This window comes from Malaclemys terrapin, chromosome 14, assembly GCF_027887155.1.
Source record: "Malaclemys terrapin pileata isolate rMalTer1 chromosome 14, rMalTer1.hap1, whole genome shotgun sequence".
Taxonomy (NCBI): Eukaryota; Metazoa; Chordata; order Testudines; family Emydidae; genus Malaclemys; species Malaclemys terrapin.
Genome location: NC_071518.1, coordinates 32,646,946 through 32,784,605, shown reverse-complemented (window position 1 = coordinate 32,784,605; position 137,660 = coordinate 32,646,946). Strand labels below are relative to the sequence as shown.

General features: G+C 43.1%; 3 protein-coding genes across 7 annotated transcripts; 1 reads left to right on the top strand and 2 right to left on the bottom strand.

Moving 5' to 3' along the window:
- Window positions 1-15,965: 15,965 nt before the first annotated feature.
- On the bottom strand, window positions 15,966-63,871 carry DUS2 (dihydrouridine synthase 2). Of its 4 annotated transcripts, none has more exons than XM_054048984.1 (16): window positions 63,805-63,871; window positions 56,763-56,905; window positions 51,329-51,374; window positions 46,892-46,983; window positions 45,823-45,866; window positions 44,688-44,752; window positions 37,342-37,385; window positions 34,092-34,157; window positions 30,742-30,812; window positions 30,101-30,187; window positions 28,436-28,604; window positions 25,482-25,603; window positions 23,750-23,890; window positions 21,955-22,042; window positions 19,519-19,592; window positions 15,966-16,473 (listed from the first exon to the last, which is right to left on the bottom strand). In XM_054048984.1, the coding sequence occupies exons 2-16, from the start codon at window positions 56,886-56,888 to the stop codon at window positions 16,233-16,235; spliced, it is 1,476 nt and encodes a 491-aa protein (XP_053904959.1). In that variant the 5' UTR covers window positions 56,889-56,905; window positions 63,805-63,871; the 3' UTR covers window positions 15,966-16,232. The 4 variants fall into 4 exon arrangements, with proteins under 4 accessions (XP_053904959.1, XP_053904958.1, XP_053904960.1 ...); XM_054048983.1 differs by lacking the exon at window positions 63,805-63,871 and adding an exon at window positions 63,681-63,762; XM_054048985.1 differs by lacking the exons at window positions 56,763-56,905; window positions 63,805-63,871 and adding an exon at window positions 63,681-63,701.
- On the top strand, window positions 63,829-74,658 carry DDX28 (DEAD-box helicase 28). 2 transcript variants are annotated; one of them, XM_054048982.1, is made up of 2 exons: window positions 63,829-65,362; window positions 73,058-74,658. In XM_054048982.1, the coding sequence occupies exons 1-2, from the start codon at window positions 63,884-63,886 to the stop codon at window positions 73,073-73,075; spliced, it is 1,497 nt and encodes a 498-aa protein (XP_053904957.1). In that variant the 5' UTR covers window positions 63,829-63,883; the 3' UTR covers window positions 73,076-74,658. The 2 variants fall into 2 exon arrangements, with proteins under 2 accessions (XP_053904957.1, XP_053904956.1); XM_054048981.1 differs by lacking the exon at window positions 73,058-74,658 and having other exon boundaries at window positions 63,830-65,823.
- Window positions 67,682-102,465, bottom strand: LOC128848810 (galanin receptor type 1-like). The gene is made up of 3 exons (XM_054048988.1): window positions 101,764-102,465; window positions 99,872-99,937; window positions 67,682-72,591 (listed from the first exon to the last, which is right to left on the bottom strand). The coding sequence occupies exons 1-3, from the start codon at window positions 102,463-102,465 to the stop codon at window positions 72,274-72,276; spliced, it is 1,086 nt and encodes a 361-aa protein (XP_053904963.1). The 3' UTR covers window positions 67,682-72,273.
- Between the last annotated feature and the right edge of the window lie 35,195 nt (window positions 102,466-137,660).

The following is a 137,660-nucleotide window of genomic DNA, read 5'->3' as shown; positions in this document are numbered from 1 at the left end:
AGGCCTAGCTGAGAGTTCTGGCCCTGGAATAGAAAAATTTCACACCAGCCACAGATACCTGGTTGGAGAAAGTGCAATTAGAGGATTAGAAGCTCCTTCAAGAAATCAGCCATTTTGCCACTCCTTTTTATTTTGCCTGAAGGGATGGGTTAGTGCTTTGAGCATCAGGCTTGGAACTCTGTGAAATTTGTTGAGAGAGAGAGAGCTTAGTATCTGTACATACATTTGTGCATGCACATTATTATACAGTCTGAGCCCTGCCAGGCCAGGTAGGATGTCAATGTGGTGAGTGTGTGTGGGGGCACCAGAGCGCAAGGGAAGTGTGAAGGGTGTGAATTGTGTGGGCGAATTGTTCTCTCCCACCAGGTAATTGGTGAGTTCATAGCCTGGGCTCAGAGGGAAATGGGTTAGAATAGTGCTGGCCTAGCACTGATAGGGGAAGATGCAAGCTGTTTTTTAACAGGATGAGGTTAACTCTTCACTTCATGGAAATGCTTCAGCTCTTTCTGGAAAGCCTCCCTTTTACCTAAACTTGCTTACATGTCCTTCTGCTTTTTAATTAAGATGTTAGGTGAAATAAATAAGCTGGCGGGAGGGAGGGAGGGGGAGGAGGAGGAGGGAGTTTCTCTTCAGATTGTGTTCTTTCTTTCAGAGAAAAACAAACTCTTTTGCATCAGGCTTTGGCCTCCATGTGCTTCCATAGAACTGGCATAGGTGTGGGATACCACATAAAGAACTGGATGACAGTGCCACTATATGTCGAAGAAAAAAAGAAAAAGAAAAAAAAAGGCGGGGGAGAGCCAAATCCTGCAATTGTGGCCTTCGGGGAGAGTCAGGGAGAAGTCTATGCATTGGATTTGGGGTGAAGATCCTTAGGCCTGGTCATACCGGAGCTCTGTAGTGCCCACCTTTAAAAAAGGGAAGGAGGAGGATCCGGGGAACTACAGGCCAGTCAGCCTCACCTCAGTCCCTGGAAAAATCATGGAGCAAGTCCTCAAGGAATCAATTATGAAACACTTAGAGGAGAGGGAAGTGATCAGGAACAGTCAGCATGGATTCACCAAGGGGAAGTCGTGCCTGACTAACCTAATTGCCTTCTATGAGGAGATAACTGGGTCTGTGGATGAGGGGAAAGCAGTGGATGTGTTATTCCTTGACTTGAGCAAAGCTTTTGATACGGTCTCCCACAGTATTCTTGCCACCAAGTTAAAGAAGTATGGGCTGGATGAATGGATTGTAAGGTAGATAGAAAGCTGGCTAGATCATCGGGCTCAACAGGTAGTGATCAATGGCTCCATGTCTAGTTGGCAGCTGGTTTCAAGCGGAGTGCCCCAAGGGTCGGTCCTGGGGCTGGTTTTGTTTAATATCTTTATTAATGATCTGGAGGATGATGTGGACTGCACTCTCAACAAGTTTGCAGATGACACTAAACTGGGAAGTGTGGTAGATACACTGGAGGGTAGGGATTGGATACAGAGGGACCTAGACAAATTAGAGGATTGGGCCAAAAAAAACCCGATGAGGTTCAACAAGGACAAGTGCAGAGTCCTGCACTTAGGACGGAAGAATCCTATGCACTGCTACAGACTAGGGACCGAATGGCTAGGTAGCAGTTCTGCAGAAAAGGACCTAGGGGTCACAGTGGACGAGATGCTGGATATGAGTCAACAGTGTGCCCTTGTTGCCAAGAAGGCTAACGGCATTCTGGGCTCTATAAGTAGGGGTATTGCCAGCAGATCTAGGAACATGATCGTTCCCCTTTATTCGACATTGGTGAGGCTTCATCTGGATTACTGTGTCCAGTTTTGGGCCCCACACTACAAAGAGGATGTGGAAAAATTGGAAAGAGTCCAGCGGAGGGCAACAAAAATGATTAGGGGGCTGGAGCACATGACTTATGAGGAGAGGCTGAGGGAACTGGGATTGTTTAATCTCCAGAAGAGAAGAATGAGGGGGGATTTGATAGCTGTTTTCAACTACCTAAAGTGGGGTTCCAAAGAGGATGGAGCTTGGCTGTTCTCAGTGGTGGCAGATGACAGAAAAAGGAGCAATGGTCTCAAGTTGCAGTGGGGGAGGTCTAGGTTGGATATTAGGAAACACTATTTCACTAGGAGGGTGGTGAAGCACTGGAATGCTTTACCTAGGGAGGTGGTGGAATCTCCTTTCTTGGAGGTTTTTAAGGCCCGGCTTGACAAAGCCCTGGCTGGGATGATTTAGTTGGGAATTGGTCCTGCTTTGAGCAGGGGGTTGGACTAGATGACCTCCTGAGGTCATTTCCAACCCTGATATTCTATGATTCTACACTACACGGTTAGGTTGACACAAGGCAGCTTATGTCGACCTAGCTGTGGACGCGTATTCACTGAAATTTGGCTCCTGCCGATGTATGCGCCCGCCGCTATGCCAATTTAATAACACCACCTCCTCGCGTATAGTCACGGTTAATGTAGTTAGGTCAGGGACAGTGCAGACACTGCGTTACTTAGGCTGACTGTAATTGGCCTCCAGAAGCTGTTCCACAATGCCTCAAACTGAACTCTCTGGTCACTCTTGGGAACTCTCCTGCCAAGGGGTCAGGTAGACCAAGGAGCTGCAGCAGACATACCAGAAGGCCAGGGAGGCCTACAATTGATCCGGTGCTGAGCAACAGACGTGCATTACGATGAGCTGCATGCCATCCTCGGCAGAGACTCCACCACAACCCTCAAGAGCACTGTGGATACTTCCAAGGAGCCCAAGTCACACGCCCACGCTGTGAACAGTTAGGAGGAGGAGATGGACAAGGAAGAGGAGGAGTATGGGGGGGGACAGATGACCACGGGATCCAGCTGTGCACTGAGCCAGGACCTGTTTTTTACTCCACTGCAGTCTAGCCAGTCCCAGCAGTCAAACACGGGCAAGCCTGATGCAGGGAAAGAAACTCCTGGTTAGTATATGCAATTTACTTTGAATTACAGGGATGGCACCTGCAAAATAGCAGGACATCTTCTGATTAACTCATTTTTACTTGTGCTAGAAGAGGCAGTGAAACAACCAAGAGAGGTAAGTTGCTATCTGCTTGTCATTCACCTCTACAGTTAGGCAGTAGGGGCTACGTGGAGCAGTTTATGTGCACTGGGATGTCCCATGAATCCTCCGCAGAGATCTTGATGTAACTTGCATGGGGAGGGTACTCTTCAATCCTCTGCTGAAGGTTTCTAGGGAGGGCTGCCCTATTTCTTCCGCTGTGGTAGGACACATTGCCATGCTACTCAGCTATTACTTCAGCAGGCATTATTGCAGTACACAGGCTAGCAGCAAATGGGCCCGGGCGGCACTGGGATGCCAGTAGCAGCTGTACTCTCTGCCGGTTACCCTCAGGAGTGAAATATCAGCTAAAATCACCACTCCCTGTGGAAAATTGTGTCAGTATTCAGTTTCACTGCCCCATACAACTAGAATCATGCAAGCAAGCTATTCCTTCTTCATTTCCCCAACCCATACTCACTGTAGCTAGTGCTGTGCTCTATCAACCCCAAGCAGAAACGAGAATGTAGTGCTTACAGCTTTAGGGGAGCAAGGGTAGTAACTCAGCATCTTAAGTTTTGATTTCAGCCATGAATACACTGAAAATGGGATCTCTGCATTGCGCATCTGCAGCGGCCACCAGTGTGGCCTTCAGGGTAAGAAGCCAGGTAAGTAGTAAAAAGAAGAGAACTCAGGACGACATGTTCCAGGAGATCCTGTAAGCCAGTGCTGTATCGGAGAACAAGCACAGCGCCTGGAGGATCACCCTTGCAGACATCAGGGAGGAGAGAGTTAGAGGAGGACGCAGGAAAAGGAGAGGGACATGCAGCAGGAGATGCTTGTGCTTCTCAGACAACAAACAGAGATGCTGCAGATTCTGGTGGACCTGCACGTTCAACAATCCCATGCTCGCCTCCTTCTGCAGCCCACAGAGAACTCAGTATCAGGACCTTCCCATGCCCCATTTCCACATTCCACATGACATCAGGGGTCAGTGCACGACCCCTATTACTCCACCTGAGGGGAATTAAAATCACAGCTTCACACACACTGACCTGTGAAAGCCACAGTTGGTGTATGTGTACCTGAAATGGACATGACTGTTCTTTCCCCTTCGTAAGTTTTTTCCTTAATTTATTAAGTTTGAAATGTTTTTTTTTAAATTGCCTGGTTCATGTTATAGAATAAAATTCATCTTTACTAGTTCACAACGTATGCTGGCTGGTGCTGAGCAGGACAGCGACCAATTTTCTATTATTGCACTGTGTCACACAACCCATAACATCATTCACAAATATGAATAGGTGCATTGATAATGTTATATTCCTAAATACACAGCAATCAATACAAGATTCATAATGGGCTGAAAAAGAGCAAGGCAGGCAGATCACACTACAGCAACATACATTATTCGGTCTCACTATTCAAATGTTCTTTCAAAGCCTCCCTGAGCTGTATAGCTCCGCGTTGAGCCTTGTATCTGTTCAAATTCAAAAGAGAGCCACTCCACCTCCGCCCTCCACCCCAGCAGAAACTTTTCCCCCTTTGCTTCACAAATATGCAGGACAGTATAACCATTGGGATATTTTTCTCACTGAGCTCCAATCTTTTAAGTAAACACCACCAGCAACCTTCAAATGACCACAGGCACATTCAACTGTCATTCTGCACCTGCTCAGCCTGTAGCTGAAACACTCTTTGGTGCTGTCAAGGAGGCCGGTGTACGGCTTCATGAGCCCTGGGAGCAAGGGGTAGGCGAGGTCGCCTAGGATCACTATTGGCATTTCAACATTCCCAATGGTAATCCATCTGTCAGGAAAGAAAGTCCCTACTTGCAGCTTTATCAACAGTTCTGTGTTCTTAAAGATGCCAGTGTCATGCACCTTCCCTGACCAGCCCACGCTGATGTCAATAAACTGTCCCTGCCAGCAGCCATTTCTGTTCACGTACTCTGTGGCAAGATCGTCTGGTGTTACAGTAGGGATTGGTGTGACTGGCGCGACATCTATCAACTCAGCACAGTTCATAAACCTCACTGCTGCAAAACCATCCACTATGTCCTCCTGCACATTCCCGAGAGTAACTGTGCTGTGCATCCGGAGGCGATTAATGACCCTGCATTCTTGCATGACAACAGCTCCTGCAGTAGATTTCCTGACTCCAAACTGATTCCTGACTGACTGGTAGCAATCTGGCATTGCAAGTTTCCACAGTGCAACTGCCACTTGCTTCTCAGCTGCCAGTGCAGCTCTCACTTTGGTGTCCCGCTGTTGGAGGTCTGAGGCGAGTTCAGCACACAGATCCAGGAACATGGCCTTGAGCATCCAAAAGTTCTGGAGCCACTGCTCTTCATCCCACACCTGCATGATGATGCTATCCCACCTGTCAGTGCTGGTTTCTCAGGCCCAGAACTGGCGCTCCACCATCTGCAGCTGCTCCGTGAATGCCAACAACCACCTTGAATTGTTTTTTTGTCCCACAGCAATCTAGCCTCCAAGGAATCATCATGTTCCCCGTGGCTCCTCTTGTGGCTCTGCAAATACTGCAGATCATGTGCCCTGTGCTCATGACAACAGTGCAGAGCTGTGCAGGCTCCATGCTTTGGTCAGAGATGGTGGACAGCGAGGAGGGATACCTGGGTTTCTGGGATTTTGAAAAGAAGGCGCAAAAATTATGGGATGAGATGAAATTATGGGATGGAAAACATTGCATAATGGGAACTTGACCCGATGCTCCCAGTCACTCCTGTGAAACTCATTTCAGCCCCATTAGGCATTGCAAGAACTTCCCAAAAGAACCCTGCACTAAATGACAGAGAGTTGTACAGTGGGATACCTACCCATGGTGCACTGCACTCTGCATCGATACAAGCGCTTCTGGTAAGGACACACACAATCGACACAAGGAGCCAAGTGTACACATAACCGATATAGCAACTGTGGCAGCAGTATGCCGACATAACTTAGGTTGACATGATTTTGTAGTGCAGATATGACTTTAGTACAACTTCAGGTAAACAGAAACCACAGGCGAATGCTACGTCAGTTCTACTCTGTGTGACAAAATGTCGTATATAATCTTAAGAGCTTAGCAGCTATTAGCTCTCACTCTCCCTGCCCTCCTCTTCTCTTCCCCCAATCCATCATGCCCTCACACAGCCATCATTAGAAGATTTCAATTTTGCCATGCTTTGGTGCTGCCCAAAGATCATGTGACTACATGACCGTGTACCAGGTATAATTGTGGAACTCGATGACCATGAACCCTGGCAGAGTGATTTTAAAGAAACATTTTCAAGACAGAAGGGTGCATGCAGGTTCAGCAAAAGGATTAAATTAATGCAAAACAGAGTTCAGACCTCTCCCCCTCATCACCCCACCCAGAGTAACAGCATAGCAGCAATGCTCATTGATTCAATGACTTGTAGGATCAGACAGGTCAGTTATGTTTCTGCTTAAGACTTTGAGGCTTTACCCAGGCAGAAAACCAAAGGGAAAACGTGTTTCCTTTCTCGTCCTAGTGAGGAATGTGTTGTACTCATGAAAGATACACAACCTGCAGTTAAAGTTTTATCTTTAACGCTCTCTCAAGCAAATTTAGCAGATCAGGGTGGCCAGTTACTCAGAGATCTCACACCTTGTCCTTCCATGACATGATTCCATTCACTGCATAGTCTCAGTGGAATCTATTTGCTTCTTAAGATTTGGTCATATACAACAGATGGCTTTTGTGGAAGGAACACTGGGAGGAATGGAAAAGGTTGGGAACCACTGTTCTGGAGAATGGCATTTGGGGGCAGGCCTCCTAGGTTAAGTCTGCATCTGCCACCAAACCACCATGTGACCGTAGACAAATCACACCTTTTCTGCTGCCACTGTTTCCCCACATTAAACTGTATTCTACTACCACTTACCTTCATTACAAAGTCTTCAGTCATTAAATTATAAAGTGCTACAAGCTCCTAGGGTGAATGTCAGTGAAACACATTATAAATTTATACCTGCACTCTATTTGCAACTCAAAATTGCATCATGTGTTTTCTAAATACAATTTGTTAATTAAGTTCCATCATCTCACATTGTTTAGTCTGTACATGTAATTCACCATTAGAAGGAAACTGATACTGATGTTATATTTCTCTTCAACTATGTAATCTACTTTTGACCTCTTTTGCTGGTCTGTTAATGAGTTTGCTAGAAAGAAAGTGTTTTATCAAATACCAATTAATTTAGTCTAAATTATATCTATTCTCACATTAAAGTGAAGCTACGCCACATTGAATTGTTTTTAAGACCATTTTAAAACCACATGTGTTTTGTGGTTCTTACACGTATCTAGCACCCAGCTGTTTACTTATGCTCTACATTGTGTCCAAGTTTTGGCCCAGTTCCAATATAGGGAGGGGATAATAGGGTGATTTCAACTTCTGATTTTCTTAGTTGGATGGGGAGTTACATGGGATATAAGTGCTGCAGTTTTGTTGCAAGGGAGGTTTTCTCCCAGTCTTATGCAATGATTCAAAGAGCTATAACAGGCAGTGAATTAAATTTATAATTCACATTACTTTCTGGTACCTGAGAATGAAAAGAAAATTGAAGTGCTTAATACCTTAAAATTTAAATCCAATCCAATGCCCACTGGAGTCAATGGGAGCCTTTCTATTGACTAATGGGCTTTGGCTTAGACCCCTAAATAAACATTTACACAAAAGAAAAACATTTAAAATGACATTTTTCAAAATTCCTATTTAAAATATACTTGCTACTCTTTTAGTACGTCCATAATTCCAGCCATTGCTGGGGTCTCACTGAGGGACACCGTTTTACTGCTGTTTCCCAGCAGGAAGTTCAAGGTGCAGACCTATGGCCAAATATCAGTATTCCTGCCCAACACCTGTGTGGTGGCAAGGAGCCAGATGTATGTGGCCCATTCAAGCTCTGCATGGCTATTCATCACAAAGTAAGCCAGCAAGATGCATGGCAGGAGCCTCTTCAGCGCTCTCATCAGTGTACTTGCTGCCAAGAGTAACAAATGTACTTGATGGATGATGGAACCACTATTCCCGCTTTGTGCATAGTGCTTACCCCATTGCAGTTTTAACTGCCAGCACATTCCTGTGTGCCATGGCAGGATGCTAGCTGGCCAACACTACTGCTTGTGCACTAATGAGCAGCTTTGTACATACTTCTGCTAACTTGTGCATCTGCATATCCAGGTGGAAAGGATTTCACCAATAACTTGTAACAAAGGAACAAAGGAAATGCTAAACAGCATTTTTACAGAGAAGCTATAGTTTTTCATTTTGTGAAAAAATAAAAAAAAAACTATTAATTACATTTTACTGTAAGTACCAGTGTCATTTATTCAATTTGTGCAACCTCTCCCTCCGGGGGTTGAATTTTAAATGTGCTTTAAATTTACACAGCTAAACATACTCCAGTAAACTGTGTCCGGCATATAGAGGTTACTCAACAGCGTATCGTGTTTTAATGCATCTCAAATTTCACTTCAGCCTCCAGGACTAACTCAGAGAGTAATCTTAATAAAAAAGCAATTTTCACTTTTTTTTGTGCATTTAAAAAAAATTCTGAAAATATAGTATACAGACATAGAAGTATTTGGTATATATAAGAATATATATACAATTCTATTAATTTTATTATAATGATTGATGGCATTGGTAGACTTCAAACTTGCTTAAAAATTGTAAATATATATAAAAAAGTCATGTTCAACTGATACCTAAATATATATATCATGGCTAGGGAAACTAAAGTTCAGTATTGCGTTTTAAATGTGGAAAAACACAGATTTTTATGATTTTTAATCCATTTTTTTCCCCCAATCACGGAAATCTAGGATCCCAGCTAATCACTGGACATTTCTACTACATATGTATAAAATCTCCTCTTTCACCACAATTTCTCCAATATTTTTCCCCATTCAATCTCTCTCTATATACACATTTTAAATATTAAACCAATTTTAAGTGAACTAAAAAAGTTTTTAATGAATGGAGCTTACCTGAAAACCAGCTGCTCTTACTCATTCAAATGCTGGGGCACACTCTTGTCACAAATGTCAGCACAGTCAAGAGAGCAGCTTCATGCTTCTTTAGTAACTGTTACTGTAATTCATTTGTAAAACAAATACTGGCGGTAGAGTGACAATTTAACAAATAAATAGCTGTTTTTCTCTAAAAATTAAGGAACTAATTTAGCTACAAATTTGTGCAACCTATATATGCCAGCACATTCTTCTTATTGCTCTATTTTACTAAATCTGAACCAGGTTATGAAAGTACAGTTTATGTTGTACTTTTCACATAAATGACTTCCACTAGCTGCACAGAATAGTAAATAGTACATCAAAGATTAAAAGAAAAATGTTATATTCTATTGCTTTGAGAAACGTGATAGGTAATTAAAAATCATATGTACAAGGGCAGAGTTAAGACTATGCATGCAATGTTACGTTTGTCTGATCTTAAATATGTACATGGCGTTTCCTAAGTTTGTTTTCAACAAACGAGAATTTAAAAGAAACTTCATAATCTGGAAATACTAGAGAGCACAGGGACACCATCCCAGGCACAGTATGAAGTCTTCAGAAGAGAATCCCTCTCCTATGAACTGGAGAAATTCAAAGTGCATGTCTTCTGAACCCTTTGCCCAGCCAAAGCAGAGCCCCTACACAAGCAGAGCTTACAAACTTTGTGGGATAAGCACGTACTCAAGCTGTAGACCTAACTGGGAGCCCAGAAACAGGGGGGTGGGGGGATTCCCCTTTCTATGCTCTTTAGTATATCTTTGGCTATTGAAACTCCTAGCTGACTGGGAGAGTTTGTGGGTGTAGGACACCAGGGAACCACTTACATTGGGCCCTCATAAAAAACTTTATGTACCCAAGGCATTGAAAATTCTTTGTTGAGTTATATAATTTTTGTTGTGGGAGCCACATGCTGTTGAAAGTTACGAACTCAGTACATAAAGGCATCATTGTGGAAAACTTCATGCAGAGGGTCAGAGTATCCCTTGTGAACTAATTTTCAAATTCTGTGGATACTCTAGCTCCAGTATTCCCTAACCACTCTTCTACCCAACACCAGCTCCCCCCATCCTCAAACCTCCTTTATCTCTCAAGTTCTTCTCCTATTCTTCCAGAGAACCTTAGGAAGGCCACAGGGACCATTGCTCAACCCCTTACATAGATGTAAGGGTTGAGGTAGATTCCTTTGCTTTAGCTCATTTTCAATATGAAGTGAAATTAGCCATGCACACAAGAAAAAGAAAAATGAAAGACAACAGCCAAATCCAGGATTAGAGTTGGGCTAAAATTACCAAATTTTGCTTCACCAACACTGGCACATACAAATTTATATTTGGCCCAAAATTCCTACTGAAGGTAATGTGTGTGTTAATATTTTGCAAATCAACAAAGGTATTATTATAAAACCGTCAGATATATGTGCACAGTTCTAAGACTAGTGGTTACAGATCAAGATAGCAGATCAGTGTCCAGGTCCAGTTCCATAAGTTGCACCCAGAGCACCAATCAGTTATACATGCCCACAGTTACATGATCACTGTTTCAGTTACAATCACCAGCTAAGCGGAAACTTTTATAGACAGTAAATCAGCAACCCCATCTTTCACATAATCACACAATCTGGAGTTGTAGCATCATTTGGTCTGGAGTGACTGAAATGGAAAACAAATTCAGAGTGAACAGTGTCACTCAGTACACAGTATTTTGTAAAATACCACAGGAATAAAATAGGAGATTTGCCAGAATAAGACAAGATCATGCTAAAAACAAGGAAAACAGACTCTCCCCCACCACCTGGGGACAGGGGGCAGGTATTAATTTATTGATCCAACAGATATTGAACAGACAGATTCCCATTAACTGTCTGGCACTGACATTTTCATTTGCCAGTTAAGTGAATACTATACACAGACATGAATGCCATGCATTTTTTCAGCTGCTATTTCACAGCCATTGAGCTTACTATTTTTCTGAGTAAGGATGGTTGGTCTTGACTCCCATAGCAGCTCATCAACTCCAGTCCTCAACTGACCTAAGGAACTGCTGATCAACAATAGAGGCAATCCCCTCTCTTCAATGGCTTCTCATGTTGCCTTCACTATTTTCTATCAGCTCTGTCCTCAGTGAGAGAATAAGATTCAAACATAAGCTTATTCATAGCAGCAGAAGGGTCACCACTAACATTACAAGCCACATCACCAATCTGGAACAGTTCCTCTTGCCTCTGACCCCTTTTGTAAACACTATTACAAACAGCCTCCCTGTTTAACATGATATTTGGTCTCTGAAGGTATGTCTACACTGCAGTAAAACACCCGTGGCTCCCCTGGGTCAGCTGACTTGGGCTCATAAGGATTAGGCTGTGGGGCTATAAAATTACAGTGTAGATGTTGGGGCCAGGGCTGGAGACCGGGCTTTGAAACCTAACGGGGGGAGAGTCCCAGAGCCCAGGCTCCAGCTGAGCCCAAACGATTACACTGCAGTTTTATAGCCCCATGAGCCTGAGTCAGTTGACCTGGGCCAGCCATGGATGTTTTATTGCAATGTAGACATACCCTCAGACACATTGGGCCCGTGGCTTTGACTACAAAACAAGTAACAAAACACTTTTGTGAATGAGAGCTTCTTTAACAAGCCAGCACCTGTTTGTGACCAGTTGCAGGCTTGCTGGGTAAAGCACTTTGAAAACTGTGCTCCTCTGCAGGTCATAACGGGTAAGTGAACCCTCCACTCAAAAAAAAAAAAAAAACCCCAAACAAAGCTAAAGACATTTTTACTCTTTGAATCAGACAGCAGCTGAGCTGACACTTGCCAGCTTTCTGAAACTGCAGTACCAGGGAACTCTACAATTTAAATATTCAAACTCTGTGTTTGTACCGCCAACATTTAACCTCACATTCCAGGGCAGGGCTGGGCTTGGAGCCTGGGACATTCCAAAAAGCATTCCACCAACAAGGCCTCAGGAGGTAGTCTCCAACTTGGGAGCATCCAAGATAAAAGGCTCAGAACGCCTTCACATTCCCATTCATGTTACAAATAAACAGAGTAGTATTATATGCTCCCTACACACAGAGATCCTGTACAGTTAATCCTCACACTTTGCAGGGTATTGTTACCTATATTTTCTTGTCCCAGTGCCATCAATGTCAAGAATCAAGCATGGCTTCACATATTTTTTATCTTGTGACAGAAAAGAACAATTGTTCATTAAATTCCAAGGACTATTTAGTAGTGAAATTCCTTTACCAAACAAATGCTTAAAACAGAGAATGACTTCTGTCAATATTATCTGACTACCATATTCATATAGCATGGCCACATTAAATTAAGCAGACACAATTTCTTATGATTGGTGTTAAATTTCTTCTTGAAATCCAAGCTATGGTCTGGATTGCCATCTTATGCAAGAATGCAGTAGTGCATAGCTGTATTGCTAAGATACATTAGTATAGGAATTGGCATTTGCACAAAAGACATCTGCCATCTTCAGTTTATACAAGGAATACCTAGAAAATAAATCCATTTTTTAGCCAAGAGAGAATGCAGAAAATCTAAACGACAAACTGTATTATAGATGAGCCACAGTCTAGATATTTTTTAATTTATTTTATTTATTTATTTATTTATTTACAAAAGATATGGTTCCACTCCAATACCTTGAATAGAACAGTCTCTAGAAAAAAAGGCATTTTGTTCCCCAGAATAAGAACCGGTTTTAAGATCAAAAGCAAACCTCAGATCTGGTATATGCAGGTGCCACTATCACAGATGTATCTAGCATGAATTCAGTGATGTGAATGGCGCAAAAAGTTACATAGCAGAGGAAAGTGGGTTAGGAGGAATGCAGCAGAAAGAGCAATTAAGGCTTGTCTATGCTGCCCTGCAGTTTGGACTACAAGGACGCGAACAGCAGTGCACACCAAAGTGCTGCACTCTAACTCGCCTGTGTGGCCGTTTCAGGAGTGAACTAAAAGGTTCCCTGTTCACATTAACATAGTCCTCTGCAAACAGAAAGACATTAATGAAAACTAAGAACCTTTTAGTTTGTGTCCACGGTGTCCGCATAGGGGAGTTACCGCACAGCCCTTTGATGTGCACTGCTGTTCACGCCCTCAAAGGCTGAACCATGGGGCAGTGTAATCATAGCATCAGATAAAGGATTCTCCCTCACAAACACTTACAGACTCCCATAAGTTGCTTTTCCTGACCCACATCGAGGACATCGAATGGCAGCATAAATCACACTTTGTATGCAACCATTTTTTGACCATTTTTCATTTACATCACTGCCAAATTTAGCCTGAAATATTCATTCTAGCAAAGCAGCATCTCACTTTCTTGTTTGCAAATGCTTCACTGTTTATCTTACCATAATTATATACTATTCAACTAACTGTAGTTACTTATACAAATGTCATACTAGATAAATAAAATAATGATTTGTGATCACATAGTTATTTAAACACTTACCTTGCAAGCATTAGGTCTTCTAGACAATTTAACTTATTTCAATGATACTTCAGTTTGATTCAGCCAATTCACAATATACATGTTTTGTAGCTGCACACTAAAAATATTGATCGTATTTTCTTTGGACATTGATATTAAATTAAGGCAGCACCTTCTCTGATCTTCTATTATTTCCCTATGTTTAATTTTTCCATTCTCTCTTCCCCACAAGAGGCCATATACCAAATAGTCCCTTTCTGACCACCCCCGAACTGGTGCACATAGATACTATAAAAGCAGGGTTAACGTGCATCTGTGTGCTGACCAGCTATGGTTCCCTTCACAATTCTATTTCCCGAGGCATACTGTTTCTGCCAAGAGTAGAGAAAGGTGTAGCTTGTTGTGGGGGGGGGGGGGGGGGGGGGGGGGAGGTGTCATGTAGGGCCAGTTGCCAGGATAAGAAAATGGTGTAATAGCATTGCAACACAGGCCATGGCCCTTAGGCTTCCATCCTAGAATGCCCCATGCCTTCAATTGCTGACCTTCTGCTGAGTGACTTCTCTGGGCGCTTCAAAGGGAGTCAGAACTAGGGTACAAACATTCCATTATGCTGCTCCTCTGGTTCTTGTGTTTGAAGACCCTATTTGGCCCAAATATTCCATAAACCTTTAGTGGTGAATACAGCACTGATACCCTGTTTCCCCGAAAATAAGACAGTGTCTTATATTAATTTTTGCTCCCAAAGATGCGCTAGGTCTTATTTTCAGGGGATGTCTTATTTTTCAGAAATGAAAAATGCCTTATTATCGGTGGATGCCTTATTATCGGGGAGGTCTTATTATCGGGGGGATGCCTTATATTACAACGAGAGGCAAAACTGTAAGTAGGCCTTATTTTCGGAGGATGTCTTATTTTCGGGGAAACAGGGTACTAAGGCTCATGTGAGTATTATGCAGGCACTAAGGGCCATAAGTTCCCTGCCTTTCCAGGAAAAAAAAGTTTTTAAAAGACTATTATTTTTGACATGCAAACATAAAATGACCTCAAATTATGTCACTTATAAGAACTTTACATTTTACTTATGGAAGAGGACAAGCCTGTGTATGCAAAACCTTTGAATAAACTAAGATTCAGAGGGAGAGAGAAGCTAGGAAGCAGAATCAAAGGCTGCTCCCTTCTTTGATAGGATGCCCTCTGGCTGTTCAACCCCACGGCCTACTGAAGGGAATGCCATAGCAAATGGGACAGAAGAGGCAACACTAAAGTGTGGCTGTTAAAAGTCACCTGGTCTCTACTGTCAGCCAGCATCTTCATCCAGGGATACATCACCACTCTCCAGGACACACAGCTTTATTTAAACTAAGAGAACCAAGAAATTCGAGTTTTGGTCAGACTGGGGGTTAATAAACGTTCTCCCAGAGGTACAGGATTTGCAGTTTGCATCTTCCATTGTGGCAGTTTCCTCCCTGGCAGTAAATGATAGCATAGATGGTGATCCCGCAATATGCCTGGCCACTTCCTGCCAGGAAACTATGGATGGTGATCCAGAAGAGCTCCAGTGGATCTCCCAGGTGCTCCAGTTATGCTTTCTCTCAGAACTGGGGATGCACTGCTCAATTCTGACCTGTCCAGCAGAGCTTGATTGCAGTCAACTTGTGCTGCTTCTTATCACTGGGCCTTGCAACCTGCGTTCTGCCAGCAAAACTCAGGGAATGAATCAGATTCTGGTATAGTATTTGCATGACCATTCCTTGTGACGGTCTAAAAACGCCCTTGACAAAAGCTCCTGCCCCAGACATGAATCTCAGTGAGGAAAGGATTATTCCTGAAGTTTATGGCTTGTTAACTAGACTGCAAATTCTGTCACTGCTCTGAAGTGTTCTGTGACTAAAACCATTGTGTGAAACTGGAACATTTAGTTCTGAAAGCAGCTTTTAAAACTGTTTTAACTGCAGTCTACAAAGTAGGAAACGAATTGCAATTATTTTTCAGTTAAATGCAAACTATGCAGATTTATTAAAAATTCAGAAATTTGAGTAGCTGTCACTTTTAATATGCACGTACATCTTTTTGATTTAAAAACTCTAAATACAATCCCTGTTAGATATTGCTGTTCCGTTAGAAAACAATGGTTTAGCGAAGACACTTCCATTTAAAATAAAGGTGTATATTATTTTTTAAATAGGGAAGCCACTTTGATTTAGTTCACCAACAATGAATTATGTTTTGAATATCTTCTTCATACAAAATACTTTAGGGATCATGACACAACCTGCTATAACTTTGTTACAGGTATTTTCAGACAAGAGCTGACAACTTCTAACATACTTATCCCTGTTAATGAAAACTACACCAAAACTCCAACAGTTGGAAACAATCTATTAAGAACCTCTTTCGTGTGTGTTTAAAACTTTTTTCTACTTATAAAATATATTAAACAAAAACCTCAACACTTCAAAAGCTAAACTGAAAATAGTTTACTATTGAAACAGAATTTAATGTTGGGATCATCTTCTCATTCTTATTTAAAACCCAGGCTGCTAATTTATCCTGTTTGAAAGGCACCAAAGCAAAAAACAAAAAACATTTACCCAGTACAGTAGGTTTTCATAATCGGGCAGAGTTTACCTGTCTCCGACTGATAGAGTCTAGATGAAATATAATAGCAGGATATAAAAAAAAGCAAGTGAATTGGTAGCTGCACAGTTGTGGAATGCTTGCTTTTCATGCTATCGTGGCACCTCAGAAGAGCTGGAGTCAGAAGCTCCCTCAGTAAAATGAGCTCTTTTATGTGAAGCCTCAACAAGGTGGTCATCTTCATGTTCTTTGTTGTTCAGGAACTCCTCGTTCTCTCTCTTGCGTTTGTTAATCAGGTGGTTTTCTCCCTCGTTAAGCTTCCCCTCTGGGAGACCCAGAGTCCTAAGACAGACTATAGCTGCAGCCTGTTCTGCTAGCTTCTTTGACTTGTCCCTGAAGAGTAAGACAGAGCACAGGTAAAAGTAAAAGCAAAGCCTGCATATTGCCAAGTACAATATTTTACATGCCTGAAAGAATTAATTTCCTGTCTCTGCTGCAACACAGTGAAATAAACAGTATGCAAGACCTACGACAGCCTAACAGGTGGAAAAGAAAAGAGCTCAGTTCCAGAGGCACATTCACCTCTCTTTAGGTGCCTGTGTCACTCCAAGTAAGAGAACGCTGTCTAAGGCCTGGTCCCCACTAAGTCCCCACTTCGGACTAAGGTACGCAAATTCAGCTACGTTAATAACGTAGCTGAATTCGAAGTACCTTAGTCCAAACTTACCGCGGTCCAGACGCGGCAGGAAGGCTCCCCCGTCGATGCCGCGTACTCCTCTCGGCGAGCTGGAGTACCGGCGCCGACTGCGAGCACTTCCGGGATCGATCCGGGATCGATTTATCGCGTCTTAACCAGACGTGATAAATCGATCCCAGAACATCGATTGCCTGCCGCCGGACCCTCCGGTAAGTGAAGACAAGGCCTAAGAATACGGAGCCAAATCCTGCAGTCCCCACAGTCTTGACTCAGAAGGTAGGACATCAATAGGAGTTTGGCCAATTGCTGCAACCCTTACTCCTACTAACATCAAAAGCCCTGAATAAAGCACACGGAGTTTAAAAGAATTTATGGAAAGATCCTCAAGTCCAAATTTATCCCTAACGTGAGTGCAATTCCACTGAAATCAACGAAAATGGGCACAGCTCCACCAGGACTGAAACCCAACAAACTAGCTTTGAGGACAGGGTTATATGTTCTTGAAACTTAAACACATGAAAGGATTCTGTTTCTCTTAATTCAGCTAAGGTTGGAATGAGAATTATGGTCTAGCTGGAAGTTTGCTGAAGTCTGAGTACTTCATGGGAATGCTGATTAACAATTATAGCATTGGAAGCACAATGCTAAAATAACCTGCTGTCTGTTGTATATATGTATTAAAAGGGGATTTGTCCAACACTGATATTCAATTGCAATTTACTAGATGCGATCCTAAGTATATCTGCCTGCGACAAACTCAAGGAATTCCATTATTAATAGATGCTTCTATAAAATATTATTGTGGAACCTTAGGCCTTGTCTTCACTTACTGGAGGGTCCGGCGGCACGCAATCGATGTTCTGGGATCGATTTATCGCGTCTGGTTAAGACGCGATAAATCGATCCCGGAAGTGCTCACAGTCGGCGCCGGTACTCCAGCTCGCCGAGAGGAGTACGCGGCATCGACTGGGGGAGACTTCCTGCCGCGTCTGGACCACGGTAAGTTCGGACTAAGGTACTTCGAATTCAGCTACGTTATTAACGTAGCTGAATTTGCGTACCTTAGTCCGAAGTGGGGACTTAGTGGGGACCAGGCCTTAGTGCATCAATTGAGGCAGCTACTGATTTACTATGTGACTTCCGGCAAGTTACCTAACCCCTCTCTGCCTCATTTTTTATTTGTAAAATGGGAATACTACTTATCTTTGATGGGATCTATGGATGAAGAATGCTTTTCAAGTGCTGAGTATTTATCATCATTGGCATTTCAGATTCAGTGTTTCAATAAATTAATTAGTTCAAACTATAGACAGATTTCTTCCCAGCTTTAGGTTGTTGTTTTTTTTAACATAGTCTTGGGATAAGAAACATTTTAAAAAGTTGCTACCTTCATACCTTTATGTAACATTTCACTTTATTTTATTTATTCATTGAGTTACTGAAGGTATTCACAGTGCAATAAGGCAGAACATTTATAAAAACATGAATCTGTAAATATTCCTAAATTGGACTAGGGCTCCAATCTAGCTCCCACTCTAACCAATGGAAAAACTCCTCCTGTCTTCAAAGTGAGAAGGAAAGAGCAGGAAAGGGGGTTTCCAGTAAGCACATGGAAAAGTTTGTGTAGATCAGAGGACAAAATGCCAAGGAGCAGTGCGGTGAAATAAAGCTGACTTGTTACACAAATACAAAGATATTTTATAGTCAATATATTTGATTACAATGTGTCTGTTTCATTGTGTCTCCTATATTGCAACATACACCCATTTTTTGTTAAATTTATTCTATAAAACAATTAAATTAATGTAATCTGATTTTCACTATAAGCTCGAGTATCCCAGGCCTGAACCATTATAAGACTTCGTTCAAAGAAATAGATACATAATATTCCTAAACACTGGGATGAGTATCATCAGAATGCTGCTGATATGCAACCACCTCTTTCGCTTTATGAATCCAACAAGTTCTGTCACTGCTCTGGAGCAAAAGTTGATAATATTGCCATCTACTTCCAAAAATGTCAAATGTTAACTGATCCAAAGGAAATATTTTTGGTTTTTCATTTCAGCATGAAAAACAGAAAAAAAAATACAGTTTTGGTTAGAAACAAACCAAATTCTTCTGATCAATTATTCACTCAGCTCTAGTTGCCAACTGGATTGTATCTTGTTCTCCATCCTGAAAAAAAGAGAAGTCTTGCTGCTGGGTAAAGGTTATTGTTATGAGGATGGCCAAGTCTCCCCTCAAAAATCCCTTGCTTACTGAGGGAATGTTATGAAAATAGTGGGTAAGATTAGGAAGTACGGCATCACTTTGACAAAGGTTTCCATGCAAAGCTTGTAGCTCAAATATTGGTGGGGAAATGTTTTTTCTAGTAGAACAGTTTAAAACTCTTAATGTTAGAGGCATTTGCCTTATTTGAGGCCACCTTGAGGACTGTCCTAGTGGAAATATGGGCTCACACACTATTTACCTTTTAAGGATCCTACTACCGGAGATAGTCTTTCTGCTATGAAGGGCCCTCAGCTATGGAACTCGCTCTTCCTTGGCATGTCTCAGTTAATCATGGCCCACTTTACAGAAACATTTTAAAGTTTTTTCCTTCCCAGTTATATCTTTATAAAGTAAAGTTTACTTAGTATTTTTTCTCTCCATGTTTACATGTTGCCTTTCCAACAGTACATCACAGAAACAAATATTTTATTAAGGTCCAGTTACAAAACACATCAGAGAAGACTTACCATAAGGTTGATCTATATTTTTGTTCAGCTACTGTGACAACTGAACAGAATAATTTATCTAATGGTCTTTGAACCTAGAGAAAGGAGAGAATTACAGGTGTAACTTACTGCATTTTGTAAAACGAGCAACAACAGAGTCCTTCCTAGTCTTGTTTTTACTCTGGGAGCATGTAACACCATTAACATTCTAAGCCTTCACACTGCAAAATTCCCCTCACATGTTCAAAATACTCAAGGAATCTATTGTCCAAACTAGAGTTGCTTCAAGAACTGCTTGATACGCACATAGCACTTACCCCTATCTCTAACAACAGCTAGCACCAGATGCAACATAGGCAAGTACAAGAAACCTTGTAACAATTACATCATAACCTGTGCATACTGGAAATTTTTTCCCAACCCTAGTCAGTAACAGATTGAGGGTTTGTCTCTCATATATGTTTATGCCACCTAATAAAACTGTTGATATTATCCATGTTCACATCTAACCCTTTTGAATCCTGCTAAGCTCTTGGATTTAAATCATATCCTGCAGCAATGAATTCCACAGTAAGTTGTGTTGTATTAAAAATTGTATTTTCTTTTATCTGTTTTAAATCTGTTGCCTTTCAATTTCATTACTTGTCTAGTTTTTCTTATATAAAAGAGACTCTAAATCCAAACTTTGTAAAACTTACACTGATAAAAGTTACAGGCCCAAATCACACCACTACAGGGTTCTTTACCTTTGCTTAATCACTTAGAAACCTGATCCTGCAAACATGAACTACCTGGTATAGCACTTATGACATGGAGTAGACTGTTAGAATTTTGAAATTAAGATGTCCTTTTGCAACAGTTGTTTGCACTCTCATTTTATAAACATGTTTTTCTTGTTTATCTACCACAGCAGTTGCAAAAATTGCTGCTGCCTAGACAGAAAAGAAAAAGCAGACTTGTGACATACTAGATGACATTAGCAAGAATGAACACAATTCTAGGAATTCAGTGGTGCTGCATTCTAATATTCCATGTCTCATTTAGCTTTTCAATATTAGATACAGTATTATTTATCATGTGTTTCCAGAGACACAAGGAAAATTCAGACAGGCAGTGCACACATTTTTTCAGGAACACAGCAAAATGGCATTTTTAAAAATGCTATTAGTGAATTTAAAAATGTTTATAATCTGGACATAACGACAAGGTGGTCCGCTGAAGTAAGACACTACTTCTTTCATCTACACAGGAATGAGTTCAAATGTAGGCACAGTGAAATATAATTAATAAATGTGATGGTTTCATCCATATCCCCTTGCTCTGTGTATTACAAAATTACCTCACAATTGAGGGGGGGATATGATTGCTCTCTTTAAATATATCAGAGGAATAAATACCAGGGAGGGAGAGGAATTATTTCAGCTCAGTACTAATGTGGACACGAGAACGAATGGATATAAACTAGCCGTGGGGAAGTTTAGGCTTGAAATTAGACGAAGGTTTCTGACCGTCAGAGGGATGAAATATTGGAACAGCCTTCCGAGGGAAACGGTGGGGGGGAAGGACTTGTCTGGTTTTAAGATTAAGCTAGATAAGTTTATGGAGGGAATGGTTTAATGGGATAACATGATTTTAGTCAAATGAACAGTGTGCCATCGCTGGTAAATAGTATCAATGGCCAATGAGGGTCTGGCTGGAGAATCTTGCCTACATGCTCGGGGTTCTACTGATCGCCATATTTGGGGTCGGGAAGGAATTTTCCTCCAGGGTAGATTGGCATAGGCCCTGGAGGTTTTTCGCCTTCCTCCACAGCATGGGGCAGGGATCGCTAGCTGGAGGATTCTCTGCTACTTGAAGTCTCTAAACCACAGGATTTGGGGACTTCAACAGCAGAGTCAAGGGAAAGGGTTGGGACGGCTTTGTGGCCTGCATCATGCGGGAGGTCAGACTAGATGATCATAATGGTCCCTTCTGACCTTAAAGTCTATGAGTATTTCCACTAGAGGCGCCCACAGGGGGGGTGGCAGTGGGAAGAAGTGCAGGTCAGAATTGAGATACATAGACAGAATTGTAAGGGGGAAGCTTGCCCAATACTTGAGTTCACTATTATTAGTACTAAAACAGATCACTAGTTTCATACAGAAAAAATAATGGACATTTTCATTGGATTTTAAGGGAGGTCAAATTTCACACCTAAAGAGAAATGTTTCTATGCTGCAGAAATGTGTTAATTTCATGCTATAACTCCCCGTAATCTACATGTGTGTCCATACCAAACCGTCTAGCAACTGTGTCAACAAAACTCCAGTTTAAAAATAAAAAAGCATTTTTAAACTTTGAGATCATCTTGTTTCAAACCAATCAATTCAGTTTCCTGACAGTCCCCAGTAAACTATGGCATAAATGTATTAGTTAAGGATCTGCCTTGTACTTTTGCTGAGAAATGCAGAGACTCACAGTTTCATAAACAGGTTGTGGGTGCTTCGCCTTCCTACACCATTCCAAGAGATACATTTTGGGAGTAATCTGTGGTGGATATTCTCGCCTAGACAGAAAAATGAAATACAAAATAATCCCACAATTGTAGTGAAAAGGTTTGTACAGAAAATATTTCTATAGAACAGACCTATATTAAGTTAGACAGGTAATCTCTCTATCAATGCAGGAATAGTTACTATAGTATTTTTACTAGTTTTTGTTTCCAGTCTAATTTTAAAACTCCCAAGCGATGGGTCTCCCACCCCTTTTCTCAGGGAACTGTCCAATTAATACATCTTTAAATTGGTATCTAAAAACTAATATTACATATTGTTTCCTTATTAAACACCTCCCACCTTCACTCGGTGCAGTCATACAAGCAGTGACAAGGTACTGATAGGAAAGCTGGGCCAAATTACTTGCATTCTATTGAGTTTCGGACTGAATCTGACAAGCCACACCACAGGGTTTTTTTGATCATTATCATAAACATTTTCCAATAGTGGTTTAAAAACTTTTCCAGGAATTAATTTGTTACTGGGGGGAGGGGGGCAGAGAAAGGGTAGGGAGAGAAAAGTGAGATTGGTTCTATAAGACATTGCTTCTACTATTGAACTGGGAATATGGTTCCTAGGCAGAGAATAGAAATACTGTAGAGACATCATGCTCAGTCTTTAGGGAGTCACTCCTGCTGAGTTTGAAAGCGTAGTGACTGCCTTTGAAAGGCATCTTGCGCAATATTCAACCAGTGGGACAGGACTGACAGGTTCTTCAAGAGATTGGATAAACATGAAGTATAAAAAAATTATTCTGCAGGATCACTTCAAATTTAGGTGATCTTAGATCAGGGGTCCCCAACGTGGTGCCCGTGGGCGCCATGGCGCCTGCCGGGGCATCCATGTGCGCCCGCCGACTGGTCACCGGACAAGCAGCCACCGAAATGCCGAGAAGCGGCAACATCACGAAGTGCTACCGCTGAAATGCCACCGAATTTAGGCGGCATTTCGGCAGCGACGCCTCTTGACGTTGCTGCTTCACGGCAGCATTTCGGCAGTTGCTTGTCCGGCAGCCACTGTCCTCGGCGGCTAGTCATCCGGTGCCCACCCCACGGCAAAGGTTGGGGACCACTGTCTTAGATCAATAACAGAATGTTTACAAACTGTGATTCCCACAGTTCCTCAATTTAATGTCTCATGGAATGCCTGGAGACATCGTCTGAAGATTCCTGGTACATATTAAAGAAAAATTATTAATGTGCTTTCAAGCTCCTGCACAATACATACGTTTAGGAGAGCTAGTTTCAGTAGAGTGATATACTTAACTAATCACTGACCATTATCCCTTAAAAAATATATTTTCTTAATAGGAAAAGCATTTTGAGGCTGCTTAATACTATGCACTTCGTAATTTCCTGCTGGAACTTCCTTGTGTCAGCAGAAAAAAAATACAGTATTTAGAAAAATATACTGAGACTTAATTAAATTTCATTAAAGAATTAAACTCTATGAAATTTTAATACACAAAACAGCTTCGTTTAGATCAACGTTCACGTTCTTTTATGTGTACCTGAAATTTATTATCATCAATTAACATATTGCACTATTTAATTAAACAGTATATGGACTGTCTCCTCTTAAAAAGTTTATCCAAGATGTTGCTGTAATATCTGAACTGCCGATTCCCACCTATAAAAGTTTTGTCAGGTACCAAAGATCAGACAAATGTGTAACTGTAAATTCAAAAAGACGGTGAAGAATTAACTTTGCATGCTTACTTGTCAAATCTAACAGCCATTTTTATCACATCTGTGTCTTCCATCTGCTCATCTTCATCTTGCGTCTTGGCCTTTAATGATGCCTTAGCTTCCAGAATAGCTATTGTTTCTTCATAGAAACTGCCCATTTCAAAGACCTCACTATTAAAAAATATTACTTCTATTAGCATTAGGAGAGAATTTGTGTGTGTTCACACACAATTTTAATAATTAAAATAAATATTAAAAATGTATTTCAAATATTTACATGTGCTTAGAAAACAAAGTTGAGGTACAGTTATATGCTGCAAAGTAACACTGTCCAGAGTCATGGGGTTCTATGTTCATCATATCTTCTTGACTTCTTGCAAAGCTTGCTCAGTTTACAAGAAAGAAGTTCATTCCTCTACCTGCTGGCCTAAAGACTCAACCTGGGATCTGAAAGCCAAGCCAGAAGCCATCACAGACTCTGCCATTTCAATTAAATTACAACTTTACAGATGCATATGTCAAAAAAGAACCCAACTCTCTCTCCCAGACCTGTATCAGTTCTGAAGGGCTAGAAGGAACAAAAAGTAGCGAACATTGTCAAAAGAGTAAAGAGACAAGACTCTGAATACACAGAGAGCAGATCTGTTGAGCAAGGTGACATTTTTATAGTCCTTTTTCTGATTAACATCTTATGCATTAGATAGATCATAGGTGCAACTGCACTTGCAAAATTGGAATCCATAATTCCCCACAGGTGGTAGTAACTACAAAAGCTGTAGTGTACACAATATTCAGTATTTTTTTTAAACCACTGTATCATAACATGTCTCATAGTGGGGTTAGGCAACTCAATAGTAAAAATGCATGTGCACACTATGGTCTCCATTGTTATCAGTAGAACAATACAGGATGAATTATTATGTAAATGAGGATGTTCCTTAGAGTGGATAAGGCCATCCATATATGATGAGCCATGTAAACTCTTTTCTGACCTTAATATATTAGTGCACACACTAGCACTCAATCAGAATGAAAACTGTAGCATGCTAAAACTTTTACTAGGGGCAATTTAGCATCAACACCACTAGGTAGCAGTGTTAAATCATATTACTATCTACAGAGATGTTTTCTCATTTTAAAAAGAACTAAATGTTCTTCAGTTATGTAGTGATTAAATAGACTGTTCAAAACATTGCTCCAAAGGCTTATGGACATGCTAAGACAGGCCTGTGAAACTGCTTTCTGGTCAATCTCTTTTGAGGTGTACAAAAATGCAAAAAAAGCTATGGAACGTATTTTCAAAATGGCATAACATTGCTTTTATATAGTGAAGGTCTGGGTTCCTCCCCCCCCACCCCCACCCCCCAAGCTTTCCCCTTCCTCCCCCTTCTGCTACTAGTTACACAGGGAGCCCTTAAAGAGACAACAGCCCCATTTTCTTATGGCCAGACAGACAAGGACACATTGCATACAGTTGCATTGAGCACATTCTGGCTAACACTGCCACTCGTTGCCAGATAACCAAAAGAAAGGGAGGTAAACAGTTATCCTAAAAATGTAAAACAGCATATTGCAAACACAGAATTATAGTATGACAGTGGCAGAAAAAATCCCCTATGAATTAGCTTGAGTCAAGGAAAAGCTCATCCCTCTGGTACCAGCAGAGGAAATGCTGGCACCTGCTGGAGACATGATACTGGACTAGATGAACCACAGGTCTGATCCAGTATGGCAATTCCTACTCCCTCTATAAAATGCTTACCAGATTTCTTGAGTCGACTGTGCAGCATGCAGTTTCTTTCCCTCTGTGGTTTCTAACTGTTCTCTTAACATCTGACACAGACAGTACTTTGTGTTGGTATAGTGATTATCATATCTCACTGCCTGAAGGAAAGAGACATGTAATATGTAAAAATACACTAAAGAAAGTATTATTCCTATCACCTAACCTTTCACGTGTTTCTGGCTGCATTTCAACATAGTTTGAGGAATGTACAGCACAGCACACACAGTTCTCAATAAAGTAAAGTCTACTCAGTACTCTCATTTATTAACATAGCTCAGAACCCTTTTGGTGTTTTTTTCTGGAAAAAAATCTGAATTATTTTATTGGCTTTTTATACACTTGAGAAAAACAAGAAAGTAGTTGACAAGAATTTCACACCTATACTACTTTACTACTCAAATTGATGGACTTACACCTTTGAGTGCAGTGGAAGTTTGACTAATTTGATTTTTGTCCTTTTCCATTTGTCACTCCTTGATTTTACCCTCATGATTTGAACAGATCAAAGCTGTATTTGGTTGGGGGAGAGGGGAAAGTTTTGTATAAAAATAAATACAGCTTTCACTTACTGCAAATGCAGCCTTGTTAGCCAAGTCTCCAATTCAGCAAGGTACCTACGTGTGTAAGCAGTCCAACTGAAGTCAATGGGACTATTCACATTCACAAATGTCTTGCTGATATGGACATAAGTAAATTCTGTTTTAGGAATAATCTTTGGTACTTAACTGCGTAACACAGGCAACACAACAGACTGGGCCAAATTCATCTCTGGTTTAACACCAATGACAATGGAATTAATAGCACAAACGAATTGGCACACCTTTGTAGGGCTGAAAATATATTTCTTTATGATGCATTTTCGCTGCAGTACAACACTGCAGGCAGTACGGTAGAGTTGAAGAGGCTGGCGCATGTTGCCTTGTTGGTTTTTCCTTGAAGGACATCCTTGATAGAATTGAATGCGCACCAACCTGCTTTCTTTCTTTGCGAGAATTCACCTTCCTGATCGTGGCACATGTTAATTTCTTGGCCCAAATAGACGTATTGCTCAGCTTCTTCTATTTGTTCACACTTGATTGTTATTTGGGCTTTTGGCAAGGTATCAGACCACATACATTTCGTTTTGGAGTGGTTAATTTTCAGTCTGACTTGGCTGCTTTTTGTGTTGAGTTCTCGCAGTATTTTCTATAGTTTGACAGTATTTTCGGCGATCAGCACAATACCTTCAACTCAACAGTACTGCCAGCAATGTTATACAGCAACGAAACATGAGCGCTGACGAAGACAGAGGAGCAACAACTGTCTGCCACGGAGATGGTGATGGAAAGAAGAATTCTGGGAATTTCAATCCACAACTGAGTCCCCAATGAAGTGATCAGACAGCAGCGTGGGGAGTGCAGGACGTCGCCATTGAGAGCAGGCATAGTAAAATGCAATGGGCCGGGAATGCCGCGAGGCTCACTGACAATCAATGGACTGCAGCTGTCGCTGAGTGGTACCCACAGGAACTGAAACAACCACTCGGCTGACCTCCAAAGAGATGGGAAGATTTTATTGTGAAAAGACATGGCTGCACAAGGAGAAGGAAGGCCAGAATACGAGCAGAATGGAAGACGTGTTGTGATCGGTGCAATCTATATGAGGGCTGAAGGACTGATCTATCAAGGTGATGATGCATTTTAGGCCTTAAACTTTAACTTATTTTAAATTGAACTTTTCTAGATTTTTAGTATGTAGCTTTTTCTCATTATGGTTACAAAATTGAATAAGAAAAAAATTAAGACACTGTCAGTCACTGAAGTCCAATTCTTTTCACCTGTTTTTTTTTTTTTAAATATGCATTTGTGATAGGGCCTTCAGTGGCCAGGCAACCTAGTGGTTAGATCGTTGGTTAGGGGCTGGAGGAGGGAACCTGTCCTTCCTTTCCCTCAGGTCCTGGCTCAGAGTCCTGGGCGACTCACACCCCTGCACTGGGGAGACGGATCGTGCTCCCAGCCGTGAGATCTTGGGGGGGTGGGGGGGGCACTCAGGACCTGCTGTCTGAACTGTTCCCTATGCAAGTCCTTTAGTTTGGGGCATGGCCCTGCTAGTCCAGTTTCTCCACAGTTGGGGCTTGGTGGTAGATTCCCCTTGGCAGGGGAAGACTTACTTGCTTCCAGTGGCTGCGCCTTCAGGTAGACACACAGAGAGCTCCTGCCTCTTGTCAGTCAGCCAGCCCCTGACTGAGCCAGGCTCCCTTCTTTTCTCCCCTTTTTAGACCTGGCATTGGCTGCAGGTATAAGGGGCGGGGCTAGCTGAACCCACTGCTGTACCTGGCAGCCATCTCTCTGCTCCTTCACAGCATCTCTTTGTCAACATTACAGGGTAGATGGCCCACCAATTGAACTGTAACACTATAATGAAACAGCTGACTGAACAACCTTCTCTGTATTTTTCTGCCATTTGAAAAAAAACCTAACATTTTCTAGAAGAGGAATATAATTCTCTAGAGTAGTTTACATGACTTTAGAAAACCGTGAAACTCTGCAGCCTGCCTAGACAGAACTCATCTTTCTATGCCTACTTTGCTCCATTCAATATCACATTCCCAACATTGACACTCCTGGCACTAGTTCTGCACAAGTGCAGAGATTTTTGAGGGAGTCCCAAAAGCCTGAGAAATCTTCCTAAAACCTGAGCATCAAGAATGAGAATAGGCAAGCACAGTATGTAACCAAAAAAAGGTAAGGCTGTCTACTAGACAAAAATTCAATGATTTATTCACTGAAAAATTGGTAAAAATTGTAATGGTTTTCATCTTATGCAATACGCAAAAACATTACAGGAGCTTTACTAATTGAAAAATAACGAGGAATTAAAGACACCCTACATAAACTTGGGTTAACAACTCTAAACTATGTTAATTACAGGTAAAATCTTCCCAAACATACGTATTTGATGTATTCTTGCATGACTTCCTTTAAGGAACAAAGGCCTTCTCTTCTGAAGATGGATGGGTTCCACATGGCAGCACGAGCTATCATTACCGATGAAGCACCTGCTGCTTGTTGGAAGGCTTCAATGTCAGTATATTCTTTGATGAAGTCATGAGATCCGCCACTGAAAACGAACATCTTTGTTATGATTAACAATGATTAACGTGACACCACCATGCAGAAAATAGTGTATTCTGCACATTAATAGAGCTTGGCATGCATGATAATACAGAAGGCTTATGGACTGTCATGTTATTCATTGTTGGTATAATCTATTTAGGAAATCAGCACCACTCTGGGAGAATGGCTGGCTTAGAGCAGTGGTGGACAACCTACAGCCCATCATTGGCTTACAGGATTATTAGTAATGGGATATGAAAGCCTTCCAAAGTCAGACCAGGCCAGTAGTGCCAAAAGTTATTAGCATCTGATGACTGATTGGTAGGCAGCCTCTGTAAAATGAGTTAGGTGGTACCAATCCAGTTTCTAGTGAACAGTTCTCCTTAACTCAAGACACCCCCCATAAGCATAAATTGGCTTAGTTTCCCTAAAGGAGACAAGCACTGATTTTGTATGTGCCACCTTCATTAGCGACACAATAGTTTTTTAAAAAGTCAGCTGTTCTGGTAAGAAAATGCTGTTTGGTGGCCTGTGCAAAATGAGTTTGAAGATCTCAGTTCAATTCCCAGTGGACCAGGTGCACCTCAGAAAAAAGTCCTCCAAAACTGGTACCCCTCGTTGTTAATTATAGTAGAAAGGCCTAACATTGAATGAGCATAGGCTCAAGTTTGAGGCAAACTGGCAGGGAACAGTGAGTAAAAGCATGCTCTGCCTCTAGCTATGCTATACCATGTTCTATGGCTAGAAAACATCATTTTCTAAAATTATCAATCTAGCTCCTTTCGTGAGCTAAAAATAATTTAAAATCCTGTTTTCCCCTCCCCACAATTTTCTAACTGTAACAGAACACGCTAACTCACTTTAAAGGTGGACTAAAACTAGTCATAAAAATTCTTCAGGGTCCCCTTAAATGAAGAGTTACTGTCAATTCTGACATATAGGAAAGTTACCCAACATTTTGATAAGAAACCAGAGCTCCCACAGCCAGTGTACTCTGGGGAAATGTATCTAGGCAACAGGGGGCTTGGGAGGGCTGTGGCACTAGTTTCAGGGCCTAGGCCATTAGAGAGCAGGGTCCTATTGCCAAGGGAGGAGTCTGCACCTGGGAGTGTGCCTGAGAAACCCAGAGCTAGGAACAGTAATCAGTCACTACCCAGATGGCTTAGAAGCACATTGAATCCAACGGCTGAATTCTAACAAAACACTGGTGTCTCTCCAGAGAGGAGGGCTGGGCCATGTCATGACACAACACTAGTACACAGAGGATAATTAAGGAGCCCTTTTTGCACTGAAACAAAGACAGTGACATTTCAGATGGCCAACTTCTAATATCAAAGCCTCACTCTAACCTTGTGATTTGTAATTATCTCATTTGCCCTATATGAGGAAACCCTTAGTTTCCTGCACTTAATCCCTTCTTGCTCAGTTAGATTTCCTTGGCATAATGTCTACTGCTAGACATGGATACCTTAAAATGACCACCTAACTAATCTAACTTACTTTGCTATTACAGGAACCGAGACTGCCTCAGAGATGGCTTTGATCACTTCACAGTGGACAGGATGTTGAGGCCTCTCCTCCTTCTTCCTTTGCAACACAGAAAGAAAAAGACAAGTTCAAAGATTTTTAGTGGAAATTGTACATAAGTAAACTCTTAGCAGACAATCCCAGTCCTGCAGTGACAAACCTAGTCTGTCTGAGTTTATGTTCATATGCAAGGTGTAAACCTGCTTCACACGAAACACATCTTGAAAAATATTGCTATTTTAGTTCCCTGTGCAGGTGAAGCACCTAATGTTTGGGGTGCACAGCTGTACACCTCACACACCTGAGAATTAAAATCTAGCATGAAACTATTTAATTCCTTACTGTTAGATAATTTTGCCTTTTATTTGGTCTTACCAAGGCTAAGATTTTAGAAAAACAGAAGCATAAAGTTAAGCTGCTAAATCTCTATTTACGCTCCTGAATAAGAAGCCTAATGTAGTAAAGTACTAAGCACCCAGCTGCTGTCATTGAAATCAGAACCACTTCCTTGCAGCTGAACTAGACAAGGTGAAGTAAATTAACTAGTCCTAGTTTATTGCTCTCTACCTGCCAACAAACAAACAACAATAATCTTTCCACACAAACATATTTACCTTCCATGGACTGCAATGGCAGCAACACCAGTCTTTTCTATCCTCTTCACCAGGCTTATAGTGTCTTCAAGCTGAGGAGGGAAAAAATGTAACACATGTTATTTTAGTTTGATGGAGGAAGAGATCTTAATCCCATGATCATTATACAAACACATGCAGGAAATCTGTTCTCCCAAAGTGTACACAACTCCTATATTACAACAGTCATACTCAATATGAACATAACCCTTAATATAAGCTTTACTTAGAGAACTATTTATTATGGCTAAAATAGGATTCCAGTCATGCCATTTTTAATACGTCTCTTAGAAATTACAGTTTAAGAACCTGCTTGACCCAGGGAATACAACATTTGAGACTATTTCCCTTCACGCATCTCTGGGCTATCTTTTAAAAGACATAAAAACACACTTGAGTGGCAGGTACTATTGCACTGAATATACTATAAGTCATATATAGTGCTTCTTGGATGGAAGAGATATCACTCACATTGAATTTGAATTCACCCTCACATCTATTCATGCATGAAATATTCACAAACATTTCTCTAGGCTACATGTTAAAAAATGCCCTCATGACTGAAGAATTTGATTAGTATCCATACATTACTGGTTGTCTTATGAAATAAAGAAAAAAAACCCTTCTATTCCTTCAAAGAGAAAACATGAGCCTAATGAAAGACAGATGGAATTCAGGACATTGCCAATTTATCCTGCTATGTGCAATTATGCAGCTTTTAGAAAAAGCGAAGGATTCGCTTTCTTTTCAGAAGCTGGGCTAGTAGACTGTGGTTCATCTGAAAGTAGAGTAGAACCTCAGAGTTGCGAACAACAGAGTTACGAATTGACCAGTCAACCGCGCACCTCATTTGGAACCGGAAGTACACAATCAGGCGGCAGCAGCACCCCTCTCCCCTCCAAAAGAAGCAAATACAGTACAGTACTGTGTTAAATGTAAACTACTAAAAAAAAATGGGGGGACCATCATTTTCAAAGCTGTATTAAGTCAATGTTCAGTTGTAAACTTTTGAAAGAACCATAATGTTTTGTTCAGAGTTACAAACAACCTCCATTCCCAAGGTGTTCATGTCTCTGAGGTTCTACTGTAGCACATTCAGCCTTTTGGAGATGCAGATTGCATTGAAGTAGAGACAGTCACTCACTTGCTGTTCTGCTAGAAGATACATGCTAGGCAAAACCAGCTTGAAACAAGAAGGAAGAGAATCTAGGACAGTTCAAAGTGAAAAGGGAACATGACAGTTCTTTGATCTCATGATTGTAGAGGGGGGTGGGGTGGAAAATCAGCTGAACACGAGTTCCCAGTGCGATTCTGTGGCCGAAAAGGCAAATGTGATCCCTGAATGCATAAACAGGGGCGTTTCAAGTAGGTTCTCTCTGTATTTGGCACTGGTATGACCACGGCTGGAATACAATGTCCAGTTCTGGGGTTCACAATTCAAGAAGGATGTGGTGGATAAATTGGAGATGGTTCAGAGAAGAATCACAAGAATGATTAATGGATTAGAAAGCTTGGCTATACTAAAGAAGATCATTCCTTTACCTTAATAAAGAGAAGGTTAAGGGGTGACTTGATTACAGTCTGTAAATACCGACATGGGGAATAAATATTTAATCGTGAGTTCTTCAATCTAGCAGAAAAAGGTATAACATGATCCAATGGCTGGAAGTTGAAGCTAGGCAAATTCATACTGGAAATAAGGTGTACATTGTTACCACTGAGTAATTAACCATTAACAACATACCAAGGGTTCTGGTGGATTCTCCATCACTGAATTTTAAAATCAAGATTGGATGTTGTTCTCAACAATATGCTCTAGGAATTATTTTGGGGAAGTTCTATGGCCTGTGCTACACAAGAGGTCAGACTAGATTATCACAATGGTCCCTTCTGGCCTTGGAATCCATGCAGATTGTTGAAGATACACTGATTTTACTTTTTTAATACTTTTTATGCATGATTTTAAAGAATGTGTACATGCCTAATCTGTGCATGCAATCACTGCACATACATCAGTTTTTGCACAACTAGTTACACATTTGTCCATATATACGTGCATACATTCAATTTGCATGTGCAGTCACAATAATTATGCACATAATTAGACAGTAATTTTGAAAATAACCAGATGAAATTACCAAAGAGAAGACAAATTGACTACTGGAGCTTAAAAACTCTATTCTATGCAAAAGAAATTAGTGACTAAAAGGTAAATTCTAACCAACAACATCAGCGAGGACAGTGTTCTGAGTGAGATTATTAATGCTGTGGAGTTTGTGGTGTAAGTCTGTAGTATCTTGGAGGAAGCCGGCCCTTTGTGTGGGGATTGGTTTGAGGATGGTTTTTATGAGTCTCGATATTTCTTTAGTAAGAGTGCTAGGGCCAGATGAAATAGATCAGTCTGGGTTTCCTTGTTGTGTATCTTAGGAAAAAACACGGAAGATCCTCTGAAGTGGGTTCATGGGGATGAAGTTGTAGAGTTTCTCTCGGAATTGTTTGGGGAAGGATTTGATGACATCCTTAAATTCCTGGGTAAACTACAGTGCAGGGTCTACTTTGAGTTCTTTATAGTAGGTGGAGTCAGACAGTTGCTGGTTGGTGTTGTTAAAGAACGCATCACAATTGAGGACTACGATGGTGAACATTTTGTCTGCTGGTTTAATCACTATCTGGTGGTTGAGTTTCAGAGACTATACAGCTGTCCTCTCAGCGGTGGAGAGATTGTGGCGGAAGTGAGGTTTGTTATCCTCGTCAATTTTTTTCCCGAAGCAATCAATGTAATGAGTAAGAGTGTGGTGGTCCGCTGTGAGGTGTCCAATCAGGTGATTTTTTTTCTTATGACTGCCGGTGGGGATGTGGTAATTGTGGCATCTTCATTGTTGTGAAAGAATTCTTTGAGGTTGAGTCAGCAAAATTCTTCACCATGAATGGTCCCTTGAAATATGTGTTAACTACTTATGCTAAACAATCTGTTCTACCTTGTATTTACTGTGACACTGAGTACATTACCTAGACCTAAAGAGGAGCTCTGTGTAAGGTTGATAGCTTGTCTCTCTCGTCAACTGAAGTTGGTCCAATAAAAGATATTACCGCAACCATCTTGCCTCTCTAAGAAATTCACTGTCAGTTGCTTTGGGCTTGTCTACTTATGGAATTGTTCTATTGAGTTAATGCATGGACACTCTTATTTCAGAATAAAAGTATATGTTTCTGTATATTTTAATCCATTGGGTTAAAATTAGTTAAAATTTCATTCTAATGTTTATGGTATTCTAATCTGGCTACAAGGGTTAACATTAACTGGAACTAAGCATAATAAAACATGTTCTTACCGAAGGCAAGATTCGGATTTTGCAGGTCACTGGTTTACAAATTCCTTTAACCAAGGTACTCAGAATCTAAAGAAAGGAGGGGATAAATACTATTACAGAAGCAACATGAGTAAATCTTGCTCTGTTGAACATATGAAGACATTTGAACACTTCTCTAAAGAAAAATATATAAGGTTCCTATATGGAACGTTGTTTTTTACAATACATTTAGTTAGTTAGTTAAAGTTTATATGCCAGTTGTGCACCCACCTTATAGTAATTTCATCAAGACCACATTTCTCTAGTTTGCTTATGAGAATGTCATGTGGGACTGTGTCAAAAGCCTTACTAAAAACAAAATATATCACATTTACTACTTGCACTTATTCACTAGACCAGTAACCCTGTCAAAGAAGGAAATTAGGTTGGTTTGGCATGATTTGCTCTTGAAAAATCCATGCTGGCTATTCCTTAAAATTGTTTTATCCTCTAGATGCTTACAAATTCGTTGTTTAATAATTTGTCCCAGTACCGTTCCAGGTATCAAAGTTAGGCTGACTGGTCAATAATTCCTCGGGTCCTCTTTGTCCCTCTTTTTAAAGACAGGTACTATGTTTGCCCTTCTTCAGTCTTCTGGAACTTCACTCATCCTTCATGAGTTCTCAAAAGTAATAGCTAACAGTTCCGAGACTGCTTTAGCTAGTTCCTTAAGTACACTAGGATGAATTTCATCAGGCCCTGCCAAATTACCTAAATATTTTTTATTCTGTTCCTTATTTTAGCTTGAGTTCCTTCCCCCTTTTTAATATTAGTATCTGGTCACCATTAATCTTTCTAGTGAAAACTGAAGCAAAAGAGGCATTAAAATCTTCACCCTTCATGATATCATCAGTTATTAGCGCTCTTTCCCAGTAAGCAGGAAACACTTTTGTTCGCCTCTCTTTTACTCCTAATGTATTTTAAAAAGTCTCATCTTATTGCCTTTTATGTCCCTTGCGAGGTGTAACACACTTTGTGTCTTAGCCTTTGATTTCCCCCCCTATATTCTTTTGTACTTTTTGTAAGATTCCTTTTTAATTTTCAGGTCATTAAAGCCATATTGGCCTCTACTGTTCTTCCTATCTATTGCACTGGGATAGTTTGCAGCTGTGCCTCTAATATCATCTCCTTGAGAAACTGCCAGCTCTCCTGAACTCCTTTTTCCCTTTAATTTTCTTCTCACGGGATTTTACCTACCAGCTCCCTGAGTCTGTTCAAGTCTGCTTTTTTTGAAGTCCATTGTCCTGAGGTCAAATCAAACCTCCGTAACAACAGGGTGGAAGCTATCTAGGCCAGCCTTTGGATCAAGGTCAAATATTGAGGAACAGCTTTCATTCAAATACCTGGTAAGAAGTATTGATTGCATATATTGAGGATAACAGATGCAAAGGTTATCATTTTAAATGGCAATGGCCAACTGCTACTAAGTCATCCCCTCAGTCACCCCACATGAGAAAAATGTTTTTACACTACACATTAAAAGGTAACCTGTGTGTCTAAATTGCAGACACCCAATAGCAACAAAAGTAGAAGAACTTCTTGCAACACACTTTAGAAGCAATCAACCCATCTGCCCTTCAGTAAATAAACAACATTTTTATCAGCCTATGAAACTTGCTTGCACAAACTTGCATCTTCTCTGTCAAGAAGAGTGCTCTGACTCAGACAGAGTCAAAATTATTGGATATATAAGGACTGCAACACATTTTTGTGTGAGATTAAACACTTTGGACTGAGGTCTCATCTCCCTTACACACAAAAAATACTAATCACTAAATCCTGCCAGTTTTATCTCCACATTCTCTCTATTACTATGTTAAAACCTTTGGTGGATTCTCTGTAACCTGAGGTCTTTAAATCACGATTTGAGGACTTCAGTAACTCAGCCAGAGGTCATGGGTCTCTTACAGGAGTGCAAGGGGATAAGTTCTGTGGCCTGCAATGTGCAGGAGGTCAGACTAGATGATCATGATGGTCCCTTCTGACCTTAAAGTCCATGAGTGTAAAACGTCATCTCATGCCTTACCTACTGCAACCTCTCCGGTCTTTTCCACATTCCCCCAGTGGATAGAGCACTGGACTGGAACTCAGATCTCTGTACTATTCCCAGCTCTGCCATTGCCCTGCCATCGCCTTAGGCAGGTCACTTCACCGCTCTGTGCCTCAGTGTCCCAGTTTGCAAAATGGAGATAAGGACACTGATCTCCTTCTTAAGGTGCTTTCAAATCAGTCCCCTTGCTCTGCTTCCTCTGACTGCTGGAAGAGAAAGGGATAGCCCCAGTGTACTTAATTCCCCTAACTCTTGCCTTGCATGGAAGCCACACACTTGCTTGCGAGATCTCCCTCCTATTCCACCTCCTGTTTCCTTTCTGTCACCCCACTCCTAACTAACTACTGGATGGAAGGGAACAACACACTGACTTTCAGAATGGATCCCAGCAGCACCCGTTCTTCAGGCCACCAAACCATATGCTCAGTGTGTACTCCTGTGATCTACGTTCCACACATTCTGCCTGAGGCAGAGGAAAAGAGGAGTCCACTACCCAGACCCTTACCTGACAAAAGCCACATGGAGAGCTGAACAAGAGCTCAAGAGCCATTCAATGCCACTGCTCAAAAGGTAATTTGTAACTTTTTGTTGGCATTTGGAACTATAGTCTAAACACATCAACTAAGGTTGATGGCTATCATATGGAAGCAATCTGACTGATATTTAAGGAATGTTATATTTTCACTTGAATATACTCAGTTTTGCCCACTACTCCTCACTGAGCCAAATCTTAAGACTATATAAGAGCTCTTGCAGAGCTCTACCAACGTGTAGGCCATTGAAAACTAAACATTGTAAAGCTACTCAGGGCAGAGACTGTGTCATGTTGTTGTAAAGTGTTTGCTGCACTTTGTGCTCGAATTAAACTAAAAATAAAACCAGAAAAATAGGAAATCCAAGTACAGCACCAAAAAGTGCAAGTGTAAAAATTGAAAAGGAAGTCAGCAGCAATATTGTTGTTCCTGTGGCTATAAAAGAAACTAAACCAGCAGTATAATCTATGTGAATTTTATTTGAACCTGCAAAACTTTAGTCACTATTCCATCCCTTGCTCTCCCAAATCTGCTTTTCACACAATTGTCTCTCACTCCAATAAATCCAGCAGCTCAAGAATTACTCAATTATTATACATAAGCACCTTATTTTTCTAGGCACAATAAAACCAACAAACTGGATACTTACACACTCAATTTTGTCAGGATCAGACAGCAGCGCTGCTCCCATACCTCCCTGGGGAAACACATGCCAATAGAATGAATTACAGACTGGAAACATTCAAAAAATCAACACTTTCTTCATCTCGTATCTTACCCAATGGCAAACAACAACAAAACTAAATCCTCCCATATAAGAAAAATGTTTTCACGGAAGTGCGAATTACTATATACTAATTAAAAGGTATGGCACAAAGTTATTTACACATCATTTACTGGCTTGGTTACAGAAGGATTTTCATTTAATAAAGAATCCAAATTTGAAATATATTAGGTGAAAGAGCATAGCTGCACTTACTTGGTGAAATAAGAAAACATTCTTGCTAGAATGATGTCAGCAAATGAAGCAGCAACAGCTTAGGGAACTGAATACTGAGAAGTTGTTTTGTTTTCTATTTCTCTGATGAACAGCCAGAAATTCCAAAATCTGTACCTAACCACTATGATTGCTTTGTTTCTTCCTATTAGGTGATAAATTTCATTCATATGTTCTCCCTAGCACCATTCAATTGATTGATGAGCCCTAAATGCCAATGGTCCCAATACAGTCTCCCATACTATGTACCTACACAAAAGGAAGTGGCAGCACAAAACAACTACTAATATTTTAAAAATATAACTTTTCCCTCCTCTAATTTGGATGTTCTTCCTCGCTCACACTGCCTATATACACACAAGTTTCAGAGTAACAGCCGTGTTAGTCTGTATCCGCAAAAAGAAGAACAGGAGTACTTGTGGCACCTTAGAGACTAACAAATTTATTAGAGCATAAGCTTTCGTGGACTACAGCCCACTTCTTCAGATGCATCCGAAGAAGTGGGCTGTAGTCCACGAAAGCTTATGCTCTAATAAATTTGTTAGTCTCTAAGGTGCCACAAGTACTCCTGTTCTTCTATATACACACAGCCACGCAGTCAGCTAGCTGTACGTGTTAAAATTAGATCGGTTCAGAAATTTTTGGATGGAATACTTTTCTGTCAGTAAAAGCTGATCTATTGAAATCAAAACTAGGAACACATTGATTGCAGCAAAACTTCCTCCAGACACCATGCAGGTTTCCTGTTGTTTTCCTGCTGTCTTGTCTGTCCACTGTGACAAGCTGTCGGAGAACATGCCAAAAAATTTCTTTTTGCATCTCCTGAAAATAATTTTTTTTCAGTATTTCCCTCCTGCAAAATTTTTAATATTTTTGTTCTTTTGTCATGATTAGAAAGATATTACAGGGAAAGACTGTTTTCTACCCTGTTTTCTGTAGTTAAGATACAGAAGAAAATATTAAGTAAAAGAAAACAACACTGAAAATATTATAATGCCATTTTGTAACTCAATCATGCACCATGGCCCAAAATACTGTGCCAAGAAAATACCATCTTATTTAAAAAACACAGCAGGAATGGGCAGAGGTGGGAGTCGGAGAATTGGGCAAGGGCAAGAGATTGGTGATAAAAACAGAGACATAGAAAAGATTAGGACTGTTTAGTTTAGGGAGAAGATGAACAAAAGGAAGGCACACAAAATAATGTATGGTATAGAGAGGTTCTAATCTACCCCCTCATAATACAAGAGCAAGGGAACAGTCAATGAAATTAAAATGCAGCAAGTTTAAAAATAATAAAAACAAGTATTTGTTTGGAGAATACATAATTTACTAGTGGACCTCATTGTCACATGGTATTGTTAAAGCCAAGAGTTTAGCAGAATTCAAACAAAAGGATTAGACATTTATATAGATGAGACTATCCACAGTTGCAGTAGATAAAACACACTTTTAGAAGGGCTATAAACTCTCAAGCTTCAATGGATAAGCCAACAAGTTACTGAAAGGGGTTAAGAAGGAACTTTCCCTAGGAACTGGTTACTCTATAGTTTTCCACTACACGTTTTTTTGCACGGTCTTCTGAGTCATATGATATTGACCACTGTCAGAGCCTAGATAAGGGACTAACTGGAGTATTTAAGTTAAGATGCCTTATCTCAAAGCAACTTCTACATTCTTATGTTCCTTAAGTAATCAGTGTCCACAGGGAACAATTTTCAGGATGGGAAAAAGCACTATTCTCATTAATATCCCCTGCAGAAGGTCACTATGTTTCTTTGGTTCATCTACTATAAAACAGACCCATTGCACAACTCTACCTTTCTTCCATGTCATTAAGGTCATGTGGCCTAAAACAAACACCTTTCCCTTTCAAACAGTCTGACAAAAAGAAATGTTCCATTACGGGAAAACAAGAGTCTTTTCAGACATAAGTATCCTACTCCTGTTGCTTGAAAAATAGAAAAAAGAGCTCTACCTGCACTGTAAAATAGAGTCTGTGCAATATCAAGGTAATACACATTACAGGGACATGTCTGGCAATGTGAGCCTTGGCATTTTTATTATTTCCCACTTTACTGGCAATGTTTTCAAACCAGATGGAATACTAGAAGGTCTGATTTCAAACAGCTTTCTAAGACTATTCACAGGCTAGCTATAATAAAATACCACAGAAACTGGATCTTTACCTAATGCTTAAAAAATGCTTCATCGTAAACAACTACTGTATGAGCTACTTTGGTCTGCAAGTTAGAGAGCAAGAGGCAGCTGTTACAGGCTTGATGTTTTTATGCTTTTAGATGGAAATAGTTAAGGGTTTTTGTAATATGGCTCTATCTAAATAAACACTGATCAGCAGGTTAGGTCCAGATTTTATTTAATACTCACTTAACTCAACATGATGATAATCATATGGTAAAATACTCCACATTCTAATATAAATTATACAGAATGACAATGTTTAATTATTACCTGTCAAGATGCTTTGTCTTTTCAGTCTCTGCAAGATGAAGCCTGAAAGCTACATCTCACAGGAGATTTATTAACTATGCCAACAGCATTAAGGACAGCAGGATATAGTGTTTAATACTGCAACCAGGCTCGCTCTCTCTGGAATGAAGTCATAAGTCATTTTTTATGAGCTTCAGCTCTTTGCTATGACAACTGCTGCAACATTTCTGCATTTTCTTCTGCTTGTGCACCTGACATTAAAATGGAGCAACATGGCCTGTTAAAAGCTCTATTTATACTTCAGCTGGTTTAGAAATGCCAAAAAGTTAAAAATTTAATTTAATGCAAATTAACCTTAGATAATTTAGATTATTTTAATGTTGTATGTGTAGGGGTAGTGTTTTGATTTGTTCATTCCCAACATATTTATTAAAACTAACCAGTTACACAAACTCAGGCTTACAAAACTGTCATGAACGTTTACCTGCCTCAATCTAAATCTGAGCCACTCGCCTTTACTATGCCAAGGAGGAAGATGATATACTCATCCATCAAGGAATTTATTTGCCTCAATAAAGTGGGAAACTATGTTTTGTAAGGTTGATTTAACTAAAATTCTATTTAAAATGTAGTAGCCAATATTGCAGGTCACAATTTACAGAATTCTTTTATATTCAGTTATATATATACACCTACATTTTAAAAAAGTTTAATTTCTTGGGCATGCCACCACTAAAAATCAAGGAAATCACCAGTTAAGCAACATTAAATATCCATACCAGCCTCCCTTCAAGACCATGTCCTTTAAGTAAAATATGAGAGCAGACTTGCAAAATACTTAAATTAAGAATACGCTTATGTATTTTGCTGGATCGGGGTCAAAATATCCAAAGCACACAAGATTTGTCTATGTTTATAGAGTCTTTAGCGCTGGTTTCACTAAATTGGTTTAAAATCTCACCTTAAGTTGAAACACTGAAATTTTTTTATACCTACAAGAGTTCAGCCCCCACAACTCCACAACAACCTTCCCCTTCCAACATACAATCACACAAAAACACATATCCATTTCCTGAAAATAATGCAAAACCTAAATATGTCCCCAGCAAAATTAAGGTATCTTGCTGATACTCTTCAAATTACACCTGTATATTTAAAGAAGGATCTTACAATTACCATGCAATAGACCAACACAGGTTATGTAATTAAAAGACTCAAAACACATGAACAAGGGAGACAAATTAAGGTTGCACCAGCAACCTGAATTTTGTAATTTCCTAACTGTTAAGTGGGCTAACTGTTCTCGTACCATAGGAAATTACACACTTTAAAAATTCAGTTTTTAAAAAAGGAAAATTGAAAAAAAGCAAATTCCATCATGTGGAACCATATCAATCATCTCACATAGATCATCAGCAGGGTTGGGACTTTTAGATTCACAGCACAGAGCTCTATCACCTGAGCTGTTGGAGCAATTGGTATCTTAATAGCAGGCTGTTATATGTGGCTACCCACTAGAAGGGGATGAGTCGTGAACTTTGCCAGCCTGCTTCACAGCTATCTGCTAAACAAGAGAGTAATGTTGGCACTCTGGAATCCTGGGCTCAATTCTGAGGGCTCAATTCTGAAAGAGAATATTTCAGAATTTATAGTCTCTCCAGCCCTGTTCATCCCCATTTCCTCTTCTGCTCCAGTTTCACCTGCATTCTAGTGAAATATCCTTCTCCAGCCTGCCTGGGCAACAGCAGGAAAGCACTCAGAGCCCAGTAGAGAGCATCTGTGCCTTCAGATCTGGGGCCTGGGATCACAGCAGCCAGAAAGAGCAACTGCAGGGAAAGTACTGCTCAGGCACCGCAGACACAATGTTCAGAAAATTTTGTTTTCTAACAAACCCCTATCGAACATGTGCAAATGGTGATTTTCAGAGGTTTATAACTTTGCCAATTTTGGGTGAATGATCATGGGGATCCCAAGGTGACCCCTGCCAAATTTTAAGTCCCTGTTCCAAAGCATGGAACTATTGCTTCTCAACAAACTGGGTTGGGTTTTGTTTTTGGTAGGTTGTTTTTTTTAATATTAGCAAAACACATCCTCCTAACTTTGTTCTTGGAAATAGCTGAATCTTTTTTGATGGAACTTTCCAAATATATTCAGGTTGAGGCAGATGACCAGCATAGAACATGTCAACCTGAAATTTCCAGCTGAAGTCCTACAATTAAAAATCATTAGAAAACCTTGACTATAGGCATTGTTACCAGCTGTGTCTCTAATCAATCTTAAACATTTTCTCTGATTACAACATATTCATTTAATTCAACAACTGAATATTATTTCTTATTATAGTTTCAACATGAAATCCACTATCGTGTACAAAAAATATTGTATCTATACTTCTCTTGTAAAGAGATGTACCAATTTTGTTCTGAAATATGCTAACATGTATATCCTAAAATTATTATGATTATCAACATTTGCAATTTTATAGCAGAATGAATACTGTTCACAAATTCAACTACAAACTGCTCAAAGGTATCAAAATCTGATTTCCATATCCAAAATACATAATCTATACTTAACTCTTTTGTTACTCCTGTCCTTGATCTAATTCCAGAGGAGAACTATTACCCGGTTATAAATAACCATAAATAGATTAGCATATGAAAATGTCATATGGACAATAGGAACTGATCAAGAATTGTATTTTAATGAAATTGATCATTCTATTCATATGTTGTGGTTTTACTGTCTTTAAAATATCATTGATTTCCAGTTAATTTCTTATTTAGCAATAATTTTAATGTTAAGGATTATTTGTGTGATTTAACTCATCAGCATCATTTAGTAATAACAAATATTTGGTATTTGTTTAATATTAATAAGCTGTAAAAATAAAAATGAAATTTTCCTCCTCAATAAAATAGATTTTTGGCTCTGAGAACGACAGCATTAATTCTATTTGCTATCTCTTTATTTAATAAAATAATTGCTTTATATGTAAGCATTTTGAGGTGTTCCTTTTTCATATTAGAGTGGAATAAATATTAGTTTTTTCTTTTATAACAGTGGTAACAGCAATTAAAATGCCAGTTAATGGTAATGCTAATTCTCATATCTACAGTTAAAGGGTGCTCCAAGTCAGACTCATTTGCATCACCCTGGTACAATAGAAATGATCCTTTAAATGAAATATATTGGGATTTTTGGAAGTTGAAATACCAAACTAAATTTCTTTAGCCAACAACGATAACCAGAAGGCTGAGATTTTGGTGTTTTGTAACCCTTCAATAGAAAACTGTGATGCACTGAAGTCAGGGGTCACCTTAAGCACCTCTGTCCCCTGTCCCCAGTCCCCAGAAACATTACATCTATTTAGAGCAAAGCTTCCCTGCTTTTCTGTTCATGCAACAAACTAGTTATTCCTGTGAATAGATTGGCCTGATGAACAGCCAGCATGTGCAGCTTTCTGAAGCCGCTGCATACCTAAAGATGAAATATTGTTTAAGCTGAAGAGAACCTTCCAATCATGATGTCATGCTGGAGAGCATTCTGGCAGCCTTTCATTCAGCCTAAGGCCTGGTCTACGGGGGGGGTGGGGGGTGGGGGGGGTGGGGGACACGACGGACGACGACACGACGATCTAAGATATGCAACTTCAGCTATGAGAATAACATAGCTGAAATCGACATATCTTAGATCGAATTAGAATTACTTACTTTGCATCCTCACCACGCAGGATCGATGGCCGCGGCTCCCCCATCGACTTTGCTTCCGCCTCTCGCACTGCTGGAGTTCAGCAGTTGACGGGAGAGCGATTGGGGATCAATTTATCGCATCTACATTACACACGATGAATTGATCCCGATAGATCGATCATTACCTGCCGATCCGGCGGGTAGTGTAGACGTACCCTAAGCGAGCAAGCAATGAAATTCCCTTTTGTTTAGTGATAACAGAAACAGGGGGATTGATTATATTGCAGTGGAGAAGGGCAGAGGGCACAAAAGCAGATAAGCCAGCAGACAGCAAGAGAAGCACTTTTAATATGGCCCTAGGAGGAAGCCGACAGAGAGATTCTTTCTGAGCAGAACACTGGCTGGAAAGAGACTTGAAATTCTGTTCAAGGAAACTGCCTCCTCTTTGTTCCTTCTATGTTCATGGAAAGATGATTGTGTGTACATTTTTTGTAAATAAGCAGGATTGCACCTAGGAAATACCTGATTTTCATTCATTTCTCCTGCTAATTTAAATAGCCTGCAAGGCCTCAAATTTTGACTAATAAATCAGAGAAAAGGGAGCAACAGTAAAATGACTGGCCTGATGCTTCTAATGATCTGGACAAATACAGTTAACAATTCAAAAATAAGGACAAGAGATCACAGTTGCAGCCAAGAATAGAATGACTCATTGAAACTACGAATAATTGAACATTCACAACATTCAGAACAGAGAAAATCAAATAACTTGCCAGAACCAGAAAAGCAGAACATGTGTTGCATCCTGTGCCTCTTAAGCAGGAAAAGAGAATATTTAAAGAGATTAAAATCAACCTGCCTTAGTAGAATATTCTTTTGGACAGCCCATGTTGACATCAATCCCAGCTACATCATTTTCTCTGAAAAGAAAAGAACAAAAAATCCCCACAAATATTTCAGACTAGAAAAAGGAAAAAAGCATCTTGCCAGAGAGCCTGTTCGAGTGAGTTTTCCATCCCCAAGAAGTTTAGATGAGAATTTGAAGTTTAGAGATTTTTTCCAAATCTCTGAATCTTTTCTTTTATCTCCTCACTAGTTTAAATTTTGTGTATACTTATACAGTGGTCTCCAAAGCCATTTCAATACGTATATAAGAATTTCATTTGCCTTTATTGAAGAATTCAAAGATTACTGAGTCTTAGGGAACAAACATAGTTAGGATGTTCTCCCCACAGACTCAAACCCTGCAACATACTATTTTATATCATTTTTCAAAAATAAATAAGAAAAATGTCTTATGTGGGTTTAAAAGTTATATTCCTCACCACCACAGAAGCAAAACTTCCATTGTTTTTCTTCTATTTAACACACATCTGGTTGAGAACTTTAAAATCACAAAGAATACAAGAAATTGGTCAATAGGGCTTTATCAGGAGATGTGCAGCACCCAGAAGAAAACACGTTGAGGACAGAGACCTGGCATGCCTATTACAAAGTTGCACAGCAGTCACTCGCATGAAAAGTAATTGCTTGAGCAGCTACTGCCTTGAAAAGAAATCATTACTGCTAATGAGAGCAGGAGTACAGCCAGTTCATGCTGCTCCCCCACCGATCTTTCTAGATGGTGAACTCTGTTGCAACTTGCTGAGCAGCTCCTTTAACACTTAGTGGTAAGTGGAACTTTTGTTTACCCTAGTAGCTCTGCTAATCACACAGGACTCTTATTCCTTACTTCTGACCTTTAAAAATATTAGCTTCCCCTTGAAAGACTTATAAATAACTAATAATAATAACTAATGATAATAATAATAGTACAAATAAAGAAGACTAGGGAAAAATACATCAAATTGCATCAGAAGTTTTCAATGCCTGGTTTCAAATGATAGCTGCATTTGGCTAAAACTGAAAACTAGTCTTTACAAATTAAATTACACCTCAGCAAGCCACAGGGGAAGAAATTATTTTCAGGTAAGATTCTATGAGAACTTACACAAGCTTGGCAACAGCCAATGCTCTCTCAGCATCTGCTGATCCCTGTGGGGCAAAAAGGATATAATCAATATTTGTTCACTTGATTCTGTTTTATAATAAATGTTTTTGTGTAGATATTCACCATTTATACACTTTTTAGAGTCGGTATATGTATAATATGACCGAGATCCACTACTAGATAGCAAAATTAGTCAGTTAAAGACATATCTGAAGTCAGCATAGCGTGTGAAGTTAAGAATGTACTTAAATCTTTGCAGGATCAGGGCCCATTATATAACACAAATGTTGTCCTGCATTTTAAAAGTCAAGACTGAATTTGTTTTAATCTAATAAAAACATTATATTCACAATAAATATTGTCCTTTTTTCTTATAAATATGGAAATCTTAGCTGAACCACCATAACAGAGACATGCCTAAACTGAGAACTGGGTGACTGTAGCTCAGTAATCCTTGCCCACCAACCCTTGCTTGCGTTGTCTAAAACTTATATTATTTGGGGCAGGAACAATGTCCTTCTTTCTTCTGTGAAGTGTATGGCATTGTGAAATGTTAAACATCACTGATATTTACAGGATTGACACATGCAAATCAACCAGTTAACTGAATGAATGAACAAGGAAAACAAAAAATGTTGATAAAAATAAGTGCTAAATGTTAGTAAAACTACTAAACACAAATGATATCTAGCTGTAAGTTCTATTTAATGAAATTACAAATGATGGTAAGATCACATTTCACTGTAATTTAGTTTTGGTACTAGTATGTTCGAACATATAGCTAAAATAACATGGTGTAGAAATAAGCTACATCTGTGGCCCACAATATACACATTGGTCATCTATTCTGTGTATGCTTGTATGTAATGTAGCTTGTATACAATTAGTTTAGAAATCCTGCAATGCAATCAGTGTGAAATTAGAGTCCAGAAAGATTAACCCTAGCTGAGAAATCTGGGAGCTACTTAACATCTGACACAGAGCTACACTTAGACATATCTAAACAGTACAGTGCTAGTAAAATTAATCTACTTTGATATTAGAAATGTAACTGTTCTTGGTTTCTTACCATTTGAAAGACAACACAATCTTTCTCTCTCACACACGTTCTGAAAACAACTCTTTCGTTAGGTGCTACAAAGTCCACTGTTTCAAGCATCTCTACATGAAATAGGAGAGAGACACAAAATTGGGAGAAAATAATATAGCTAAATATAATCACAAAATAAGTCAGGTGAAGCAATTAAAAATATACAGTTTGCATATAAATGAAATTCTACCAAATAAAGCTGTAGACTTCAATGTCAGAATCATAAAGTTTATCAAGAAACAGTGCAGAGTTGAGTCATATATGCCATATCAACTAGACTGAAAAGTTCATTAGGTTGTAATACAAACTAACAGAACGGACAATTAAGTGTTACAACCAATGCTTCATCCCTCACACAGATATTTGTGAAAAAACAGTGGTTTTAGAATCAGTGTGAAATGCAAGACTTACTGTTGAATGTCCTAGTTCACGAGTCTAAACTATCAACTTGAAGTTATTTAAATTTTAACAAAACTTGTTTATGAAAGCATATATAGAAACAATTATAAATGAGTTATTTCCCTGAATGGCTAGAGCAGTTCTGCTCTGTCTGTTAGTGATTCACTTTGGCTAGCTTTTCTAAAGACAATGTTATGTTGAAATATGTATTTTTTTTAATTCCTTGGTCAATGCTCCTAACGTAACTGTAAGCTTCTGCAATGCACCTTAAGCCAACCAGGGGGCTGAAGGTGATGCAGAACCAGAGGCAGCCTGTTTGGTAGGCTGTGCTTACCAACAGGAACTGACATGGACTCTTATCTTCTGCACTGGCTCTCCAACAGTTTCCTAGTCCAGCTTAAGGTATTTTTTAGGTTTTTAAAAGCCCTAAATGTCTTACAATCCGACTACTGAGGGACTGTCCATCTCTCTCATATGCCATACTGATCCACCCACAATTAGCGCAAGAACCTGAACTGAATCTCTCTTGATTTAGAGGAGAAGCTGATGGTACAGCCTTCATTATGAGGCGGCCTCGGCTTTAAAATCTAGCCCAGGTTCTGGCAAAAACAAAACAAAAAATAGGTCTGTTGATTTTCAGGCCATGCCAAGGCTTTTGGAGAGGGGAAGGCTTAAGGATTAAAGCCTGTGTAAAGATGTGTAGTTCCTGGAGTAAACAACAGTTACTAATTTTATTATTTGCCTTTGTAAGCTATGTCAAAGACACTTGGAGCTTTAACATTTAGGTTAATAGGTTTAATTTTTTTCAATTTCTAATAAGAGTGAGAAGTATTTTAAAATGTGAACCTTTAATATTCATGAATTTCTCTCACCTTGCATAATGCATGTGAACTAGTCACTTTCACTCTCCAGTTCTCAATCACCAGGCATAATGCTGCAGTGCTGCTTATGGATACCCCAGGAGAATGCTGGACTCCAGACATCTCCTACCGTCACCCTATACTAGAATTAAAATGACTTCAATCCAACTGAAAAAAATTCAATTTTTTTAAACCTTGTTTTTAAAAAACATTCTGAGCCCAAGCTAACCTGATAGCATTTTAAATTTCTGTAATTTACTGAAAGCATACATTGCATTCTTCCTCTCCCCAAAACTCTGCCAGGTTCTCTGGGAAGGACTGCAGTTGAGATTACTGCAAAATCCATGGCTAAATCCAAAAGGATTACTGCAGTATTCTAAAACATTTGTGAAGAGAGGTACGTACAGCAAAACAGTGACTTGTATTAGCCTACAGAAATTACCAGATTCTAAAATCTTCTTGATAAAAGGTCTTAATTGCACATGTGTTATGAAGCCTTGAATTTAATACAGTAAATTCATTTGAGTATAAAACAATTGAATTTAACTCCATGATCAAGACGAAAACAGACAAGCCACTGAGAAGCTGTAAGTAACATTGATTCAATGTTTTATTTTTCTACTAATTCAGACTGAATATTTTTATAGCTTATTATATATCAAAATACAGTAACTAATTTTTACCTTTACAGAACTGCTGATATTCCTATATTAAAGTGGTCTGGATCAAATACCTCAAACGTCCCCTTCTCTACTCCCATCATGGGGCCAATTAAGCCATGGTTTAAGTAGGAGCAGTTCCATTTTGGTTTCAATGGGAATAACACCCACTTACGCCAAGGCTCACTTTGGCCTATGTTCATTAATGTAGGTGAGAGGTTCTAAAAACATGGCCACAAGCAAATGGCTCTCCTCATCCAGTTTTCCTTAAACACTTGAAAGCAGTCCTCAGATGCCAAACGCACCCATAAAACACTCTACTGGTTCTCATGGAAAATGGCACAAAGGATTCTGAGGTGTAACTGAGGACTGGCTGCAAGTAGTAAATATGGGATCACAGAAAAGAAAAAGTGATTCAGTGAGGGTTAGCAGAAGGATAAAAGGTTGAAAACCACAACTCCAAGTGTTCAAAGTGAAAGCTGTGACTGCATAAACGGTGGAATCTCAAGTAGGAGTAGAGGTTATTTTACCTCTGTATTCGGCACTGGTGTGACTGCTGCTGGAATACTGTGTCCAGTTCTGGTGTTCACAATTCAACAAGGATGTGGATAAATGGGAGAGGGTTCAGAGAGGAGCCACGAGAATGATTAAAGGATTACAAAACATGCTTTATAGTGATAGACTAAAGGAGCTCAACCTAGAGTTTAACAAAGAGAAGATTAAGGGGTCACTTGATTGAGGCTTATACAAGAGGAACAAACATTTAATAATGGGCTCTTCAATCTAGCAGAGAAAGGCATAACATGATCCAATAGTTGGAAGTTGAAGCCTGACAAATTCAAAATGGAAAAAAGGCAGATTTAAAAAAAAAAAAACAAACACTGGGAGCAATTAACTATTGGAGCAATTTAACCAGGGGTTGTGGTGGATTCTCCATCACTGACAATTTTAAAATCAAGATTGGATATTTTTCTAAAAGAAATGCTCTAGGAATTATTTTGGGGAAGTTGTACAGCCTGTGTTATATAGGAGATTAAACTAGAGGATTACAATTGCCTTTTCTGGCTTGAATTCCATGAATCTCTAAGTTTGATGGGGAAAAAAATACAATTTTTTAGCCAATAACTTGCTAATATAAAAATTAGCAAACTGACTCCAAGGTTTAGTTGGAACATTAAAGAATTTTATTACGCAGAAGCAGTTTTCATGTGATTAAGCTGACAGATGCCACCGAGAACATCCTAATGAAACATCATTATAAATACAGATGAAATAGATTGACATCTGGTGTCGGTAACTGAGGAAAACAAATGTGGTCTCTTCGCAAAAATATGAATAATATTAGACAAAGTATACTAATACACCACACCATATACAAATTCCTTAGAAATCATAATTGCCAATGTCACCTGGCACCTTTAAGATGAATGTGCCAGTCCCTCTTTATCTCTTAAGATCCACTTTGAAGGGCAGAGAGGTGTATAGATCTTTGTGGTGATCCTTCATACTGGGACGAATCTCATTTCTTGTAGGCATATACTTGTAGACTCAAATTTTATCTGCTTTCAGAAGGGTCAGTTAAGCCCTTCTCATTCAAACTGTTAACAAACTGGGTCATCTTGTAATGATTTACAGAGAAAAATTCATTATAGCCAACGGGACCATATTAACTATAAATCTATATCGAATGTCTTCCATCTGGTCCATTAATATCTATGCTCTGCCTTGTTTCTGGTCCAGTTCCTCACCCTTTCATGCAGTCACTACTTATTATTTGAAATGTATGTTGCAGTAGCACCTACAGGGCAACCAAGACAGGACCCCATTGCATTAGGCACTGTACCAAAGTGGAAGCTACTATTTTAGTTGAAGATTCTGAAACCTAAAAATTGACGTACACCTTTGTCACCCCATTTTCATCTTCAAACAATTCAGGTTCATCTTTTCTTTTCAACTAACCGTTACTAAAACATAAACATTAATAAAACAAAACAAATCAAGACCCAGTTTGCTACATGTTTACATAATGGTCAAAAATTTCAGCATGTGCTTTCTTGGGTTGTACAGCACCATTACTGTGATATTCCCCATTATGTATCTTAAAACAGTATAGAAATTGTAGGTTTTCAGCTTACAAATGGGGAGAGGGGCAAGCCAAACAGCCAAGGCAAGAGCTCAAAAAACTGACCTACACTGAGAATAGCTCTATGTTGAAGACTACTACACTCCCTTGAGTGTCCCTCTGAGCTATCACATTAAAGAGGAAACTGCTTGGTATAGTTATTTGTGAACATGAATGTTTTTGTGTTCCAGCGTATGTTCTAATAATTGTGTCCCTCTAACAATTTATTAAATGGAATGGGAATGTTAACACCTCTTGTAGCTACTGCTTAAGAGTCTCTGGCTACCAAATCAACAAAGTAACAGAGCATTTCTCATCATTTACTGAAACAAAAAAAGGGTACTTGAAAGCTTTTATCAAAATATATTGTACTTGCCATTTACAACTCTTTTGCACTGCACCATCTTTATGTCAATCAGCTCCTACGAATAAAGATCAGAAATATATGTAAGTGAATTAAAAAAAACTAAATAAAAATAAACTAGCAAGTTTATCAGAGTAAAATTAGTTAATTTGCCTCTTATGAGAGATACTATATTTCAGCTCTAGAGAAACAGCAGAAAAGGACATGAATGAAAATTAAAGAAACACTATAAAATATAATAGTTTATGACCACAATTAGATTTCATAATCATATGTACAGAAATGTTATAACTGTAGACTAGATCAGTGACCCATCTAATCAACTACCCTATGGTAATTCTACAGCTTGGGATAAAAAGTGACCAGACACCTATAGCCAGGAGACTAATCCTATTACTCAGAGGCTGAAACAAAAAGAGGCAACCTCTCAACAGCAAAGTCCAGGAGCATTATCCTGATGAGAAGTCCAGGACCACCTCTCTAGATCGGAAAAACTATGCAGTTTCCTGGAGATATTCTCAAATGCTGAAAGAATCAAATTTTACTGACAACTTTTCTCCATTTCTTCACTATCCAACAGCCATTAAACGAGGCAACAACAAAAAATATTTTTTGTCTTTGGTCAAATTATCTAGTCAAGGTCAGACTCTATATCATACAGAAAAGCAACATATTTTAGAAGACAAAAGAAAGCTAAACAGTTAAGGAACATGGAAGACAAAATTGTATGAAGATTATAATGAACTGAGAGCCTACGTTATCTACAGATTAAAGTTCCCACTCTATTGTGATTGGTCCTTTCTTTTCTAGAAAGACATTTTCATATCCTGTGATAATTTTGAAAACTATCACAATGGCCATTCCACAATCAACTTAAAGGGTCCGCCAGTATTTCTATTACAAAACCAATTTTTCAGGGCTTCCAATTTGTATGGTAAAGCTACAGGCTGTAACTATAAAAAGTGTCTCAGCCTGGGAATTAAAATGTATAGGTTCTTTTCTGCAGGCTTCTGTGCTGGAAACCCAAGCTTCAAGACCCCAGACAGCAGGAAGCCCAGCCTAAAAGGGCATTTTGGCAGCACAGGTGATCCACAACACTATTTTGCCAAGGAACCCAAAGCCAGCAGGTACAATCCAGAAAATTAGCATGGGCAGGCAGTAAAAGGGTATGTTTGGGCAGAGCATCTAGAGTATGAACTAATTCAGCATATTCCCCTGGACTGGGACACAAACCTGCATTCAACTCCTAACTCTGCCAGACTTTCAGCATGGCCTTGGGCAAGTCATCTGTGTCTCAGTTCCTCATCTATGAACTGGAGATTATTTGTCTTCTCTGGTCTTCTCTACACGGGGACATTCAGAAGAGTGAACTACATTCACTTTTAAAGTGAACTACACTAAATCAAATTAAGTCCACTTTAATTCTGTATAAGAGCATCTGCACATGAGTTTAATGTGGTTTAACTAATCCAATTTAAATTCACACCTTTAATTAATTTGGATTAACTTTCCCAAGTGTCCCTGTGTAGACAAGGCTTCTGAAGGGTATCGTGGGGTATTATAAGGTGTGACGCAACCCTCAAGAGACAATTCTCTGTTGTTGTATATCAAACCAAAGATACTTATTCCAAAATGCTATACTAGAGCATAACCCTCCAAGAATATGACATGAAAACTGTGCATATTAAGGGAAGAAGAAATATTGTGGCAGACAACTGGTCCAGGCAAGAGGGTTATGACCCAAAGCCTATGGAACAGCCAGTGGCTGACCTCGCTGCTTCACTGTAAGAGGGGATGTGTGACCCTCAGAACTTCTTAATGCCAATTGGCAAAGGGCTCACTGTTCTGTAACAGCAACTTCTATCTGGTCAGACAAGCTCACTACACCTAACATACTGCTTTCACCGTATTTATCCATCAATTACTTGTGGGGGGATTCTGCAGGACTGTGCAACCATAGGTGCAGTTTTTTTCGGGGGCTGCCCCCTCCAAACAGGAGGCGAGGCATGGGGGGGGCACACGGGGTAACATGCCACTGCTCCCCCGTCATTCTGCAAGCGCAGCGCTGCCCAGCTGAAGGAGGCTGTCTCTCGGCTCCCACCGACTCTGCAGCTGAACGCTGCCTCCTGGGTCCTAGTGCCAGTCATGCTCCCCTTCTGCATGCTGGGAGTCTTCCTGTTTTCTATTCTGTGTAACAGTGAGTGCCCACGGTGGGGCTGGGGGAAATGAGGGAAGGGAGGACAGAGGCAGTGGGGAAGGAATGAAGGGGGGGTGGAATAGGGCAGGGGGAGGGGGAATGTGGGAATGAGGGGAGGGGTATGGAGAAGAAAAGGGGATAGGGGAATCATGGGGGGAAGTTTGAGCCCAGCACGTGGCATCCCCTCGGCAGCAGCTGGGGCTCCCCCATTAAGCAGGCCCATTGAAACCTCACCGTGACAAGCCCTACCCCCCTACACCTGGACTCCTCCAATGAGCCCCCCACACCCTGACTCCCACCACACTGATCCCCAACCAGCTACACCTGGACCCCCAACCCATCAAACCCCACTGCCCTGGTACCCGGACCCCACTATTGAGCCCCCACACACCCACACCCCCTGCCTAGCCCCATCTCCCCACACCCAACCCCACCCTCCTGAGCCCCAACCACCTTCACCTGGATCCCGTGCACAGTCCCACTGCCCCTGCACCTGGAACACCCCAATAATCCTCTGTACATCCAGACCTCCACTGAGCCGCCCGCTCCCAGATTGCCCCACAGAGAAACCTCTCACCCCACACACTAAGCCCCTCCACACATGGATCCTGCTGGGCTGAGCCTGCCCACCCACACCTGGTGCACCCGGCGCAGAGGGACAGGGCCCTGGGGTGTTTCTGGGGCAGGCCCAGCCCTTGCACTGTGTCAGGGTCAGATGAAGCCTCACTGCCAAGTCTCTGTAGCGGTGGAAGTGGGGGCTTCAGGGTGATCTCCCACCTCAATGCAGCCAGTGGCCTGTGCTGCCCACTGCCATGCTGGACCCAAATTTATTTATTGACAAATAAAATTTGCAGCATTTTGCAGAGTTTTAAAATATTGTGCGCATAATTTTTAATTTTTTGGCATGGAATGCCCTCAGGAGTAATCAATAGTTTCTTGTAAGGTATCAAATGAAAGCTGGTGACACACTCTTCATTAATATCACTGTGAAATGAATGTATACATGCTATATAAGGAGTTACACTTACACACTGAAAATATGTTTTAAAATCTGTAACATGGCATGTTCATAAACAAGGTCTTTGCCGGACAAAACATGTTTAGTCACCTCTGTTTCAGATGTAAACTAATTATTATTATTCAATACAATGGAAGCCCCATGTGCATATGCAACCAACAAGGGGATGTGAAATCATCAGGGAAGAGCAGATTAAAACCAAAGAGCATTACAAAAGGTTTACTGAACTATAAGTATGAAAGTTTTGTTATCCATTCACAGAGGAAATTCCTTGAAGGGTGGGGTTGTTTATGAAAGTTCAGATCCTTGTTTTACCTGAAAACAAGAAGCTCTGTCAAAAACTGAATTCTTGGGAGAAAATCTACTTTATTAAATAGGAAATGGAACTACTAATAAGTATAGACCTAAGATTTCATTGTATGTTTTGTTTTATATATGTAGCCATTTCTGTTTCTACTTATCAGCCTTATTCACTATCTTTTAAAATTTAACCTTTGATAATAAACTTAGATTGTTTTACTATAAATATATTTCGGTGTTGTAATGTTATTAAGGACCTGAGTTGTACCAGTCAAGGGAGGGCTAGCTCAGTGGTTTGAGCATTGGCCTGCTAAACCCAGGGTTGTGAGTTCAATCCTTGAGGGGACCATTTAGGGCTCTGGGACAAAAATCTGTCTGGGGATTGGTCCCGCTTTGAGCAGGGGGTTGGACTAGATGACCTCCTGAGGTCCCTTCCAACCCTGATATTCTATGATTCAGGCTGTGTGTACACTATCTCTTTGGGGCCAGTTTATCTGGTAATTTCTGAGAGCGTCCAGAGATGGGGTTGGAAACTGCAACTCAAGCCAAGATAGCGCAAGTCTTTCTACTCAGCCTGGAAGGCTCACTCCCAGAAGTACTATAGACAAACCCCATAAGGCTCGCCCACTTCAATCCTTTGCCTCTACGCCAAGAATGCTAACAAGTGTGAAAATTAGAGCTAGTTCTGATGATGGCTTTTGTTCATGGAAAAATTGTCTATTTGCAACTAAAATGAAACTACCATGTTCCTTTCATTGAGGCTCCCAAACAGTGATCAAATAAACATTCATGACAAACCTGTGCTAGATTCAAATGGCAACATAATAAGAGGATCTATATCTACCAATATCCTGAGCCATCTATTCCCTCTTAACGTTATTTTTTTAAATTAAGGGAATGCATGTATAGCCAATTTGTCTGTTTTATCATTCATTTATTGAGTATTGTGTGGTGTTATAATTAACTCATATATCATATCAATCATAGATAATCATTGTATGCTACATAGATTTAAATTGTAGAATTATAGACGTATAAGATTGATCAGTAATTAGAAGTGATAAGTATGTATTAGATATCTAAGTAGGGCTGAAACGCAAGGCCTACAGGCTGAGGCCTGTAAAATGTCAGCTTAGTTACTAGGCCACTAGCTTAAGAAATGCTTGACATAAGTAAGTGACCAAAGAATGACCCTATGACACAAGATTACAGGAAAAGATGTACCTATGGGTGATCTTGCAAAAAATTAACATTAAAAGTAATTTTTTTCTGACAAGATACCCAGTAGTCACATTTTTCTAACACATGCCCTTACCACAAGGTGCACTATTTGTGTAAATGCTAATGAAGTATAGTCAGAACATATTATAAAAAGAGGTTGTCTAGATTAGAAAAATTGAGTTTCCTATGGAAAACTCCATCAAGAACCATCCCTCTACTAGTGATTAATTGGCAAGACAGCCATCAGACCATAAGAATATTGTTAAAGATGTGAGTATAACTATATTTGTAACTTGTGCACAGGTCTTCATAGAATTTTTATATATATGCATAATCGTAACTTTAATTGTAACTTTAATAAAACTTGTAAAACAGACTTATACTTGTAAAATGTATGAGTGGTCACTATCCTTGGTCTTTGTGTGTTCCTAGAGAAGCTAAATCTTGAAGCAAATAGCAGAAGTGACTTTCACTCCGCTGAGCTTGAAACCGTAGCCACCAGAGACAAACCCACAGTGGTGTAATACCACATTACAAAATTCACTTTAAATAAAATAAAAGGCTACATGTGAAAGTTTGGAGACCATGCAGTAACAATGCTAAATCCCTTTAACATCTATGAGGCTATGACTACTGAGAAACCAATATTGTTCATAAAACTGCCATATCATAAGAAAACAGAGCCTCCCCCATTTCTTTAGCCTTCATACCTCACAGTACACAATATCAGCACCAAAATCCAAAGCCAAAAGACGCATGGGTAATGTTCCAACCCGCACCATGGGAGCAAGAATTTTCTTGCTTCTGAAACAGAGCGCTGGAGTGTTCACAGTCATTCCTTTTGTTGTATGCTCTGAAACAGAAAGTGAAACAAATGAGAGAAACATTCTCGCTGCCAGTGGACATATAGAATCAAGATTTCCTTTCCCCACTGCCATCAAAATTCATGCGTGTATTTTTAAAACCTACAATTTATTACTTTAAAAAGTTGCCAGCTTGCTTTTTCATTTTGATAGAAAATGGATCTAGTTAAAGGGATAAATCTCACTTTCTCAGATGAGTTTCTTCAGAATCCCTGCATTTGACTGCTAAGGAGCAAAGTAGACTGTTTTATAAGCCAACCATCTAACAGAAATACAGGTGAGCCTTCATTCCCAGCCTTATAAGTACTACTGTGTACTTATAACTAGAGTCCTGTGCAGATACAAAATTATATCTGCAGATGAGGATATCCATGGATATAAAGTGGACGTCCACGGAGCTGCAGGGCTCTACTAGGAACCACAGCAGCATGTTGGGCTGCTGCTCACAGGAGCCAGCCCCTAGCCCGGTCAGCTCCTCCAGCATTGCTGTACCGCTCCCAGCCCTGCCCACTGACATGGACACCAGGTTCACCAGCAGCTGTCCTTGCTCACTCTAGTGCATGCAAGTGTCTCTCACACTCCCAGAGAGGAGTCCCTTCCGTGCCGCAGTGTGTTGTCTGGGAGCACAATCATTGTTGATGAGGCATGGTGGCAGAGAGGGGTCAACTGGACACCAGGAGGAGGATGGGAGAAACAGACTGGACAAGGAGCTGGGGAGGGAGGAACTGAGACTGGCACAGGACAAGGTGGAGGAAGGCTTTAGAGCAGGGGTCAGCAACCTTTGAGAAGTGGTGTGCCGAGTCTTCATTTATACACTCTAATTTAAGGCTTTGCGTGCCAGTAATACATTTTAATGTTTTTTAGAAGGTCTCTCTATAAGTCTATATATTATATAACCAAACTACTGTTATATGTAAAGTAAACAAGGTTTTCAAAATGTTTCAGAAGCTTTATTTAAAATTAAATTAAAATGCAGATCTTATCAGTTTAGTGTGATCCTTGCCCTTGTTTTTCCTTGCTGAGTTTTCCAATGTCTGGCACGTATTTGGATACTTTAAGCTGCACACAGGCTTCCGAGTGATCGGTTGTTAACCGGCTGGCAGGAGGTCAGCGGCTGGAACCCCAGATCGGAAGCTGAGGTGAGTGGAGCTGGCGGCTGGTAGGGCTGAGCAGGGCCGGAGGCCTGAACCCTGTCTGGCAGGGGGCCTGTGCTGGAACTCCAACTGGAAGCAAGGTGAGTGGGGCTGCAACAGGGACCCCAGCTGGCCAGGGGCCAGCAGCCGGAACCCCAGAGCAGCAACTGAGCATCTCAGCCTGCTGCTGCTCTGGGATTCCAGCCGCCGGCTCCTGCCAGCCAGCCTGGGGTTCCTTCACCCAGGCCAGCAGCGGGACCCTGGCTGGCAAGGGGCCAGCAGCGGGACCCCAGAACAGCAGCGGGCTGAGCGGCTCAGCCCGCCCCCGCTCTGGGGTTTCGGCCGCTGGCTCCTGCCAGCCGGGGTCTCAGCCCGCTGCCAGTCTGGGGTTCCTTCACGCAGGCCAGCAGTGGGTGCTGAGTAGGACCGACAGCGGGACCCTGGCTGGCAGGAGCCTGCTGCGGAAACCCCGGCGGAAGTCCTGGCTCAGCCTGCCACCGTGTGCCATCAAAAATCGGCTTGCGTGCCACCTTTGGCACGCGTGCCGTAGGTTGCCGGCCCCTGCTTTAGAATGTCTGGGCAAACAGACTGGGATGAGAAGCCTGAGAAGTGAAGAGTGGAAGTGGCTGTGCGAGGAGAATAGGACAGGAATAGGGTGGAGGGAACAAGGCAAGAGGGTAAAGCTTGGGAGGCATGAGCAGACGGGTCTGCGCCCATTGCAGCACAGACCTTTCCAGAGCCTGCAACAGGACCAAAGATTTCTGCCTGAGTCTAACCATTCTTCTGCTGTCACCAAATACTCGTGAAACCCTCTGACAAAGTGTCTTGTTCCTCTCTACTGCTAATACACATATAGGATTACAATCAACTATCAGTTACTCCATTAGCTCAAGGGGCAGAGGTGTGTATGGTAGATCTAAAGGTTCTGACTCTACTGGTGACCCATGCAGGGGTCGATAAGATGTCACAGGATGGAATATGTGCTTTTTCAGTGTAGTTTTTTATAGCCTAAGAAATTACACAGAAACCCAAAAACATTAGATGAAAGCATTACAGTTGTGAAGTCAAGGTCTCAAGATTTAGGAATTGCCAGAATTAAGGTTGCCTGGGAAGCCTTACTTTGACTCCTTTGAGCATATGCATTATGATACAAACTAATTACATACCATTTTTTCCAAAGCACTCCTGCCTCATTCAGTGTACAGGATAGACTTGCTCTGGGGATGAATCAGGGGTGTGTAATGAAGGAGACTTGTCTGTAGGACCCCTGCTTCATTTGTTGCAGAAGCTGGAAGCTGTATAGTCACTGAACAGGGGCTTGCAGGAAGAGAAAGGATTATCTCATGGTTAAGGCAGTTGAATGCTGCCCTGGTGAACTGGATTCTCTCTGCCACAGAGTCCCTATGTGATGCAAGGCAACTCATTTAAAATCAAACCTTTCAGAGGTGGTCACTAATTATGTGTTGCTTATTTTCTGGATACTTGACTTGAGACTTTGGTATGTGATCTGCAAAAGTGATGATTACTTACAATTACAACTGAAGTCAATTGGATCTGTGAACACAGAGTGCTACATAATGTTACGGGCCCTGTAAAACTCAGTCCTAGTCTCCAATTGGGTACCCAAACTTAATGGATGCTTTTGACCTTAATCTCAGTCCCCACATCCGTAAAATGGAGATATAATGCCCTCTCATTTCACAGATCTCCTGTGAAAATAAATTCATTAGTGTCTGAGTGCTTCACAAACATTATAGTGATCAGTTACCACAGAAAAACCCCTGAAGGAATTATTAATTCGGTCTTCAGAGGAGGATTGCAGTAATGTGCAATAAATAAGGCCTGGGCGACAGTGAACAATGAGAAAACAAAATACTGAATAGCTGCCAAGAGTACCATCCATTATGTGCGTTTAATGAGATAGGAATCATATGGGAAAAAATACCATGTGACTAATTAAAGACTATCACAACTCATATGCACAAGAGAGGGGTGAATTAAAGTTATGCAGACAACTTTAATTCCAGCATTTCCTAACTTCTGAGCGCTTCACTTTGCAACCTTAATTATATGTTATTTCAGTTTATTTTGTGTGTTTGATGTACACAGTAGAACTCAGTTTATCTGACTAAAAGAAGTGGTATGGAATTTATATGAACAAACAGTCCACGCCTTTGAGACTTCTAGACTGGAAAACTGCAACACTCTCCTGCTGGGGCTATACTTCAGGGTCACTTTCAGCTGATGCAGAAAGCATCCATTAGACATCAGCTACGGAGATCACATCACACCAATTCTTCAGCAATTGCACAGGGCTTCCTACATGATGCTGGGTGCAACAGAAGGTGCAGAGTTCAAGCTCTGAAGCCTTATCATGCTTATGTACTGTCTGTCCTGGTGCCCTCTTTCACAACCAGCTGTTACAGCAGCTGGGGGAGTCAGCTACATACTACTCCTGAGGGAATTCTGCATCAACAAAATTAAAAATTCCATGCACACTATTTTAAAATTCTGCAAAAAATTGCAAATTTTATTTGTCAATAAATAAATAAATGTGGAGGCTCCAGCATGGCAGTGAGGAACACAGGCTACTGACTTCACAGAGGTGGGAGATCACCCTGCAGGTCCCCCCCACCCCTGGTGGTGAGGCACATCCCGGGGCCCTGCCCCTCTGTGCCAGGAATACCAGGTGTGGGCAGGCAGCTCAGCTCAGCAGGATCCAAGTGTGGAGGGGCTTAGTGTGGGGGGGAGGGGGAAAGGGGTTCCAGGTGTGTGGTAAGAGGGTTCTGTGTGGGGCAATCTGAGTGCAAGTGGCTCAGTGGGGGGAGGATCTGGATGCACAGGGGCTTGTTGGTGGGGTTCTGGGTGCAGGGGCAATGGGACACTGCAGGGGATCCAGATGAATGTGGTTAGGGCTCCGCAGGGGAGTCTGGGTGCAGGGGGCTTGGGCGGCCAGGGGAGTGGCTCCCCCGGGGCTAACTAGTGATGGGGGCAGGAAGCAGGAGATGGGGTGCAGCATTTCCTGCAGCCAGGAAAAGTTTCTGGGGGTGGGTCTGACCTGGTCACTCCCTGCAGGGGAACTGTGCTCCTTCCCCACCCCCAGCCCAGCCGGGGCTAGCAGCTGAGCCCAGCGCAGGGTATGAGCCACCAGCCAAGGCATCCCTAATGCTGGGTAGGACTCGGTGGGATGGGTGTTCGGGAGGCTCGGGGGCGGGAGTATAGGGGGCTGAGGTTTGGGAGGAGGAAGACTGATCTATCCTAGCATTCCCCGACATTTTCCTGCCATTGTGTTTCATCTTTGGATCTCACTGTTGTGAGAGTCCCTCTTTATCTTTCCTATTGGCCTCTCATTATTAAGGTTTCAGTTCTCTGCCTTGTGGGTGTAAAGTCAATTTTTCACACAACTGACTGGTTAATTTTAAGTCAGTCACAGACAAAAGGTGACACATTAGCAGAGCCTGAGTGAATAGCCTAAAGAAGCAAAGCACCCAAGCAGTTCCTCCCCACAAAAGAAGCTACAAACGCAAGATGACAATTCATGGTAAGAGGTCTGGGGGATAGTTTTTCTTCTTTGCCGACTGGGTCAGCGAATCCTTAAGATTGATCTACAGTTGGCAACTAGAGTTCGGACTAATCACAAAAACAGCATATTTGGAATAAAGTGCTCCTTTCATATATAGTTTAAACTATCTAGGTGACCTGGCTAATTAGAAACAACTTGTAATGTATATTATAACATCTGCACCGGTTCTAACTTTTAAAGTTGCAAGTATGCCAGGAGCCAGTGTCCTAGAATAAAAACTGGGAGAGGTTGTTGCAACTGTCTTCAGCACCTTTAAAAATGATTTGCCTTCAGATATTTTGTAGCATACTTTGCTACTCTCTCAGGACCTGACTTAAAGCCCATTAAAATCAATGAGTCTTTCCATTGACTTCAATGAGCAGCGTATGAGGCCCTTATTGGCCAGATCTTATTTCTGACCAATTTTAATTACAAACAAGGGACCTGCTTCTGCTACCAGATAAGTCAATAAGAGTTCTGCATAGACTTCTGTCAATACATCCCACACCCATTAGCATTATTAACACTTATCTGCGCATGCATCTGAAGAAAACAACCCTATGGTTTAAAAATTGGGCAGATATCTACTAGTTAGAGGTGACTACTAAACCTCCTAGTTAGAAGCTGATACAGCAAGATCTGGGGGTGGAGAAAGAAGCCATTAGGAAGAGACAAAATTTTGTCTTACTGCATGAGGCAGGGAGTGACTGGAAAGTGCCTGGCACATGCTAGGCACCACTGTAATCTCTATCTCTTCAAACTATCCCCATGGTGCCCTAGGGGGCAGCTCCGTTTTCTCAGTACTGGCTCCCACCCAATAACAAGGATTCCTACCAAGGGATTGGTCCCAGGATGGTGCTCAAGGACCTGCATCTTTTGTACCGACAATTCTGGCAGCCCTTGACTAAGGAGACCGGGAGGGAGGGAGAGAAGCAGATACTGGAGCAGGTATAAGAATGGGGAGAAATGGAGCCACTGAAGCAGCCATGGAGATGGGGGTAACAGGCCAGGGGAAGGAGAAGGGGACATCATAGCAGCTGTGAGGATTTAAGGATGTTAAAAGCCCAGGGGGGTATGACAGTGAGGTGGCCATAGCAAAAAAGAGGGCGAGGGGAAGGGGTCCTGGGGCAGCCACAGGAAGGGGTTGGACCTGGGAGAGAGAAGATGGGCGGGGGGGGGGGGGAGGGAGCACGGTGAGGGCACAGAGTCCACTGTGGGTGAGCCTAGGGACGGGGGGGAGGAGGCATAAAGATGGGGTATGAGGATGGGGAAGAGGGGCCTATGGGGAAGGCCCTGGAGCAGAAGGGGGGCGGGGAGAGAGAGAGCCTGAGGGACATGGGGTCAGCTGTGGGGGCTGGGGACTGGAGAGGGAAGGGGACCCCTGAGGGGGTGAGGGGAAGGGGGGACCCGGGGGGGGAGAGGGGACCCCTGGGCCGGCCGTGAGGGGAAGGGGGACCCGGGGAGGAGAGGGGACCCCTGGGCCGGCCGTGAGGGGAAGGGGGACCCGGGGAGGAGAGGGGACCCCTGGGCCGGCCGTGAGGGGAAGGGGGACCCGGGGGGGGAGAGGGGACCCCTGGGCCGGCCGTGAGGGGAAGGGGGACCCGGGGGGGGAGAGGGGACCCCTGGGCCGGCCGTGAGGGGAAGGGGGACCCGGGGGGGGAGAGGGGACCCCTGGGCCGGTCGTGAGGGGAAGGGGGACCCGGGGGGGGGGAGAGGGGACCCCTGGGCCGGCCGTGAGGGGAAGGGGGACCCGGGGGGGGAGAGGGGACCCCTGGGCCGGCCGTGAGGGGAAGGGGGACCCGGGGGGGAGAGGGGACCCCTGGGCCGGCCGTGAGGGGAAGGGGGACCCGGGGAGGAGAGGGGACCCCTGGGCCGGCCGTGAGGGGAAGGGGAGAGCCCTGGAGTAGGCGAGGAGGGAAGGGGAGCCTGGGGGCGGGGGAACAGGGCATTGGGGCAGCTATGAGGATGGGGCGGCGGAGGGAGGGAGCGGGCGCGCATCCCCATGGTGGAGAACCAGCCTGCCACGGGCAGGGCGCACCTAGGGAGACACCACCCCGAGCTCCCGCTCACCTGCCCAACAGATCCTGGCCAACGGCACCTCACTCGCCCTCGCGCTGCACTGCCGCAACCACACACCCACCCTGCACCGCCTCCCACTGCGCATGCGCCTCCCCTCCCGGCACTCGTATCATACGTCATCAGGGGGCGCCCCTTCTCTTCCCCCCACGTGGGTGTTTCTCCCGCAAGGTGCGGGACCGCGGTAGCCGCCCGGGATGGCGCTGAGCAAGGCCGGGGCGCTGATGGTGACTCCCGGGGAGCTGGTCCTGGGCGGGGCTAGGACTGCCGCAGTGCGGCGAGTCCTGGTGCGCTGGGTGCAGGGCCTGGCGGGCGGCGGCGGGCCGCCCCCGGAGAACGTGGTGCGGATCTCCCGGGCCATGCAGCTGCGGCTGGCTCGGGAGCCGCCCAGGCGGGGCCAGAAGGTGCCGGTGGTCCCGACCCGGGCGGGGAAGCTGGTGTTGCGGAGCCGGCGGCCGCAGCTGAGCCAGCCTCGCTGCCTGACGCTGGGGCGCTGGGAGCGGCCGCTCCTGGTCTCGGGGGGCTGGAAGCACCGGCGCTCCTGCGGGGACTACTTCCAGCTGGAGCGCTCCCAAGAGCAGGCGCCGGCCCTGCGGCCTCCCAGAGCCACGGGAAGGGACGGCTCCTTCCAGGCGCTGGGGCTGGGGCCGGCGCTGGTGTCCGCCCTGCAGACCCTCTCCATCACCCAGCCCACGGCCGTGCAGCGCCGCGCCATTCCAGCCCTGCTGCGCGGGGGCAACGCGCTCTGCGCCGCCGAGACAGGCAGCGGCAAGACCCTGGCCTATCTCCTCCCGCTGTTCCAGAAACTCCTGTCTCGGCCCTCGCTGGGCCCGACCTGGCCGCCCTCCCCTCGCAGCCTGGTGCTGCTGCCCTCCCGGGAGCTGGCGGAGCAGGTGCGCACCGTGGCCTCCTCCCTGGGCCGTTCCGTGGGACTGCGGGTGCGGGAGATTGGCGGTGGCCGGGGCATGGCCAGCGTGAAAAACCAGCTCCGCTCGGATCCCGATGCCGATTTGCTGGTGTCCACGCCTGGGGCCCTGTGCAAGGCGCTGCGGAAGCGGATGGTGAGGCTGGAGCGGCTGTACTGTCTGGTGCTGGATGAGGCTGACACCTTGCTGGACCCCACTTTCCTGGATCTGGTGGAGGAGGTGCTCATGCAAGCCCCCATCGCCCACAGCCCCAAGGAGGTGGCCGACCAGTGGGACACCAAAACCCAGCTAGTGATCGTCGGAGCCACCTTCCCTGAAGGGCTAGGTCAGTTGCTGAGCAAGGTCACCAGCCTGGGCCACTTCACCACCCTCACCAGCCAGAGCTTGCACCACCTCCTGCCCCATGTCCAGCAGAAATTCATCCGCATCAAAGGCAGCGACAAGGCATCTGAGCTACTGCAGCTCATCAAAGACCAGGGCCCCTCTAATGGAGCCCTTCTCATCTTCTGCAACAATGCCAGCACCGTCAACTGGCTAGGCTACATCCTAGATGATCACAAAATCAAGCACCTGAGGCTACAGGGACAGATGCCTGCAGCAATGAGAGCAGGAATTTTTAACACCTTCCAGAAGGGACAAAGCGATGTCCTCATCTGCACTGATTTAGCCTCCCGTGGACTGGATACCAGCCGTGTGGAGCTAGTAATCAACTATGACTTCCCATCCACGTTGCAAGACTATCTCCATCGGGTAGGGCGGGTTGGGCGTGTAGGCAGCAAGGTGCCTGGGACTGTGGTTAGTTTTGTAACCCATCGTTGGGATGTTGATCTGGTGCGGAAGATAGAGACTGCAGCCCGGAGAAGGACCAGTCTCCCTGGGATGGAGTCTGCCATTAAGGAGCCTTTGCCTAAAACAGACCTGACTCAGGCTGACAAACAATGAAATGCTAATGTTCAAATTGGATTTAGGGTGCTGATAATGACTTCTATTGAAGACTAAATCAGCTAAACTTCGTTTCGTGAGTCAGAATGAGGATATGGGCAAAGAAACAACATAACAAAAGTGTTAAACTTGCCAGTTCTGCCTGGTTAGTTACTGGCAAGTGCACTGATGCATATCAGTATGACCTGCTACTTCATGCTTTTCTAAATCTAAACAAATGTAACAGACCCCACAACTAACAAATAAATGCTAAATTTTTCCTCTGTTTAGTAAGGGCTGCATTGCATTTGTTCTGTTCCTGAAATCTAGTAATTTTCATTTCAATTTAAATTGGGCATGAGTTGAAGGAATTACATATTTGATTTATTATAGTCTTGAACATGGAACAGGGTAAGGAATCTGTGCGTAATTACAATATTCCCCATTATCCTCAAGTAGGCAGTGATTATTAGATGCAACTTATTTAAAAGTTGCAGAAATAACAAATAACTTCTTTAGAGTGTTAATGTACTTTCTTTGCATGCATTATTTCATGGGTGAAGGTGTTTGGCTTGACTGTGGAAATTAAGTCCTGTTTATCTACAGAATAGGTAAAACAGAGGTTGATGTAGTGTAGCCTTAGTCTATTTTCTTTCTCAACCCTCATGAAAATACTCAGATCTGAATGTGGTTTTGTTTTGAGATCCTTCAGAGAAGTTGAGACCAACTATTTCTAAGGGGAAGGAGCAACATAAAATGAGAAAGGAAGACACCTTTCAAGTTTGCGTTCTACATCACTTTTAGGTTACCTTCCAGTGGGGGAGGAATGAGGGGGTGAATTTAAGTGCTACTTGTTGCACGAAGGTAAGGTGACCATATTTCCCTAAACTGAAAATGGGACAATGGTGTATTGCAACCTTTACTTATGTGCTGCTGCTGGTGGTGGCACTGCCTTCAGAGCTGGGCTGTTGGAAAGCGATGGCTGCTGGCCAGACACCTGGCTCTGAAGGTAGTGGCAACACCAGGTGGCTCAGGCCAGCCCTGCGGGGGCTGCTGACCTGAGAGGGCTGGCATCACTACTGGCCAGAAGGGCTGCTGCAACTTTTTTTGCAAAACTGGGCATTTGTCCTGTTTGCTCTTGCCCAAACATTGATCTTACCCCGCAGGGGCGCAGAGGAAATAGGACAAATGCCCAGATTTACCAAAAATGTCATGATGTCCGGGACAGAGCTTAAAAATGGGACTGTCCTGGCAAAAACAGGATGTATGGTCACTGTGGCAGGCCCTAATGCCCCCTGATTGAGGCCTCGCGACCCTGCCATACCTCACCCTAGAGAAGGGCTATGGAGAGGGTCCTCCAAGCTGCTTAGAGTGGCTGTGTGGGGAAACAGCCAATCAGAAAGGGGCTGCAGGGAGCAGCCCATCAGGGCCCAGCAGTCTAGTGTAAGAAGAGCTGCAGGGCCAGAGTGAGATTAGTTCCTTGCTGGAGTTGGAGTAGTGTAGATGGTGTGCTCGGCTGGCTGAAGGAGCTCCGTGCTGGTGGCTGAGACTCAACCAGGATAAGGTCCTGAGGTAAGGATGAAGAACGTGCTGGGCCATGGGGAAGTGGCCAGGGAATCATAGCAGCAACGCATCTTAGTTAAAGGGGCATGGCGGACAGCTGCTATCTTTAGGTTCCCTGGACTGGGATCCAGAGTAGAGAATGGGCCTGGGTCCCCCCCCCCCCCCCCCGAATCCACTAGGAAAGTGTCCTCTACTTTGATGCATCCCATAAGGGGAAATGAACTCTTTTAGAGCCCCAGCAGGACAGCTGGGGCCCAAAAGGGCAGAGAGGGTGATGACATTGCCTCCAGGGAGAGAGCCTTAAAGCAGTGGTTCTCAGCCAGGGGTACGCAGAGATCTTCCAGGGGGTACATCAACTCATCTAGATATTTGCCTAGCTTTACAACAGGCTACATAAAACACATTAGCAAAGTCAGTACAAACTAAAATTTCATACAATGACTTGGAGTCTGGTGGCACCTTAAAGACTAACAGATTTATTTGGGCATAAGCTTTCGTGAGTAAAAACCTCACTTCTTCGGATGCCGAAGAAGTGAGGTTTTTACTCACGAAAGCTTATGCCCAAATAAATCTGTTAGTCTTTAAGGTGCCACCAGACTCCTTGTTGTTTTTGTAGATACAGACTAACACGGCTACCCCCTGATACTTGATACAATGACTTGTTTATACTGTTCTACATACTATACACTGAAATGTAAGAACAATATTTTACAGTTTGATTTATTTTATAATTATATGGTAAAAATGACAGCAGTTTTTCAGTAATAGTATTGTGACATTTTTTTGTATTTTTATGTCTGATTTTGTAAGCAAATAGTTTAACTGAGGTGAAATTTGGGGGGGCTCACAAGACAAATCAGACTCCTGAAAGGGGTACAATAATCTGGAAAGATTGAGAGTCACTGCCCTAGAGTACGGCTCAATACCAGGGCCGAGGCCATTTTAAAGACTGATGGACTAATTAAGGGCCTGAGCCCAGGGAGGGCTACCAGGAAAGAGAGGCCAACTGAGGGATACTGGGATAGGTCCCCCCCGGTTGGACTGTTTCCCCAGAAGGGTTTTTTATTTCACATACAGACTGTGTGTGACTTGGCCAGAGGGCTGAGTCACCATAGACCCACCACAAACTTAGAGAGTGAATGCAGTCACATGCACTTGGACATGGGGCATTTGCAAGAGATGAATGCGACCCCCATTACAGTTGCCCTACGTAAAGAAAGCCTATAATTCTATGTTTCATGTCAGTCTGTAATAATAATGTGGTTCTCTAAGAAAAATAGGATACCGCGATTCAAGTTTAATGATTTTTTAGATAAGGAAAATGCAGTTAATATAGTTGGACTTCAGTAAAGCATTTGTTGTGGTATCACATGGGAAATTAGTTACATTAGAGAAGATAGAGATTAGTGAACAAAATTATAAGGTGGGTAAGAAACTGGCTAACTGGCAAAAGGGAGTGTGTTGTGCTGAAAGGTGAACTGTTGGACTGGAGGGATGTTACTAGTGGAGTTCCTCAGGGATTAATCTTAGGGCCAGTCTTATTTAATGTTTTCATTAGTGATCTTGGTACAAAAAGTAGGAGTGAGCTGAGACATTGTCAATACAGAAGAGAATCAGAATATTGTACAGGAGGAACTGGATGACCTAGAAGATTGGAGTAACAGAAATGGGATGCAACTTAATAGGCAAATGTGATCCTAGGATGTATCGTGCAAGGCATTTCTAGTAAAGATAGGAAAGTATTAATGCTGTTGTATAAGGTACTGGTAAGACCTCATTTGGAATACTGTGTACAGTTCTGGTCACCCATGTTCAAGAAATATGAATTCAAACTGGAACAAGTGCAGAGAAGGGCTACTTATGTTCAGGGGAATGGAAGGCCTGTCTTATAAGAGGAGACTGGAAAGAGCATGGCTTGTTTAGTCTAGCAAAAAGAAGGCTGAGAGGGGATATAATTGGTCTCTATAAATACATTGGGGGATAAACCTCAGAGACAGTGAAGAACTTTTTAAGCTAAATGACAACACTGGCACAAGAACAAATAGGTATAAGCTGGTCATGAACAAATTCAGGCTGGAAATTAGTAGGTTTCTAACCATCAGAAGAGTGAGATTCTGGAGTAGCCTCCTCAGAGGAGTTGTGGGGGCAAACAACTTAACTAGTTTTGAGAGAGCTGGACAAATTTATGAGTGGGATTGTGTGATGGTGGGAGGCAGCCCTGAGGGTTCCTTCTGGTTTATGTCTGATCCTAAAAACTCATGTTTCAGGGCTTCAGCCAGTCACGCACGTGCTGGAGTTATCTCCATTCTCTGACGCATCAGATGGCCACAGCTGGCAGCGGGATTCTAGATGGGGTGGGCTGGTGTGCTGAGGTGGTAGTGAGCATTTACACTCTCAGGTGCTTAGCTGACTGCATTCTCAAGATCTAATTGATCGCCATATGTGAAGTCAGGAAGTAATTTTCCTTCAGATGAGATTGGCAGCGACCTATGGGGCGTTTTCACCTTCTTCTACAGGTTGGTGTGTGGGTTGCTTGTCAGGATCATCTGAGTATATCTCATTTAATCCCTTGTTACTGCAATGCCTCCAGCATTGGTGCTCCTCGGTCCTATTCTCTGCCTGTGGTATATAATAGATTAGTCTTCTTAGGGGTGTAATTAACTTGGTCTAAGTTTTTGTTGCTGGCTTGGTGTGCAGATGCTAGAAGGTGTTGGTGGTCTCTGATACATGGGAGATCATATTAGATGATCTGGAGGTCCTTCTGGCCTTATATTCTATTATTTGGTTTCAAACTTCTCCTTTTCAGATTCCTGTTTCCAGTGCTTTGTGCTCCATTAAAAGATTACAAGTCCTGTTCTACAGGACCGATGTACCATCAGCATTAGAATGTCTGATGCTAAAGAGGGAGGCTGTATGTTTATTTGCTTGGACAATTACATGTCTCTGAAGGCAAAACGCTTAATTAATGCCTGATTCTCTATTACAGTCTATTGTCAGATGTTCACTGAGAAAGGGAGCCATATTCTGAAATTCATGTAGTATCTAAATGTCTTTGATCTAATACAAGACAAGGGACAAAGCTATATTGTAGCAGCTTACTTCATTAGCCTGTATATTCAGCTGGCACCAGTCTAATGGAATGTGTTGTCCCTCTTAGGTTTAATGGCTATGTCTACCAGCTGAGCAGATGAAGTAGACTTTTTACTTTTAGTAAAGGCTTTTGTTTTGGATTTGTGATACCAGAGTTTGAATCTTCTTCCCATTATGTAGATCTTGCACACAATGGACTAAACTTCTCATTGTGGAATTAAGTTCTCAGGACAAAATTCATCATTCTTCACTGTTGCAAATCTTGGTTGTGTATAGAACATCTTGTATATTAGCTAAGGCTCTTGAAATTAACCAGTTTAAGCTCCCACCAGGCACTATGGAGGTATATAGCATCCCCATTGTTACAGGGGAAAATTGAGCTACCCTGACTCTCAGTTTACATGAGTTTTGACTCCCAGTCTCATGCTGGAACTACTAGATAATGCTCTTTTTTTCCTCATTACACACATTTCCTTGATATCAAGAGTTCTTCAAAGGAAATGAGCGAAGAAGTGTAATAAGGTATCCACTTTGTGGGTCAGAGAAGATAATTCTGCCCTCAGGTTATGATGAGGGAAAGTGAAGAGAGCCTTAGTTTTTTGGTGTGGTCTTAAGATCCCAGTAAATTTATGAAGGATGTTTTGCTCCCATATTAAGGTATAAACTGTAAAGGGTTAAGTGAGGTCCCTTCCAACCCTGATATTCTATGATTACATTTCCTCTATGATTGACAGGTATTATAACCATATTACAGACATTAGTCTATGTTATGATTATAGCAGTAGAAGCTTTTATAGGTGGTTATAAGCAACCTGTTTGGCGCACAGGTTAATTAATAAACCATTTATTAACCCTTTGAAAATCATACATGAAACCTTAATAAAGATAGTTGTTAAAATAAAATCCTTTTCATGAAACATTGCAAGTCCCTTGAGCAGAATACCCTTCTCTTGGGTCATTTCAACACAGCTCAATCTGAATTGCAGGTCACAACGTTTAATGCAATAGTTTTCAAATTACATAACAATGAAAAAAAATAAAATTTTCAGCCACACAGTGTAAAAAATGAACTAGCATGGCACTTGGTATATTTACAAACACCAGGTTTATACAGCAATAATGCTCAGTTCAAAGGCCTCAAAACGATGGTTGCTACGATACAGTTGATGCTTTGGCAAGGCATGCTCACAGTATGTGTACAAACAAAACCTTGTGTAAACAATACCTTTGAACAGAAAGACACTGACACTTAACAATATACTCTTTTAAGAGTTTTAGTTTTAAATCTTGTGCTCTCCCCCTCGCTGGTTCTAAACAGACCAGCATTAGAGACAATGATTGATAACGTTCTCCTGAATGTAACTGGTACTAACATTCAAACCAGGAAATATACAGGGCGATAAGAAGCAGACAAATACAAATGCTCAGACCTCTGAGATGTAATTTGTGACTTTAGTCAGTTACATGAATGCACTGAGCTCTTTTACTCTGTCAAAAGAGGGTTAGGAAAACCTGTCATGAAGAATGGAGACCCAATCACAGCAAATTAATTAAAAATAAATCCAGTTCACATACACTAGAAACACTGACATCCAGATGTGATTTAAGATACAACAGTAACATTAGAGACTTTGCAACAAGACATTTTCCTAACTACTTCAAGCAATCGCTCCAAAATAAACCACACCCCAGTTTGTATTCAGCCCCATCAGTTTGACTGCTCTTTGAAGGACACAGAACTGGATTATTTTCTTATCAGATAAAACTCCACCTTCCATCTAAACTTAGGCCTCAGCCTGTTTGTGCGAATCTGGAAGTATTTAGGAGCTTGTGTGGTGTGTCTGAGCACCGCTGCTGTATAGAATCTAGTGGTTAGCAGGCTACAACTGGACCAGCTGTTCCTGTGTGAAGTATGCTAACAGCTGCATTAAGGAATGCTCATGATTCCATTGACATGATGAATGAGTCACTCTTGAGGCACTCTGCTCCATAATCATATCTATACAAGTGGGGCCCCCCTTACTCTCCCCATCTTCTGTTTTTCCAGTAGAGTCTACTGAAATGTATTTTCATTTTTTATGCCCAGGTCACACATTAGTCGTTGAGTGGGTGGTAGAAAAGTTCTCCATGCGTATTCTCACAAGCTTCTCAGCCGGAGCTGGCTGCAGGAGGAACTTGCAGGTGAAGACTTGCCGGCAGGCTTTGCGGAAGTTCTCCGAGAGGAAAGCATAGATGATGGGGTTAATGCAAGAGTTCCCGTAGGCTAAGCAGTGAGAGATGATGCGAAAAGTGAAGGAGATGTTGTTCAGGGGAAACTGACCAAACTCTGCCCACATGGTGATGATGTGGTGCGGCAGCCAGGAAATCAAGAATACAGCAACCACGAGTAGCACTGTCTGCGCTGTCTGGAAAAGACAAAGCCACGTGTTAGATACAGTCAGTGCCGGAGATGATCTGTTGTGTGCATGAATTATAAGGTTTCTTTTCCCCCTGGCCTGCAGCACTGGCCAGTGATGGACCAGTGATCAAATCCAGTAGGACAAATCCTATGCTTTCAAAATGCCAAAAACAATACCACATTCAGTTCTGTTTCATTTTCTTTGAACTCCACAGAGCATTAATGTTACCACTATGCAGATCTATAGTGCTTGCCTTTCAAAACTCAAGTGCTTACTAATAGGTATTGTACGCAGTGCACCACTTCATCCATCACTGAAATGCAGCAGCTGTGTAATGAAACACAGGAACACAATTTTGGATAGGTGGAATGGAATTGAGGTGGACCAACAGACCCAGGTTAAATAATGAGATTTTATTACCGCAGGTCAGGATCTTACTGTTTTTTGTTTTTGTTTTTTTATTCTCTGACAGAAATTCAAGCCAACATAACCCTTAATACACTGCTGGAACTCTGGTTCAATATATTCTCAGAAGGAAGAATGCAACCTGATAGGCCACCACCTTCACATCTTTCTGTATGCTTTCAGGATGCCTCCTAAATAAGTTGTCAGGATCTTCATCCCTACTTGTGAAGGCTCACTGACAGGAAAAGGGTTGGCACCGGCTGATAATTACTGTGTATTACTATCCCTCTGTGGAAACAGGAGACAAGGCACTTACATTTTACTGCCATGTAAACTAGGTGAGGTCAAGCCCAGATGGAGGTATAGTGCTGACCTTGTTTAGCTATCTCAAGGTAAACACCTCCAGTGCTTTGTCTCCACCTAGCTCACTGTAAAATTCTATCACTTGTTTGTTTTTTCACTGTAAATAAAAAACAAACCTTGAATTGATGAAGACAAAGCCTTAAACGGGGAGGATGGTCTTCCAGTCCAAACACACTTGGACTTGGGTAAAGGAGGTTCTGTTTTCAGTTCTGCCACAAACTTCCCATGCAGTCTTAGAGTAAAGTTATTGGCCTAACATGAGGATCCAATCTATAAAAGTGGGAATAATACTCCAGAGACAGAGGTGTTGCAAGGATAAACTTATTTAAGTATTTTGAGATCTGTGAAGGTGCTGTAAAAGTGTTAAGTAATTACTGTGAAATCTGTCAGGATCATCACCCGTGCTGCTTAGAGGCAATGAATACACAATGAAATTAACAAGAAATTAAGACTTGAGGGGAGGACATAATTTGCACAGTGTCTAACCTCTGGAACTACTGCCACACGAGAGGCCAAAAGATTAGCAGGATTCAGAGGATGAGACTATGATGTTGCACTCTATGAATTTATGAAAATATGCTAATGTGTGAATATAATGTAACTGGAATATGCTTCATGCAAAAGGTCTCTTGTAAGGTATCATTACAAAGCTTATAACCTACTGAGTGTGGTCATCCTATTTGTATGAATGTATCATTCTCGTATCTGAAACTAGAAATATGAAATAACTATGAGGTCCTATTGTAATTATGCAAAGTGTGGGACATTAATGGTGCTTTGGAATCTTGATGGCTCCCATTAACCAGGACAATTGACTGTAGATGGTTTACTTATAAGTCTTCCTGTATACCTGTGTTCTGGCAAGTGAGTAATGAAGTCTTACAGTGACATGTGATCATGTCACCTGAACTGGAATCAATCTTTAACTGGTGCTTTTCCATTTAGAAGGAGGGTGGGAACCCAGAGAGGGACAAAGGATTCCTGCCTTGTGCAAAAGCTATATAAGGGGGTGGAACAGAACAAAGGGGGTTGCAGTCATGAGAAATCCCCTAGCTACCACCTGAGCTGGAACAAGGACTGTACCAGGGGAAGGGATTGTGCCCAGACTAGGAAGGCATCCAGTCTGTGATAGAAGCTTATTGAAACATCTCTGAGGGTGAGATTTTATCTGTTTTCTTACTGTATTAGGCTTAGACTCATGTGTTTTATTTTATTTTGCTTGGTAATTCACTTTGTTCTGTCTGTTATTACTTGGAACCACTTAAATCCTACTTTTTGTATTTAATAAAATCACTTTTTACTTAACCCAGAGTATGTATTAATACGTGGAGGGGGCAAACAGCTGTGCATATCTCTCTATCAGGGTTATAGAGGACACAATTTGCGTTTACCCTGTATAAGCTTTATACAGGATAAAACAGATTTTATTTGGGGTTTGGACCCCACTGAGAGTTGGGTAGCTGAGGGCTGGAGATAGGAGCACTTCTTAAGCTATTTTCAGTTAAGCCTGCAGCTTGTGGGGGACGTGGTTCAGACTTGGATCTGTGTTTGCAGCAGGCAAGCGTGTCTGGCTCAAACCAGGCAAGGGACTGAAGTTCCAAGCTGGCAGGGAAAACCGGCTCAGAGGTTGCCATCCCAAAGGGGGTTTCTGTGATCCAACCTGTCACAGAGACTTTTATATAAGTTGTAGCATGAAGAATATCCTATCTGCAGTTACATTATGTAGGATCAAAATTGAAGTGATACAAACCTGTATCATAAAATAAGCCAACCACATAAACTTAGGAAGAAATATACTGCCCTAATGGACAGGTTATTCTATAAAAATGCAAAAAAACATACAAGGTGCCTTCCTAGAACACATCTAGTACAAGACACTGTCAGAAACAGAATACTAGATTTGATGGAGAATTGGTCTGTTTCAGTTCAGCAGTTCATATGGTATGCCAGCCCGCAATGACCTGTACACAAAGCCATTTCTCCCCAGAACTTTGAAATATCCTTGACCTCACTGAAAACAAGATATGGATAGTAAGTTGGTTATTCTGAATTACAAATAAGATAGGGCAGAGAGAGAGATTCCTCACTAGCTCACAGCATCATACGTTAAGTAATACTAACCAAGAGAAAAAGATTACAAACGACAAAAGTAAAAATATGCTTTCTAATATCTAAAACGTAGCAATTTACAATCTTGGTCTCAGGCAGCTTCTTGTCTACAACCAGTTCTCAGCATCTTTACCCCACCCGGGCTGAAGGATCTACGTTTACACAGGTTCCAAGAGCGCTGGCCTCTTGTCCCTTAAGTGATGGATAACTCAGGGGTTCTCTTTACTTCTAATAGTCCAGTAAACCTTTCAAATGTATTCTTTTGAAGTGTATCACCAGATAAAATTCTCCCATGCTCATGTGCAATGTATATTCATTGTCTCTGGCTTACAAAGTTTGACCTGGTAGACTGGTGAATCTACATTTCTTCGTTTAGGACAAACCTGTTTATACGCTATACTTGGAGTGCTCAGTCTAGGGTGACCAGACAGCAAGTGTAAAAACTTGGGACGGGGTGAGGGGTAATAGGTGCCTATATATAAGAAAAAGCCCCCCAAATGGGGACTGTCTCTCTAAAATCGGGATATCTGGTCACCCTATCTTAGTCTGACCATATTTAAGGAACATATTTCCAGCACACTTATATAACTGTACATACATAATGCAATATTGTTAATGATTAAGGCTACGATTTAGTCATGGAGGTCATGGAATCCACAGGCTCCCGTGAGGGCTGGGAAATGCAGGGGTTCCTCCACTACCCCGAGCTTGGGGGTTCCCCCACCACCCACAGGGCCAGGGAGCTGCAGGGTACCCTGCTGCCCGCAGAGGCTTGGAGCTCTGGGGACCACCACAGGTGGCGGGGGTATTCTGCAGCTCCCTGTCCCTGTGGGCGGTGAGGGAACCCCCATGCTCAGGGTAGTGGAGGAACCCCCGCATTTCCCAGCCCTCACGGGAGCCGGTGGGTATCCCCAGAGCTGGAGGTGGCAGAGGTACCCCTAGCCCCTGTGCAACTGCCGGCTTCAGGCACTGGGGGGGACCCACAGATCCCCATTTTGTCCCAGATATTTTTAGTAAAAGTTTACTATGGTTTCCTATATATATTACAAAGTAGGCACACTAGTTAAATATACATTTCTTTGTTTTAAAGTTTAGTAAGTAAGAGACAGGATCTTGTATTGTGTCTATGTTAAGGAGATTTGAGGAACATTGAAGGCCTGGGCCCCAATGTGAATTGTTTTGATTATAAGATTTAGGAAGGCTTAATTTACTATGTCTTTTGCTCAATATAAAATGCGGCTGTTTGTATTCTCAAAGGCCTCTGTAAAAGACTGTGTGAATGAGGAATGCATGCATCAGGAAAAGATAAGGTGTGAAGGCCAATGTTATAGCCAAATGGCCACAATGCCTGTTCTTGCCTCTCTGGTCATTGGTTTGAACGCTACTGCCCTGCCCTCAGGTGACCAACCGTGAGCCCCACTCCTTAAATTCCTTGGGAATTTTGGAAGTCCCCTTCCTGTTTGCTTGGTGATATGTGCAGTGGTCTGACCGCATCTTTCCAGATGATCATGCCTGCTCCACACACCAGGCAATCCCCCGCTTGGAGCAATGCCAAGCTGCTGAACCTCATCAGGATTTGGGGAGAGGAAGCTGTCCGTCTCAGCTGCACTCCAGCCATAGGAATTATGATACCAACGGACAGATTCACAATGCATGACAGAAAGGGGCCATGACCGGGACACACTGCAATGCAGGGTCAAAGCGAAGGAGCTGCGGAACACTTGCCACAAGCTGCGGAACACTTGCCACAAGGCAAACCGCCGCTCTGGTGCTGCGCCCACGAGCTGCCGGTTCTACAAAGAGCTGGATGCGATACTCAGCGGCGACCCCACCTCCATTGCGAAGGCCACTGTGGATACTTTGGTGGCTCACGTGCCAGTCTAGAATGGACCAAGCCAGGAGGGGGAAATCTTGGACAAGGATGTGGAGGGGGAGGGGGACCCAGAGGCAGAGGACGACTCAGAGGTCAGAGACGCATGCAACCAGGAGCTCTTCTGTACCCCGGAGAAGGCTAGTCAGTCACAGCTGTCGGAGCTTGGCAAAGCGCAAACAGGAGACGAGGCCCCTGGTAAGTGGCTTTGATTTTGAGAATCACTGAAGCAAGTTGTTGGGGGCAGGAGGGTTGCAGAAAGCAGGCTTGTGTCTGTATGATGTACATACACCACATGCCTAGTCTGAGCGGCGGAACAGGGTGTTGATTGACTCCCTCACTTCACGGGAATCTGCCTCAGAGATCTCCACGAAACTCTCATGGAGACACTGGGCAATCCGCTGCCGCAGGTTCTTTGGCAGAGCTGCTTTGTTTCTTGCCTCATTAAGGGGTAACCTTCCCATGCCACTCTGCCGTCACTGGGGGGAACATTGCTGCACACAGGCGAGCCGCATAAGGGCCAGGGCAGAAGCTGCAGTCTTGGAGAAGACTCTCCATTGATTCCCTGCTCACCCTCAGCAGTGAGATATCTTCCATAATGAACACATTATGTAGAAAGTGTGTGGACAGTAATGATTATAAGGCCCCCGAGAGCCACGTGTACAGTACAGTCCTGGAACACTGATTTCCCCTGCCCCTGCAGTTACTCACCATTTTGGGGGTCTTGTGGCTCATGTGTGCTTGCCTGGGGTCAGCCAGTCAGTGACAGATATGTGACTAGTGGCTGTGTTTTAAATCACTGAATCAGTGATCTGTGTGTTGCAAACAGTACTGCTTCAGTAAAATGTTGCATTTTGGCTTTGCAGATATGACCTTGGGAGTCCAACCTCCCTCTTTATCACTGTTGCCTGAAAGGCTGCGCAGAATTAGAAAGCGTCCACGAAGAACTAAAGAGGACTTTCTGTGTGATGTCATGATGCACTCCACTGATGAAAAACAAGAATTGAAGGAGTGACGGAACAGCAAGAAGAGGGACCGAAAGGAGAATGTGGCATGCCAGAATGAAGCCACGGAGCGGCTCTTAAAAGTTATGGAGCGCAAAGCGGACACGCTCCAGGCACTTCTAGAACTGCAAACTGAGCAACTCTGCCCCCACCCTCCCTTGCAGCCGCTATCACAAAACTCTTTCCTATGCGCCCCCCAGACACTGCCAACACTCTCTTATCAACCTGCTGGCTCCAGTCTGAACCCGCTGCATTCCACACATGCCCCATCACAGTCCAGCCCTAGGGACTCCCAGCACCCAGTGCACTCAACACCTGTCACTCTGCAGTTTAGTCCTGCTGAAGTACAGTACCCACTGCACTGTACTCCAAAGGACAAGGCTGCATGATACCTGGACATACGCAAATGTTTAACCGTCCCAGGACCCCACCTCCTCTGGGGCCCTCCCTTCCCCAATCCGCCACAGTGCTGACGTGTTTTTTTGTTTGTCTCTCTCCTCCGATTGTTGTTTTTTAATAAAAGAATTGTTTTGGTTTGAAAGCAATCTTTATTCCATAAATTGAAAGCAAACAGAGCCCTCCAAATCAACAGGCAGTTTTCTTAAACCTTCACAGTGCATCATCTGCACCAATCACAGTCACTGCATCCTAGCATAGAAACAAATATTAGTGGCTTTCAGCTTCAAATTGCTGCCTCAAGGCATCTCTGATCCTTATGGCCCCGCGCTGCGCCCCTCTAATAGCCCTGGTCTCTGGCTGTTCAAATTCAGCCTCCAGGCACTGAGCCTCAGCGGTCCAGGCCTGAGTGAAGCTTTCACCCTTCCCTTCACAAATATTATGAAGCATACAGCACGTGGCTATAAGCATAGGAATATTGTCATCGGCCAGGTCCAGCCTCCCACATAGGCAGCACCAGCAAGCCTTTAAATGGCCAAAAGCACACTCAACAGCTATTCTGCACTTGCTCAGCCTGTTGTTGAACCACTCCTTGCTGCTGTCAAGGTGCCCCATGTATGGCTTCATAAGCCACGGCATTAACGGGTAGACAGGATCTCCCAGGATCACAATGGGCCTTTCGACTTCCCCTATGGTGATCTTCTGGTCCAGGATGGAAGTCCCCTGCTTGCAGCTTCCAGTGTTCCGAAAGATGCATGTGTCGTGCACCTTTCCGGACCAGCCTACATTAATGTCCGTGAAACAGCCACAGTGATGCAGAAGCGCCTGGAGAACAATCGAGATATACCCTTTCCAATTAATGTAATCGGTGGCTAGGTGGTCTGGTACCAGAATTGGAACATGCGTGTCATCTGTCGCCCCTCCACAGTTACAGAAGCCCATTTGTGCAAAGCCATCCACAATGTCACGTATGTTGCCCAGAGTCATGGTCTTTCGGAGCAGGATGCGATTAATTGCCCTGCGCACTTCTATCAATATGAGTCCAACGGTCAACTTTCCGACTCCGAACTGGTTAGCAACTGATTGCTAGCAGTCTGGAGTAGCCAGCTTCCACAGTGCAATCACCGTGTGCTTCTCCAATGACTGGGCAACTCTCATTCTCGTGTCCCTGCACCGCAGGGCTGCAGCAAACTCTTCACATAATCCCATGAATGTGGCTTTCCTCATCTGAAAGTTCTGCAGCCACTGCTCGTCATCCCAGACGTCCACCACGATGTGATCCCACCACTCAGTGCTTGTTTCCTGAGCCCAAAAGTAGCATTCCACTGTGGTCAGCACCTCCGTGAATGGAACAAGCAATCTCGTGTTGTAGCTACTACACATGGCGAGATCAATGTTGAACTGCTCTTGCCTTTGTAGTTTAAGGAATAACTTCACTGCCATTCGTGGTGTGTTAGTAAGAGCAAGCAGCATATTGGTCAACAGTGCGGGATCCATTCCTGCAGACCGAAGAGGCAGAGCATGCAGTACACACTGTTGAAAGATGGTGCCAAATGCGGACAGAAGCACAGGGATTGCTGGGATGCGAAGCAGTGCATCACGGGGCATTGGGATAGGACCCCCTCCACCTTCCCACAACTCTTAGCGGCAGAAGAGGAAGAGATGCTCTGTGGGATAGCTGGCCAGAGTGCACCGCTCCGAATACCCATGCAAGTGCCACAAGTATGAACACGCTATTGAACAGGCAGCTGACTGTGAACACACAACAGCGGTTTCCATTCAGCGCTCTCTGAGCGGCGCTGTAACTGCCAGTGCTGTAACTCTGCCAGTGTAGAGGTGCCCTTAGTAGCATTTAACCCACTCTGGTATGCCTTTCTGGGAAGGCAACAAGACTTCCAATTTCATTCTTGCGATGAGACCACTGAATTTCCTAGCACTATACTCCGACTGTTAACTTTGTGCTTCATGATTACAACACTTGATAAGAGAGGGAATATAGCATTGTGTTATCCAAAAAAGTTGTTTCAAAGTGTGACTTCTTCAGTTGAGGGCCTGTAGTGTGAACACCTCCTACTGCTAGCCAACACAACTATTATATTTATAAGTATGCCGGGAGCAGTGGGACACAGCACAGGCTTCAGTCTGTCAGAGAAGAGGAACACATATGGTGGTAGAAGGGCAAGTGACCGCTAACTGCTTTCACACTTAACTCTGACAAATGTGTTCCTTACAGCAAATTTATAGTGGTGTGTTTAAAAAAAAAAAAAAAAAGTAATTGACTACTTAAACAGAATTGAAAGGACATAAGGGTGGTGGAATAGTTCCCCTCCTGCCTGCCAGCAGTTCAAATCAGTGCCAAGTCCAAATAGGTGGACTTGACACAGAGAGGTTTTGTAGGGGATCAAAAGGATTCTTCCCCAAGGTCTTGGCTGTTACAGCTGTTCTTACCAGCCACACTAGAACAAGGGGCAATGGCAGAAGATCTAGGTAGCGGCAGGTCTACACGCAGATTTGGATTCTGTGGCACCCAGGAGTAGACCTTCCTCCAGCCCCACGCACTAGCTCTCCTGAAGATTTAAGTGGAAGGAATCATGTGATGAGACCGTATCCACATATAGATGAGATCTGAGAGACTGAGGCATTCCAATGTCAACCTTGAGTCTATCATCATCCTGCAATTTTCAATGTAATTTGGTAACATAATATTTTGAGATCCCCTTTGTTAAGAGCTGCAAAGTCACAAAGTCATTAAATAAGCCTCACTAAATCTGAGGCACTGTGTATACTACAGTCCATGTTATTCAAGCGTTACTGCCTTCCCACAGGAGTGAGTCTTTTGCAGGAACTCAAGGTAATCTCAACCCTCAAGAAGTCTCCCTACAGGGAAGTCACTTGGGTGATGTGCGCCGGACACGCATTTTACTGTTGCTGGATTTGTGCGTCTACCACAATGAGCTACTAAAATACAAACCTACTTGCTACACACTGAACTGAATCAAGTATCAGAGGGGTAGCCGTGTTAGTCTGAATCTGTAAAAAGCAACAGAGGGTCCTGTTTTTCATGTAGCAAAGTACAGATGTGTAGAGCTTCTAAACCAAAGGCAAGATCATTGCTCAGTTCAGTAAAAAGTAACAGAGGGTCCTGTGGCACCTTTAAGACTAACAGAAGTATTGGGAGCATAAGCTTTCGTGGGTAAGAACCTCACTTCTTCAAATGCATCTAAGAAGTGAGGTTCTTACCCACGAAAGCTTATGCTCCCAATACTTCTGTTAGTCTTAAAGGTGCCACAGGACCCTCTGTTACTTTTTACTGAACTGAGCAATGATCTTGCCTTTGGTTTAGAAGCTCTACACATCTGTACTTTGCTACATGAAAAACAGAGGTAAATTTGAAAGATTTATTGGTAATCTGTACTGCTATATTTGTAGACCGGCTAAGAAAAATCCTCATCAGAACCTGTTCCTTCTTACAAAAAAGGAGATAAATTAATGCAATATTTTTGGCAAGCTGCAACCATTAATACTTTGATAGAACACCAGCTGGTATATATTTTGTTGTTCCTGAACAAGCATGTGGAGTCAGATACCCGTAATACTGTCTGTAAGCAAGTTTTATGCCAAGTACAGTTCTGCTGCCCTCAATTCACAGAACAAGGATAACAACGCTTTATTCCTCCTGCCCCAATAACAAGGAGACTGGAGGTCCAACACCAGCCAAAAGTGATCATTTGGGCAAGCAAGCCCATCATGCTGCGCACCTAGGCAGGGTGAGTGTGTCCATGCAAACGAGATCAGCTCCTGAAGTCGTCCTCCACAGCTCATCACTAGATGTCAGCGGAGAGCTCTGCTTACAGAGCTATAAAAGAGAGAAGAAGTGGGCTGTAGTCCACGAAAGCTTATGCTCTAATAAATTTGTTAGTCTCTAAGGTGCCACAAGTACTCCTGTTCTTTTTAATGAAATCTTTGAGCATGAGGTGTCTGATATCAAGGAAGGTCAGTCATACTGGGAGAATTGCCTAATGGTAGAAACACTAAAAGTGCATCTATGGGAGTTAGGGTGACCAGATCACCCAAGTCAAATATCGGGACATGGGGGGAGAGGGGGGGGCGTGAGGGGGGAGCGTGTGGTGGGAGGGGGCAGGGCAAAAAAAAACCAAAAACACCCTCTCCCTTCCTCCACAAGCACTGGAGGGAGGCCCAGGAGATGCAGGGGAAGCGCGGGGCCGGGGTGAGTGAGAGTCTGGCCTGGCCCCGAGCGCAGGCAGGACTCAGTCGGGCAGTAGGGAGAGTAGAGGGGCAGCCCGCGGGGCCAGGCGGTGGCTGTTCTCCCCCCCTGGGCAGTGGGACTCGGGAGCAGCCGCTGCTGCAGCTCCCACTGCCGCGGGGGTAGGAAGCGGCCATGGCGCTCAGCGGCTGCGGCTCTGGTGCCCGGGCCTGAACCCCCCGGGCCTGTTGCGGGGACCCAGCAGCGCACACGCTGCGCCCAGCCCCTGGCCAGTCGCGTCTGGGCTGGCTTCCCAGCTGGTGCTATCCCGCGGCAGCCCCGGAGTGGGGGCAGCAGGCCCCAGCCCCCCTGTCCCACTCGGGTCCTGCAGGGGAACGAACGGGGCTGGGCCGCCGCCTGGCCCCGCGGGCCGCCCCCCTACTCTCCCTACCGCCCGACTGAGTCTTGCCTGCACTCGTGGTCAGGCCGGACTCTCACTCACCCCGGTCCCGCGCTCCCCCTGTGTCTCCCGGGCCTCCCTCCACAAGCGCCGGAAGGAGGAGGAATGGCGAGCCTGGGGAAGAGGCGGGGATTTGGGGAGGGAGCCAATGGGGGAAGGAGGAGGCGGAGTCGGGGCGGCGGGGGGCGCGAGCACTTCCAGGCTCCAGAGTATTTGCTTGTTTGTCCAGTGTCCCGACCTAATGTTGGTCGGGACGCGGGACAAACAAGGAAATATCGGGACAGTCCCGATAAAATCGGGACATCTGGTCACCCTAATGGGAGTCCTGCTAGTTTTCTATACAAGGCATTAGTGTATTCATCACAGGTAGTGGAAAACGGATACAACACTTAGTAAACAAACCAGAATGAGTGAGGTGAGGCTTCCTTTTCTCTTGGGCAGCAATAGCATTTGGAAAGCAGATCTGCAGTTTCAAGCAGACTCATATAGCAGTGGCAATAAGTCCTAAAAATCACATACTTCAGCAGGAAGTGTTGGAAAATGTAGTTATCAAGGGAAGTCCAACTTTCATGAGATTGAGCTTTCCTTATTGTGACAAAGTGAGAATTTTCTGTAATATTTATTATGCCTGTGTGTGCCTCAGTTTCTCTCTGTACTTAGCATTGTTACCCAGTCAGCGCAAAAGGGTTAAATTTGCTCTTGGGGCTGAACAGAGACAGAGGCGACAGAGTTTTTGTCATGTAACTGTCATGGACAGGCTGAATGGGTCCTGGCTCAAAACTGACCCATATCAATGGAGAATCCAAAAAGACAGCAGAAGCCACAATGGCCAGAGCACTCATATCTAGCAACCACGTGGAAAGAGATTTCCCCCTGATCGCTCCACAGGGAAGTTGAACTGAGGCCCCAGCTTGAGAAGAAAGGGGAAGGTATCAGACGGTGCGGTTAAATGCTTCCCTCTAGAGAGACACAGAGTTCTCACCTTGGACTGACAAAGACAGAGACAGAGCCTGAAATGGAGTCCATAGCAGCTTGGATGGCTGATTGCAGTGATTGCCCAGAATGGATTATGTCTTAACCTTTATTTCTCTGTGCTAACCTAAGGCCTTCTGATGCAGTGCTCCCGTATACTAAATCCTATTCTGTTTTGAAAATACCTGCTGAGGTGCATTGATCCCTGAAGAATGTAAAAGCCTCTGACCAGGAGTCTGTGTCAGTTGAACCCACTGGGCAGAGCTCATGGTGTGAAGTAGGAGTGCTACAGCCCCTAGGCTCAGTCTTGGAGGCCACAGGCATGACCCAGTAGAACTGTGTAAACGATTGGGGTTTGGCACATTAAGGGTGGCGGGGGGAGGGGGTCACTCCCAAGGGCCTGGTTACAGGCTGGGGCATAGACCAGACCCTGTGGATCTGTGAAACTACTCTGCTCAGGATACTTGCAAATTAACTCACTGAACTGAGATCCTTGACTTTTATTTTTTTTGCTGGGACCAGGTTGTGCGACCCAATGTAACAGGAGTGACTTCTCAAAGACTCCCTACTGCTGTTTGAGGGCTGCCTTGGGAATAGGAGACTGAAAATACTTGAAAATCAGTACTGTGAAGTGACTAATATCCATCATGTGAGACCCTTCAAAGTTCCCCCGTGCCCTAAATTTGAAATGAAGTATCTGAATAGAAAGACCTTGAGATGTTTCTCTTACATTATAGCCATGGATGGACTTATGCTTTCAGGTATGCTGAGCTAAAGTATTATTTAGTATGAAACACATCTTTGGGCTAATTTCAAAGTAAAACTGGAACTGAACACAAGGCCCTTACTCTAATCACTCTGTGTGTTGTGCTCCCACCTGTACATGGCAATTGTGCAGAATCAAGCACACAATTTGCTAACCAGCCTACTTGGTGGTGCACAGACAGTGACTTGTCATGGTCTGTGTATATGTATAAATGTTCTTACAGAGTTGTAGGATTTACTTGCATTATGCAGGAGGGCAGCTGGAAAGGGACTTTCTGACATTCAACAAGATTCACAGCTAAGTCTCCAGAAGTAAAGGAAAGAATCCATTTTACCATAAACTGCTGCTGTCAGACCTGACTTATATTTGAGTTTGACCTCATTCAGTCAGGATGGTTACAACAATACTATTACTTCCTGGAGAATGTTCTGTCCTGCAGAAACATGATCAGGTTTTCACAAATACCTTTCACTGGGTGGGGAAAAAAAGGCTCACGCTGATTTTGCTGCTTCATGATGTGTAAAAACTTTCTTGCTTATCTTTTACATTTAAAAAGTTGGGTCTTGCTGGCCCTGACGAACTAGTGAAATTATGAGTTTGCAAATCAAGAAGAAAAACTAAGCCTTTGAAGAGAAGGATTTTTATTCACTGTTTAAAACACTTCAGTTGTGGGGAATTAAACAGACGTTAAATTAATGAACTGTTAAGAGGTTTAGAATGTTTCAGTTTCAATGATGTGGGTGTTGGTGGAAGCAACACATATCAGAAAAGCACAGTCACTGTATTAATACTGTGTGCACCTTCAGAAAGTCAGATATGAATGAAATTCCAACATAATCATAACCTGACAACTCTCTTGAATTTGAGAGCAGTCCTTCAATTATAGGGTCAGGCAAATAAAGTGAATTCCCAAATAACTTTTTGGATGGATAACTGGAGATAAATATTTGAACAATGTCAATCCAGACTGTTGTGAAAGGAATCTAATTAAAAATGATGAAGAAAAATGTTGATTTAATAGCAGTAAGATGTGTAGAGCATTTACAGCTCTGGTGACCAGTTTAAACAAAATACTAAATGGAAATAATGAAGTGGAACTGCTTCACAAACACAAAGAATTGCGTAAATAGGGGAGTTCCTATACATACCATACACAACAACGTGGTATTATCCAAACTTGGTATTATCCTTTCAAAATAATAGCAGTGCCCTCTGGTACGTCTGTACTTACGAACATAAAACATCTTTTCTTAACTGGATTCCAAGTCCCTCTTTATTGCTTTCCCTTCCCCAGAGAGACACTCAAGCTCTCTCAAAGCTGGATTCTAAGGGTGAGTTGGTAGAATAGTGCTGCAAATACCTTGCAAAACTTTAAATTCTGGCCGTGCTGGGACTTTGCACAGTTTGCTGAAGTGTAAAAAGTTGTTTGTCTTTTGGGGAAAGAATAGCCATCCAAGATCGCCTAGTCAGAGCCATCCCGCCACCTGTAGGGAAGGTGGCCATGAACTCTGCCATCCCCAGAACCGACAGCCATCTGTGACTGGACATCGTCATTACCAGTGAGGACCAGAAGAAGATCATGATAGTAGACATTACAGTGCCCTTTGAGAACAGGACCCCGGTCTTCTGCAACGCCCAAGCTCGAAAGGTGGAGAAATACGCCCTTATGGCCAAAACCTTGAGAGCTCAGGGTTACCAGGTGCTGATTGTCAGAGCCCTGGGCACATGGGACCCCAGTAATGAGGGAGTGTTGAGAGAATGCGGAATCGGTCAGTGCTATGTTCGACTGATGCAGCAAGTCATGGTGTTGGACGCTATCAGGTAGTTGAGGGACATCTACATAGAACACATCACTGGACATCGGCAATACCAGGAGGGATGAGCTGGAGTGCCGATGAGAAGTGCAGTGGGGAAAGTCACTGAAATACTTTCCTGAGGGAATGTATTTTCTAAATGGACAACCTACGCTATATTCTCAATTACTGAGGGACAATCTTCATTCATTGCTATATTTGCTTTCTAAAACCAACTCTCTGTATAACTTTTCATGAGTGATGTACCTGAATACTTGGATGCTAATATCTAAACTGTATACTTAAAGTTATTCACCTAAATTTGGATTATTGCTGATTAGGCACTATATGTATTTTATAACTTTAAAAATAAACTTTGTATTTGTGGATAATCTAAACACTATACCCAGATGTACAGACGCTCTTTTCTTAACATAATTTTTTAACATTAGCTTTAATCTTGCTATGATGAGGTTACAGTACTGATATGTAGTCCAAAGGTTCTGATTACGAAGGACATGATTTTCAAAAATTTACACCTAACATGGGTACATGATCATTGTAAGTACATGCGCAAAATGGGTATTTGCTCTTCAACAATGTGAATAGAGGATGGCATGATCCACTGGTTAGCAAACTAGCCTGGGACTTTGGAGACGTAGGTTCTTCCCCCTATTTCCTATATGAACTTACACAAGTCACTTATTCTCTGTGCCTCAGTTCCCCATCAGTAAAATAGGGGTAGTAGCACTGCCCTACCTCACAGGGATGTTGTGAGTTTAAATGTGTTAAAGATTCTGTGGCCTGCGTTGTGCAGGAAGTCAGACTAGATAGTCTATGATTCTATGATTCTTGACTACTATGGTAATGGGGGCTATAAAAATACCGTAAATAGGATAGCTCAGTGGCCCAGTTTTATGTCTCATCCGGGGCCAATAGAACCTACTAGGAATAAGTTCCAGGGTCCGCTCCATTCCTAAATGTCCAAAATCATCATGCAGGGCCCTCATGGCCAGGGTTTTCTACTCTTACTCTGGTAGCACTAATTGCATTCGTTGCTTTTGTAAAGAGTCAGTGGTAATTCAGTGCAGCACTCCCTGAATCAGTTTTAGTTTGTTCCATTCTCTCCATAGGCAGGACAGGGTTATAAGGCTAGTAAGCCGGTTAAGTTATGATGCACCTGGGGTGACTAGTGACACTTGGTTCACAGGTTTGTGAAAGCCATAGTGGGTTTCCTGAGGCCCTTTGAGGGAACTAATGAATTTGGTATAATATGGAGTGTGATTTGTCGGGATGACAAATTCTTGGCATGTGGGAGGATGTAAGCAGAGTCCGTGAGCTCTCCACTGACATCTAGTGATGAGCTGTGGAAGAGGACTTCCAGAACTAATCTTGTTTGCATGGGCACACTCACCCTGTCTAGGTGCTCAGCATGATAGGATAGCGTGCCCAAATGATCACTTTTGGCTGGTGTTGGATCCCCAGTCTCCTTGTTATTGGGGCAGGAGTAATAAAGCGTTGTTATCTTTGTTGTGTGAATTGAGGGCAGCAGAACTGTACGTGGCATATCCCTATGGAGGGACTCACCCTCAACTTAATGGCATTCGCTAGGCAGGGGACATGGGTTACAAAGCCCAGTGAGTTGAGAGAGGTGGAGGGGATAGGTAGTTGTACCTGATGGTGTGGGCCCTGCTTAAGGGTCATAGGCACCACTTGACCCTGCCTCTCTCCACTGTGTAATAAGAGAGTTAATTTAGACTCAATTGAGAGGCTTGTGACACGCTGCAGAGCTGAAATCACGGACACTCAGGTCTGACTATTAGACCTGCTGTGGGACAGTGTCTCTAATGCAAGAGACTGCTCCGTGTGCACCAGCAGTGAGGCTTCCCCACTAAAAGCTGAAATCACTGAGAGCTGTGAAGTGGGGGGCCCTGAAGACATCTCGGCGAGTGGCCAGCAGGGTGGCTGATGGAGAGGCGTGGCAATGTGCCAGCAAGGCATCTGGCGGAGAGGGCCAGAGCAGAGCCCTGCAGAGAGGTGTGATTGGCTGGTAGAAAGGGGCAGCGAGCGAGTGCCTGAGCAGCAGAGCGTGTAAGGTACCTCCTTACTCCCCACCCAGGGTGGGAGGTGAACTCTGCAGCTGCACCTCAGAACTCTGGCTCTGCACTGACCAAGGACAGCAACTGTGAGTGGGGTGCAGCGAAGGGACGGGAACATTAAAGGAACTTTTGGGTTGCTGGACTTAAGAACCTGATGGGAAAAGGATACTGCCCAACTTACTTGGGGAGTGGGTCTTTTGCTCATGGTTTATGTTTATGAACCCTGTTTGGGGTGTTTTCCCAAATTAATGCTGAGTTACTTCCCTCCTTTTATTAAAAGTTTTTTGCTACACTCAGACTCTGTGCTTGTGAGAGGGGAAGTATTGCCTCTTAGAGGCGCCCAGGGGGTCACAAGCCCAAGTCACAGGGTGAGGGCTTGAGCTGGTTTCATGTTGAATTGTTGAAAAGGAACCTCTAGATACTGAACCCGGCCCTTGTTGCTGCTGGCTCCACCTGGAAGACGGGTTACAGCTCTGAATGGGAAGCCCAGTGATCCCTGTGGCATGCCCAATCCAGGTATTGCCCGCTCTGAGAACATGAGGTCACCTTAGTAGGGTTTTTGGGTTTTTTTTACAACTAAATGTAGTCATAGTTTCTGCACCTCACCCTTTGTTTTTAACCTTGCCTTTCCTCTCACTACTAGTAGATAACTGATAGGGACTCAGCACAACCTCCATTTCTCTTTTGCTGATTTGCATGCTTTCCATAGGCCTTCCCACCCAGCTCAATCCTCAGTATGTTTGATTCAAGGTGTTTTAGTAAACAGTTTGCCTTCAGCTGTACATCCTGAACATCAAAGTGAATTGAAAGAGTGCTCACAAATATTACATTTGAAAACTCCTGTCTGAATTACTTCATGATTTGATGAGTGGGAGCATGCACTAATCATTTTGGAAGCTAAATGGAATAGAGGATGATGAACAAGCTTTGTACAATAAAGATCCATTTGTTATTCAGAGTACTTCATATTATGTATAGCTCTCTAGTACATTGAAATAAATTATTCTAGCTCTTTTGAATATTAGGAGTTGGCAAAAATGCTGTATGAACAGTATACGTCAGAGACCCTTCAATGAAGCAAATAAAGCATAAATCTAGAGACAGAGAGGGCTTGCATCAAAGCTGCCCTCAAGTATGCAGCAATTTTAGTTTTAGTTTTCAAATGATCTCAATGAATCTAAAAAGAAACCTGTCAAGGTTCCTTCCCCACTCTGAACTTTAGAGTACAGATATGGGGACCTGCATGTGAACCCCTGAATTACCAGCTTAGATCTGGTTTTGCTGCCACCACTCCCAAGTACTAACTCCCTTCCCTGTGTAGCCTTGAGAGACTTCTTCACCAATTTCCCAGTGAACACCGATCCAAACCCTTGGATCTTAACACAAGGAGAATTTAACCATCCCCGCTCCTTTCCCCCACCAGTTCCTGGTGAGTCCAGATCCAATCCCCTTGGATCTTAAAACAAGGAAAAATCAATCAAATTCTTAAAAAAAAGGCTTTCAATTAAAGAAAGAAAAGTAAAAATCATCTCTGTAAAATCAGGATGGAAAATAACTTTACAGGGTAATCAGATTCAAAGAGCCCAGAGGAACCCACTTTAGCCTTAAGTTCAAAGTTACAGCAAACAGAGGTAAACCTTCTAGCAAAAGGGACATTTACAAGTTGAGAAAACAAAGATAAACCTAACACGCCTTGCCTGGCTGTTACTTACAAGTTTGAAATATGAGAGACTTGTTCAGAAAGATTTGGAGAGCATGGATTGATGTCTGGTCCCTCTTAGTCCCAAGAACGAACAACCCCCAAAACAAAGAGCACAAACAAAAGCCTTCCCCCCACCAAGATTTGAAAGTATCTTGTCCCCTTATTGGTCCTTTGGGTCAGGTGTCAGCCAGGTTACCTGAGCTTCTTAACTCTTTACAGGTAAAATGATTTTGGTGTCTCTGGCCAGGAGGGATTTTATAGTATTGTACACAGGAGGGCTGTTACCCTTTCCTTTATAGTTATGACAAAACCCTAACTATATAACTAATGCACATTTTCCACTGTGCACAGCTTTGCCCAAATATCAGGTACTATTCCTCCCCTACGATGCAGATTGCACATAATAGGCAAGATGTCAAAGAAGAGAATCAATTCAAAGAGCAGCAGTGAAGGAGCAGACACAAGAAAACCACGGAACTCCACACATGACAAAGTAATGGAGGAAGAACTCAGGAAAGGTGGCAAAACAGCAGATGTAGAATCTGTAGAACAGAAAGATGTGGGATGAGCAACAAACATTTAGCACTATTGACTGCCAGAAAGTTTCTAAAGAAAAAAGCAGAATTTTTCTAAAGGACACTGATATATACTGCTTCAACCATCTGCATTGTTTAAGTGATAGTGGAGGGAAAAGGCTGGTCTGCACTGATATAAGTGTCCAGCACTATTACTGTGCTTCACAAATGATATCAACTTAAATCCATTATTACATAAGAAGGGTGTTTATCAAGTTGGTGTAAAAAAAAAATTAAGAAAGTCAAGTATTCACTTGCCTATTTGAAGAATATAAGCAGCATGTGATGAATAACCATTTTACAATTGTTTAATGTCTCTATTAACAATTACCCCAGATCAAACACCTTCTTCCATTCTGATTTGTGTACATTTGCTCCATCCGGATTTAGATATTGATCTGTATTTCACTGGCAAGGCCCAGCTGAGATCTTAGGCCAAATCTCAACTCTCTTCTGATCTTTCCAGTCGTTTGGATACAGACCCAAGTTTAACAACTCAGGACCCAGCTTTTGGGTAGCTTTGAAGCATTCCCCTCCTGCACACATTCATGCACATGAACTTCTTAAGTCAAATCGGGGGCTGATCCTTTGTTAGAGATGGAGGCAGCTATCCCCCCTAAACCTCTTCTCCTTGCTCTCATTGCCTTCTTTTCAGGAATGATGGACACAAATTCCACTTAGGTCACCGACAGCGCAGATATTTTCAGGGTGCTAGATAATGCCCCTGAAAAGCATGGAAAGGAGTCTCTGACCCAGCACTGAGCTCTTGGCAGCAACCACTGGAGTTCCATTGGTCAGTGCTCTGAGTGGTGTCCCTCGGCACCCACTTCTCTCCTTACATCCCTTAGGCTTATCTTCCTTAGTGTGCTTTTATGGTGTGTTGGCTGTATCCTGCCCTCAGTGTGTTCCTAATCTGAAAGAATATTACCTATGGAATCCACAGTGTTAAACATCTCATTTTGGTAAACTATTGGAATTTGACACTTACCAATGAGTTTTGTTTTAAACCGTAATTCAGGTGAAGATTTGTCCTAGTAAGCATTGCAAGGTTTTAGGCCTGATCCTGAAGCCCTTACTCATGTCTAGACTCACTGAGGTTTGTGAGACTTGCATGAGTAAAGGTTCACAAAGCCAACCTTTTGTTTTCCCACAAAATCAAAAGGGAAGGTTGGATTTTTAAAATTATTTATTTTATTTTATTTTTGCTGGTTCTGCACAAGGGAGGAAAAAACATTGAGCAAAACCACTCTAGCTAATATTGGCTGAAATTATGGTAGTGAGGCAGCAAGGCAGAAGGGAGTTGAGAGTGTTGGTTGGAGTTAAGATGACTGCACTTTGTTTTCCATCTCAATGTGCTAACGGAAAATGCAAATCGAGTCTAGTAATATGTACATAAAACTGTCACCTCATTCAAAGAGACCATGTTATTATGCTAATTTTACATTTGATAAATCAAGGCAATTAGGCTTTGATCACTGTGAAATTATAAGCATATTTTATAAAACTAGAGGTTCTGCAGCTTCCAAATTATACTTAGACTTTCAGCCATGCAGCAAGCAGCTTTGTGCAGACAGCATGAAACAAAATAGTAAAGTGAAAGCTGTTCATTTTGTAGAGTTGTTGCTTTTTAATTTTTTTTTTTTTTTGCTAAGACCAGGTTTGTAATAAATCCACTTGTCGCTCTACCAGACCAATTAGTTATATAAGAGGGAAGCTAGTTTAATAAAAACTACAAGAAGTAATTCAATTTCTATCAAGGCCTTTTGTGAAGTGTTCTTTGCAATACCTACTGTGCCAGTGGCTGACACTCTACATGTTTTAAATACATTTTGAAAGAACATGCAGGAATTGAGAACGCCTGAGAGAATTGCCTAGTATCGACTGCTTATAAGAGGATAAGAGAAATGGCTGAATCAAAATGGGAAAGAAAATGACAATCCAATCCTGCTTGTGAAAAGAATAGAGATGTGAGAGCACTTGCTGAGTGAAAAGTACCAAAATGGGAAAGTAAAAGGTGTCATACCACAAGACTGGACTCACATTGAAGAGTAAGTCTGATTTCATGTTAAGTACTAATAGCATAAAAATGGGTGATCACTTTGTGACACTTTTTCAAGGTGCCCAGGACTGCGTGTCACTGTTTCCACCATCTCCTCCCCCGGCGCACACACACCATAGTGAGAGAGAGACTTGCTGGTGCTTAACTGGATGTCAGCTCCCTGACCCTTTGAGTCTGTTAGCCACCTAAACAATCTCCTCAGGGATCTGCCAGCCCTTCCTTTGCCTTGCAGGTTAACACTTGTTGTGCTCCAGTCCTTAAGCACCTCTGAAGTGTCCCCTGTAATGTTCAGCCCATCACTGGACATGCACAGAAGTTATCAGGTTCGCTATTTCCAAGGGAATAGAACACATGCAGTTTGATTGGTACAATTCGGGATCAGGTCCTTTATAACATTACAGCACTGCCACACAATTAGTAACCAACCATAAGTTTATTATCAAAGGGTAAGTTTTAAGAGATATTGAGTAGGGCTAATAGTGGCAACAGAAATAATTACATCTGAAACAAAAGCAAAACACGCTTCTTAGAATCTCAATTTAACTTTGTCAGGTTAAAATCCTCGTCTAAAGTAGTTTCTCATCTAAAGCGATCTTCCATCATCACAAACCCACCTGGCTGGGATCCAGTGTTCATGGATACAAAAGCACTGTCCTTTTTGCTTCCTCAGTGATGGATAACCAAGAAGATGTATATTGCAATCACACCACGACTTTTTATAGCAGGAGCTACTGCTGCCACTCTATGGTATGGCACACGCTTTTAGAATGAGAAGTTACCACACTTGTGTGCATAGCTGAGCATTTTACATACACACCCTATCACTGCTATTTGTTCCACTCTTCACATTACACGTAGTTTAATCAGTCACTGTTTGAAACTTCAGAATAACCAGCCTTATTAGGTCCTATGAGCCTTTTCAAATTGCCATGATAGCATGGCAAATGGAACCCCTGTGGACAAAATGTAAGAAAGCAGAGGAGAAAGGAATAGGATAAAAAGGGTATTGGCAAGGTGATTTGTATATTTCCTAGGCACCCATTGAATAGCATCTGTTTACTCATATTTCTGATTCAGCTTTCAGAGCTATGACTGAAGAGTGGAGCAGTAAATTTAGGATAAGGAGAAGAGACTCATGGTCTCTCTTTTAGCTTTTAAATAGTGAAACTATACCTCAAGTCAGAAACTTGTCCAGTCACTGTTACACTAGCCACCATAGTTCACTTCTGTAAGTAAGAAGGTTCCTGACTACTTAGACAGGACTGGCTATAAAAGCACTATTAAAACAAACACTTAATTCTAAGATAGAATGGATAATAAAATGCAGTTAGCAGTATACAGGCGATTTCTAATAGTGGGAAAACAGCTTGCATCTGAAATGAGCAATTTACTTTAATGCAGCTATTAAAAGCTAATTGCGGCGGGGGGTGGGGGGGGGGGAGGCAAAGATCCCAAAGGGAATTATTCTAATATAGTTACTGATCTTCCTTAGCTTCACTTTAGGAAAATTAAGATCATTACCAACCAGTAAGTAAACAGAATTCCCAGGAAACTGGTTGTGTATATTACAGTACTTCTAGAGGATAAGTTTATAAGTCATTTTATACTCAGCATTACATTTTCAAACCTGGATGCAGTTGGTACCCCTTCAAGTCTGCACAATTTCACACATAACGGGGGTAAATGTCTACACAAGTAACTTAATTCGACTTGGATTGTAAACTGTTTGGGGTAGGGATCATGTACGTACAGCACCTAGCTACACTGGGGCCCCCAGGCAATATCGCAGTGCAAATAAACACCACATATACGTAACACTGACTTGATACAAGCTTTTTCCAATTCTCAGTCTCTTTGGGCTGTGAACAGTCAGCACCTTTCCTCCTGAAAGGTGGAGGTCTATCCCTTCATACCCAGTATTCCTCCTTGACAATGGGCAGGAGATAAGCCATGAGTCTTAAGTTTTTGCTCAGATAATTCATGCAGTTTCATATCAAAAAGGAGCAAACCACAAACCTAAATCAGTGTAACTGGAGAAGTCTCTCACCGCAGATGGGAGAGTGGCAATTGCTCAATTTGCGATAGGATGTGATACAATTTTAATTTTAATGCCAATCCATTATGTGAAAGGAAATAGGTTGAACCATGGAGTTACACTAAGGAAGAATTTGACCTCTGATGTCCAGTCACGGCAGGCCAGAAAGTTCAGTGTTTCTGCACTTAAGCCAATCTAGCTGAACAGAGGTAAAATAAGGGGGGGTGCTCTATTAAGTAGAAAGAGTTGTTTTCTAATCATGGACCAGCGTTGTCCAGTGCACATACAGTACCCAAACAGATTGAAGTTTCCCTGAAGTGAGTTTGCTACTGAACACAAAATATGGAAAACAGTAGCTATATATAATGGAAATAATAAGTGCTACATATAGTTAAATGAAAATGGTTATGATGGTTGTGGATTAAAGCCCCAACTCAACAATTTATTCACATAAAAGACTGGCAGAATCTCTGCAATAGCTTCAAATTATGTCCTGGTGGGACAGCGGCTGGTTTTGTTTGTATCAGTAGAAATGCCGAGCTACGAGTCTAAAACTCAACTGGAATGTTGTTTTAAGCCTTCATAAACTTTGAGTTTCCACTATAATTATACCAGTGTCATAAAATGATGTAGAGGCAATATGATATTTTCTGTCTTATTCTCTATCCCTTTCTTAACGATTCCCAACATTTTGTTCGCTTTTCTGACTGCGCTGCACATTGAGTGGATGATTTCAGAGAACTATCCATGACTCCAAGATCTCGTTCTTGAGTGGTAACAGCTAATTTAGACCCCATCATTTTATATGCAATGCCACACACTCAGATCTCTCACTGACTGATATTGGCAGCACTAATTCATGTAAAGGGTGCTTTTATAGTACCATTTGACTTGCATTTTGAGTAATTTTCCCATTATCTCCTGAACAAATGCACTAGCAACACCAGATAGCAATGTTCTTCTCTCTATTATAAGGGAGGGACTCTAAGTTTAAAAAAAAGCTAAGGTGGGGCATGACTCAAAGGTTGAGGAAAACCCTGGTGTAGACATAATGATTGCTGAGACTTCAAGCTTGTATATAAATTTATTTCTAATACAGATAATTTTGTTGATTCCTTTCTTCTCTAAAAGTGTTTAATAAAATAAGCACTCTGTGTAAACTCAGATTGCACATTCTTTGTCAAAAAATATATCAGCAACAACTGTTTGTTTTAAGGGTTGCCCATCTATAAAGAAATCCTTCCACTTATTATAGGGATATTTGTCCCAATATCTAAAATCTTCCTTATTCAACGTGGCTTTGAAAGCTCTATTTTTTATTTTTGGTATTTTTGTTTGGTCAAGTGCCTCACATATGCCCAATTAGTCAGTGCACTTTTAAGTAGTGAGTGATATTTCATTGGTGCTAGAATTTTGGGATAAGAGTCCAGCACACAATTATGTGAGATTGGGTTTTGCCATTTTCTGTTCTCTCTGTATTCGTGATGGATTTTCTCTGTGAAATCATAGAATCATAGAATCATAGAATATCAAGGTTGGAAGGGACCTCAGAAGGTCATCTAGTCCAACCCCCTGCTCAAAGCAGGACCAATTCCCAACTAAATCATCCCAGACAGGGCTTTGTCAAGCCGGGCCTTAAAAACCTCCAAGGAAGGAAATTCTACCACCTCCTTAGGTAACGCATTCCAGTGCTTCACCACCTTCCTAGTGAAATAGTGTTTCCTAATATCCAACCTAGACCTCCCCCACTGCAACTTGAGACCATTGCTCCTTGTTCTGTCATCTGCCACCACTGAGAACAGCCGAGCTCCATCCTCTTTGGAACCCCCCTTCAGGTATTGAAAGCAGCTATCAAATCCCCCCTCATTCTTCTCTTCTGAAGACTAAACAATCCCAGTTCCCTCAGACTCTCCTCAGGCTGTATCAGGCTAAATCCCTTTCTGTATCAGTCTAATGTGTGCTATAATATCTCTTGGAGTCTGATAGCACCAAGGACGTTCCAGCCATTCTGTTTTGATTCTTGGTTTCCAGTTTGACGACAGGAATCTTTGAATAGGTATTTTTTTAAATTTCCTGACTAAATTTTTGGGAGGTGTAAAGGGAACCATGGGGAAAAAAGAGACAAGACCCTGGACAGGATATTCATTTAAAAAATACACAATTCTATCCGTCAAAGTCAATGGTAATGCCTACCTTTCTAAGTCTTTTTAAATAATTTTCATTAATGACTCAATATTTGATTTAATACCCCCTCACTCCACTTAAGATGATTAAAATTACATATATAGTAATTAATGTATCATCCACTACTTTTCTGTGGGAATTTATCATTTCGTGGGTATCTTCTGAAGCCCAGGAATAGTATCTGATCTGGAGTAGTTTAGTCTGTATCCTGATTCCTAACCAAAAGCTTTGATTATTTCTTGTGATACTAGCCAACTTTTATTTATATCTCATATAAAAAGCATAAGGTCATCAGCATAATGAAATTTTGTTTTCTGTTCCCAGAACACTGATTTCCTGAATTTCTTCAGTGCCCCTCAAATAATAAGAGTGGAAAGAAACACCCTTGTCTTGTTTCTCTGTAGAATGGTATCAATGGAGCCTTTTTGATATTTCCCCAAATACATGCTATAGGATTTTTTCTAGATTTCAATCCACTTCTGAAAGTGTTCGCCAAAACCGTATTATCTAAACAAAAAAAGGTGTTCTATCAAGTTAAAAGCCTTTTCTGCACCCATAGTTAGAATGCAGGCATCTTTATTAGCACTCTTGGAACGCTATACCACCTATAAGAATTGTCTATGTTATTTAAGGGGCTTATTCCTTTTTTATAAAGGCAGTTTTGCTTTGATGTACTAATTTAGGCATAATTGTCTCTAATCTGGATGCTAATATTTTAGTTAAAATAGTACTACCTATGTTTAAAGAAATGAGCCTGTAAAATGCTTGATCTGATAAGTTCTTATTTTGTTTAGGTATCAAAACTATATCTGCTTGATAGAAGGTATTTGGTAAGCACTCGGTTGACTAGGAAGACTGAAATACATTTGCTAACAATGGAGTTACCCGTGTTTTAAACATTTTATAGAATTCAATGTGAATCTATCTGGTCCAGGATTTCCCCCCGATTTTAGTGATGAGATTACCATCTTTATTTCTTCCTGTGTTGTTGGGCCTTGTAGTACTATTCTTTCATTATGTGTCAGTCTGGGCATTTTAAAATCCTGCAATACATGGTCCCAGTTCTTCCATGTTTGCATATTTGCTAGTATTTCTCTCTTGGGAATATTCCACTAGCACTTTGTTAATAACCCTTGTTTTTTGGAGTATTCCATTTTTTGTCCTTAAAGCTGTTCTAGATCTTCTGTTGGAAATCAGTCTGACTAGTAATCTGCCAGATTTGTTCCCTCATTCATAAAACCTTTGATTGGCAAATATGAGAGCTGTCTGTATTTCTTCCCTGTTGTCAGTGCTTCTAAATCCTCCTTTTGCATTCTTCATCTCTTAGAATAAATCTGCATTATTAGTTAAATAATATTGCTTCTGCAAACTATAAATTTGCTCCTAGAAGTCTACCTGTTTTTGCTTATGTCCTTTTCTCTTACTAAATAATGTGTCCCCTTATTCTGATGTAAAGGCCTCCCACCTAGTTTCCAGGGATATATCCTGTAGGGGATTATCCTTAATATAATTATCAATATGGGAATGCTCCTTCAAGCAGAATGGATCTCCCAGTCATTCCATCCTCAGCTTTCTGACTGGAGAACGAAGCCTGTCTCCTGCTGCTGCAGCACCAGTGAATTCAGAAGGAAAGAGAGGGAGAGAGTCCTGTCAGGTCTGCAACTCTGCTGCTCCTTGCAATCCTCTCCAGGGACCCAGGAGGAGGATAGGGGCACCCCATTCATTTCTCCTTTCTGCTTCCCAGCAAATAAAGAGAGCTTGACTCCTGCTACTGCCTTTTCAGGGAATTCCAGGAAGGAGGGAGGCAGGTGAAGCCACAGCCTTGCACTGTGTATAGCCCAGCAGTGAGGCGGCTCATCCTCCCATTCACCTACTGAAATGTAGGGCTGCCCGGGGGAGGGGGGGGAGCAAGTGGGGCAATTTGCCCCAGGCCCCGGGCCTCACAGGGGCCCCCACGAGAATATAGTATTCTATAGTATTGCACCTTTTTTTTATGGAAGGGGCCCCTGAAATTGCTTTGCCCCAGGCCCCCGAATCCTCTGGGCGGCCCTGCTGAAATGCTGACAGTGTCACTCTGGTGGGTGGAGCTCTGATCATCTCTGCTCCTGCCCCTTCCACTCTTTTCTCACCTGTGCTCCTGGACTGCCCCAGTCTAATCACAGGTATAGCATATAGAGCCATTAGTCAGTTTAAAGATCTGTCCTATGTATTACACTATATTCAGGGTATGATAGAAGTAAAGTTTATAATTAATTGCTTCCACAGACTTAAGGAAGTGTTTTTATTTTACCTTTTTCTTTGATCTCTCCGACTTCTTGGAAATGTTCTTCACTTTTTTATGAAGATGATATAAAACCTAAACAAAATAAAAATAAACTATTCAGCGGGCGACGCCACATGCACAAATGCTATTCCATGCTGTGTGTGTTTGTATATCGACTTGCAACTTGTAGAAACATTTACGAATGAAAAGAACTGATTTGTAAAGATGTTAGATTTCAACAAAAGTCTACTTCAATGCTTTATTAAGTACATTTTGAAATTTTTCAGCTCCAGATTTTAACTCTTACCGTTTCTTCTAAAAGCTTGTTTCCTGGGGAAAATTATGATAAAAAAGCTAAGTTTGGACAAGGAGTTGCTCATTATACGTAAACAGCCTGATGCAAAGCTTGTTGAAGTCCATGGCAGTGTTTCCATCAGCTTCGATGGACTTTGGATCAGGTTAACTCAGCTACGTTTCTACGTCCCATCAAGATGTAACATGGTCAGTACCCCACTGTCAGTTCTGTATCCAGTCAGTCTAGGGCACTTCCTGCAGAACTGTTAACTGGGCACTCTGAAGTGGTAACTTGAATTTAAAGTTACTTATCTAGGTCTGGTCTACACTAGAAAATAAGGTCAGTTTCACTACGTTGGTCAGGGGTGTGAAAAATCCACACCCCTGAGCTGCGTTGTTAAGCCAGTTTAAGTCCCCAGGCAGACGGTGCTAGGCTGATGGAAGAATTCATCCATTGGCCTAGCTATTGCCTCTTGGAGAGGTGGTTTACCTTCGCCGAGGGGAGAACCCCTCTCGTTGGCGTAGGTAGAGTCTACACTGAAGTGCTACAGCAGCTGTAGCATTTTAAGTGTAGACATACCTGTAGGTTCTGACTTCAAAGAGATGTAGGACTATAAAAAAAACAAAACAAACTATTAAGAAGATAATTTCCATTCAGTGTTCTAACAGAATTTAAATTAACCTTTTAAAACACAATTACAGCACTGCTGTAACTAGGCAATTATTATACTCTGGCTATTGGAGCCAGGAGACTAACGTACCTAAATCAATTATTTATAAGAAAATCCATCTATTAAATGTCATTCACATGCCATTTGCCAGTACACACACCATAAGCAATGAACTGGAAAGAAACCAGCATCAATTTAAGCTACCATAGGGGAAGCTAAGCACTTTATTGAAATATGTTTGTATATTAGGGCTTTTTTTCCCCTCACACACAAAAGGACAGAGATTAGAGATTTCAGTATAAACACAGTAGAAGAGTTAAGTACCTCTTTCTAATGTAAATCCTATTACTGAAATTTCAAGCCTACACTTTAAAAGAAGATTTGTTATACTTGTAGAATATTCAGTTAATCTTAAAGGGACATCAACTTAAGTTGCTTTTATTGGCAGCGTTACCTAATACTTTAACTTAACGGTCTGAGAAAAAGGCTTTTAACTGTATTTCCCTTTTATTGTGGGACTCACCCAGCAACACAGGGAGGAACATTTTACAAAAGTAGGAAAACGATTGTAAAGCTACAAGAATCAGCATTGCAGTTGGGGTGGCTGGTAAGGGATGAGTCTCCATCAATCCTGGAGAAGGCAAATGCGGGGATTGTTCCAGTCCCCTCACCCATCAATCCTGGGGAGGGAATAGGCAAATAAATATTTGGAGATCTGTTATGTTACCCCAATTTTGCCCACTCCCCTCTTTTCATCCCCTCCCAACCAGGTGTGGAATTGGTATCCTCAGCTTTAGGAAAGGAACAAGGAGTGGTGGGGGTTATTTCCATCCGTCGGGAACATGGGGTGGATGGATTGATCATGAGTCCTGGTGTAGTAAGTAAGGGAAACTGGCAATTTTGGAACCCCTTATAAGACCGCCACCCACCTCCCCCTCCTCTCCCTTCACCCACCTTGGCATAGCAGCAGGTAATGAGCACCAGGGGCAGCAGGTACCCCATCACCAGGATGGTCACCTTGTAGGTTTGCTTGGCAGCTGAATCATCAGCCCACTGCTCCCAGCAGAAGGAGCTGTTGGGTGCCTGCTGGTGGCCACTCATGAGGGCCTGGTGCTGGGCCACGGGGATAGCAATGAGCAGCGACAGCAGCCAGATGATGCCCACACCCAGGGAGGCATTGCGTTTGCTGCGGATGCAGGGCGAGCGCTTGGCGTGCACCACGGCGATGTATCTGTCCACAGACATGGCCACTAGGGTGAAGATGCTGACGAGCATGGTGGCCATGGCCAGGTAATGAACCCACTTGCAGAAGAAGGCGCCGAAGACCCACTCTGGCAGGGAGTAGATGGTGGCTTGGAAGGGGACGCAGAAGAGCAGGAATGAGAAATCGGCGATGCTCAAGTTGAGGATGAAGATGTTGGTGGCGCTGCGTGAAGGGCGTCCCCCAGATCGGATTCGCCCCAGCACCACAAACACCAGTGTGTTCCCCACCATGCCCAGCAGGAAGATCAGCCCGAAGAGCACAGGCACAATCACTACCTCTGGGCCACCCCCAGACACTTGCAGCCAACACACGGGGGAGCCTGTCCAGTTAGCCCCGACGCCGCACTCAGTGCTGTTAGCCCTGGGAGACAGTACAGCCTCCTCCTCCTCCATGGAGCCAGGGTAGGTACAGGGGAGAGACTGGATCCTCCGGGGTGCCTGCTAGGGACCACTTCTGGTGCCCACAGTGGCAGGCTGTCTGAGTTATTTGGTGCTCAGTGGCCCTGCTTCGAAGAGCTCTCTCCTCCCGGGGTGTCTCTGCCTGGACCCTTTCTTCAGGGGATGAAGAGAATGGAGGTTCCTCCAGTTGCAGTGTGTGGGCTCCTGGGGGCTTCTTCTCTGGGGCTCTGACCCAGCTCCTGGTTGCTGTTGACAGTGCAGGGGTCTCAGCAGCTGGTGGTGATGTGGCAGAGGGACTAGAGAATGGAGCACATGCCAGAGGGCTGCGGATGCACTGGGAGCTTTGAGTGCAATCCGCTCTGCTCCAGCTCCTCTGCTCCACTCCTCCTCCCCTCTCCACCCACCCTTCTCCACAGGTCCGCTGCCGCCTCCCTCCAGTCCCCAGCTGCGCTCACAGCAATGGAGCTAAGTTAACAGGGGAGCTGTCCGGGACCTGATTCCTGTAGAGGCGAAGCCCCGATCTCCTCCACCTCAGCAGGCATGCACGTCAGGAAGGGGGAGCACAGCAAAGGAGTGCTGATTTAAAGAGGCTGATCCAACCGCAGTTGCTCAGGGAAAGTCTGCATGGCTTTCCCAAGGAATAGAGCTGGGGGTGGGGGGAGCACCTGTTGCAAGGACAGGGAAAGAGGCAAGAGCCGGATTTTATAGCTGTAAAACCTGGATTCTGCCAGCTATTTCTCCCCCTCCCTTCCCCTCCCCCGCCCCCGCCGCCGCCCTTAAATTGTACTATCAAAACGGACGGGAATTACCTGATACCAGTGCACAAAATATCTGGACCTTGCTGCATCCACGTGTGCAGCAAAAACCCGCAATGAGCAGCTGGCTTCTGACAGTTCTTGGATGCTCGCAAAATTCTAACGCCCAAATAGAGCATAGGTATAACTGCTCCTAGAGCAAACTCATTCAGACCTCAGTGCAACAGGGTCACAAAAATCGGGTAGCTGGAAGCACAGAGCACCTTTTGTTTGCTGGACCAAATTCTGGTTCTCCATATAGGCAGTGGAATTTGCGGTTAAAATTTTTGCTCTGTCCAATAGGATCCAACTTTGCTTGCACCCCATGGATAGTCCATACAGGATCTCCTGCACAATGCAACACAGACGTGCACAGACATGCGAGCACAACAGGCTCCTGCTGGAGTTAATGGCAACTTGATTTCACTGGGAGAAGGCTGGGGGTCCCTTAGTTTCCAGGAGTGTTAACTGTTGCAGTTTAGAACTGACTTGCTTTGCTGGCTCGTCTCTAATAAGTTACTGAGCTCAGATTGGGAAACCTGGTGCCCCCACACTGACATGCCAGCATCACCTTCCCTTTCTGGGACAATAAGGAATTAAGTTCCCGATGACATTTAATCGGTATTACTCAGAACCAGGGAAACCTGTTCTTTATCCTTAATACCAATGGGAAGGGTCCATGATTAGTATGCGTTTCCCTCGAAGGAGAATCTATGTCAGAGAAGCAGATATGGAGTTTTGCAAAACGCCACTGCACCAAAGGATCAACTGACAGTGGCAGCCCATGGCATTGTCCTGCAATCTTCTGGGGCACGCTGTTAGAATCAGTATAGCAGGTTACAGGGAGCTGAGAAGTAGTTTATTCTCAAGTGCATACATGAGGAGAGGCAAATGCCTGAGCAGCTATGAGGCAGTTCAACTATGTGAATGAAACTCTTTAAAAAGTGACTGTATTTAATTTGAGTGGTACAGTATTTTCCATTTATTGATTTCTAGAAGTGTGTAAAAAATCTTGAGTTTCAACATGAAGGACCCCATCCTACACTGCTTTTCTGAGCAATCAGTACAGGGGTGTGCTCATTAGCAGCACTATAATAGACAATTCCTTAATTATAAAAGGTGGTTGATGCTAATATTAGCATTTATTGTACAAGAGAAATTTTAAGTGGGTGCTAAAGCAATTGATGTTTGTTTTTAGGATGAAGGGTCCTCCGTTCAGCAGATTTAAACCTTGCAATCATTTCCTAGGAGCTAGATACCTGATACTTGCCTTTAAAACATCCCTTGTAAATCAGACATGGAAAAGACCTCAAATTACCTGTCCTGTAGTCTAGTCCACTGGATTGCTCCCTTTGTATTTTAAGGCTTTGTCCATTCTAATTTTAAATCACTCAAGAGCTAGGCTTTCTGCTTCTCTTCAGAATAAAAGCAGATTTTGTTAGGATATTTTTCTAATAATTCCTCAGTTTTTTGTTTGATTTCATCCCATCTGTCACAGTTACAGGGATAACTGCACCCCGTTCTGGGTTGAGTGCACCTCCTCAGGTATTACGTAAAGGAATAAGGCCCACCTTAATGGAATTTTGCAATTTCCCACTTCTAGACTGGTCCGGGGGCATCCACAGTTCTTACCCTGGAGGTCCAACTGAGTTTGGAAACCTGCGATTCTCCCCTCTGGGAATCGGACCAGTGGTACATGGAGATCCGACAACTGTCTTAAAACAAAAGACTTGTTTGTTTTAGCAGTAGGAACAAAGCTTTTGGAGAAAGATGCTTTAAAAACAAGAAAAGGCTACACATGTCTATGTTACCTAAAGGTCTGTGTCCTGTGATAGTGTACTAGGGAGGCTGAATTTCTTCAGACACCCCCAGCAGGGTTCTATTTCTAGGTCTGATTCCCCCAAACAACAATCCCCCTTCTCTTGAGAGAGCCTCTTTTTAAACCCTGGTATCCTTGTTAGGTTCTTCTGTGCTCCCAGGCTTTTGATCCTACCTGGTCCAAACCAGTATTGGTGGGTGGCTCAAGATGAAGGTGAAATCAAAGCTAATCTGGCATTGTCCCTTAACTCTTCAATATTTGCTTTTTTTGACCCATTCTTTTTCTCTCTGCCTTCTTTCCTCTCTAAAACGAAACCAATATATTTATACAGTAAACATCCCAATAACTAGGCCAACCGTACAGTATTTGTAAGTTAAAGGGCAGCTCCAAATCCATCACACCATCCTCAACTTCACTGTAAAGACTTTCAATCCCCTCAAGAAGGGTCTTCCCAGACTCCCCTATTTGCTACTAACTCCTCCAAAAGTCAAGAGCCCCATGGAAGGGGCTGCCTACCGGCAGCTGTTTGCAGTGTGCAACAAGATTTATGGAGCCCACCAAACCCAAGAACTACACTACGTATTCTTGAGCGCTATCTACTGGCACTGTCTACTCCCAGGCATACCGACAGTGCTTTTTACAGTCTCCTAAAATCACCCCACCCCAAGTGTTCAGAAATGATACTTTCACTTTTCCTCCTAACTTGGGATGAGAACAAAGATTAAAGTATCAGACTATCCTGTGGGACAAAAATTCCAGTTTCCATCCAGCTGTACTTGACACAAACTCATTCCTGTGGAAAAAACAATTGGAGCCTTAAATCAGCATCCATGAAAGGTAAGACCCAATTACATACAATGCTCATTGTACCACTTTATTCTACAGTTGTGAAATGTGGGTACTGACAAAGCATCTAGAGCAAAAGCTGCAGCCATTTGAATGAGGCATTCTATGCATGGTAAGGCTAGATGGACTAACAAATGATGGCCTCAGTAGAAGGTTGAAAGCACAGTGCATGGCTTCAGTCATTAAAACGCTCCAGTGACAGTGGTTTTGCCATGGTGCCAGAATGACCAACTGCCTAAAGTTGTTCTTTATAGAAGAGTACATGGAGAGAGAGGCTATGGACATCCAAGGAGACAGTGACAGAACACACTATATGTGACAATCAGGGTCCATATACCCCAAGGGGAGAATAGAAGGTTTAAAGCCCCCCTAAAAACAGTTAAACCAGCTGATTACGTACTACTTCGTTGTGTCTTTGGTAAGAAACTTTATCATGTTTAAGCATGACACAGACTCAAGATAGATGACATGGTGACGATGCCTGGCTGGTCAGTTTATGCAAAAAGTTGAATTAGTGTGTTGTAGTTAAGCTAATTTTTGTAAGTGTCTCCCTTGATATCTCCCCTACCTTATGTTTGAGCAGCCTGGTTATTACAAGCATCCAGAGATTGTTGTATTACAATGGCATCTAATGGCTCCAAATAAGATCAAGACCCCATTGTGATGAATACTTTATAAACAGTGAGAAATTCTCTACCCTCAAGACCTTACCATTTAAATAGAGGGTGGGGAAACTGAGGCACAGAGTTGAAGTGACTTGCCCCAAGTCACAGCCATTCAGTAGCAGAATCAGGAGTAGAACCCAAGTGTCTTGGCTCTTGTTTGGTTCCCGTACCACTATACTATGGTGCCTCACTAAGGCTTGTGAGTTTCAGCACTTAAGATGTTAAAGTGCATTTGAAATAAAATTTGTGAATAGTGAATCATAGCCATGTCTGTAGAATCTGGAGCAAAGGGATCACAGGATATGTCATTTTTCTTTACTGGAAAATATTAACAGCAGGATGAGATGCAATGTCTGATTTGCCGTGAGTAGCTAGAGGGTCTAATGATTTTGTAAATTGTGGCTGTTTAATCTAAAATCCACTTAGTGCAATTAATATTGCATTAGTTGCCATTGCAAATAATTACTTTATTTATCTCGTTTATGCCATTATGCTTCAGAAATTCCAAAATAACAAAACCCGTACTGGATCAAAATTATAATCTGTTATATTCATTCAATTTGAAATTGCAAAGCAAAAGGAAAAATTACCTTCCTAGGTGGGAGAATGAGAAGGTGAGCGATTGTGCAACTATCCTCTGAGACTAGATCGAGAGCATGATACTGGCAGGGAGGCAGCTGCAGCTGTATAGCTTCAGGTTGATGCCAGGGTAAATAAGACTATTAATCTAGACGGCAAGCTCCTTGAGGCAAGGATCTGTGTGCAAGGTGCGTTACAGACAAGGAAGACAATGTTGGAACTGTATAGGTCACTGTGAAGGGACATCCCCTCGCTCTGGCAGAGAAGAGGCTAATGAGTGCCTGTGGGCCTTTTCGACATCACCAAGGCATACCTGCAAGGCTTGTTCTGCCTGGATGGGGGAGCTTAAAAGGGAAAACCTGCCGCAGGAAGGGGTGATAAATAGGAAGATGGTTGCTCTGCCTCAGACAGTAGAGACTGCTGTGCTGAGAGGAAGGCAGTGGCAGGCCTCACTGCTCCCAAAGTGACATGACCCAGAAGGAAGGGCTGGAAGTAGGCCCCATTTTAGACTAGGCCTAAAGGGCTAGCCCAGGAAGACTGTTACCTTTGCTTCTCTTTGTTTTTCTATGGACTCCTCTCTTTCATAAGGGAAACCAGAAGGGAAAGGACTTTTCTTTTGTTTGTTTAATTGATTGAAGACCCCCTCCCCACCCCTTGGGTGTCTGTTGGGGGTAGAAGACATAAAGGAGCAGAAGTGGGTTCTGGAGGGGACTTGAGGGAGCCCCTGCTGCAGGGGCACTGGAACACTTTGTATAGTGGGGGGTGCTGAGAGTCATTGAACTAAACTGTAAACCTTGTATATGATGGAAACCACGTCAAGCCAAGGAGTGCAGCATTCCCAGCAACCCTAGTTCCAGCACCTATATCCTGCCCCCCAGTCACAACAATGCATACAACATTAAGAAGGGAAAAAGCAGCATGCCTGTTTTTAAAAAAGTAGTAAAAGTTGAGATCAGATTGGTAGCTTTCATGCCGCCCGTGAATAGGAGTACAGAATCATTTTCCTAGTATGTGAATGTTAATAGGAGTAACATCTCCTAATTACATTGAATATGAGGTACCTAACAAACCACTTCTTACATTGATGGCTGTGGTTAAATTGTCTGATACCTGTACGTTAGCATTTTAAACCTCTAGACTCTTGGAAAAGCACTTGTAATATAATGACAAGCGCTTGTCCTCTATGTTATACTCTACTTGCTTTCTCTGGGAAAGATAAATCCCTACTAAGGGGCCTTGATAATTTCCCCCTAGTCCTGCTAAGGGGTTATTTAATTTAAAATCCAGTTTTAAGAAAGGGGTTTTAAATTAGGAACAATTGCTGAGATTAATGACAGTTGACAGTAGAATTGATTTCCCCTCTCCCCCTTAATTATTGCAAGAGGTTATCATACAAGGGCAAGGTAAGACAGCAGAGTTACAGTACTTTTATTTTTTTACTTGACTTGTATAACATGGCCCATCTTTTCTCAAATCATTAAGTTAATCAGACACGGACATGAAGTGTCATTAATAGTACAGCTGATTATGGAATTGAAATAAATGTATTTTGCATTGGTTCTTTGGATATGTTTATACAGCAGCTGGGAACAAGCCCCCGGCTCCCACACTGGGTAGACCGACTTCTGCTAGCTTGGCTTGAGCTAGTGCACTAAAAATATCAGTGTGGACATTGCGATTCTGGCACAGACTCAGGCTAGCCACCCAAACTCAGACCCGAGGGAATGGGTTGTCTTGAGAGCCAGAGCTGCTGCCGGAGCTGTAATGTCCACACTACTATTTTTAGCATGCTAGCTGGAGCCTGTCCATGGGGGCTAGGAGGCATGCTCCCAGCTGCAGTGCATACCCTTTGAGTTGCTTACGCACTGTAGGAGTTACTGGCAGATGGCAAATCTTACTACATCCATACACGAAGGGCAAAATACTTGCCTATTTATTGTGTAGTGCTAGAACAACCACCCTTCATTTGGGGTAGATTAAGAAACAGTTAAACTTCTTCCTGGAACCACCTAGCTGAAACAATAACAGCCTCTGCTCAGTACACAGGCAAATGTTACTGCCCAAAACAAAGTCCTATGCAGTGCGCCTGGAGGGTGAGCAGTTTCCCTGGGTATTGTTGTGTGAAGGTTTATGGCTGTGAAGGTGAGTTAGACCAGAGAAGCTGAGAGAAGGAAGCACCAACCAGCCACAGAAGCACTGGAAGTATGACACTGAGGGTATGTCTATACTACCCGCTGGATCGACAGGTAGTGTTCGATGTATCGGGGATCGATTTATCGCGTCTCGTCTAGACGCGATAAATCAATCCCCGAATCCACGCCTGTATTCCACCTAGGCAGGAGGAGTAAGTGGAGTCGATGGGGGAGCCGCGGTGGTCGACTCGCTGCCATGAGGACAGCTAGGTAAGTCAAACTAGATACTTAGACTTCAGCTAAGCGAATAGCATAGGTGAAGTTGCGTATCTTAGTTCGAACCCTCCCGCTAGTGTAGCCCAGGCCTGAGAGAAACCTCAATGTGTCCTTTGATTAAGTGCTGTCTGAAAAAGTCTTGGAACTATGAACACAGAAACTCTCCTGGTTTGATTCCTCGTGCCTTAAAGGACACAGGGCTTTATACATTCTTTATTTATAAACAGGATTGCATCAAAGTAGTAACTATAATCACCCCCTAATTAGGGTGACCAAATAGCAATTATGAAAAATTAGGATACTTTTTTTTTCTGGGGGGGTGGAGGGGGGTTGGGGTGTGTGATGGGGAATAGTTGCTTATGTGACACACAGCCCCTAATATCTGGATGTCTGGGCACCCTACTTCTAAAGGACTTTAACTCAGAACCTATACTGTCTCAACTCTTTTGTTACCTTGCTCCTGTATGATAACCTCTTGCAATAATTAGGAAAATCAATTCTAATGTGTAACTGTGGCTGAAACCAGTTAATCTCTACACTCTGGAATGAACTTTGTGATACAGGAGGGCCAAGGAGCAGTGGGAGAGGGGAAATATTTAAGCCCTAGGCTAATTAAGGCATGGTTCCCTATAGACTAGGGAGGGTTCCTACAGGTTAATTGGAGCTCCCGTAATCAATTAAGGCCCTGTCAGGCACCCAATAAAACCCCCTGCTTAAGGCAGTCAGGGAGGAGGAGAGAGGACTGGAGTTTGGAGGCGTATTGCGAGATTTGAAAGACCAGAGAACCAAAGTAAGGGAGCCCCTACCCTGGCAGGGCAGGGAGACTTCCTCCCCCGGCATCTAAGGACTGAGGGTAAGAAACCCGCAGGGGTTGAGAGGGGCTGGGGCTCAGAGTGAGGAGCAAACCCAGACCCCTCCTCTACCACCTTCCCGGGGGCCTTGGCACCCAAGGGCAAAGGGTGACGTCTTAGCTGTCCCCTGCCCCCCAAGAAAAGCATGGGACCCACCGTATGAACATTGGCCATCTTGTCACACTTGTACAGAAAAATAATCAAAAACACCATATCATGTGTCTGGGCAAACACTTTTCACAAAGTGCTCACTCCATTTCTGATCTTTCAATGCTTGTCATCATGGGAAACCTACACCACATCTTCAAAAGGTGAGCCTGAGAACTTAAATTCATAGCTCTGCTAGACACCAAGAGTCATGGACTGAAACTGAAAGTGGTTTTATGGCTCATTACAACAATTTGTAACACACCCTGCTACCCTTAATTTGCTCTTCAAATCCTTTATGCATAATTTAATCTCCAATTGCCCACTTCATGTCAAGTGACCATCTCCAACATGTGTTACCCCTTCTACTTATCAATCTGTCCCAACTTGTATTTAGCTCAGACACTGCTTCTTTCCCCTGTCCCGAAGAAGAGCTCTGTAGCTTGAAAGCTTGTACCTTCCTTCCACCCACAGAATTTGCTCCAATACAAGATATTACTTGTCTCTTTCATATCCTGTGACCAACACACCTCCAACAACACCGAAAACAAGAATTCCCAGTAACTAGGAGCACAATTTAACACCCTCTGTAAAACAATGCTGGGTATTCAATATTACCTGTCTAAATTCACCAGATTTGGAATAGAGGGAACAGCAGTAACCACTATAGAGAAGTATTTTCATCATCTTATTCAGCAGCTCAGCTTTATTAAGTTTATTCAACTTCTCAGGCTGAAATGGTCTAGACATGGCTTCTGCCAAATTTGAACAAAAGATGTTAGCTATTTAAGTATGAATAGTTAAAATTCTTTCTCTGTACAAAAACAAAAAACCTCTTGATATTGTTTAAACAGCCTCAGTGTCAAAATAGCTACAGGTAGAAAACTTTCATGCCAGGTTTTAGTAATCTTTGAGCAAGTACCACTGAGTCTTGTAGTGCAGTGGTTCTCAACCGGGGTACATGTACCCCTGGGGATACGCAGAGGTCTTCTGGGGGTACATCAACTCATCTAGATATTTGCCTCGTTTTACAACAGGCTACATAAAAGCACTAGCAAAGTCAGTACAAACTAAAATTTCATACAGATGACTTGTTTATGCTACTCTATATACTGTATACTGAAATGTAAGTACAATATTTATATTGCAATTGATTTATCTTGTATGGTAAAAATGAGAATAAGCAACTTTTCAGTAAGAGTGAGCTGTGACACCTTTGTATTTTTATGTCTGATTTTGTAAGCAAGTAGTTTTTAAATGAGATGTAACTTGGGTGTACGCAAGACAAAGCAGACTCCTGAAAGCGGTACAGTAGTTTGGAAAGGTTGAGAGCTACTGTTGTAGTGAAAACTGATTTTGAATTGATAGTGGTGACTGTCACGCTATCTGGAGTGGCTCATGAATGTGGGTGCCAACCTTAGGGCAGATTGTTAAATCAGGGCACAAACTCAATGTCAGCTGTGAACTCAAGTGCTATAACAGCCTTAACATGGAGTCACAGACTGTCTCCTTGGGCACTGTGGTCTAGCTTGCCACCCAGGCAAGCCTGCCTTTGTGATAGATGGTCCCTTACACCAAAAATCATGACAATGTTCAGGTTATTCCCAGTCCCAAAGGACCAATCACTTACCCCTGGTAAATTGTACCTTAGCTTTCTCACCAAAGACAATGCTTGTAGCCAATCCAGTAATAAACTACCGAGCTATTTACAACGTTAAAACAGGTAAAATTTACACACACACACACACACACACACACACACACACACACACACACACACAAGTTACGGTCTTAGGTTTCAGAAGGTTCTAGAAGCTGCAGTAATGTGCAAGCTCTATACGTCCTTTAGGGCTAACCCAAGGTAAGCAGCTTGAGGATCCCTTGCTTAAGCTTAGAAATATCGCCCTCCCCAAATTCTAAGCAGCATCGTGGGGACTTGTCCGGGATTTCAACTGGGAAGTCTCTGAAGCTCCGGACGCACTTCCTCAGCTAGGGTAAATATGTAACCCACACACCTCCTGGGTGTGGTGTTCTGTCCCATCTAATGGCATTGAGAGATAGAGATTAATGAGTTTGCTCTACAACCTTAGCTAACAGTCAGTTGGCTTTTAGCTCATGCATTGAGGTCCCAGGTTCGATCCCGCCCGCCCACGACCAGGGTCTGTCGGCGTTACACTGGCACCTAATCTGCCAGCATCAGTGACCAATTACATTGTACCTGCACATGTGTAGTACATGCTGCATGGCATTCACACTAGTTTGATAGCATATACATCTAAGGAAGGCTGTGCTATATTTTCATGCATAGCTATCTTCATTGCACAATGGAATTAAGTGAATTAGGGACCAGTACTGTCTTCTATTGAAGTGAACGAGCACTTTTCCATTAACTTCAATATAACAAGACTAAGCTTTCACTATCTGGTAAGGTACAAAGTCCAGTGTTGCCTACTGCACTAGAACCTCAGAGTTACAAACCCCTCAGGAAGGAGGTTGTTCGTAATTCTGAACAAAATGTTATGATTGTTCTTTCAAAAGTTTACAGCTGAACATTGACTTAATACAGCTTTGAAACTTTACTGTGCAGAAAAACAATGCTGCTTTTAACCATCTTGCTTTAAATGAAACAAGCACAGAAATATTTCCTTACCTTGTCAAAAAAAAATTTAATTTCCCCTTTTTTTAGTAGTTTACATTAACACAGTACTGTACTGTGGGTTTTTTTGTTTGTTTCTGTTGCCACCTGATTGCGTACTTCTAGTTCCATATGAGGCATGCGGTTGATGGGTCAGCTTGTAACTCTGGGGTTCGTAACTTTGAGGTTCTAGTGTATCATGTTTTTAATGTGAGACCATGTCTACACCTACCAGGCATTGACGCTGCTGTGATCAACTGCAGAGCACTCTCTGGTCAACTCCAGCACTCCATCGGAACGAGAGGAGTAAGGTAAGTTGATGGGAGAGCGTCTCCCATCGACGCAGTGGGGTATAGATACTGTGGTAAGTCGACCTAAGCTACGTCGACTCCAGCTACATTATTCACGTAGCTGGAGTAGTGTAACGTAGGTTGACTTACCCTAGTAGTGTAGACAAGGCCCGAGTCATGATACATGGTGTGTGGGGGTTTTTTGTTTGTTTTGTTTTTTTAAACCTGCAGCTGCTGGGATCAGATAACATGTCCGTTGTCTCATTTAAAAAATAAATGTCTACCTCTCACGTTTACAGAGGGGAAAAAAGCTTGAAAACATGCAGCAAGAGTTCTCTAACATCTCAGGAATGAGAAAGCACTTCACTTCTCAACTCCTTTTCCTATTTACTTGGCGTCAGAGGTGCCCATGATTCTTGGCCACTCCTCTTGGTCCGTGCCACATGTTTGTAGTTCTTGGAGTTCTAGTCCTTTTCTCTTCAAACTTCTGACAGAACCTTTCCTTCAGATACTTGGTCTTCCAGGTCTTTTCTTGCTGTCCTCTTCCTCCCATGCTATCTTTGCTTCCTTTTCCCATTCTTATCACATGTTCAGCCCTTCTCAAAACTAGAAGGCAAACGATCCACTTTTAAAACATCTCATTTTGGGGGCCTGATTTGAATTTTGAACATTTGGGGTTAACAATACTGAAAGCCCACTGGAAAGAGAACTTTTCCTTGTGACTTGCTAAGAAGTTCCCAGTACTATCTAGCAGATGATTTTTTAGAAAGAAAATCCCAGACTTGGAATGTTATGGTTACAGAGTGAAGCACTCAATCGTCAGGAAGTCACATAGAAGGATGCAGGTGTCACCTCAGCTCTGCCCCTCAGAAAAGTATATTACACTAATGCAGGCTTTCATATACAAAATAGAACTTCTAAAATTAGGATATATGCATGATCTTGTCACGACACTTTAACTCTTGTACACTTTTTATAATCCTGGATTATTTTTCAGCGGCCTAATACTTTCTGATATTTGGTGTCAGAAGTTTTATTTTAAAAACTTGAGCAAGAACTGTTCAATAATTTTCAGTACAGTGAAGGAAATTCTCTTCAATTTAAGATTTGTGGTATAAACTCAGTTTATTAGGGACAGAATTGCTAGGTTGCTGCTAAGCATCTCAATTGTCTAATAAAAGTGAGATTTGATTTGGCAGAAATAAGGTTATTGAAGTATTTATGTATATGTAGCAGTAGGTTAGTAAAACCCTTTAATTTCTAAGACCTAATGTTTTATTAAATTCTACACATGTGTGGGTAAAAGTTGAGTGCAATTTCTCATTTAGCGCCTAATCCAGCAGAGATTTATTCAAATGCAAAGCTTTAGGCACAGTGAGTAGATCGATTGACTTCAGTGGGACTGCGCAGTGCATAAAGTTAAGCACATGCTTAAGTTTTTCAATATGCTGATGTGTGGAATGATCTATGTGCAACCTGCTGAAACAGGACTCTGCCGAAGCCTTCGCATGTGGTCTCTTTCAGGCCACTAGTGTAAAATAAAGACCCCAGTGACACTTGAAGTAAATCTAATACAGGAACAGTAATCCTGTTCTGCGAATTACAGTGTTCCACTTGCAAACTTCTGCAGTTTTATGATGACTCAATATTTAATATTTTCCTCAAAGCTCCAGATCCTGAAATGAATTGGTGAGAATCTCTACTTTCATGTAGAAGTTTTCTAGCTCTCATGGTTGTGAAGAAAAGCATGTGAGTGTAATCCAAGGGTTTGGCTACATGGTGTATTAGTTTGCACCAGTGTAAATGCTACTGTGCACTAGCATGTCACACACTAAATGGCCCTGCTAGTGCACACTAACAGTTCCTTAGTGCGTGCTGATGTAGTATGGTGGCACTCTCTCAGTGTGCACTAGGGAATTTTTAGTGTGCACCAGCAGTGTCGCCTCAGCCAGCTAATGCGAGACATGCTAGTACACATTAGGATTTACACTGCTCTGGTCTGGACTAATGCACCATGTAGACAAACGCCAACAAGTGTATCCTAAACTCCCCAAACCCACAAGGCAAATCAAGAGCCATTTTTTAAAACGGCATTTTAAAATCTTGTGGTTTTTAAATGCTCAAGGATGGCAGTTCTAAACCATCCCTGCCAACTCAGTAAAAACAGCCTCCCCCCCCCCCCCCCCCCCGTGGATATGCACATTTATGCAAATGTGCATAAATATACCTATGTACAGCCTGGAAGAATGAAGCAAGGAGGGAGAAACCCCAGGTTTAATTTAGCGCCCCCCCCCCCACACACACGGTATTTAATTTTAGCACCCCAGCTGGAGCATTAGAGGTGGGAGGAGAAAAGAGACTGCTGCAGAACGGGTAGGAGCTGATGCACCCTAACCAGGCCTGTGCTGGGAGGGAAGAAGGGTCCTTTGCCTGCTGCTGCTCTGACAGCACGTCTGGACAACGGGGGAGGCAGCAGAGTGTCACTCACAAATTCCCACAGCCCATTCTGATGGGATGTCAGTCATCCAGCTGGGCTTGGCACCAGCAGCAGGGTGCCAGCTGTAGTGTAGCCTGGCAGCCACCACAGGCTGAGACTTAGTGCCCAGCCCAGGAGGGTGCGGGCGCTGGGAGAGCTGGGGCTGTTGGGGAGCTGAATGGGGTTGACAGGACAGAGCTAATCTATTTAGGGTTTATCCTGCTGCCCATCATCCTAGTATCGGGGTGTCTCCCATGTAAAATCAGTCTCAGTAGCTAGTTCCCCAGTGCCTTCACTGAGTCTCCAGCACTTCTCTCCTTATGGAGTCAGAACTCTGCTTGAGGTAGGTTTTTAGGATTTTGGGGGGAGGGGTTCGGGGGGGGGGAATAAAAGGTCTGTTCATATTGTGTGTCACTTATGGTGGAAAGGCTTTCTCAGACAGGATGGCTTTGCAAGATTCCTAAAGATGATCAGGCTCTGGGTTCTTCTCATCTCCTCTGCAAGTTGGATCTAGAGCCCATCCACTCGACTGAGAACACTTTGCCCCTAGCTCACATCCTTCATCCTGGGCAGTGGTGGTGCCAGACATAAGCAGACTAAACAATTGCTTAGGGACCCAAGCTGCTCAAAGAGCCCCCGATTTAGTATTACCCCCAAAATACCATTCATCTTATTTAATGTGGATATTTTAACAGGTGTATTAGCATATATTTTGGTTTGTGGAAATAATACAATTATTGTATTAGGGTGTGTGTGAAGGTCAGAGGGGTCCCGATAATATTCTTGCATAGGGCCCCCAGTGGGCTAGCACCACCTGTGATTTGCATTGCCCCAGAGAGCACAGCTGGCCTAAGAGGACATGGGCTGATGGGGCTACTGCCAGCCTCTGGCAATCCTAGTATGTACCCCTTGCCCAGTAACCATCCCCTCAGCCTCCCCTGGTTATCCCATCTGTAGGATGCAAGGGATAAGGTCCTGCCTCCCGTCACATGCTCCCATTGCTCTGAAAGAGAAATAGAGACTCAAACGACAGCTTTCACCAGCATGAAATACACAGTTCTACCAAAATTATTTGTGGTCATATGCAAATTTGTAAATGCTACTTTGCTGATTAAATAACTTGTTACCATCATCCTAATGAAACTGACAGAACTATTCAATGGAGTTTGGGAAAAAGAGACCCCTGCTGACCAGTGCTCAAATGATGGGTGGGAAGGGGGGAACTAGGGGGCCCTTAATAAATGTGGGCAGTCCTGGAGGTTGTGTGGAGCAAGGTGCCAGGGTCTCCCTTGGCCAGTGCCTGTGTTAACATCCTCTGTGTTGCTGAGCTGAGCCGAGCTGCAGCAAGAGTGTCTTCTCCCTTCTGCCATGATCTCCCCATAGCCTTTTCCCCTATCTTCTCTCCTTCTGCACCCACCACAACATCCCTTCTACCGCTGTAATAGAATGCTGAACTGTATTATACTGCAAAAAGAACAGGAGTACTTGTGGCACCTTAGAGACTAATAAATTTATTAGAGCATAAATTTGTTAGTCTCTAAGGTGCCACAAGTACTCCTGTTCTTTTTGCGGATACAGACTAACACGGCTGCTACTCTGAAACCTGTATTATACTGTTTGGCCACTATATGGTGCTGTGTGTAACATACCTTATTTAAGCTAACCTCAGCCAGACCTGGCAGTGCATTAAAAAAAATCTTATGAAAGACATATCTCTGGTGTATCGCTCTGACAATGAAGCTCTGTAGCCAGCCCTGCATCTTACCATGTACCATGTGTATATGACATGGTGTCTAAAGTAAAACTAGTGCCAGAGGAGAACAAAAACAGAAGGAAAGCAGCAGAAAAGGTTGCAAACGGATGGAACAAAGGAGCAAAATTTGCAGGATCAATCTAATCAACGTTCCACTCTTCAGTGCTCCAAAAAACTTCAGTTTTGAGACACCATCAGAGTGGATAGAATGGAAACAATATTTTATAAGATTGCACATTGCTACTAAACTCCACAAGGATACTGGAGATATTCAGGCATCATCATTAATTTATGCTTTGGGGACGCAGGGAGAGTATATCTTTAAATCCTTTGACTTTACTGAAGACAGTCACAAAAATACCGGTGAAAGGATTTTGGCAATGTTTGATGCATACTTTATACCTCAGAGAAATGTGGTTAATGAAAGAGCATGTTTTCACCAGAGAATTCAGGAAACAAGAGAAAATTGTTGAATTTTTTAATAAGAGCATTACATATACTGTATTGTCAATAACTGCAGTTTTGGGAATGCAAATAATGAAAATATCTTAGGCTAATTATGGGTCTTGTAGACAAGAACCTTTCACAGCAACTACAATAGAATACAGACTTAACTCTATGCACAGCTATGCAAATATCAAATCAGTCTGAATTTAAGAAACGAAACTAGTTTAGAAGTGGCAAGTGCTAAAAGTAATTATCATAACCCTAATTATGGAAGAGTAGAGTCTGCCTTTTGTGTCAACATTGGTATGGGAAAGATGTAGTAATAATAATAATTAGGAAAGGCTTGTTGTTGGGAGCTGTGGGCCTGGCGAGTTATAAGGGATTATGTGATAGTGGAGAACCAGATGGACTGTTTGCCTGAATGCTTGATAACATACGGATTTTTAAAAAACACTAGTTACTTCATAAAGTGTAAACCTGGCTTCAAAGTGTCAACTGGACTTCATTGAAAAATACTTTGTCTTCTTAATGTTTTTTGCTAAAAAACTGTAACATGTTGACTGAACAACAGTGGCCACAATTTGATACTGATTTTTAGTCAAATATTTTCATTTCACTTGTAAAATTATGTCCCTAATCTTGCATAATTCCAAGTGTTTTCATCTGTTTCATGTTGATTGTTCGATGAAAGAACAGACAGTGTTATTCAGCACTGAGAGACAGCCTTTTATGAGCCATTCAGCTTAACTGTAGAAAAGACCGTTGGTCTTCAGCTGGCTAAAGAAGGAGCCTCTCCACCCCCCCCCAGGATACTTGAAGGAGACTGAAACAAAGGACAGTAACTGCAGGGGATGTGAGTGATTGCTGGACCCAGGCCAAAAGGAGATTAGCCTGTAAAAGGGAGCACTCTGGAACTGGTGAGGAAATTATCTGTATTCAGTTTGATTAGGCATAGATTCGCGCATTTTATTTTATTTTGCTTGTAGAAAAGACAGTAATTTCTCACCATTCAGTCACTGAGCTAGCTTCAGTGCTAAGTAAGGTCACTGAGAATTAAACACCAGACTGTGGGGAAATGAGAGCTATCACTGCCATCAAATTAGCAAGACAGCCATTGCCTGAACACATTAAATTATGCCTGGAATTTATTGATGCGTTAACTGAAGCAAATAGTCTTCCTTTAATTACTGTATAAATAAATCTCATTAGACTTCCAAACTTGGAAGTGACTAATTACAGTGCTCTGTAAAAAGTCCACCTTTTCAGTGGGATGCATGTTTTAAGTGCCCAATTTAGTAGGCCCTTCCTGAGCGCTCCCATTAACTCATGCAGGTACTGCTGTAGTCAAGGGATTGCAGAATCAGAACCTAAAGCAGGATGTAAGTTTTGGCCTTAAGTTTATAGATCCTGTAAGTCATATTCATTAGTATTATCATTCAGTTCAGGGGGGCTCTCATGTGAGTAGGACTACTAGTGTGTGTAGGACTACTACCTGCGTTGTAGGTGTTAGGTCTTCATACCAATAACAAGTCATGAGCCAATAAGTTAAACTTGGATGAGGTAGGAGAAACATAAGTTCTGAGTAACTATTTTATACAAATTTTTATGTGTGCCTAAGAACTAAAACTTTTTTTGGGGGGGAGGGGAATTAATCTTTTCAGTGAGATCTGACCTGAACTCTAATTTCTCAGCTGCTACTTTGCATGATTATTACTCTTTGCTCTTCTGTCTTCCTGCATTGGTGAATCCTTCTACTATGCATATAAAGAGGCCTTATCATGTCAATCCCTTGTTCTCTCTGCACACTGAATTTTCATGGGTTAGGGGAGGTAACTGTCCTGTAACTGTCCTAGAGATCTGACAGGCTGTCCAGACATTCAAGCCTTGTGAAGAACAACCTTTTAGGCCTGTGCCTCCCTGTCTGTAGTTCTACAAGAAGAATCATTCATAGCTGTGTGAAGGTTCTGATCTACCCTGCTGATTGACCCTGGGGGCCTCCAGCTCTTAATGAAGATGAACTTTGCCTAGAACCATGATTTAACTATGCTTGTCATGTATATACTGTTATTTGCATAAACATGAATTGATCATGGAAATTAGTTAGTCCCTAAATTCTGCTAAAGTGGTTGACTGTGACCCTCTGCTATAATTAATTAATTCCGGCAATTGACTGTTGGTTACTTAAAGTACCCAATCAGCTACAAGCAGTTAATTTTAAAGACTAAATCTTCTGATTTAAAACTTCTAATTTAAAACATGTAAAATTGGTTTGTTTTTGCTGGAGAAAATAATTAATTAGTCAAGGCAAAATTCAAATCTTGTTTGCATAAGTTTCTCATTTTTCAAGGAAATTAAGCCTATTGTAAAATCTATTCCCTGCTTTCCCTATTTCACCACTAATTGGTTCAAAATTCTGGTGTCACAGAATCATAGAACTGGAAGGGACCTTGAGAGGTCATCTAGTCCACTCCCCTGCACTCATGGCAGGACTAAGTATTATCTAGGCCACCCCTGCCACGTGTTTGTCTAATCCAGGGGAGGGGATTCCAGCCCCTTGGTGCAGCGGGGCTAAGGCAGGGTCACTGCCTGCCCTGGCCCTGCGCCACTCCCGGAAGCGGTCGGCACCATGTCTCTGGGGAAGGGGGCGGGCAGAGGGCTCTGTGTGCTGCCCTTGCCTGCAGGCACCACCCCCTGCAGTTGCCATTGGCCAGGAACGGGGAACCGCAGCCAATGGGAGCTTCGGGGGTGGTACCCACAGGCGAGGGCAGCGTGCAGTGGAGCTGCCTGCCCTCAGGAGCCAGCCCCCGGGAGCCACTGCTGGACATGCTGGCCACTTCCAGGAACGGCATTGGGCCAGGGCAGGAAGGGAGCTTGCCTTAGCCCTGCTGCGTGCTACTGCCACCCCGGAGCCACTCGAGGTAAGCAGCTCTGGACTGGAGTGCACACCCCAACCCCCTGCCTTGAGCCCCCTAACCTCCTGACTTGAGCCCCCGCTGCACCCCTTCCTGCACCCCAACCGCCTGCTCTGAGCCCCCTCCCACACTCCGCACCCCCTCCTGAACCCCAACCCCCGCCCTGAGCCCTATCCTGCACCCCAATCCCCCTCCCACACCCCACACTCCCTTCTGCACCCCAACCCCCTGCCCCAGCCCTACATTCATGGCCCTGCATACAATTTCCCCTCCCAGATGTGGCCCTCAGGCCAAAAAGTTTGCTCACCCCTGGTCTAACCTGCTCTTAAAAATCTCCAGTGATGGGGATTCCACAACCTCCCTAGGCAATTTATTCCAGTGCTTAACCACCCTGACAGTTAGGAAGTTTTTCCTGATATCCATCCGAAGCCTCCCTTGCTGCAATTTTAAGCCCATTGCTTCTTGTCCTATCCTCAGTGGTTAAGAACAACAATTTTTTCCCCTCCTCCTTGTAACAACTTTTTATGTACTTGAAAACTGTTATCATGTCCCCTCTCAGTCTTCTCTTTTCCGGACTAAACAAACCCACATTTTTCAATCTTCCCTCATAGGTCAAGGGTAGATAAAGGTAACAGCAACTGGCAAGGTGTCATTGGGAAAAAAGGTAGTGGAAAAATGAACTTGCTACTCCTAAGCAAGTGTGGCAGAACATAGTCTGACAATTACAAACACCATTTTCAGACAGGCAGACAATTATAAAACTACACGGATGCACCCCCAGATCCAAACAATGGCATCTAATAGATTACATCATTGTCCGATAATGTGACATAAGGGATGTCAGGATCACCAGAGCCATGCGTGGAGCAGAATATTGGATGGCTCATAAAATGATTAGGTCAATACTGAATCTACACCTTGTACCCACACACCTGAAACACCCAAAAACAATCAAGACGCCCCCTGATATTGTTAAACTAAACCATGCATCCTATCGAGACAAGCTACAACGTGCACTAGAAATCAACCTTGGTGCTAACCCTGTCTCATGGGAGGAATTCAGAGAGACATTACAAAAAACTGCAACTGAAGTTCTTGGATGGAAGAAAAGGGGTCACCATGACTGGTTTGAGAAAACGATGAGGAAATTGCAGTATTCTTGAAATTAAAAAAATAGGCTTTCCAAATCTGGCAAAATTATATTCAGTCCACCTCAAAGAGAAACAGATTTAAACACCTGCAAAGCAAGGCACAAAGACATCTATGCTTAATACAAGATTAATGGTGGGAAAAGGTAGCAAGAGACACTCAAATGTATGCAGAAACAAATGAAACAAAGAAGTTCTTTGATTCATTGAAGCTAGTCTATGGACTTTCAAAGGGCACAGGTTTGCTCATGTTGGCTGCTGGCAGGACAGTCATCAAAGACAAACATGGCATGGAACAGAGATGGGTTGAACATTTCAGCCAACTGCTGAACAGACATCCTCAATTGAAACAAGTGCTATTAATCAGATACCTCAAAAGCCTATTCAGCAACTCCTTGACTCATCACCCTCACCTGAAGAAACAGAAAAGGCAATCAGTTTGATGAGCTCAGGAAAGCCCTTGGGCAGAGATGGAATACTGGCAGAAATATATAAAACTGCAGGTCCAAAGGTGGTAACAATACTCCAGAAGATCCTTACTGACATCTGGAACAACAAAGAAATGCCACAAGACTTCAAAGATGCCACAATTATTCCTTTATTTAAAAATAAAGGCAGCAAAATGGTTTGTGATAACTACCATGGGCTATCTCTCCTATCTGTCGCTGGAAAAATCTTTGCTCATGTCCTCTTGAACCGACTGATTTCATCTGTCTCAGAAGCCAATGTACCTGAGACTCTGTGCAGATTCAGACCTGGTCGTAGCATCATAGACGTGATTTTCAGAATCAGGCAAATACAAGAAAAATTTATTTAACAAAACATGAATCTGTTCAGTGTTTTCATTGATCTGACAAAATCATTTTATACAGTCAATAGAGAAGGATTATGGATGATCCTCAGCAGACTTGGTTGCCCACCAAAACTGGTAAAGATCATTCATTTATTTCATGAGGGGATACAAGGTTAGGTACTTTTAAATGGAGATCTCACTGACTCCTTTCCCATTTCAAATGGAGTCAAACAAGGCTGTGTCCTTGCCCCTGTACTGTTCAACCTCTTCTTCACCCAAGTTCTCAACCATGCTACAAATGGGCTCAACAGAGGCATATACATCAGGTACAGACACCATAGCTCAATCTTCAATCTTACAAGGCTTAAAGCAAAACCAAAAGTAACAGAACTACTAATACGAGAAGCACTCTTTGCGGATGATTGTGCCCTCCTAGCACACAGAGAGAGATCTCCAGTGCATCGTATATCACTTCACTGAAAAATCAAAATTGTTTGGCCTCACAATCAGTCTGGAGAAAACTGTGGTGTTGCACCAATCATCTTCACCGCTCCGTGCTATATCCTCTAGCATATCCATTAGTGGAATCCAACTAAGGTAAAACTGTCAACTTGGTTATCTCGGCAGCAACATCTCCAGTGATGGATCTCTTGACAAAGAGATCACGAACAGGATATAGAAAGCTTCTCAGTCATTAGGAAAGCTACCTAACAAAATCCTGAAATCCCACAACATAACCCTCTCAACAAAAATAAAACTTTATAATGCTTTTGTGCTCACATCTCTCCTCTACAGCTCTGAGACCTGGACCTGGACAAATGGCATATCAAATAGCTAGAGGCCTTCCATATGTGGTCTCTGCATGCCATTATGGGGATACACTGGCAGGACAAAATTACCAACTTGGAGGTTCTCCAAAAGTCAAATGCCATAAGCATCGAGGCCATGCTGATAAAAAAAGCCCAACTACGCTGGGTTGGACACATCATTAGGATGCCTGAATATCGACTCCCCAGAAAAATTTTCTATGGAGAATTGGCACAAGGACACCAGAATAAGGGCTACCCCAGAAAGCGCTCCAAGGACAGCATCAAGAACAGCATACACTTTGGTGCACTAAAACCGGATGATTTTGAGAAGGCTGCGTTAAATAGATCAGCATGGCAACACGCAACACTCAGAGCTTTCCAAGCCTTTGCAGAGGACACAAATAACCGATTGTTAGCTGCAAGGGAAAAGCGTCATACTACTGCTATAGCTACCAAGATGCTCACCAATGACTTTATCTGCCCAATCTGCTCACGTTTTGGATTTCAGTCACTTCAGGACCTACAAAAAGAGAGCGCATGAAAACGTCATCGTCGAACTGACGGACTACGCACACATACCTTGAATCTAAAATATTTGTAAATATATATACCAACTAGTTGGGTAATATTATTTATTTTATTATTGATTTGATTCAACACAAGATAGACACAAATGTTTGCTTAGATATTTCACGAGCTATGTTGTGTTGTGGAAGTTGGAGGCAAACTTAAGACTGGAGATGTGATAATCCTTTTGTTAGATGCCCAGGTACTGTGCTGGTGTGAGCAACATAGATACCCAGATAAATAGAAGTAGTGATGCTATTTAAAGTTTCACTTAAAGTGCTGAGATTTTCCCTTCACTTGTGATTCTGACTTCTGCACCAGCTTTCTGGTGTGGCCTGTCCTGAATGGTCAGTGCAGGTGCACTTGTGCTTGAAGTAGAGGATCAGGCTTAGTCAGTATTGACTCCAGAGCAGGACTTTTTCTGATAGCTTAAGCAGTGATGAAAGCCACAGCAGGTCCATAACATCTGCTTTAGTTGAGACAGCAGCCATGGCAAAAGGTTACAAGTTTTTGTGGTAATTTGTCAGGTATATTTTTTGCTATTCACGTAGTTAAAGTGTGAGCAAAAAAATCTTTCCTGCTTGTGTTCTGGGCTCCCATTCTTGGATTAATTTGGAAATCATGAAACTAAGTGCGTATACTGAGTTAGGCCATAGTACTAACATTAATATATGGTACCGAAGACGAGCGTCCGCTATCCCATTCCTCTGTTAAAACTTCCCTTTCTTGCAACAGGATATATCCTGGCAACTGCCTGTCTTTGAAACATAATAAAATTCTGTACTAACTCCACTAAATAAGTGACAGGCTTTTACCATGTAACTAATCCTTTTATTCAGTTTTTCCAGACAATACCACAATATACTACTTAAGGCAAAAAGATACAGATATAAGTGGTCACGCTGTGCTTTAATGGCTTCTGCACTGAAAAGTTACCATGGTGACTATCTCGGCTACATTTAAGAGGGAGCTTTGCTTACAACGGACCCACTGCAATTTTCTATCCATTTTCCTATTCATGTTAGTGGTGAGTAAAGTAACCTGCTTCTATACATCACTAGATAATGCACAGATGATGAGGTACCTCAGAAGTAATGCAGACACTGCATAGCGGTGAATTTTGTTGACCCAAAAAAGACACACACCCCTGACACACACACAATCAGAAATTAAAGTCTTTTAAAGTCTGACGTCTGTAACACAATCTTAACTATGCTGTTGTGAAAAACTCCCACATAATGCACATTAACCCTTTTTTATACATAATTCCCATTATAAGAGCACAGGTCTGGTTCCTTTAATATTTAGAACAGTAGCTATCAGAGCTGCCTGACTTTTCACTGTGAGTTATCTGAATTTTACCTTGAATTGGATGAATAATTTAGAGTTTATGCCAAATTTTTACCTTATTTGCTGCAGGCTATAGTCATGGTGTGACTAGTCACACCATTTCAGGTCCCTGATTCAGTCAATGAAACTTTCTAAATAGGAGAATAACAAATGACTTTCCGCACAAATACCCTTGTCTGCATGAAGGTATTAGAATCAGTGTAAAGACCAGCCATTTCCCAAACACCTGTGTGAAAAAAAAAGCTAATCAAATGGCACCAACATGAAACCAATGAATAATGTGGAAATTGAATGACCATTCATGAACAGCTTTGAAATAGTGAAATAATCCAGTAAGAATATATTCCTAAATGGAGAATTTGCCTGATGTTTTAGCTATATCATGTGATTTTTGTGGGTCAGAACCAAATATAAACAATACTTTGTAGGTTTTGATAGTGATCTGGCCAAATAAGGGAAATCCCTTTAGTTTTATCCTTGCTGTGTTCTTTCCACTCCAAATCCTGTGAAATGCATTAGCTCAATTTCTTAAACTGATACCATTGGGTTTTCTATTCCTTATAGTATTAACTTCTGCATATTCACTGCTCTGTGATAAATAGCAGTGCCTGCATTTTCTAGTTAATTGCACTTAGGTTTGATATTGTGCCCTGGTTCTTGAACTTACTCTGACCAATTAGGAATAGTTTCTCATTGTGAATTATCAAATAATTTGATAATTTATGAATAAATCTTCCCATAAGAATCATCAGCCACAATGACTTTCTCCCTGACAAAATTATTCAGGGTAGATCCTGAAGAGCCTGAACCCCCTAAACTTCTGTCACAGTCAATGGGAATTAAGCACCCTCACCATCTCACAGATTTGGCACTAGAGAAGTGAAACAGCTCTCTGATCAGCTCTTTTTTGCATTGATAGTGTAAACAACATTGGAGCTTTTGTAACTCAAGTCTTGGGCTACATTTGATACGTGTAACGTTTTTAGTTTGCGGGTGTTCTCTGTTGCATCTTGTAACCTGCTGCAAATATCATAGGAACTTCTACTCATGGCTCAATGAGTCTGTACCATGCTGCATTAGATTATTAGTAAACATTTATATTACGATGTAGTTTAAAGGCTTTAACTGGGTTTGGGAGCCCTTTTGTGCTTGGAGCCTTACAAATAAAGATGAAACAATCCCTGTCCCTGGAAGGCTTAGTTTGACTCAGAACTGACTCTGGGAAGGGGAGGAGGATATAACATACAAGTATATTGGTTCAGAATTTACATGTTTTTGGTTTTGTTAATTTTTTTTTCATTGGAGTAAAGGTAGGGTGAGGAATGGCTGTAAGAATAGGAAGGGAGATGGAAACGCATGGCTCCTCATATGTCCACCATAGATTCACAGAGGCTATGGCCATTACATTTCACCTAGTTTCCTCTGTACTGAGCCTAACTTGTGTTTGACTCAAATATATCTTTCAGAAGGGCATTAAGAGATGGAGAATTCATCACTTCCCTTGGAAATTTGTTACAATACTTAATCATTTGAGCCTTATTTCCAGTTTGAATTTGTCTGTCTTCAGCTTCCAGACGTGGTTCTTGTTATGCCTTTCTCCACTAGATTAAAGAACCACTTAGTATTCAGTGTTTTCTTCCCATGAAGCTTCAGATGCACTGTAATCGGTCACCCCTCAATCTTTTTGATAAGCTAAACAGATTGAGCTCTTTAAGTATTTCACTGCATGGCATTTTTTCCAGCTCTCAAATAATTTTGTGGCTCTTTCCAGTCCCCTCTCCAGTTTTTCCAACATGCTTTTTAAAATGCAGACACCAGAATTAGTCTCAATATTCCAGTATTGGTTCCCATCAATGCCATATACAGAGGTAAAATCACCTCCTGACAATTTTTCACTCCTCTCCTCATTCAAGAATTGCACATCCTTTTTGCCACAACATTGCACTGAGAGCACCTGTTGAGTTGCTTTTCCATTGTGACCCCTAAATCATTTTCAGAATCGCTGTGCTCCAGGATACAGTTCTGCATTCTGTAGGTATAGCCTGCATTCCTTGTTCCTAGATGCATAACTTTGCATTTGACTTTATTGGAACGCATTTGGTTTGAATAAGTCCAGCTTACTAAGTGAACCAGATCACTCTTTATGATTGCCCTGTCCTCATCATTTACCCCCCATCAATCTTTGTGTCTTCCACAGATTTTATTAGCAGTGATTTTATATTTACTTCCAGATCATTGATGAAAAATGTTGAAAAGTGTTAGACTTAGTATGGATGTGTGAAAACATTCTCCCCACCCCCGACTATTGTCAGATCGGTCAGTTAGCCAACTCTTCATCCGTTTAACTTGTGCTGTATTGGTATTTTATAGTGCACATTTTTAAATCAGAATGGCATGTGGTACTAAGTCAAATGCCTCACAAAAGTTTATAAAATCCACTCCTTTACCATGATCAGTGCAAACAGATATTTCTTGCTCTTGTTACTTCAAGTGGTTTTCTGCTTATTAAATTCCTGTATCCTTCACATGAGGAAATTGTTGACATTTTTGGTAAAATAACTTTCCTTATTTTATTAATTATGACTGTATTTCACTGTAGCTCCCCCAGGTGGTCTGTGAGAACCTGGCTTTTGTATGCACTTATTCTAGCACACAGGCAATGCTAACGTGAGCATGATTTTGGTGTGGCTAGCTGTTGGCATATAACTGTAGTGCCTTTCATGTCTGATTTGTTCAAGTCAGCATTTAGGATGGCCCCATGTGGTGACATTAGGCAGCACAAGTTGTGTTATCTGGGATCTGGAGAGTCAAAGAACTACTATAGGGTGCAGCAGCATGAATAAATTTACTTTTAAACTGGTTAGACCTCTGTTTCCTACAGGGAAGAATCCTACAAAAGGAACCCTCTTTGCTCACTGTTAACTGATTGCATAGCCAGCATGTAGGATTTCTTTGCAAGTAACAGAAATACATTAAAATCAGACGTTTGGAGAAGATTACTGGGACGACTGCAAAAAAAACCCCAAAACAACAAAATCCTTACGTTTTGGAAATATTTTCTCTTTATCAAGGTCAAGATGAGAAACAAATTCCTCTCTTACCTCTTGAGTATCCTTGGAGCTGAGGCTGCACATTTTGTAAAGACTTGAGGCCTAGTTGCCAGTTCATACTTGTTTTTTGTCTTGATTGGTGTAGGTACAAGTCTCAGATCCACTTCTGTCAAGGCACTAGAGGAGGCATGAAATTGAGAGATTGCATAAGAATCATCTTCTTGAAAGAAGCTAAAGGAAATGGCCTATTGCTTTCTGTCTGTCTCCCGTTGCTGGAAGAGTGACTGACTTTTTAGCATTAAATGCAATCTGGAGAACCATAAGGAGATCATCCCTCTCTGTCTTTTGTTTACTGACTTTCAAAACTTTGTCCTGTTTGTCTGGCTCTTTCTCTTAACTTAAAGCTGCAGGGACCATTGCTGGCACCGTGTAGTGTGAAAGGATGCATAACATCAGACAGTCATTTGGGGGTCTGGAGGATGAGGGAAATGATAACGCAGTATGCTGTCTGAGCAGTTATATTTTCTTTCTCCACAAAAAAGCAACCCATGGCTGGGTGAAACGGCATTACCAGGGTGGGATGGAGAAAAGGAGCTGCTCTAAGCGAAAGGCTCTCTCTCAAGAACTGTGGAAGAATGAGTGTAAAAAGCTGTGGAAGGTTAAAGATGCTTGAAGCGCATTAACTGCCCCGCATACTCTGCTCCTCACCTCTCGGGGATTTCAGAACACAGTGGAAAGGGCAATAGCCAGTGGCAACATGCCTACTGGCATGGCTGGGTTGCAGAGCAAAGTGGAGATGGCTCTTGAAAGCTGCATGGCCTGTGGCTTTTGACATCTCAACATCCTTGAGGACTCAGATGAGGAAAAGGAACTTATGGCTCTGAAAGCTAACAGATTGTATGTTGGCTTGTTATCACAATGTGTTGCCCAAGGGGCTCATGTGGGCCTTCCTGTGCCTCTTCACACCAGACCAATTCAGTCCGGCCTAGTGAAATGAAAGCAATGGCAAGCAGAAGGCACAAGATGCCTAATCCAACATAGCACGTAGTCCTGTGATGCAGAATTTTGCAGCAGTAAGAACTGCAAGCCCACCACGGGGAATAAAGGCTGGTCTATACTTAGAAGTTTACCAACATATCTCTGTGGGTTAGAGATGTATAATAATAATAAATAATAATTTTATTTATTATTTATTTGTTAGTATGGTTATACCAGTAAAAGCCCCAGGGTGGATGTAGTTATATTTGTATAAAGGTACCTTGTACCAGAATCGTTTGTTTTGGTTCCTGTACTGGAATGAGCTATACTGCTATAAGCACTCTTATACTAGTAGAACTGTGGGCATGTCTACACTTGCCATTTAAAGTGGAAAAATTCCCTTTTTTGCGCAGAAACCGTGGGAGCATCTACACTTGCCAATGACTTTTTGCGGTGAAACTCAGAAGTTTCACCACAAAAAGAAAACCACCTCCATGAGAGGCGTACAGCTCTTACTGGTGATGTGCAAGTGAAGACACGTTCTTCCTGTTTACAGAGCTTTTAGCCTCCGCAGGATATCCCCCAGTGGCTAGGTGACCACTCTGGCCAGCAGCTCTGCTGCTCTGATGCAAGGTAAACAGACAGACACCCCTCCCCCGGTGAAGCCCTGGGAACTTTGAAACTCCCCTTCCTGTTTTCTTGGCAAGTGCTCACTTATCATCTGGCCAGGTGACTAGGGTTACCATACGTCCGGATTTTCCCGGACATGTCCGGCTTTTGGGGGCTCAAATCCCCGTCCGGGGGGAAATCCCCCAAAGCCGGGCATGTCCGGGAAAATCGGGAGGCTCGGCCGGGGCCTCTTTGTGCGGGGCCGGGGGCATGGTGCCCGGCCGGGAGCCGGGCCGGGGGCCAGGCCGGGCCAGGGTCGCAGTGCCAGGCCGGTCTGGGCCCGCGGGGCCGGGGAGCCGGGCCGGGCCCGGGGAGCCAAGCCGCGGGGCTGGGAGCCGGGGGCCGGGCCGGGCCCGCGGGGCCGGGGAGCCGAGCCGCGGAGCCAGGGGCCGGGCCGGGCCCGCGGGGCCGGGGAGCCGAGCCGCGGGGCTGGGAGCCGGGGGCCGGGCCGGGCCCGCGGGGCTGGGAGCCGGGCCCGCGGGGCTGGGAGCCGGGAGCCGGGCCCGCGGGGCCGGGAGCCGGGGGCCGGGGTCGGGGAGCCGGGAGCCGGGCCAGGGTCGGGGAGCCGGGAGCCGGGCCAGGGTCGGGGAGCCGGGAGCTGGCCCGCGGGGCTGGGAGCCAGGCCGGGCCCGCGGGGCTGGGAGCCGGGCCGGGGTCGGGGAGCCGGGAGCCGGGCCCGCGGGGCCGGGAGCCGGGCCGGGGTCGGGGAGCTGGGAGCCGGCCCGCGGGGCTGGGAGCCGGGGGGTGCGCCGGGGGTGGTCGGCCAGGGCCCGAGCCGACCCAGGCTGGAGCCGCCGGGGGCCAGCCTGGGCCGCGCCTCCTCCCCCCCCCCACTCCCCCTTACCTGCTTCAGGCTTCAAGCAGGGGAGGGGGCGGAGACTTTGGGAGGGGGCGGAGTTGGGGCGGGGGCGTGGGCGGGGCTGGGGGCGGGGCCGGGGCCCCCGGGAGTGTCCTCCATTAGGAGGCACAAAATATGGTAACCCTACAGGTGACAATACCTGCTCCACAGAGCAAAGGATTCCCTGCTTGGAGCAATGCTGAGCTACTGGAACGGATCAGTGTTTGGGGAGAGGAGGCTGTGCAGGGACCCAGGATGCCCCGCGATCACGCCCCCCTTTCCCACAAGACCTATTGTCAAAATGGAGAGGAAGTGGAAGTGAATACACAAACCAGCGCTTTTCTTTCACCAGTTCACTATCACAGTTGAAACCAACAGCACAAAAACTCTGCAAGGGTAGACATAGCCTATGTCCACGCAAGAAGGGGTTTGCTGCTTTACCTGTATCAGTATAGTTAAAGCAGCAAAACTTTCTAATGTAGTCAAGCCCTAAATTTTAGCATTTACAGTGCTTTACATCTTCAGAACAAGGTACAAGTAGTAGCTAATTAAGACGCTCATTAACTATTACAAATCATTCAAGGAGTTAAGCTTCTGTATATCACTTTGAGTACAGTAAAACATGCTAAATGAAATCTTGAATTTTGCAAATATATTTGTAATGTTTGTAGTGAGTCGGTGTGGCTCCCCTCCTGTCCAGAAGAGGGAGCCCACGTGCCGGCACCAGAGTGGGTGGGACCACCACCGCCTGTCCCCGCCCCCCGGAAGTCAAGGGGCGGGACAGGAAGTATAAAGGCCGGCCGCCAGAGCTCAGTTGGAGCCCAGCCACCGCAGGGAGCAGACGTGCGGCCGGGAGCTCCTGCCCAGGAGACCGTTGAAGACCGGGGCTTGGACCCTGGCTGGCCTGAGCTACCCCGGGCCCGCTACGAAGAGGAGCCGCCGGAGCCCGCTCACGCCCGCCACTGGGAGAACCCCTGGGAACCGGACCCCACTAACCCTGAGGGTGAGACTGGACCCGAACCCCTCCGCCCCTGCTGCTACCCAGAGGAGCCGCCTGGGGACCGTTGGCCTGACTTCCCGGCAGAGCTACCGGACCTGCCACCGAGCCCCGGCCCAGAGGAGCCCATGCAGGTGGACTGGCCTGAGCCCGGCGCGACGAGCGAGGTAGGATCTGAGGGGGATCACGGAAGTGGCCCGGGGATAGCCGACCCCGGTCCGGCTGCAACTGAATGTGAGCCTATGTCAGTGTGTTGCGGTCTGGATACCCCACTGACCAGCAGCGGCAGCAACCGCTGTTAGGGCCCCGGGCTGGAACGCAGTGGAGTGGGTGGGCCTGCGTTCCCCCCTGCCACCCCCACTCACGGGTGGCAGGCATCCCCCTCACCCGACACTCGGCTACAGCAAGCCTAGGCGTGCCTTGCGTGGGCTTTGAACTATTTGCTCGCTCAGCCCCTGCAAACGAGGGCCTGAGCTTACCTGTGTTGGCCCGCCCTGATCCAGGGCCTGGCCTCTGAACTATTTGCTCGCTCAGCCCCTCCAAATAAGGGCCTGAGCTTAACTGTGTTGGCCCCGCCCTGATCCAGGGCCTGGCCTCTGAACTATTTGCTCGCTCAGCCCCTGCAAACAAGGGCCTGAGCTTACCTGTGTTGGCCCGCCCTGATCCAGGGCCTGGCCTCTGAACTATTTGCTCGCTCAGCCCCTGCAAACAAGGGCCTGAGCTTACCTGTGTTGGCCCGCCCTGATCCAGGGCCTGGCCTTTGAACTATTTGCTCGCTCAGCCCCTGCAAACGAGGGCCTGAGCTTACCTGTGTTGGCCCGCCCTGATCCAGGGCCTGGCCTCTGAACTATTTGCTCGCTCAGCCCCTCCAAATAAGGGCCTGAGCTTAACTGTGTTGGCCCCGCCCTGATCCAGGGCCTGGCCTCTGAACTATTTGCTCGCTCAGCCCCTGCAAACAAGGGCCTGAGCTTACCTGTGTTGGCCCGCCCTGATCTAGGGCCTGGCCTCTGAACTATTTGCTCGCTCAGCCCCTGCAAACAAGGGCCTGAGCTTACCTGTGTTGGCCCGCCCTGATCCAGGGCCTGGCCTCTGAACTATTTGCTCGCTCAGCCCCTGCAAACAAGGGCCTGAGCTTACCTGTGTTGGCCCGCCCTGATCCAGGGCCTGGGCTCTGAACTGTTTACTCGCTCAGCCCCTGCCAACAAGGGCCTGAGCTTAACTGTGTTGGCCCCGCCCTGATCCAGGGCCGGGGCTTTGAACTGTTTCCTCGCTCAGCCCCTGCAAACCCGGGCCTGAGCCAACCGTGTTCGCCCCGCCCTGATCCAGGGCCTGGGCTTTGAACTCTTTGCTCGCTCAGCCCCTGCAGTCAAGGGCCTGAGCTTTAACTGTGGCTGCTCCGACTCTGCACTAAAGAGCCGGAGTTCCGGGACTAACTGACTACTTGTTCCCACAGCAGTGAGTCGGTGTGGCTCCCCTCCTGTCCAGAAGGGTCGAGCCCCGGCTAGGACCTACTACATGTTCTTCAGTTCCATCAGTTTTGGATCCTCAGCTAGACCTGTGCAAAACTAAACATACTGTGTTCACTGGGACTTGTGTGAATTTTTCAATTTTGATTCACTTGAGTTGCTGAGAGGCCTCTGGGTTGTTGCAAATAAAGTATTGATTGGCTTCCTTGCCTGGTCTTGAGGAGGTGAGTGTTTTCTGCCACCATACTTCATCATATTATCCAGTTCTTGGTTTTAGGGTTTATGGATAATGTTCCTTAGGTTTCACTTAACTAAATGCAGCAGTTTTCCTAAAGCAGTGATTTGCATGCATAGCAAATGTGCTGTTTGTCTCTGCATAGGTGGAGAATGAATTTTCATAAGAAAAATTATTCAGGTTTGTATTTTTTCACCATTACTGTTTTTATTACTCTGCTTCCAATGTGAATCAGGCTTCGGATTTAGTCATATGTGCTGTGAAACAGCATGTGGTAGTGAGTTTTGAAATACCATCGCAGCAGTTATAAGTAAACACCCTAATCCTAATGCTTTTCACTCAGATATTCTTGCGTCAGCAGGACCATGCCTATTCCTTGCATCACTCAGGTTGGACTTAAGTAAGGGCATGAACTACTCAGAGTATCAGAGAGAGAAAATAGAATACTATAGCAAAGGTGTTAATGAAATGTGTGTTCTAAGTACTCAATGTGAAACACTTCATAGAACAGTGGTTCTCCACCAGGGACACGTATAACCCTGGGGATACGCAGCGGTATCCCAGGGGGTACATCAACTCATCTAGATACTTGCCTAGTTTTACAACAGGCTACGTAAAAAGTACTAGTGAAGTCAGTACAAACTAAAATTTCATATAGACAATGACTTGTTTATACTGCTCTATATACTATACACTGAAATGTAAGTACAATGTTTATATTCCAGTTGATTTATTTTATAATTATATGGTAAAAATGAGGAAGTAAGCAATTTTTCAGTAACAGTGGGCTGTGACACTTCTGTATTTTTATGTCTGATTTTTGTAAGCAAGTAGTTTTTAAGTGAGGTGAAATTTGGGGTATACAAGACAAATCAGACTCCTGAAAGGAGTACTGTAGTCTGGAAAGGTTGAGAGCCACTCCCATTGAAGATTTAAGCATAGAAGGAATCCTAGAAGACTGTGGGCTAAGCAGTCTCTCACCTCGATGGGGACTAATAGAGGAACTCCTTTGTCACAGCACAGCTGCCCACAAAGGAAGGCTAACACTCACATCTGTCCAAAGTAGTCCACACAATCAAGAGTTAGTGACTAAAGGGTTTCCTAGGAGAAGAGGACAGAGAACACACAGGAAAGAACATGTTCTAACAAGATAGTGATCAAGGGAGGCAGAAAATTGAACTGTTTCTTGGCAACAGGATTAATTTGATGCTTTAGCTGGAGTTTCTGCAACTGGAATTGACTGAAACTGCACTGTTCAAGGTAACCCAAACTTCTGTACATCTTGTAAATTACCTTAGACAATCCTGTTACTAATTTCTCTTCAGTTGCAAACTGATGAACTGCAAAGTCTCCAAATCCTATATTGCCTCTTTCCATTAACTCTTGAAAATATTATCCTCAAAACAATTTACTATAAAACCATATTCCAAGTACTCTTTGAGTCTTCCAAATAAAAAAACCTAGTTAGCCAAAGCATTAAATAAAGTTTCTAAGCATCCCATAATAAAAACTGTAATTACTAAGGTTAAATTAAATTAAATTAAATTAGGCTTGAATAAAGACTGGGAGTGGATGGGTCATTACACAAAGTAAAACCTATTTCCCCATGCTAATTTCCCCCCCACACACTACTCACACCTTCTTGTCAACCCTTGGAAATGGGCCACCCTGATTATCACTACAAAAGTTTTTTTTCTCCTGCTGATAATAACCCACCTTAATTGATTACTCTCCTTATAGTTAGTATGGCAACACCCATTTTTTCATGTCCTCTGTGTATATATATCTTCCTACTGTATTTTCCACTGCATTCGTCCGATGAAGTGGGATTTAGCCCACGAAAGCTTATGCTCAAATAAATTTGTTAGTCTCTAAGGTGCCACAAGTACTCCTTGTTCTTAAGGTTAAGGTTAACTATGTTGGTGCAAAGGCCATTGTCTTCATCTCAGGCCATTGACTAATAAACCAATCACAGTTGCAGGCTGTTGCCTGTTTTCCATGCTAAATTATTGCACAGAATAATGAATACTAAGAGGGAACTATTAGTTTTTGTCTCCACTGTCTACCAATTAATACATAAGGTTTAGTGCACCCTGTATTAGATCATTCCAACAGGTGATCATTCCAACATCTTCATCTCTGATGTGACACCACTGAAATCAATTGTTAGGAATGAATGGAGACCTATAATGGGAGTTCTACCCTGTTTCCCCGAAAATAAGACATCCTCCGAAAATAAGGCCTACTTACAGTTTTGCCTCTCGTTGTAATATAAGGCATCCCCCCGATAATAAGACCTCCCCGATAATAAGGCATCCACCGATAATAAGGCATTTTTCATTTCTGAAAAATAAGACATCCCCTGAAAATAAGACCTAGCGCATCTTTGGGAGCAAAAATTAATATAAGACACTGTCTTATTTTCGGGGAAACAGGGTAGTACATAATGTAAATTATGTACCTATTTTACATAGACAAGTGTGGTTTTTGAGTTAATATATCAACCATTTTATTTTCAAACATTAATGTGCACAACATATCTATGAAGTACTCATTCCCACGGTCCAGCCACAAGGGAAGAAAGACAGGCGGCAATGGATGTGATTTAATTGGACTGCAACTTTATCACTCTAAATACCAGGGAGTGCCTGGCAATAAATTGTACAGTGTCATTGTCATTTCCACATGGTCCCCAACCAGGTCCCAGCCAGCCTGTTGCAGCGAACCTGCCATCTTGTATGACATGAAAGGAGGCCGGTTGGCTCCCTGCTATACCACTCATAGGAGTCCTGAACCTGCCCCCTTTGTTAGCTCCGTCAAGGAATGCTTTCCTTTAAATCCCTTTCCAGTTGAGTTTATCTGAAAACCATATTCCTTCCGTACTGAGTACCTGCACTGGCCAGTAGCCACAAGTTTTATGTCTGGTCTGAAACCTGCTGTGGGGAAGGAGAAAAAACCCACCCTGCCTTGTCCAATCTGGTGGTGAGGGAAAAATTCCTTCCCAGCCTCCAAGGAAAAAGGATGAGTAGCGTAATGCCTGCATCGGGTCAGGAGGAAACCCGGTCCTTGTGCAAATTATATGGCTGAGTGAGTGCTGCCAGCCTGTCTCCTGGTAAAAAGAAGGCTTATCCAGGGCTTCACAGTGTATAATTCTCCCCATCCCCTTTTTGGTCAGGAGTAAGGGACGTGACCTCCCTCTAGCCTGGCCCAGCTGCTTTCTTGTTCTGTCCCTGTAAATTTTTCTCTCCTTCCCCCTCTACTGCCTGTTGTAGGTGAGGGGAGTTCTTTTCTTCCAGCCAGCTGGTTAAGGACCCACCACTTGGAACTGCGGTGAGCAAATTTCACTGAATGGTTTGTATATGCAGGAAGACAAAGGTGAAATGACTTGTCTCAGGTCAGAGTTGGTGTCAGAGCTAAGGTAAGAACTGAATTCCTATGTCCCATTCCATGCTCGTTCCACTGCACCTTTCACATTTCTGTGAAATGATACAAGAAAAATAATTTTATAATATGAGTCATGATTCTGCAAGTCACATTACCCCAGATATTGTAGGCAAATTGTGTTTCTCCAGTTATCATACTGGTATAATATCTGCAGATTGCTAATCTGATGACATCCCCTGTCTGTGGATAATTTATGAATAGAACAAATTGAGATTTTTTTTTA

Bases quoted from the DNA above. Each gene is read 5' to 3' on its own strand.
- DDX28 (XM_054048981.1), top strand. From the start codon at position 63,884: ATGGCGCTGAGCAAGGCCGGGGCGCTGATGGTGACTCCCGGGGAGCTG.
- DUS2 (XM_054048984.1), bottom strand. From the start codon at position 56,888: ATGACTGTGAACACTCCAGCGCTCTGTTTCAGAAGCAAGAAAATTCTT. The intron at 22,043-23,749 runs GTAAGCATGCAA...TTTTCTGTCTAG, and splicing joins ATGGCTGTTAGATTTGACAA to GCGAGAATATCCACCACAGA. The intron at 19,593-21,954 runs GTGAGTCTCTGC...TCCTTTCTCTAG, and splicing joins CACAACCTGTTTATGAAACT to GTTCAAAGACCATTAGATAA.
- LOC128848810 (XM_054048988.1), bottom strand. From the start codon at position 102,465: ATGGAGGAGGAGGAGGCTGTACTGTCTCCCAGGGCTAACAGCACTGAG. The intron at 99,938-101,763 runs GTGGGTGAAGGG...TATTTTGTTTAG, and splicing joins TTACCTGCTGCTATGCCAAG to GTTTTATATCATCTTCATAA. The intron at 72,592-99,871 runs GTAAAATAAAAA...TGTCTTTTCCAG, and splicing joins CGGAGAGATCAAAGAAAAAG to ACAGCGCAGACAGTGCTACT.